This window comes from Glandiceps talaboti, chromosome 11, assembly GCF_964340395.1.
Source record: "Glandiceps talaboti chromosome 11, keGlaTala1.1, whole genome shotgun sequence".
NCBI lineage: Eukaryota > Metazoa > Hemichordata > Enteropneusta > Spengelidae > Glandiceps > Glandiceps talaboti.
The window spans coordinates 20,011,801-20,127,185 of record NC_135559.1 but is presented as its reverse complement, the minus strand read 5'-3'; the positions used below and the strand labels follow the sequence as shown (position 1 = coordinate 20,127,185).

Genomic DNA, 115,385 nt, shown 5'->3' with positions numbered 1-115,385 from the left:
AATGTTGTAACAGTTACAAATACAGCTCACCTGAAAAAATATTGCATTGCACAGGTTGTCTAATATTGCATTGTTTGGCAATAATATGAAAATACACACAAAATTAAACTATTTGAAAATTGTACGAATTTTTTAAAAAAGATACTAGACATTGTAAATATTTTATTGATATTCTATATAATAAAAATTCTTTGTATATGGGATTTTGAATTTCATCACTTTTAAAAATCCCAACTTCATTTTTGTCAAAAAATTGGCAAAACAGGAGTTGAGCATCTTGATAAAAAGATTCGGTAAGTATTGCAATCACAGAAAAATTAAATAAAAAACGAAAGGAAGAACTTGATATATAGTGCTTGTAATTTGAAGAATGGGAGAGATGAGATCATATCAAAAACATTACCGGTAGTACTATTGGATGTGTATTATTTGTTATATAAAACTCAGACACTAGGTTACAATTGGGATAGTAAATATTGCCAACTGGCAATCATGGTGAATATTGCAAGATGGAATACTCATGGATTCCCAGTTCATAGTTATAAATGAAAATTTCTACTCACAGAGTCACTTCAACAAATTTTTCGACTCTGTGAGAAGAACTGTTGTAATGTTGCATATCATTTGTACACCGTGATCTTTGATTGGTTTGTTTCCTATTAAACTTCCAAAAATCTGATGCTGTGATTCGTCAAATCTACATCGTGATCTTGGATTGGTTGGTTTCCTAAACTAAATTCCTACTGTCTGATGATGTGATTCATCAAAACCTTCTAAAGATCTTCTTACTAACATTTCAGGTTGAATGCCAAATTTTTGAATTTAAGCTTGCACATTTAAAAGAAAATAGTGTGAAGGTGGCTTACTCTTACTCTGTCTTAGAAGACACTTAACAAAGTCTTAGAAGACACTTACTGTAACAAAGTCTTAGAAGACACTTAACAAAGTCTTAGAAGACACAAGACAAGATATGGATGACACCTGCTACCAAAAATAGAATGAGAATGATAGCAATTATTGCTGAATAGTGTAATAAATCTGTGACTGGTATACTCTTGACCGTTTGGTAAGCTTTGTCCCAACTATGTGGACCTTGTAAACGATACTGGGCAGATCCACAGGTTCCAAATAACAACCTAGAAAAGAAGAAATCAAATCTCAATGAAAAATTTGGAATTCTATAATTTCAATAAATATGTTGTTCATCCAAGTGATGTTTAATTTTTCACCATCAACCTGCTTAGGATGTTTTCTGGGTTTTTTTTTGCAGCAAAAATGGTCACATGACAAATGTACACATACACATGACTGACCCAGGATTTAAGGTTGTTTTGGAAGTTGGGGCACTATACAGGGCATTCTGGTTATTACTCACAAACATGACCACCTACCTTTACAAAAGCCACTCCATGCCATACATAGGTATATGTCATAATAATGTCATATTTAGGGAGTGAGTACCCACATTTGTGCTGACCTCGGATTGAAACATTTCCCAAGTAAAGTTATCTTCACACAACTGCTAGGCTTAACAAATCCTAAACTGTCTATATTGGTACTAAGATTCACATGAAAGAACTTGTATAGTCGACATCAATTTGTCATGTTTTTGACAGCTGGAGTATCATCAAGAAATATCAATGAGCACACATGGCTGAGATTCTAAACATCGCTAAACACAAGTAACTACAGATCAGGGTATTCATAGTGATAATATACTTACTTCCAAGCCAAGGTTGGGTGTCTCCATATCTGTGGTTTAGCACCATAGAATGAAGCTATATCATCACAGTATGGGATAGGATCTTTCTGAATAGTGTGACGAGCTGAGGCATAGTAACGACTATCACATACGTCCTGTCAATGATACAAACTTAGAATCAAACAACTTAAATATACAGCAGAGAGACTGGTATCTATATATCAGTTCCATATATGCATAGTGGGCCAAAGTATGTTTATTCTGATTTTACAGACTGTTAATAGTTTTCTTGAAATTTGCAAAATGTATCTGGTGAATAGACCAGGCCTACTTGAGGCTACATGCTTTGATTATTTGAAATATTTCATGGAACTTTTTGAACAATTTCAAACTCCATGATTTGAATACTTGTCATTTCTTAACTATGGTACTATAACCTGTACATCAGTGGTAACACTATACCCATATTCATAAAGCATTGATGGATGAACAGACAGACAGAGAGAGAGAGAGATGGAGAGACAGACAGATGGAGAGACAGACAGACAGATGAACAGACAGACAGACAGATGGAGAGACAGACAGACAGACAGATGGAGAGACGGACAGACAGATGGACAGATAGATAGACATACAGACAGGTAGACAGACAGATAGACACACGTCATACAGAAAGGCAGACAGACGGATGGACAGAAAGACAGATAGACATAGATGGACAGACGGACATCAAACATATATAAATCTAAAAACCTAAATCTGCCAGGATTAAAAATGCAAACTTATGTTGAAAGTATATCCCTGATGGAATGAATGAGCTTGTCTAAGTAATGTACACAAACCTGATCTTCTTTGATAGATGCATGCATTGTAGACTTAGATGGCAGTTTGATGTTTCCTTTACATAGTTCTACAAACCATCTTGCTTGTGTCTCACACATGGACAGTAGACCACCTGATGCTGGTTGTAGGAATCCAATAAAAGCTAAGGTGTGGTCTATCTCTGGTGAAAACACATTCTTATAGAGCTAATAACAAAGACAGTAAAGTAATGCCTAGCATTATCAAATGTTGGGTACATACATATTAAGACAAACATATAATGGCTAGTGACTGATTTCTGAGATAAAGCTGAAAAATACTTTAATTGTTAAGATTATATTAAGCATTATTTTTGTTTCCATACTACTTGACAAACATATTACAACCCATAACACCAAAGTAAAGCATTTTCTGTATGTACCTCAATCGTTCACAGCATCCATATCAAGTGTAAAACTATACTGTTTCATTTACTAATTGACCACATTAGAAATGCCACATGCTAGGATTGTAACTTTAAGTAAACCAATTGCAACAGTATACTTTATGTGAATGTTATAAACAAGTGAAGCACATAGAGAAAGTGCTTTACTTCAGTGTTACTGGTTGTACAATGTATACTTTGCAAAAGGCACTGAATTATAGTCATCTGGGGTTACAGCATTAAATTGGCACAACCCTCAGACCACTAAATTCTTTTAGTCGCCTGAGCACAAGCTGAGTTTATAATTTTTTACTCAAGTGAAAATACTTATAATAAAACACCATTCCAGTATAATGTTAATTTTGATGCATGTCTTTTATAACATTACAATTATCTTTGGACATTGTTAGAACAGTTGATTGCATAGTAGGATATTTCCTGAACATTTTTTGTATGTATCATAAATTACGTCATCGGATCGTTACTCAGATTTGAGTTCAGTCAATTGCAAATTATGGTTAGATATTCATCAGTAAGTACTGAGTACCTTTCAAATGTACAGCACAATCTACACTTAAATATGTATAAACTAAGCTTGTGCCCCTTTAAGTTAGACATGCATGTAAGTATCTGATATGATGACAGATTATTGGAGGAGGGCCAGAAGAACAGAAATGATTTGAATCAACTAATTAAGACTGCAACTCCTGTAATCCAGACTATAATTAATTACTTCTCCTTATCTAAGATATGTCGCACATCATATGTCACCTTTGTGTCAGGTTTGAAAGAAATTGGATATTGTGTGTCAAAGAAATGACATATTATGGACGGATGGACGGATGGACGGATGGACGGAGCCCACTGTAACAGCACCCCCTTTGGGGAGGTAAAAAACAATCAGAAGTCATCTTTGAAGTCTCTGAATGTCATATGCCGGACAATCTCTAGTTGGATTCCATCATTGAAGTGAACAACAACAGTGTATATTACAAGCCATAAAAGTTGCTGCATATTACTGGTTAAATGAGTTCAAAGTATACAGCAGTGTAGATAACCTATACTACAGTATTTCACTGTTCACAGGTCAAACTCCTACATACCTTTATCTTATTGCTTCCCTCTTCCAATACTTTTTGCCTGATGTCATCACTTAGGAAAGGTAGATTAATACCAAAGCCAGTACAATACACGGCATGATCAATCTCAGCTGATGTACCATCAGTAAAGTGAACAGTCTTACCATCCATACTTCTAATGTTGGAGTGAATTTTAATATAACCACGCTGGATCATATGAATCAATGTTGGGCTGACAGTGGGCTGGGTCTGTAAAGCCTTCATCTTAGGATTCAAGTTCCATCTATAGTTGGTCAAGAATAGTAAGAAATAACACAGAATTATATAGACTCTGGGGTGAACTCAGTAACTTTATGTTTTTCTTGGTGTATCCCTTTATTTTGTAGTTTTTCTTGGTGTGCTCCTTAACTTTATGTATTTTATGGTGTACTCCATAACTTCATGGTGTTTCTTCATTATCCAAGTTTTGTTTGAAAATCTACTGTGCTGTGCTGTACTGTGCTGTGATGTACTGTATTGTACTGTACTGTATTATATTGTATGTTATTGTACTGTACTGTACTGTCCTGTACTGTAATGTGCTGTGCTGTAATGTACTGTATTGTATTTTTATTATATTGTACTGTGCTGTACTGTATTATATTTTATGTTATTGTACTGTGCTGCACTGTACTGTGCTGTGCTGTGCTGTGCTGTACTGTATTGTATTTAATTATATAGTATTGTATGATATTATTGGAGGATACTCATTATTTCATCATTAAACCATTTCCAGTAAATGCCATAATATAATACTATTGCCGTTTATAAATAAATAATAATAATAATAATCTGTTAATGAAATGGACAATACACAATGTACATAGAAGTGCATGATCACTCAGTGTAACTATTTTACAGGAATTTGCTTTGCTGAATAAACATATGTAATAATAACAGAACACCATTCTGTGTGAGTTCCAGTGTGAGTATTCAGGAGTATTTGCACTTGAGCTTACAGTGTTGCTTCACAGAAAGTATGACCTCAGAGAACACTGCAAGCACTTGTGAAAATACAAAAGTATGCCACACTTGAACTCGTGATGTCATGGGGTTCTGTCATTTTGTTTAGTGAATACATCAATAACATGTGTTACCAGAATAACTACTCAACACCCTTTTCATATTATCCTTTCTATTTACTTTCTTGTCAAATAAATCTCAAGTTGTGGTGTTTAGTACTTACGTATTAGGATGACCATATATCAATGTGATCACCTTCTCAAAAATCACATTTGACAGTTTCCATGGCAACCATAGAAATGCTCGGCAAGCATAATGATCCACTGGAAAACTAAATATATAGTTCGGTACTATCCATGCTCCAGATCTTGTACTCACATGAACTTCTTTGCATCTAAATTGTAAATATATATCACCACAAAAAAAAAAAATAATGACACAATCTAAACTTTTGATCTGTAAACAGCAACAGAATGATAATTTTCCTGAAGTCACCAGTAGCAGTGTTTTCGTTCCTTATTTGGCTTTACTTGGTGTTATGCAAATATTTTCATTGCCTAGTGGAATTGCTGGACCAGACCACTTACCAACTACCTGATTCAGCACACTAAGTTTTTTTAGTTTATTATGCAAATTTGAACTTGCTGATCCAAATCACTTTCATATTATACCAGATTCCAAGTTTGGTTATTCTCAAACAGTAATTATTATCTTTTTCAAAATGTCGATTGGCCATATTGATTATTATGTAAATCTTGTATCTTGTAGTGGACCTGTTTGACCAGATCACTCACAATACTACCTGATTCAGAATACTTGACAGGTTTGTTTATGCAAATCTTTTATGGCCTAGTGGACCTGTTGGACCAGATCATTCTTCTCAAATTGGATATTTGGCTATCTGAGCTAATCACTATGCAAATCTTTTTGATGTCTGATAAACATGTTTGACCTCTGACCTGTCAACCACTCACCTGCCAACTGAAGCACAATCAGTTGCTACATCCACTGCACTGTTGCCAATGCCAACAACGAGTACTCTATTTCCAACCATTCTATTGGTTACTGGGTCTTTATAGTCCGCACTGTGTAATATTTCACCTACATAAACCAATCAGAGAAGTAGAAAAAATCTATCAAATTCATGATTGAATTTATAATTTTTTAAGGCACTAAATCTAAAGTGAGTCAACAGCATGTGAAAGAAATTATTTTTTTTACTTCCATGGACAAAAATGTTGAACTGTGAATGGACGGTAAAAAATATACTACAGCTAGGGAGTTAGAGTTACATCACATCACTTTTGTAATGTCTTATGTACATGATGGTAATATATTAATATCCAATAATGTATAGTAACTGAGTTAAGACTCCCTAACATAAATGTTATTTGATTATATTCAATGAATGGTTGTTCTTCATGTGTCCCCTTTCACACTTTGTGTAATCTCCCTTCAGAAAATGACTAGAAATATGAAAATGTCTAAATTTATACACAAGTGGTCCACCTTGCTGACTATTTGCCCAAAGAGACTAGTGTAAGCAATTTAGAGCTAAAGGCAGACTTGGACATGTACACCTCTACAGAAAACAGCGCCCTCTAGAGGCAATCAGGACATCAACATTACCTGCAAGTTGATTACAATCCATGCCACACCCTAATTCACTGAAATTTTATTTGATAAAATTACTAAACAACTTTAAATCTGCTATTCAGGATGGCAAATTAGTCTGGTCAAGGAAGTCTTTCAATAACATTGGTGTTACTGCTGATGGCTGATAGACAATCTGAACTTGTGACTCTACGACCAACAATAATGAAGAAAATTCATAGTCTCGCTGCCAGATTTCGTGACCATTGTCCCCCAGTCTAAATTTGAGCAAGCGCAGTGGCGAAGCCACAAGAAGTGAGTGACTTGAGAAGTCATTTCTTGCGGCTTTGCTGCTGTGCATGCTCACCACCTTACAAAATTTAGACTGAGGGACAATAGCCATGAAGTCTGGCAGCGAGACTAGAAAATTCATTGGTGTTGAAAATTCATAGATACACATATATAGATAGATAAATATCTATTTATGTACATACATATTACAGACATATACATATTTTTATACACAATTAGCCATACAAATACATACTATATAAATAAGGTACATATCAATCAATTATGCAAATTTAAGACTATAATGAGATAATGAGTATTAATTAATTAGTATGGAACAAAATTATCAAAAGCACACAGAAAACCAATAAGGAAGATTCAGATAGTCTTGGCATATCATTCAGTCACTTGCAATTTCAAAATCTTACCTTTGAAAGTCTCTTGCCCCTGGAACTTAGCAGTACTTGGCTTAGCATGATGTCCAGTTGCTATGGCAACATATTTAGCGATAATAAGTTCTTCATCCGTTTCAATATATCCACCTTTCCCATCTTCCTCTACTTTCACCGTAGCAACATGCCATTCACCATCTACAGAGTGATGAAAAGGGTCTGTTGTTATGACTACCTGACATGGTATAATCACAGTTAAATGTAAACACAAGTACATCGGCACATGTATTAAACATAGTACACAGGGCTTGAAATTAGGAGTGGTCCACAGCAAACAGACTATTCAGTAAAGATCACCAAATTTATACGATGGTAGTCTGTTTGACCAATGGAAATCAATAGAAAATTGTAACTGAAACAGTTCACTTGGCTAAATCTGACTACCTTGGGCAGAGAAGTAAAATTTGAGCTCCGTAATAAATAGCAAATGCCATTGGAAAACAGCATATCAAGTATTAATGTGTACATTTCTCAAAATAAAAACATTGTATTTTGTAACATACAACATTTACAGGATAGACAACTTTCTTTTCTTACACAATAAACATCAATTCATGTAGATGTATCAATATTAACAGTACTAGCACTTAGCAACTGATAGGTACAATGTACTTATAGCTGCATATATTGTGCAAGTTTGTAAAATGTTAATTCCCTTCTGTGTACACTTGTACATAATCTTTGTCTCTTGATTTTTCTTACGTTACCAAGGTTACTATTAGCAAGTTTGTAAAATGTTAATTCCCTTCTGTGTACACTTGTACATAATCTTTGTCTCTTGATTTTTTCTTATGTTACCAAGGTTACTATTAGCAAGTTGCCAAGAAAGTGATTTTACTCAAGGTGGATTTATTTGGGCACAAAGTATAACCGTAAATTGAATCTCATTCTAACTGTTCAACTTTGATTACAGATGTTGATTATATTATTACTTCCTTTAGCAACAAGTCTAGTAACTATACATGTACACTTATTTTCTATGATTTCTCTCTCCAATTATAGTCAAACGGACAAATTCTACCAAAAAGCTGGCTAAATCTCCTGCTGGGAAAGTGTAAACAGTACATATCATTAGTATTAAATCAATCACACACCGACAATTGTAATCGGTACTTTGTACAGATAATTTTACAACAAACTCAACCTCCAATCGTGACGAGTCTGGTGGGAACATGATAATTTAATGCCATCACAATTATATCAACGTGCCAATAGCAATAAACTACTGCTGTCAGTGGAAAGAACAGAATGTCATGCTAAAGGAAGCCATTTTACTATACAATGGAAGAAAGAGAGAGAGAGAGAGAGAGAGAGAGAGAGAGAGAGAGAGAGAGAGAGAGAGAGAGAGAGAGAGAGAGAGAGAGAGAGAGAGAGATGAGAGATGAGAGATAGATAGATAGAGAGAGAGAGAGAGAGAGAGAGAGAGAGAGAGAGAGAGAGAGAGAGAGAGAGAGAGAGAGAGAGAGAGAGAGAGAGAGAGAGAGAGAGAGAGAGAGAGAGAGAGAGAGCAAACACATACAGTTTCTAGACTTGTTAGCAATTAATTGACATTTAACACAGTACTTTAATTGGTATGGCAATTTGTCAGTAAAGAACATAAGTAAAGGGGTGAAATCAATAGTTAAATGTAGAATAAAAACTACATTCTTTTACTTTGGGGGTGGGGGAAGGGGGGGTTAAGCCATTTTAATTCTCATCCTAAATCCCACTACATACAATATTTTCTAAAAGCGTCGTCAACATTTTGTGTACGTACTACATACTGATTTGAAATTGATTGTGCTGTTTGAAACATTTTCAATGTTGGCCAAATTACTTTGGGGGGGGGGGGGGGGGGGGGGGGGTCTATGGCCTAACAAAAAGAATGTACTTTTTTATCCTACATTGAACTATTGATCTCGCCCCTAAAGCTTTCTTGCATCGTCTACACAGCTGAGAACGTTATCAGTAGCAAGCAAACTTGTTTGTTTGTTTGCTTCGCAACTCTACTGTTATGCATTACAAAATAATTTATTTTTCATTGTGTTGAAGCGTATTTCAGAAATGTGTACTTTTTATATCAATCTGAACACACTTTTCTGTGTTTTATATGTTTATGAATTGAATTGATTGAATCTTTGTTCCTATATCAACAAGGTTACAATAGGGTACTTGCAATCCAGACTGAGCATGCTCAGACGCAAAGGACTATGGGATTATCTGTGGTTATCGTAATAATTTATCTGGAGCTACCGATGAAATAACCTCCCACACTGGTCAGGGAAAATATGAATTGATTAATATGTGTGGTTACAAACAATGTAACATTATTGTTTACAATGCTAATTGATTAGTATTTATTATCACATTTCCCATGATGCAACATTCAACATGGCGAGTTTGCAAGTACCCTAATTACAGTAAAAGTGATATCACTATGACATGATTTATCAATAATAATCTAAACCTGGAAATTTTTGCTGAAGACTTATATTCACTTATTTCGCTGGAAAATAAAAAATGCAAAAATAAATGATGACTAAAATTCCTTCTTGTAGATGAACACAATTATGTACCAATCTGGTAATTAGTACAAAAAAAATAGCCTTTGGGAAGTAGCTGAAGACTGTAAAATTGCAAAATTTTCTAGCAGCGAAAACTACTTGAATCTTTGACATTTCACACCTCAGTAGATTTTTCTCAGAAGTGTCATTTTCACACTTACCTTTCTTCTTGATCTCCTTGACTTCAGTTTGGAATCGTATCAGTTCTGTTACATTGAAATGTTTGGCATAGTCTACGATGTACTTAGCCATGTGTGAATGATGGGGGTAATCTGGAACGTCATCAGGGAACGGAAAATCCGAAAAACAATAGTTGTGCTTGGAGACATTTCTGTAGAATAACACAGTAAAATGTTAAAATACCCAATAGGTTTTCAAAATCCAACAGTATACTGTCACATCTGCCTATAATTACAGTATACTGCACACAAACCGGGTTGAATGCATTGGAACAAAAAATATGGGTTTTATATCCTGGTCATATTAAGTTAGTTATAATAATTTGCATCATTCTATGTTATTGCATTCGTTCTATGGTGCTCAATATATGAGCAAAGCATTCCACATTTTTTACTTTTCCTGGTATTTCTTAAATTATGCTTGACAACATACAATGATATTATTCTCCAATATATTCCTTGTGTATCAAGTCAGATAGCTAAGTCTCTAGGCTATATTGTCATGTCAGTATGTCAAGTCAGATAGCCAAGTCTCTGGGCTATACTATCAAGCCAGTATGTAGAGTCAGATAGCCAAGTCTCTGGGCTATACTGTCAAGCCAGTATGTCAAGTCAGATAGCCAAGTCTCTGGGCTATACTGTCAAGCCAGTATGTCAAGTTAGATATCCAAGTCTCTGGGCTATACTGTCAAGTCAGTGTGTCAAGTTAGATATCCAAGTCCCTGGGCTATACTGTCATGCCAGTATGTCAAGTCAGATAGCCAAGTCTGTGGACAATACTGTCAAGCCAAAATGTCAAGTCAGATAACCAAGTCTCTGGACTATACTGTCAAGCCAGTATGTCAAGTCAGATAGCCATGGTCTCTGTGCTATGCTGTCAAGCCAGTATGTCAAGTCAGATAGCCAAGTCTGTGGGCTATACTGTTGAGCCAGTATGTTGACCCAGCTAGCCAAGTCTGTGGGCTATCAAGCCAGTATGTCAAGTCAGATAACCAAGTCTCTGGGCTATACTGTCATCAGTATCAAGTCAGATAGCCAAGTCCCTGGGCTAGTACAAAAAGTTGTACAGGATCATTACCTGATTGCCATTATAAATAATCCCACAGTCCTTTGCATCTGCACATGCTCAGTCTGGATTACAAGAGATGGAAAAAGCAAATTGTGTACTTACATATGTGTACATCTCATAACACCAAATGGAATCTTTTCCCTAAAAGTCCACAGTCCTCCAACCTCATCAGTTCTCTCAATCAAGACTGTGTCTATGCCAGCATCTTTCAAACACTTAGCTGTAGCAAGTCCTGAGATACCGGCACCAATAACACAGGCATCGATTCTGGTTTCTTGCTTCGTTACTTTCTAATTGAGAAGAAAATGATAGTAACACACAATACAGGTTATCTGAGTCTCTTAGATATGATATTTTCATAGATTTATAATATGAGTATATATATGGTAATATTTATGACAATTATATGCATTGACAATGGTGCATTTGGAAACAGGCAATGATATAATCAGTTGTACATAGTTAATGTCAATGTAGTAGTAAGATTGGTGCCTATGTCTGTTGTCAATGAAGATTCTGATATCTAATTTGAGCTGTTGTCATTTACAGCAACGGTATTGCAATTACAGCTATTGTGGGCATCAACTAATTATTTGTGTGGACTGCATACCCATTGACACAATATTTTGTATTACACTACTGCCCTCTAGAGGGCATAGTTCATCAGAAAGGTATATTCATGAACTACATGCATGGTGGATGTATGCATCAAAAAGAAATACCAATACCCCTTTTATATGAACTTACAAATGGAAGTACTGAGGAGAAGTTCATCTCGGAAGGCTGTTGGTGATGATTGTGGCAACTACACTTAGATGGAATTTTTTAATTTCTAATGTAGCAAAAGCAGTGATTTTATTCTAGATGAGATCCATAATCAGCCTCAGATCTGAAAGATAAAGTTAATAATTATATTTATACATGTATATGAATTATCATTATAAGTTTTATATGTTTCATGATTTGGTACAAGGTTTTCACGACATGTGTATGTTCAGACCAGTGTGCTCTCTAAGCCAATTTGAAAATGACGTAAACAATTTCTAGTGATGTACCAAATTTGGTGTTCCCCTATTTCTTACTGTGTAGTGAAATCACAGTTTTTCTCATTTTGACTCACAACAACAAAATTTGGCGATCATTAGAGGGCACACTGGTTCAGACAATTGCACAAGGTGGTTGTGCGCTTTGTAAATATGACGTTTATGTTGGCTAGTTGTTGGCTCCTGATTAAAATCTGATGTGGTGAAAGTGGCTAAATGCTTTATTTACACTCTATTTCCATTGTTTTGTGTCATTTGTTTTGTTCTGAGTGATCGCTGCATTCCCACATCACTCGGAACAAAACAAACGACAAAACGATGAAAAAAGAGGTAAATAAACCATCTAGCCACTTTCACCACATCAGATTTTGATCAGATTGTTGGATCCTATAATATACCAGTCCTCAATTTTTGATTGATTTCTATTACTCATACTGACATGTTTACATTGTCATCTTGATTGTTGTCCAAACATAAACATGTAAACATCAAATTAACAAAAAATAAACAAACTACACTTCACATGTAGTCCAATGTAGCTATGGTGGTGTTGATCATATTAAAATTAGTTGAAGAAAGCTGATGTTTCTACATATTGTGTCAATGATTTAAAGATGAAATCATCATCAGAACACGCCATCTCTGTGACTAACAACTGCAACAATGGTATGTATCGGATGTTGCTGTCTGTATCTGCAACTGAGTGAAGTGAAAATATAATAACTTGGGCAGGTGGTAGTTATTGGGTTACCATGACAACGGTTCACATATCTTCTGTCTACACCTGTATCAAATTAGTACGGCGTACAGACTGATATGGATGTACACAAGGTCTCTGATCATTCACTTTCTGTCAGACTCTATGATTGTTTAATATAGTCATGGTTACTCAAAGTCTATCAGAGCTTGATCCATCAATGACCACCACTACTGTATAATATAGTTCTGAGGCAGTTGGAGCTGTTAATAGTCTGTGCTATTGAAATTATTGCCGCACAAGATACATTTTTACAGTATAAATAGTGAACACTAAAAAAAAGATGAGAGCCATTATAAAAAATTCTGTAGCTAACATTCAAAACTAAAATATTTACCAGAAAGTCTAAAGATCTACATTTTGTATAATATCTCTACAGTCTGAGTCATCAATCAAATCTTATCTCCTGGTTAGTTTGTAAACCTATGGCAAGAATGGTGCATTATAATGGAAGAACACTCAGCTCTTTCATGGTTTGTGTAAATTACATATATGTTAGGGGGTCTAATCCCATTCTCATTTCCATACATAATCTGATTGTAACTCCCTAGCTTGAATGAAATGTATGTTGATGGAACAGTCAGTCCACTGTTTTATATACTCTTACCCTAGACAACTTACTTGGAGATTAATTGACTGAATGACTCCAGAGATAACACATAGCTACATGTAAATGTGTATATGGACTTATGTGTAGACTTTAGCTATTCATGCATGGACTTTAAGTCTAATCTGAATGGTTTATTTCAACATATCCCAAAGACTACAAAGATAAAATGGCACAAGCTGAGTTTGACATACTTTTTGCTGTATATTTTAACGGTACTCAAAGTATTGTACTTTCAGAACTTAGTGAAGCATAAATTAACCACCACTTGTAACTGACTAAACTCAAATTTAGTGAGTCAAACTCAGTATATAAATCATAAATGATCCAACATGATTTATCGTACATATAAAAAAAATGTTCAGGAAATCTGTACTTTGCAATCAACTCTTCTACCAATGTCAGAAGTCCTAAGAAGTCCATTGTAATGTAACTTATAGAAGATTTGCATTGTTATTAGCATTATACTGGAATGTGGTTTATTTAAGTATTTTCACTTGAGCGTACACAAATGTACAAACTTAGCTTGTGCCATTTTAACAAGTACAACTAAAAAATCTACAAAAAAAATTAGAAAGCTAGTTAATTACTTTGAAAAAATACTAAAAAACTGTAAAAGATTAATATCACATGTAGTAAATTTGCATAAATTTTAACTTCAAGAATTGTTAATAAGTAACGCCTATAACTACATGTACTTGATTAAATGTAACAAATATATCCACATATAGTAAGAATTTGTTTATTTCAAAGTTTCATATTTTGATAATATAAGTACTAAAGTTTGATACGATATATTAATTTCTTGCATTGTTGCATTGATTTCTTTATGAATGTATAAGCTGCGAAAGACTTTGCCCCTTCACCTGCTCTTCCCCCATTCAAATCAACCCACACAACTTGATAAACCCTAGCCTTAAACTTAATGTTAATTTTCACTACATGAATATATATAGATATGTTTGTCTTGTGATTTCACAGGAAGTTGTACCGTGAAAGTCACTTTGTAACTTGCATGATACTTTTATGTGGTATACATACACAGTAAACTGTGGTGTACACTCCCGAGTCCTAGAATATTGAGTACATGTTCACATAATTTGCACCAAACAGTTCTAGCTTCACTGGAATAATTCATTTATATTTTTATAGAAAGGGCAAAAGACTCTACTTCTGTTATGTTGTTCTAGTCACATATCCATTGTTTGATGCGTCAGCCAGTCATTACGGTTAATTACTGCTCTGCATGAATTCGAGATCTGCTTGCAGTGGGAAGGAACGTGTATGCATCTTGACTAAACCAATGACAATATCGATCAATTGTGCCTGTTTACGTGAATGAAAATGATCCTTATCCGCAACATTATGTTACACTTACCACTTCATCCATATTTGGTCAAAATTAGTACGTCTGGCGAGTATATTGTCCCGGTCTGGTGTCTATTGCAACGTCGCGACTAGAACACATGCAGGACGTGTGAAATTGAATCACTCTGAAATGACCTTTGGTTTAGTAAATATACCTTTGACCCGGAATTTGCCCTGACGAAAGAATAACTGACGAACTGGGGAAATACACTGAATTCAGCAAGACCATATATTGAATCACATTTCAAATTCTAAAAGGTTGAAAGTTTGCATTTTTATCTCCAAATAAAGCGGTATTTGTTCTTGTGAGTGACCCACTTATGAACTTTGGTACACTTCTACTTCCGTGCATGCGCATTGTGTCTTACCGTGACGTCACTATTCAACTAGGTTGTCGGTGAGGAAATACAGTTTGGTTGTCATCGAAGTTACAAAATTCTGCAGATTTACCCATCATTTTTTTCGATTTTGAAGTCAATTCTGATACGGCGAGACAAATTAGAAGGCAACTTTTGTAACTGGTGAGTATGAAAGCTACTTTTATCGCCAAAGGTATGCTGTGTTTGGTGATTCAGTCGATATGTGAAGGCGTGGTATGGGAACAGCACAGAAGTTGAGTGCACTTCACTTGGTCTGGTTGTTCATCGTAATAATCCAAGGTTCCTCGTGCACGACGAAACCATCAACAAACGTAACACCAATTTTGCAAACATCAGTCTTGGTAACATAAGTGAATGAAACGCGTTGAACTCTGTCGAAAGACGTACACGTAGTCATGAACGTGTTGACGCAATGATGTCCATGTTTTGATTTGGGTTGAGGTGGGTCGGTGTTGTTTGCTGTTATTATGCTGGTGTTGAATGGCAGTGGTGGTGATGGCGTACATATACGGACTTCATCAGTGCTGACAGGCATCTCTGACAGTTCTTTCTCTAGTTGACGTGGCTCATTTGCATCAAGCATGTTAGATGAGCTGTATTGTCTCCCCAAAGGAATAAAACAGCTGCGATGTAAGTCTTGCGACTTGCTATAACATGCAGATAATCCAATTCCATTGCTCAGCCTTTGATGTAAACACAGAGGAGAAACATGTTTCAAACTTATATCTTATATGAAACCACCCAAAATACGAGTAATGTAGCCTAAGTAAATACAAAAATAACATTGAAAGGGGTATCAAATTAGGAAAATATATTGAGCATATGAAATGCATGCATGTACAATGATTGATCAGAATGATATTGTAATTGGATCTCTGTATAAATTGTGTGAAAAAGACACAGGGTTTACTGGTGTGAACAATATTGAAACTTGCATAACAGTTGATGGTTTATGAAAAATAACAGCTATGGAAGAGAATCATGTGAATCAATTGTATTCTCTAGGTCAACAATTTCCTTTTGAAAAAATAATGATACACTATCTTGAAATTTTGAATGCAGTATTTAAGTGTGATAATGGTTGTAATTTCAGCTCTCATTGTAGTAGATGATAGCATTTTTTGATTGTGTCTATAATGATGGCTTAGCAAAATCGTGTTCCCATTATATTTCAAATTTGGAACTTGGCAAAAAAGTGATGAGTTAAATGTTAGTGTAGCCTGTGTAATCAGTTTAAGTCAAAGAGAAATGCAAATTTTGTCACTTTTGTGGAAAATATCACACTCTTTAAGAGCATTTCACACCAATCTGTGCTCCTGATTTTAACAATTTTCAATAGAGGAAGATATTATATAACGTAAAACCATTTCTGATATCAGCTTTCTAATGGATTATTGTAGCTCTTACATTACATGTAGATGTGGGCGAAATGTGTCAGAAAAAGCACTTTGTTCAGGAATACTAATGTATATGTAGGGCATCACAAGTTTTCTTAAAAGCGGAATTGTTGTTGTAATGTTGGAAGTATGCAATATGTTATTGATACAATACTCCACCTGTAATGGCATCATGAGGGACATACTACAGATGGTTTATTATTGTTGTGTTCATACAATGTAGTGAGATATCTAACTCTCTTTGGAATATGAGAAGTTTTGGTTGGGAGACATAAAAGTGTGTTTATTATCAGAGATTATGAACCACAACTTAGTATGTAATCAAGACAGTAAAGGAATATATGTAGGCTACATGTTTACATTACATTTTCCCATGACATTGTTGGTAAAGTCAAATATTGCATTCAATTTATTTACATGTTCTCGGTATTTGTTTTTCAAAATTAGCCAACAGCTTAAGACCTATCTGTCAATGGTTTAGAAGATTTACAAGTGTTGTAGAACTATTAACAAATATCAATGTAATCTTTGGGCTAAATTATTATAAAAAGATGATGATTAAAAAATTATTGAAAAATGAAATAACATTAAAAAGCACTTCCATATACTGACAATATGTGGGCACAATGTATGTTTTATTTTGAAATTGAAACAGTGAGATAATATACGTCACTGGTTCTGCAGTGCTTGAAATACAATGTGTGAGTTATAAGTGTTCCAATTCCTCATTAGTTTTCCTGACTTTTCGTAAACAACATTTTTTTTGTACATGTACATGTATGCTAGAAGAGGTACTATTCCCCTATGTTGTATACAGTATGTGTATGTAAATACAAATTGTATGTATGAGGTGCTGAGCAGATGTACACCTTTAATATCTGGCACACTGAAATAAGTTACGTGTAGATAAATTATATGTAAGAGTTCATAATGTCAGTAACAACTATTACACCATGCCCAAGCCAAGTTATTGTCTTTGAACAGAAAATATGGAATATGTACCCAGGTCAGGCTACATTTGTATGTTGTAACAACCCATGCCTTTGTCACTGGTTCTGTATATTGCTCGAAATATTAAAGCATTTCACATCATTTTTAATTTCCCCTATTTTTCGTGAACTGTATGCTTTACGAGGTATTAATTATTCCCCAATGTTTTTCTTCATTCAGATGGAAGATACTCATGACCTAAGGGGCCTTGTCATGATGAGTAGTGACAAGGCCCCTTAGGTCACTCATGTTTCCCTTGGCTGACAGAAGAAAAATATTGGGAAATAATATCTAATTGAACCCTTATTTACACGTAGAAGAATGAATATGTTGTATATTTGTCTGCATATCAGGGCAACTACATGTACAACCTAAATTATAGAACAATGAACATTTACCTTTAATAGCTCCATATTATGTCTATTGGTTGATTTCTTGTGTTTTACTTTGAAATAGCTCATTATTGGTAAATAATGGTAATCAGCTTTAGTGAAAGCCTGTCAAATCGGTGATATAGTTACATTAACACTTCCTGTATACCTTGGGGAGATATAAGGATATTGAAGTGTACCCAAGTAGAAAAAATGACTCACCAAGAAAATAACTCCTTTTAGTTAGATCATTGATTGCTTTTCTTGGGGCTAAGAACCCAGTAATGGAGAGGAAAAATGTGGTATAAATTTGCAGTGTTTCCTACATGTTTGAGTACTTTGAAAAAAACCCTAAATTTTTGCTATTTTCATGTGTACATGTATGCTTTTTCTGATGAGATCACTAGTTTTAAATATCAGTGAACAAATTTGTGCCTTTCTAAATGGGTGGAAATTAGGTACAGACAAAAATAGTAATTTCTCTTTCCAGTGCAAATTACATTTGGTATCCCTTTTAAATATAATACATCTTTTAATTAAAGATAAACTAAATTCTGCCTACGCCTCATAATATAGGTCACATGTGTCCTTATACATGAATGTACATGGCGATTTCTGAACATTATATAGACTACCAAATTTATATGGTTTATTCTGTTAGTTTAGACCCATGGAAATCACACAAAAGTTATAGCTAAACAGTGTTTTTGCTAAGGGTGGTGCATGTAAGTAGGTAAAATATACCAGGGTTCCCATGTCATTTTACCTAGGCTCCCAAACAAATTTACTATAGACTCTATGGGGAAACACTGCCATTTTTTACCCTTTTCTCCCTTTCTGTTATTGGGGTTCCCCAACCTTAGCAAAAACACTGCTTAAACAGTTCAATTGACTTAATGTGACTACCAAGCCTTACAATCTTACATTGTTATGATTGTATAATGCATAGACCATCTTGGAGGGTCTATGTATAATGTGAGTATCCTGACTGGTGTCGATATCCACATAATGGAATGTTATTGATCTGAAGAAAACAAATAATGAGTTCATTCACACTCACTGTGATGGCTACTTTAACTGCTACACTAATAGTCCTCAGTTTATTATTAGCCCAGACACTTGTTCCAGTCTTACTACTAATGTATCTCAACCTACATGCTAACACCATGACAAGTGTCTTGGCTAGTAAGTACATTTGTAAAGTACATGTAGTGTTGGGAATAATATGACAGAACCCCATGACACACAAGTTCAAGTGTGGCGTTCTCGAGGTATTTACATCGAGTGCTTGCAGTGTTCTCTGTGCCCGTACTTTCACAAGCATAGTGAGTGAAAGTGCAGCAGAAAACATTGCAAGCAAGAGTGCAAATATTTCTGAGCATCCCCACCGAAACTCAAGTGGCATGGGGTTATGTTATTATTACATAAATTATGTTTATCTGAAACGGCAAATTTCCATGAAAATTATAAAAATCTTACAGCACAATGACGCGATTTTATGTGTAGCAAATTATCGCGTCCTCATTGCATATCAGGTAGGCAGTACTATTTCGGTATTGCACTGCAGTGAAAATACAACAGTATGCGTGCACACCAGTGCAAGTAATCTCTGGTACATACAGTATGTACACATATAATTATGGACAGACAAGAAAGAGTGCTAGAAATATCATAAAGTTTATATTGCACGGTTTTAGTTTTAACAAACAGTAGCACAGAGACTTGGCTATCAGAACTCTGTGGAGCCAGATGGCCAAGTCTCTATGGTGGTGTGTATGAGGTAATATGTGCATTGTACATTGTATCATTACAACATCATACCTTACATGTACAACAATAATGATGACAAAGACAACCTCGTCTAGTTCCTATATTATGGTATCATTATGATTTACACCTCCACTCACAGTGGTTTCGTTAGATACCACGTTGGCATCCAGACTAAAGACAACCCAACTTGTACTGAAATAATCATTAAGTACTCACTGTGGTTTGTTATGAGACTGAGATACATGTACAATAAATTATTGAGTAAATTGTTCGTAAAACTCAGACCGTAGTATACTACATATAAACCTATACACATGGTATATACATGTATATGCTGTTGATAATGTGGTTTTGAGTTTAATACATGTACATAGCCTTCTGTTGATTTAGCCATTTTTATGTTGTTTAGGAAGGAATATGAGAGTCTGAGCTGAGAGTAGTTATGTCTCAATAACACTGCATGGGTTCCTTGCAGGTGGTGTTCATTTTTTTTCCTGTCATATGAAAAATCTGGATAGGAAATGTCTGTGATTCTTGAATAATTGTTTTCAACATCTCACGGGAAGGAAAGGGAATGGCAATAAGAGAAAATTTATTGCCTAAATGTGTGTATTGGATCCTGTTATCAATTAAATTGAAGCTGAGTGATTCAAATATATGATCCCAACAACAAATCGTCAGTTCTAGTATTATGGTGAATTGAAAGAAGTTTTTTTTTTTGAAAATCAGAGTGACAGTTGGAATGGCACAGCTGCTTCACTTTCTACTGATCTATTAAAGTATGTTTCATGTACTGAATTGTAAATAAATTATGTATGTCATGTAATATTGCACACTAAATAAGATTGTCAAGGGAGATCGAACTGTAAAAAGTGAAATACAAAGGTACCTGACCATCATACGCAATCAGTCTATATTGTAATTTATGTATACACTGCCATGTGCATTAACACCTACACAATGTATATGTGCTTGTTCATAATGTTGATAGCATACTAATATGCTAGAGTTTTCAATTTATTTGTTATTTTATAGTGTGTTCAATAGTAAAGGTTAATAGAAAGTGATACATAATGTTGTGCATTATTAAAATGTAATATATGTTTGTTGTTACACATTTTCAGTATTTCTGAAAAGGTATTATAACCCAAGAAACAGGAAAATTCAGCAAAAAATCACTTCCTTCACATGTAGAAATCATTCATTTTGGGGGGAGTGGAGGATTTTATTAATTCGGAGAGAGATTTTAGCTTGAGGATTCTAAAAAAGATAAAATTACCAAGTCCATGTAAATGTATATTATATGTGACGATAATACTGAGTTTATTAAATGGAATGTGAGATGTAAGTATTGTAGTTTTAGTGGACGAGCATTTAAATACATGTATAATACTTACAAAATAGTACACAATGTACATTGTAACGAACAAGTTTGGGTTCTTTGAGCAGATGTATTATACTATAGTTATGCATTAGTTATACAGAATCACATTGACGGCATAAATTAATGAGCAGCATGTGAGACTTTGATATTAACTGAAAAAGTGAAAGTAGGTCACATAAAATTCCTTCATGTGCAAATGTCAATTATTGATATTAATCCCTGAGACAATTAGCATTTATAGGGTAGTTATGATAGAAATATAATGCTTGCAAAGTTAAGAGTTCAACTGTAATTTAGTATCTGTAAAGTCTACCATTTGTCATTTACATTTTTACTCGACATGCGTTCATAATTTCAGTGTACTATTAGTCTAGAAAGCGTGAACATTTTCCAGATTTATCAAATGTTATCCAGTTATTTCAAAAGCCACTGAAAGATTTATTGATCAATGTACGTAACATTTGTGTGTATTACATTGTCACAACCAAAATTGTTGTACTTGTACACATTATATGTAGTATGTTGCCACAAAGCCACATTTTTGTACCTGTACACACTCTTGAAGGTACGCAACCTAAGATGAACCTCATACCTACGTGTACATCATGTGGAAAATGAAACAAAATGACAGATATGCTAACAATAACATTACCGGTACATGTACATGTTATACGGCTGCTATCAGTGTGTTAAGGAAATGATTCACAATTTCACATGCAGATTAATGTACATTGTATAGACAACTGGGTCCATTCAAGCCAAATAATGCCAAAAGTTTGTGTATATTTTCTAAGAATCTTTGTGCCCAATAATCAAATGAGGAAGACAGTCTTGTACTGTGTAATGTACAAATAACATGTAATGTAGGAATGTTATGTTGTGTTTTGGCACTAAAGCCTTGAATCCATCCATGCATGCTGTCTTGGCATTTAAACACATGAACGTCTTGATACATGTACATTGTATAATTGAAGAGGTTACAGACAAGTTCACTGGTTCTCAGACCCATGATAAACAACTTCCCCAAGTGTGCTAATCTGAGTTGGGCTCAAAGGGGAATAGAATTTCAACACACGATCTCAGGAAATCTGTGTCCTGGACTGTGTTATTTGGACTTTGTGTATATTATTATTAGATCAAAGCTATGAATCATGTAAAGTATTCCTTTTAGATATTATATATCACACAGCCATGCTGGTATTGGAATGAAGATGCATATTTGACTCTTAGCAAGATGCATGCCATAGTACACATATTGTACAAAAATGTTGTACAAAAAAAATATAATAGTTAATACTATGTATAATGTGGATGCAATGATATGTACATATACCATGTATGTTCATGATAGTTCACTAATAATGTGACAGACAGACAGACAGACTGTGGATTGAAAGAAATTCCAATAAGCATTTATGATTATGAAAATCTGCCCCATCCCCATGGTAGGAGATATACATCATATCTCACATGTACATTTACTTTGGGAGTTTGAGGGTATACTGCATTTGCCAATGATCGTTGTGGTTGGAGAAAACTTCTGACTGCCTGCTCCACAGCTAAAGGATGACGACGACAATGGACTTGCATACCGGTACGTACGTACGTACGTACGTACGTACGTACGTACATACATACATACATACATACATACATACATACATACATACATACATACATACATGCATATACACACACACAGACAGACGTATGTATGTACGTACGTACGTACATACGTATGATAGCCAAGTCTCTAGGGTAACCCCACCCCTGTTACCAGGGTTCTTTGACATACATGTACATGTATATGGTAGGCAATAACAATATAAAACATGATGTTATACAGAAATGTATAGATTATAATTATATATATAATGTAGGTACATTTTTTTGTATATTGTCACTCAAGGTGTTTCTTTGACTATGCATTACTTACACGTATGAACCAACATGACATCTGCTATGAACAGAAAGTGAAAATTATGATTCACTGACTAGCTTACATTGTACATATAAGTATGGTACATTGTACATGTAAGTATAGTACTAGTGTTGTCAATCTTGGCTGGTACTTGCTAGATAATGAGACACTTTATCAGCTCCAGGATCTTGTTAGCTGTGATAAAACCATAATGTATCTCATTTGGACATCATAACACCATGTTTAGTACATGTAGGCTATAATATCCAACTGCAATATCAACACTGATGTATATCACATACAAATGTTACACAATGTGTGGATACATCATTACATTGTACATGTAGTACAGGAGGTGATGATGCATTAATGGTATCTAGGAAGGATACATGTATTTGTGACGAGCACAAACTAAAAAATGATTGATATCTGCCACCCAGTCGCACAAATTACTGGTCGTACGTATTACCTGTCTGTGCTTGGTCGCACAACACAACTGTGAACGCAATGCTTCCTATCTGAGACAATTGCTTTGTTGTGATCAACCAGATTGTTTTCTTCAAGCATACAAAATGTATTGCGGCACTATCACTCCTGAGGCTGAAATCTTGTGGATATCCATTCAAGTGGAGTTATGTCTGGCGAGGTACGTCTTATATTACATTCGTGACTAGATAGTTGTAGTTGTAACTTGGTGTAACATGGAATTTTTCTAATTTCTGTGAAGGTTCTACAATGTGATGACAAGATTATACATGTACGTCAGTTTTGTTTGTGTCCTTACTTATGCGATCGTGGTTGGTGTCCGTACACATAACGAGCAACAACTCCACCACAGATGTTGCATTCTTTGTTTTCATGATGATGAATATTTCTCATTTGTTTTTGTATCACCCAATAAATAAATAAAGTTCCTCATTTTGATTTTCAAGGCTGATGCTCATCAGAAGACATGTAAAGTTCATGATATTTTTTCTGACTGTGTTGGACCCATCAGAACGTCCATACATGGAACAAAGCACAGGATTTTTATTCCAAAGGCTTCATCACATTGTGCTTCTCATAATGACGTGTTTCACTGTTTAACCTATGGCGTATTTTTAATTTGCTTACTTGTCAAGTGCCACATTTTGCGTGATTCAAAAATTAACATACAGATGACGTGATGTACATGTAGATGGCATGTTAATTGAGTATTAGGTGTCAATATGTGAAATTGAATCAATTTTCGAGCCTCAACGGTAATTAGTGAATACTGGATTGGCGCTACCAGAGGACTTTACTGGTACCGTATACGGTATTAGCATATGATTAGCATTTGTCTGGTCACAGATATCATTTTTGAGTTTGTGCGAGTCACACATACAAGTTGCAGATACCCTTTCTAGATCCCATTAAATACCTCAGTATGGGTGAACATTTAACCATATACCGGTATGTACATGAATTGTTGGGTAAACAAACACAAAAAATTGGTATCTTAGACTTACAGAAGCTAATACTGGTTGTCGGGTTGGTTATGATCACTTGTAAAGCAATACCAAACATTTACTTAATTGAATTATAAATACATGTGGATATTTAAAGACTGGATGGTGTCAACATCAACTCAAAGAGATTTCAAAAGTTCTATTTATTATTAATACATTGTACATTTTTTTATTTCTGTTTTCAGCGTATTTGAATACAACTGGTAGAAATATAATCTTAATGGTAATCATATTTATTGATATAATGTATACATGTACCTCTAGTTAATGAAAATACAGACAGAATGTCTTATGTGTTCAGTTGTTTTGAATATGGATGACGTCAGAAATCACATTATAATGAGTCAGAAAAATGGTAGTGATTTTTTTTCCAAGGCACATAATTAATTGACTTGTCTAGGCATTTTGATTTGGTGTAGAGATACACAGAGATACATCTAGGAAGTTGAAGATGTTGACCATGTGATGAGTGAACATACACAACTGTTGACATCAGATGAACAGAAAGTAAACAACTGAATTGGATTAATAACACTTGGCACAGCATGAACTGGAAGTACAGAAACTTGTATTACATTCCATCATTTGATAAGATTTCCATAAAACAAATTTCTAGTTCCCCTTGCATTTCATGAACACATAAAGAGGCCATAAAACTGTTCTTATCAAACCATGGTGTGTGATACAAGTCTCTGTATTTCCAACATGCTGAGCCAAGTGTTATTAATCCAATTCAGTTGTTTACTTTCCATGTTGGGAACAGGTTTCATTGGCTATGGTCTCATGTCGGCAGTTGTAAGTAAATTTGTATATTAAAGATAAGTTGTTTGTTGTTTACGTTTGATGAAAAGTTTCATCAATGCCTGTTTCATCCAATAGATTTAAGTTGTGTACCATGATAATTATAATAGTTTATTGTTTAAAGACCATTACACAATACATGTCTCAACAGTCTGCACATAACGAATTGCAAAATTTAAAAACATAATAAAAAAATACATAAAAAAACTGCCAAGCACATCACATTATAAATTATTAAAAAATTGATTAAAAACAACAAATGAAACAATAGAGGACACACCAGAACCCCATACACTTCAGTGTTTGTTTTTACAGCACCTGACTCACCTAATTTGAATTTAGTCTGTATGTATGTGATTGAAACATTTCAAAGTGGAATGTAGAAAATAATAAGACTATACAATTATATATTTTGAAATTTTATAGGAAAATTTTAATGCCGAGCTGAAGGTTCCGAAAAATGGTGGCATTTAGTTTAATAAAATGAACATGATTACATTATAAACATCACAAGGCAAGTTTATGATTTGATTCAAGAATATACACATATGTATATATGCATGCAGATGCCATAAATCTTTGGCATGACCACTACAGTGCTGAGTGAATGTCAAGTGTCTGACTGGCTCATTAGGATTGTCTAAATTACATGTACAAAATGTGGGTCACCTCCCAGAAGAATTGACCTTGGCATTGCTGCCTGAAGAACAGTGACCACCTGAACTTCAGACATTTACATGTACATGTACATCATACATGTATAGACATCTTCTGAAATCACTGTCAGTAGATTGTGACACAAAATTTATGTATACATGTATATGGAGAAAGAATGACCCACTTAGAGTTGTAACATGTACTATCATAACATTCCAAACACTATCATGTACTGGGAAAGTCTACCTTAGTTCCCATAGGAAAAAACTACATATAATCATGAATGTTTTCCAAGAGCATTCCTTTCAGTACATTTGTACATGTACAAACTGTACATGTACCCAGGGTTAGCCTTGGACCATGCTGTATTACAAAACACTATTTAAAATAGCTTGGCCACAAAGCTAACCTACATGTAGGTTAGGTATAAGTAGGGACTGTATATGAAAAATGTACGTAAAATCTATCTTAGTTCCCATAGGAGAAAGATTTATATTCTAAGAGCATTGTTTTGAAACATTGGGTTCATGAAAGGTCTACTGTACAATGTATATCATGCACATATATATGTACCATACTGTCCTGTTCACCACAAAAGACCTGATATGTTTTGGAATTGATATAGTTGCAGGCTAGACCTGTACTTAAATTAAGTGGCCCTATCAGTTCAAGGGTCTCTTGACATTTGACCATATTGTTTTAGAGGGAAAATAAAGATATATGATAATGGAAATCATTATGACCTGCCATGGGTATTGTGTGATGTGAAAACAATGATTACCAGGATTTATTATTACCTTATACAGTACGTGTAAAATGTAATGTTACTGGAGGCATTATCAAATTGTGGAGAAAAGTGACACTATATAAACTAGAATAGCTCTTTTACAAATACAATGTATGCAGGTAGATTTTGATTAACGTCCCTCCTCCAATGCCTGGCTTTGTGCTAATGGTTCTGTATTCAGATCTAAAATTAGGTAACATTTTTACACAGTGATGGCTCAGCACCACATAGATAGTCCAAAATTATGTTTTCACACAGTGATGGTTCAGCACCACATAGATAATCCAAAATTATGATTTCACACAGTGATGGTTCAGCACCACATACATGTAGATAGTCCAAGATCACGATTTCACATAGTGATGGTTCAGCACCACATAGATAGTCCAAAATTATGTTTTCACATAGTGATGGTTCAGCACCACATAGACAGTCCAAAATTATGTTTTCACATAGTGATGGTTCAGCACCACATAGATAGTCCAAAATTATGATTTCACACAGTGATGGTTCAGCACCACATAGATAGTCCAAAATTATGATTTCACACAGTGATGGTTCAGCACCACATAGATAGTCCAAAATTATGATTTCACACAGTGATGGCTCAGCACCACATAGATAGTCCAAAATTATGATTTCACACAGTGATGGCTCAGCACCACATGAAATGTACATGTAGATAAGTCAATCTGTCCCCTTGTAATTGGCTGATACTGTCTAGTGATACAGATTATGTCATACAGATCCATCCTCCTTGTTGATTCTGATCACATGGTGACACCATTGACATCATCTAACAACACAGTGGGGAAATTTAATAACCAGTTAGAATTTGTGCCCATTTTCTGGCCAGTGCATCATAAAATCAAATATTGAAAGAACAAGGCAAAGCCCTTGCAGAGGGACGTTAGTCAAAATTTGCCTTTGAAGGAGCCAAAGCAACACATAAACAAAATTCTGAATCTTAATTTTAGTAAACTCTGTAATGTCTATGAATTTGCATTCATGGTTCAGCATAATTTATGTGGCATTCATTCCTATTTGAATGTAAAGTGTGCAACCAGCTACAATGGGCCAAGGGTATTGGTGACGGTATATGAATATACCGGTACTTCTAGCTGTAGGTCATTCATGCAGAAACTTGTGTACATATATATACATGTATATCAGTGTTTCAAGAGAAATACCATGATCTCTACGCATATGGTCCCCTATAAAATTCCACACATTCAACAAATATTGTTTCAATGTTGTAATCTCTGGTTTTAGATTCTTCATCATGGGCAGGGCCAAATTTTAATCAAAACTCTTCCCAATAGAATTGTTGATTGTTGCATTCCAATGGTAGTACAAATTGGGTATGCTCTCATCATGTACTTGTACAGTGTTGTATGTTTATGTCATGAGTATTATGAAGTCTGGTATATATGATACGTGTAATAATATACTTTGGATGAACAGTAGCAACTACATTTTGTATGTCACTGTGGTTGAATGAAATATATGCAAGCTGTACCTAGATTTCATTTATCAACTCTAACTTTTTTGAAACTCAAGATGACACCTATTGATATGGTAAAAAAAGATGGAATACAACAACAACAACAACAACAACAACAACAACAATAACATAATTGTAAAAATAAACAAATTGGTGGGACCACATGCCATATATATAGTACTACAAACCATATATAAAAGTATCATAACAAATTCAAAGGTATTCTATTTCTAAATTTTAAACCCAGTGCATTTTAAAAACCAATAAATATGTGAAATGTTATGTTTATCTCACTTTGCAATGAAATCAGATCCCAAGGAATTAAAATGTCCAAAATAAATGTAGACTTTAAACTCAGCCAGGAGCTAATACAACATACATTGTACATGTACTCCGTAATCTATTTACTGTACTTTGTCGACAATTCAGTTAGACACAATCACTCTAGACAAATTGATTTTCTTCAGGTATAAACACAGCCTGAAGCTGGAGATATGTTCTAAAAGAAGACTGTGTATCAGATTATGAGAGCTGTACATGTATGTTATCTTATTAAAGGGTAAAAGCATTGAAAGTCGTCAGTGTTTTAGTTAAGGGCAGTAAGCAGGTAAAATTTATATGAATTACCAAGTCATTTTATCAGAATATTCCTACCAGTGTTGTAGTTAAGTAGGTAAAATCTACATTGTATGTGAATTACATTGTACCAAGTCATTTTACCAGAGTTTTCATACCAGTGTTTTAGTTAAGGATGGTAAGTAGGTAAAATCTACAATGTATGTGAATTACCAAGTCATTTTACCAGAGTTTTCATACCAGTGTTTTAGTTACGGATGGTAAGTAGGTAAAATCTACCAGAGAGCACATGTATCCAGTCATTTTACCAGGGTTTAGTTAAGGTAGTAAGAAGGCAAAATCTACCGGAGTACATGTCATTTTACCAGGGTTCCTACCACTGTGTTTTTGTTAAGGGTAGTAAGTAGGTAAAATCTACCTGAATTATCAAGTCATTTCATCAGGGTTTCATGCCAGTGTTTTTTGTTATGGGTGGTAAGCAGGTAAAATCTACATTGTACCTGAGTTTCCCAGTCATTTTACCAGTATTCCCTATAGAACTTAGAAGGAATGCATACATGTATCTACATTTATTGATATTTTCATTTTAGTAAAAAGCTTCAGCTTGTAGCATTGTGATATTTATATTAAGTAAACCAACAGTAAAAAAATATGTCAATTATGGGTCACAATTCGTAATTAATACTAATTTTAAAAAGATATGACAGATTTTAACACAATTTTAAATGTTATAGTTTTGGAATATTGATTTGTCCCAAGCCGTGCTGATGAGCACAGGACGAACCCAGTAACAGTGAGATGTAAATTAATTTAGTATTCATTTTTAAAATCAGTATACCAGTAGATTTGCTTTTTTTTTTTTTTTTTTAAAGCAGAAATAATGAAAAAAATGTTGTGATATTCTGTTTCTGTTGATATTTTTTGTGTGCGTGGAAAATATACTTGATAAAACCAAGTGAACAAAAATGTACACTCAGTCCAACTACAATGACGAGTCAACTCGGAGATATGGACTAGAGAAATTGTAAAATTGGGTTTGAAAGAGATTTAAAAAAGTCTGTTGTCTACATAGGTATTTAAAACGTTATTTCTAGTGTCTCAACACAGGAGGTCTTCTTGAGGACTGAGTAATATACATCATTACGTGTACAGTACGTCTTTGAATTAGAATAGAAAAGCCGACACTGGAGAACAAATATAATTTGCTACATATATATAATCACATTTAATAGCTTGCATAGCGGCTCAATGACTAGTATGCATGTGTATATACTATGCGATGTTTTTTTGTTGGTTTTACCCAAGGATGCATTCTGGCATAATGACTAGACTTTGCAGATTCTCCATGAGGACTGCGCTATCGTGAGGCAGTTGGTCAAAAATGAGTCTACCCTGCGCGAGCTTATGGGCTTTGCCTAGTTATGATATTATAAAAAAAAGCTACATAATTATGTGTACTTCATGCATGTAGATGTTATGAGGCTTAATGAGTTAACTATGAGTTTCCCAATATTAGTATGGTTACACAGGAAGTGTTTCCGCCTCTATTCTACTTAAATTGTCAAACTATCTCATGAATAATATAGCATTGTAATGTTAGAAATATTATGTACATGTATGTTGTTTATGGTCATCGTGATTAAAACATGTACATGTATCTACAAACTGAAATTAAATTCTGAACCTTTATGTCTTCTCTGCAAAGCAATCATATTGAACTTTAGAAGTAAAGTCACAAATTGAACATGGTAAATGGTGATATAGTTTTAACGTGGCACCTGGCATCTCATCTGCAGTTACAGTATCTATTACTATTTTTAATGACTTTGTTGTAAATTAAGGCCCATTAAGTCAAATCGATGAATTTACAATGAGTAGGTAGTGTAAGTTATTGTCAGGAAAGTGTACAGTACAGTATTTAGTCGTGTACTTGCAAAAGATACAAAGTTGTACAATCCCTTGAATATTTCTGATCGTGATTTACAGTTGATGATCAGCTCTGTTTTCATAAAAACAGGATATACACATGTAACTGAAATCTAGCTGAGTTCCACATGTCTTTGTAAAAACGATTCCCTCAAATTTTATGATTTAAATTTCAGGAAACGGTAAATTTTACCAGACTGCCTACTCCGTTTCCATAGGATTCTGAAACAAAAATTGTTCATATGTATTGGTTAATGGCATGAAGGATTGTTAATTGCTCGTTTTAGAGGTAATGTGTAATTGTTTGATAGGTTTCTGTTGATCAATTGATTGATTTATGATCAATTGAAAGGTCATGCACTGACCTACTTTTATAGTTCAAGATTGAAGGATAAAGAGATGGCTTGACTTTGCACATAAAAATGTTACTGCTATACTGTTTAATTTGATCAGCAGTTTTTAGAACTCTTTTGATAAGAAACCATGGATTTAAAAATGCCTTGGGCCTTACATTTGTATGTATGTAGGTAAATATTAAAATACTATACTCTCTCTGAAAGAAAATGAAAATTGTTGAATGAACATGTGCAGAAACTAGCATTGTTCAACTGTTAATATAATGAATGAATGGTGAATTGATGGATGATTGGACAGAGGGAGAGATGGATGGATGGATGGATGGATGGATGGATGGATAGATAGATAGATAGATAGATAGATAGATAGATAGATAGATAGATAGATAGATAGATAGATAGATGTAGATAGATACATGTAGCTAGATAGAGATAGATAGATAGATAGATAGATACAATGTAGATAGATAGATAGAGAGAGATAGATAGATAGATAGATACAATGTAGATAGATAGATAGAGAGATAGATAGATAGATAGATAGATAGATAGAATGTAGATAGATAGATAGATAGATAGATAGATAGATAGATAGATAGATAGATAGATACAAGTGTACATGTAGAATAGACAGATACATGTAGATAGATAGAAGGATAGACAGGTACATTTGTAGATGGATGGATAGACTGGGACAGATGAATGATTCATCGTCCTATTCTGTTACCGCATGGTTGCAATAGTACTGTATCAAATCAGAAAAGAAAAAAGTACATGTACCTGCACAAAACTACATGAATACAGTTGTGTTGCACTTTAAAGTAGTATTATGTTGATGTGTTCTAATTTTGTTTCAGAGAAGTTGAATAAACCAGTATTGATTTTCTGTCTGGATTGTGACTTAAATTACATGTTCCTTTCATTTTCCGTTGTCTTGCTGTCAAAGCCCTCACCATAATCCTATAATACCAAAGTAAATGAGTAGTGCCCAGTGTGGTTATAGCTAGTTAATGCTGCCACTAGTCTTACTGTTTCTTTCAATCAGTTCAGTAATCCGTCTCACAGATTCACATCAGACCTTATCAGACATGCACTCAATATGTCTACATTGCTAGGCTAGACTAGGCTTGCTGTTGTACATTCAATAGTCTACCCCCCCCCCCCCCCCACTTCCAGGTTACATTTATATACATGTACAAATGTACATACACGTATGTACTACTTTCGCAATTGAGGTTTCACATTACTAAAGGTAAACACAGACTAAAATTTGTATCTTAGTCAACCGAGACATCAGTTGCCAGAGTACATGTACATGTAATGTGCAATATCATTACACAAAGTAAATGTGAAGAAAAGTATGTCAGAACTTTATTGAATGTTAATGTCATGTGATATCCTATGTTGCCTTGTAGATATTTCCATGTGAAATGTTTCACCAACTGCTGAGATACATGATAGTTTACATGTACCATACTTAGCTGTTATTCCCTAAAATATTTCTTCGTTCAGCCAAGGAAAATACAAGTGACCTAAGGGGCCTTTGTCAGAAGGAGTCGCTAGACAACCCTTAGGTCACGAGTATTTTCCGGCTGAACGAAGAAAAATATTGGAGAATAATATAATTATATCAGTGCCAGTAATGTAAAAGAAAAATTGGGGAAAGTACATGTATTGCAGTTTTGAACGTTTTGACTCATATATCGAACATAGCAGAACCAGTGACGTAGACACGTGTTGTTGTTGTGGCATATATTTTTGTACATGTACATGTAGATGCGCATTGTCATGACATTGAAGGACCAGAGTATGTATGCTGTATTTTTTTGTTCAGCATATTGTAATCACCACATTGTAAGATGTAGTACTTAAATCACCCAATGGGAGATCGCATGGCCTTGTTCTCATTGAAAGTACCATATATGTAATATTATAATAAGCACTGTTACCTCCCTAGACTAGAGTTGGATAAAAATATGTTTGCATTCCACTTTGTTTTGCTGTCTGTCTGGCTGTCTGTCTGTCTGTCTGTCTGTCTGTCTGTCTGTCTGTCTGTCTGTCTGTCTGTCTCTGTTTGTTAGTTAGTTGGATGTTAAAAAAAATACTGATGGATTGGATGAAAATTTGTGGGAAGATTGCCTCACACTTACAAAACAGGGTCTAATTGGTTAGATTTTGGTAGACGGTACGATTGCAGATCTGGATTTTAGTAAAGCCATGACATTATTAGCATCAGTTATTGAGCACCTACCCTTGAGGGCAACCTTCTTTGGTTTTTGAATTGCATATTAAACTGAAAAACTGGTCAGCAATAGTGGAGGTATGGGCTCTATCGAATGCCCTCTAGTTGTACGTAAGCTACATGCAGCTACATATATCTATTACAAAGTACATGTCAGTCTTTTCTAACATGAAGTAGACTAACGTATAATGCCAACATTTATGGACAGACATACATTGTATATTATACAGAACTACTTGTATGTAGTAGTGATTTACAAGCCTTTGGAATGTTCATGATACTGATCTTGTCATTAATACAAAATTTATATAGTTAAACATTTATAGTCACCGTATGGAAATTGGAAATTGTATCCTGTGTAATAACCACATGACCTTAATACTAGGGTAACTAACAGTCTAAGATGGACATTTTCAATATAGAGGAAGTGTAGTGTAGCTGCAGCACTATCTACATGTATATTGGTTCATGGTCATGTTCTTTGGGAGTTTTAATTATTGCTGGTATTATTATATATATAATAATCTATGAATTTTTAACAAGTTAATTGGGGAAAGAAGCAATCATAGAACCATGTAGATTTGTAAATGAAATGCCAATTCACCATCCACTGAATGTTGTCTTCTGAAAAACAGAAATTGACTTCTTCATTTTTTGTAAAGTTTGTACATTGCACAAATCCGAAACAACAGTTACCTGTGTTTTAAAATTGAACACAGGAAAATGTTGTGTGTTTTAAAATAGAACACGGGATAATGTTGTGTGTTTTAAAATAAAACCCATACACATGTACACAATTTTTAATTAAGGGGGGTCACATGTTTGAAAAATTTGGTAACATGTCATTATCTTTGCATGTCATATGGTGACTCCTGTAATAATAAGTCTTTAATTATTTATGTATTATTTTAAAATCAATAAATTATACATGTAGTGGATAAAACGGTACACTGATTTGTCAAGTCCAGCTGTTACCAGGAAGAGGTCAGATTTAGAATAGCTTGTCTAAATCTCGATCTGTGATTTTGCTTCACTAACCACTTATATGATGATGCTTAGTGACAGAGTGTCAACCTGTCAACATAATGTTATCACACCCTGCATTTAACCCAGTCAGGTTTAGTGCATATTTTCAAACCACAACAATGGCTTCATCATGTTGATACTGTCACTAGTAGTTAGTAAGGAGCAAAGCAAAATCACAGAGTAGACACGTCAGTTAGTGTCCAATGTAACACCAGTCCACAGAGATACATTGTACATACCGTACTAAAAGTGTCTCAGCAATTCCTGGCAGTCTGCATGTCTCCAATTTTGGGAAAAGTGTTTGTTAATGACAAAATAATGAGTGGTAATTACACATATATGTGATGTGTATTGCATTGTACATCATGTAGAGAACTCACATGAGTTTGTACTGTGTTACAGTATTTCATATTAATTAGTATACCAGTATGTGCATACCTGTAGTGTTCATAGGAAATCATTGGGCGTGTACAAGGTGTTTGGTAATATTTTATAAGTTGTACTGTTATATTCACCAGTGTGTGGTAGTTATCGAGTAAAGCTCAAATTACACAAATACAGTATCTGGTAATTTATGTATTTCACAAGTTTTAAAGTAAGGTCATTATTTTAAAATATTAAAACAATGCTTGTCAAGTTTATTGTTCTATGTAAAAAAATAAAATAAAAAATAGAAGTACTAGTGACCCATGACCTGTAGCAGTCACATACTTGCAGGGTTTCACCGATGACATGTAGTAGTTCACAGACTTGTAGGGTTTCACTCAGACCATAGCAGTTCACATACTTGTGGGGTTTCACTCAGACCATAGCAGTTCACATACTCAGACCATAGCAGTGCACATACTTCTGGGGTTTCACTCAGACCATAGCAGTTCACATACTCAGACCATAGCAGTGCACATACTTGTGGGGTTTCACTCAGACCATAGCAGTGCACATACTTGTAGGGTCTCACTCAGACCATAGCAGTGCACATACTTGTGGGGTTTCACTCAGACCATAGCAGTGCACATACTTTTGGGGTTTCACCCATGACATGTAGTAGTTCACAAACTTGTAGGGTTTCACTCAGACCATAGCAGTTCACATACTCAGACCATAGCAGTTCACAAACCTGTAGGGTTTCACTCAGACCATAGCAGTTCACATACTTGTACTAGGGTTTCACCCATGACCTGTAGCAGTTCACATACTTGTAGGGTTTCACTCAGACCATAGCAGTTCACTTTTTTGTAGGGTTTCACTCAGACAATATCACTGAGTTCACATACATGTACTTGTAAGGTTTCACTCAGACCATAACAGTCACATACTTGTAGGGTTTCTTTCATCAACAGATCAAGAGAACCAGGTTTGCATTACAAAATGTTGAAACAAAACAACATCTAACCACTACAAGAACAGAGAAGAGAACTCACATTTGCCAAGTACAAATGTACATGTATACTCTTGTTGTAAGTTGGTCAGGGTCTGATATCACCTACAATTGGATACATATCTCATACCACAAAGATCCAAGTGCACAATTAATCCAAGAAACTTTGAAAACTACCAGAACAACAAGAACACAGTTAGTCCAGAGACTTGTCTTTGTGTTACTACATGTACCTCAAGAAGCTTTCCACACCAGAAAAGGATGTTTTTTGGTGTGGCAAGCTACTTGAAATTAGTAACACTAAGACAAGTCTTTTGGGTACAACCTGGTGGAAAACTCTGAAAAGTAACAAATAACTTGCTGCTTTCAAATACCCTACTTGGAGTTTAACACAGACATGGCATGATATACCATGAACTCAGTTCTTCCTAAAAACAATCACTGAGTGCAATAAACTGGATGATAACTTGATAACACAAGGATTGGTAGTATCCATGCATAAGTCTATAAAGGTCTTACCCTCGACCCTCCACCTCTCCACCCTTCACTTGATCTTAATACTTATGCCAGAAATTGGTTTATTCAGCATATGAACATTGATATGTTTGTTTATATTCAACTATACTATTGTAATATATTGTGATATCATTTAAAAGTTGCCTCTTTATTCTAAACAGAGCCACTTCAGAAATGAAAGAAGCCATATTTATTAATCTGAATTTGTGTGACCTGGCATTGAGTATAATTCAAGATATCATATTTATCTGTGTGATTATTAGTACATATCAAAGATTATGTGACTAAGGGTTTTGAAATGCATCAGATTCTGTCAATTTGCTGACAACTCAGTTGTTACTGTAACTGAGTCCTTGTGTTCATATGTGTCTATGGTGATTATTAATGTATGGAGGGTTTTGAAATTTTGAAATGCATTGTGAATTTGCTGGCAACAGTAGCTGGAGTCCTTGTGTTCCATATTTGTCAGTGGTAAAAATTTATGTAGGTATGGAAGGCTATATTATGACATAGGGATTTTGAAAATGCACATTAAATGTGGCAGACAACAGTACAAATGTAGCAGGAGTCCTTGGGTATCATATTTCCCTGCAGTGCTGCATGGTGGTACATGTTGTAATATTACATGTACATGTAACTCAAGGAGAATATGTTTAGTACAGATGTGATACTTATAATCTACCACTGTCAATCTGATATGAGTCATTGCATTCATCAGCTGTGTCAACTATCCTATGCATACATGTTTGTATTATAATAAAGTGTTCTAAAAAAAGTTGATAAATTTGATGCACTGACAGTGTGTCAACTAAGGTTGTGAACTTTGGGAGCTGAGGAGGGAATCTGGTCATTCTTGCTGGTGGGGTAACTCTGGCACTAACACTAGTAACAGAGGGATAAATCTGGTATGGTAACACATTCATAGATTTCCATACATTGTACATTGTACCTCAGTTCAGTAAAAAAAATTGTGAGGAACGCAGTTAGATTTTAATGTGTTTAATTTATCAATACATGTATCGTAACATAATTTTAAAAAAAGCGTTAATATATACATGACATTGATAAATGTTTGTTACATATATTTTAACCTCTTTACTAACAAGTAACATGTTGGACACTTAAATTTGAATAAAATTAAATAGTTACAGAAAATATTCATTTTTCTGTAATTTTAACTAAATCTTAACATGTACGGTAATTGAATTAGAGCCTGGCTGGTGAACAGAGTGTAAAATTTTAGGTCTGACGATCTTGTTCAACATACTGACAAAACGACAATTGTCAAACCATATAACCAAGTCGCTTGGCTTGTTCTTTAAAAAATTTAGGATACATGTTATTGTCCATTTTTAACATAACTGTGAGATAAATAATCTGAATATAATATAGACAGGGTCATATACATGTACCTACATGTAGAGTAAACAGTCCACATTATTATCAAATTGTAGGTTTAAAAGGAATGCATACCACGTTTGATTAAAATTGATTTTACTGATCTTTGCCCAAGATGTGTCTGTCTTTGTTTGAACAGTTGTAAGACATGAATCATGTACAAAGAGTAGATGTAGACATAGAAGTGTAAAAGATTGTATAACACTATCCAACTTACAGTATATATGACAGACTTCCATTTAGATCACAAGGCCTGACGTCAACAACATGTAGACTTTCATTAGTGTTAAGTGTCTGGTGTACAGTGACAATTTATTGAAAGGTTTGCATGCTGACATTAAAGAATTCATATTACAATATATAGTACTGAAGACAAGCTGTGTGTCTTGGTGTAACGTTTCATTAAAAACTGAAAGCTAATTTAGGCAGTGTTGACATTGATGTACAATGTACAAGTTGTATGTATACAATTTCATTATAATGGAAAACACAAAAACATACATGTACTGTACTATACTGTACTGTACTGTACCGTACTGTACTGTACTGTACCGTACTGTACTGTACTGTACTGTACTGTACTGTACTGTACTGTACTGTACCGTACTGTACTGTACCGTACTGTACTATACTGTACTGTACTGTACCGTACTGTACTGTACTGTACCGTACCGTACTGTACTGTACTGTACTGTACTGTACTGTACCGTACCGTACTGTACCGTACTGTACTGTACTGTACTGTACCGTACTGTACTGTACTGTACTGTACTGCACTGTACTGTACTGTACTGTACTGTACCGTACTGTACTGTACTGTACCGTACTGTACTGTACTGTACTGTACTGTACTGTACTGTACCGTACTGTACTGTACTGTACTGTACTGCACTGTACTGTACTGTACTGTACTGTACTGTACTGTACTGTACTGTACCGTACTGTACTGTACCGTACTGTACTGTACTGTACTGTACCGTACTGTACTGTACTGTACTGTACTGTACTGTACTGTACCGTACTGTACTGTACTGTACTGTACTGCACTGTACTATACTGTACTGTACTTTACATGTATGTGATGAATGCAGATTTCATGATTTCAAATATATTAACCTGTAACTTGCAAAGTTGATATAATTGCATTAAATATAATATATTTGTAATTGATTCCAAGATACTGGGATGCATAGATGTTAGCATATGTATTATGTAACTATGTATTTCTTGGTTTTTACTTTTAGATAAACACAAGCAATAGAAAGTACAGCAAAAAAAAAAACTGACAAAAGGAGAAGGGAAAAACATCAATATAGACATTTTATTAAGTAATATAATGATATAATGATATTATTATTATTAATGGGAAAAATTTTCATTACGATTGTAAAAGGTTCCATTTGTACATATTTTTATTCATGAGACTAACATATATATACATGTATACAGACATGTTTGTATGTGATGAAGACATCTCGTGATGTTGAATTTATAAGCAGTTTGGAAAAGTTGTCATTACATTTGTATAGTGTAGTAACTGATGATTGAGAATAATCATGGCATATATGTATTATTAATGCAGCAGATTGATACATGTATTTCCTAGATAAGGATTTTATACAGAGACACCTGAATACAATTACTGAATACAAACTTCCTGAAACACATACTAGTATCCCCAGAGCCTTATAGATATCTGTAACACTTTTCACAACCACTACTAAATAATACATACATGCATACATATGTGTTGTATATACATGTATATGTAGTTTATATTAAAGGGAATAAAGATCCAGTGTGGGCATACATAAAATTGTTGTGGTTGCAGGGAGTGTCTAGAAATCCTTAACTCTGTGTGCATGTAGACATGTATTATTAAATCTAGTCTCAGATGTCTTATCATTTCTTGTCAACTTAGTGAGAGTGGAAAGACATACTTGTATAATATTTTTGATAATATAATAGAACCCCTTGGCTTTGTGAGTGCTAGTATCTCGTATGTGGGATAGTAGAGGGGTTTAGATACATGTACATGTTAGAATGTATACATGTATGGGAACATTATCGAGCAGGTGTACCTCGATGACGCATACAAAATTGTGTTTAGTTACACGTTGAGAACACAAACATGAAAAACAGTGGAATGTGCACACATGCATTGACATCTGTCCTGATCCCAGGTCGAAGGCCACACATTACTTTGTTTTCTAAACACTGTCTGTATTTTTGCCATTTTTTCCAGAACTACCCAAACGAAAAACCAAACAATTAGTTAACAGTTATGCTTCCGAATTTTGATGTAAAAAAATATGACATTTAATAGCAGAACAATGACAACACATATTTACAGTTATGTGTACACTGCCATTTTGATGTAGCATTGTCTGATACAGGATGCATGGGTTGTTTTGAATCACGTGACTATGATGCTACACTTATAGAACACATGTAGATACACACACCTAAACCTCTCAAATGTGTGAGTGCAACTATCTTGTACGTGGGATATTGTGTGAGTGTAACTGTCTTGTACGTGGGATATTGTGTGAGTGTAACTGTCTTGTACGTGGGATATTGTGTGAGTGTAAGTTTCTTGTACACTCACACAATATCCCACATACAAGACACTTACACTCACACAATACCCCACATACATGTACATCCTACAAATGTAGCATTACGATGTGTACAGATTAGGGTATAACACTGAAATTTCTGTTTCAAAAAATGAAAGGAACATTGTGGTAAAAAAGAAAGGCTGTATGTGTAGGTCCTTGTGACTTACACTGTAGTTTTGGGACAATACTGAAATTGGAGTTTCACAAATAAGGAGAAAGACTTCATGTCCTGTTACCACGTCACAAGATATCACTGGCTCTGTAATGTACCTGCATCTAGACTAAATCATCTTGTTTCTCCATTTATTTCTTACCAGTTGTGGGAAGTTGTTAACTACATGTAAACTCCTGATATAAGTTGAGATCAAGAGAGTTCAGATTACAATGCCTCTGTTTGGCAAGTCACCCAAGACTCCTGCAGAGTTGGTGAAGATCCTGAAGGAGGCTGTGGCCGTCTTAGAGAAGGAAAATGTCACAGACAAAAAAGTTGAAAAGGTGAGGACTATGACAGAACCCCATGATGCATGAGTGCAATTGTGCATGGTGTTACTCAGGGTATTTGGATGAGTTTGTATGCTGTTCTCAGCAGAAAACACTACATGCATGAGTGCAAATACCCTAGAGTATCACCAAGACTAGAACTCACACAGCATGGGATTTTGTTATTATTAGAACATAGTTTATATTTATCTGAAATAGCAGATTTCCATCCAAAATCATAAGACATGATTTGTTTGCAAGAAATGATCATACACTCATTTGCATATCATTTGCATACAATATGTAATACCACTTCTAGTATCCATAGGCACTGCAAGTAATCACTGGGACATGTGTGATAGTGTATATTATCTCATAAATTGACTATGCAGAGATAAACAGTTCTCATTCAATGTCCAAAACATCTTTAGACTGTAAGATATGTTGTGTCGTTCCGTAGACGTAAGATATGTTGTATTGTGAAGCCCTATCAGACCTCTTAACCATGAGCGCTTGCTGATGTGATAGCGTGGCAAGAAAGTCTTTATCTTACAGAATAATATATCTTAGAAAACAATAAATCTTCTTAGTATTGAATTCATTGAACTCAAGAGCAAGGTTACATGTACTACATTGTAATGTAGTGGGAACTTGAGCTCCATTCTAATGTCTTTTGATTGAAAATAAACTAACATTTTACTTCTTAGCTCACTCTGTAACTTTCGAAATGGCACAAAGCAGTTGCTAGCCTCAGTTATTAATTTGATGATTAATAAGTTTAATGTCAAAGCAGTACAAGATAGGAAACACATCCTTCCTAGTCTCAGCAACCAAGGAGGTGGTTGGTAGTTATTCCATCCTGTGAAAAAGTCTCAAGAAAAATATTACAGAGAGTAAGTTTTTATTAGTTTAATACTAGAAGCTGTTTTCTCTTAGTCTGAGTAATACTTGTAGTAATATAAATACACTGTGACATTGACAATTGCAGGCTTCAGATGATGTGTCCAAGACGTTGATATCAATGAAGAATGTCTTATACGGTACAGGAGATCAAGAACCACAAGCTGAACTAGTAGCACAACTTGCACAGGAATTCTACAACTCAGGCTTACTACTCTCCCTTATAGAGAACCTACAGAAAATCGATTTTGAGGTTTGTCATTTCAAAGTGTGTTTATTTCATGCTGTGTGTACTTTTCTTGATTGTGACTGTGAGGATATGACTCAGATTGTTATCTATAATGTACAAGTTGAGTCAAAATACACACACACACACACACACACACACACACACACACACACACACACACACACACACACACACACACACACCTCAGAAACAACTGGTTTTTGTCTACATGTAGGACACTGAAATTTGGGGAAATACAAAATTTAATGAAATTCTAGGCACATTTACAAAAGGAAGATATCAGTTTGTCTGAGCACTAAAGTACATGTTCATATACATTGTAGGTTTGACGTTCAGGTATGTGTGAATACATATGAGCTGTCAGGTGACAGAAGTTTATGCACATGTCTGGTGACAGGAATCTGTGTACATATGAACTTTCAGGTGACAAGTTTATGCACATGTCTGATGACAGGAATCTGTGTACATATGAACTTTCAGGTGACAAGTTTATGCACATGTCTGATGACAGGAATCTGTGTACATATGAACTTTCAGGTGACAAGTTTATGCACATGTCTGGTGACAGGAATCTGTGTACATATGAACTTTCAGGTGACAAGTTTATGCACATGTCTGGTGACAGGAATCTGTGTACATATGAACTTTCAGGTGACACTGACAGGAGTTTGTTTGTGTATATGAATTGTTGGAGTAATATAAAAGTTCTGTCCTTGTTTCCCCTAATGTAACCACAAGCTCCAACCACAACATGACAAACTCTGTCACCCATTCCATTCTGATTCACTCAATTTAAAGATATCCTTATCTCATTTTCTGTATTGTTGAATATATCTTTAAATACAGAAAAACAGATGGAATATCTACTAACCATATGTAAATGTACTATTATTTGTTTATTTTCATAGGCAAAGAAAGATGTAGCACAAATTTTCAACAATGTTTTGAGAAGACAGATTGGTACCCGATCTCCAACTGTTGAATATATTTGTACAAAATCAGAAATCCTATTTACTCTTATAAAAGGGTAAGTAATGTGAACACGAGTGTCAAGTAGAAGTTATTTATTGTATAGATAGCTGATTGTAAGCATGATAAGGATGAATCTATACACAATGTAATTCTATGCGGTTTTTTTGTGATTCAACCAACCCAATATTTCTTTAATTGAGCAAAATAATACAAAAAGATGCCCTCTAGGACAGGATAAGAAAAAATTGCAACGCCAGTTATGGTAAGATAGTGACTCCACACACGTGTATTTTGTGCAAAAATTATCGTTTATTGCTGAAATTCAGAACTTTAATATTAAAACCGATGGTTCAGTATTTCCATCTGACTTTGTTATTTCTAAGTCATGCAGACTATTAAAGTATGATAAGGAAATGAAAATCACTATTATGTACACATACATGTACACTTATTTTTTAACACTGTTGTTGAACAAACTGACCAACCCTTCCTTTCTAAGTTGTTATTAACCAACCGACCAACCCCTTCCTTTCTAAGGTGTTATTAACCAACCGACCAAGCCCTTCCTTTCTAAGGTGTTATTAACCAACCGACCAACCCCTTCCTTTCTAAGGTGTTATTAACCAACCGACCAACCCCTTCCTTTCTAAGGTGTTATTAACCAACCGACCAAGCCCTTCCTTTCTAAGGTGTTATTAACCAACCGACCAACCCCTTCCTTTCTAAGGTGTTATTAACCAACCGACCAACCCCTTCCTTTCTAAGGTGTTATTAACCAACCGACCAAGCCCTTCCTTTCTAAGGTGTTATTAACAAACTGACCAACCCCTTCCTTTCTAAGGTGTTATTAACCAACCAACCAACCCCTTCCTTTCTAAGGCGTTATTAACCAACCGACCAAGCCCTTCCTTTCTAAGGTGTTATTAACCAACCGACCAACCCCTTCCTTTCTAAGGTGTTATTAACCAACCGACCAACCCCTTCCTTTCTAAGGTGTTATTAACCAACCGACCAACAACTTCCTTTCTAAGGTATTATTAACCAACCGACCAACCCCTTCCTTTCTAAGATGTTATTATGAGAAACAGAGAAATAATTAGGGCCAATCTAATCAAAAACATATACTCCAATATTTCTATTATTTACTTGATTGTTTGACTTTGGTAGGAAGAAATCTTGATGTAATTGTATATAAACAGCTAGAGGCAGGATTCTCAGTTTTCATTAGAAACATGTAGATAATTATATTCTATTTGACTGTGAGGGGCACAAGTAATAAATCAATGCAGATAATCAAAAAGTTCAGATAATCAAACAAATTCAGATTAACAAATGGTTTGGATGAGAACAGTTATATAATAATAATAAAAAATGCAGATTAACAATTTATGAGAACAGTTCAGATAATGTAAGAGTTCATGAAATCAAAAAGTTCAGATAATGACAGAGTTCACTGACACTGTGACAGATTATCTAGTGTTGATAATTTCCATATTGTGTTGTGTTGTGTTATGTATAACAGGTATGAAACCCAAGAGATTGCCCTCAACTGTGGTGTTATGTTAAGAGAATGTGTTCGACATGAGGCTCTAGCAAAGATTATCCTCCACTCTGAAGATTTCTACTCTTTCTTCCGCTTTGTTGAGATGTCGACCTTTGACCTTGCTTCAGATGCGTTTGCCACCTTTAAGGTATATTACTTTCAAGTGTCTATGTTTGAATCTACTGCACAGGTAGACACCATGATTTTGTTTTTTACAAAAGACAGTATTATACTTCAACCACAAACCTACACATTAGTTATTGATAGCATAGCTAACTTTCTGCACGTTTTTCCTCTATATGAATTAATGATTCAATCAATTCATAAAGTGTCAGTTTCCAGTACAATGTAGATTGTGACATTAAGTATATATTTATCAAATGAGGTGATACATTCATTTATTTACATGTATGTGCATACACATGCATGCCAGCTGGCATATTATGAGTGCATACATGTGAATAAATACTAAATAAATTATATGCACATGTTTGTGTGTACATGTCTGTTGTATACACATATATGTTTTTGTAAGTAGCTATGGAGTCACGATCGTTGAATGGTTAGAGTGGCCGGCTTGGAATTTGCAGGTTCAAGCCCCATTGCTGCCGTTTGTTTCTGAATGGCTAAAGTCCTTGGGCAAGATTTGAACCACGATTGTGCCTCAGTCAGCCCAGCTGTGTAATTGAGGACCTGGTAGGATAGAGGTTGCAATGTGAATGCTTTTGATAATCCTATGTACTTATACAGGCTGCGATGGATTGTATGCTCCCCAGGGAGTTGAGGAAGTAAAGTGCCATTGTGCTGCTATAGATCCATGCCAGGGGTAATAATTGTAAAGTGCTTTGAGTACAGAGGTGGAAAGTGCTGTATAAAAACTGACATTATTATTATTTATACAATGTAGCTAGGTCTTATAGAGTTGATATGTGTGAAAAATGTGTACAGTCAGAAAATCATATAGAGACATATCCTGTATTCAACTTCTTTTTTGTATGCACAGGATCTACTGACCAAGCATAAGATTTTATGTGCTGAGTTCCTGGAAACTAACTATAACAAAATATTTGCACACTACGAAGGTCTACTGAATTCTAACAACTATGTGACTAGAAGACAGTCATTGAAGGTAAGCATATCGATCACTTAGTACTTCCTATCTATCTATGTTATCACCCTAAACACTGCTGCCCTCAATAGTGCATGTAGCACTCTAAACACTATGGCCCTTAAAACTTGTGCCTTCCAAAATTGTGACCTCAAAACTAGTGACCTTGTGACCTCAAAACCGGTGACCTTGTGACCTCAAAACTTGTGACCTTGTGACCTCAAAACTAATGACTTTAAAGCTAGTGTCATCAACATACATGTAGTGACCTGAAAATGAGTGCCCTCAAAACTAGTACCCTCCAAAGTGGAGCCCCTAAGTCTAATGCCCTCAAAACGTTTAGCCTTGTTACTAATACCCTCAAAATTAGTTCCCTTAAAACTAGTACCCTCCAAACTGGAGCCCTAAGTCTAGTGCCCTCAAAACGTTTAGCCACGTTAATAATACCCTCAAAATTAGTTCTCTTAAAACTAGTATTCTCCAAACTGGAGCCATCAAGACTAGTGCTCTCAAAACAAGTGCCCTTTAAGATTAGTGCAGCCGTAGAAATTCCTATTTGTTCATGGCCTGTGAGTGCTGTCATCTTTGCCACTCCAAAGTTGTCGGAAAGCAGGGAATCCTTAGCCATTTTCCAAAACACACCACATTAAACAAACCTGAGATTTACAAATGTAAATAAACTTACAAAATCAAAGTGATGATACATTGTAGTTGATGTACAAAATAACTCGTAGATGTCAGTAATGATTAACAGTTGTTTTTGAAATCTAGCAGAAAAATCATTTAACATGTAGATGTAGATTATGTCATATAGATAATATACATTATAAAATTGATTGCCCAGATGGGAAGGTTTTTTTGTGCTGAACGTGTATTCCTGATTGAAAGAGATTAACCTGAAGGCATCTAAAGTGAATTTTAATGTGTAGCTATAGAGACACTTTGAAGACATACGTTATTTGTCACTATATAATGTATTTTTCATTGATATGGATTGAATAAGGTGCCGAACTTGCCAGAGAACAACACAAAGCTATCATACTCGTAATCTAATTTTACAGATGTTATAAACATTTCATCACATTTCCTCATCTATTTCAGCTTCTAGGAGAACTACTTCTAGACAGACATAACTTCACTGTGATGACAAAATATATTAGTAACCCTGACAACCTGAAATTAATGATGAATATGCTACGTGACAAAAGCAGAAATATACAGTTTGAAGCCTTCCATGTGTTCAAGGTAGGTCATTTGGAAAGGATGAAAGGAGAGTGTGTACTATAAATGAAAGGAGTGTATGTACTATAAAAGGTGTATCTCTATAGTTACAGTATAGGTCCTGGGTAAGGAATAACACACTGGGAGTGTGACTTGGTTATTGATAGTTCATACATAGAACTTCAAGTCAGCATACACTGTGCCTAATAGATAGATAGTTTATAACTAATTTTAAGGATATACTGTCTCAAGTGATACGCCAGTATATTTCTCAACTGGCAAAATTAAAAGAAAAATAACAAATGTTATGAGATCAATCTGATTAAAATCTGATGTCGTGATTGTAAATACAGCTTCCATTTCTTAAATTACTTATGTCATTCATTTATTGTACTGTAGTTTGTTTTTGATATTGTTGTGATTTAAGTGCCTCCTTCCTACATGTGATTATACTTATAGAGGTTCACGTTCAAATCTTGCACCTATGCATCATAGTCAATCAAAATCCATCTCATAAGTAAGTGTAAAGAGTAAAGTTTTAATATTCATATGATGTGTGTTTGTGTCCTTTTTCAGGTGTTTGTAGCCAACCCAAACAAGAGTGGGCCAATCTTAGACATCCTGTTGAAGAACAAAGAGAAACTGGTAGAATTTCTTACTTTGTTCCACACAGACAGGACAGAAGATGACCAATTTAACGATGAAAAAGCCTACTTAATTAAACAGATACGTGAACTCAAACCAGCCGCATAGTCTTGTCACAATTACCACCAAACTCTGTATATTTCACTCAAGTTTTGAACAAACTAAACATTGGTGGCTCTTGTAAATTTCGCTACCAGCTCAAGTAGATGCAGTTTTTGAAGAAAAAAATTTAGAATGAAATCACTTTGATGGCGATGTTAATCATTAAGACTTATTTGCAACATCACTGACATACAATACAAGTTCATTGTACGGGTTGCTGAAAAAAACTGATGACACCCCTACGTAGGAAAACGTATCCTCAGTTACCCAACATTTTGGTTTAACCCTGACCTGCCAATCTATGGAGGGTTGTACCATTGATAGAGTATAGGGATGTCCAATACGTGCAAGCTAATATTAGAGGTAGTGTCAGTGTTGAGTGTGTAGAAAGCTGTGTATGTTCACTGACATAGTATTCAGATCACAAAGTTGTCGCCATAAAATGTATGTCTTATTTGTATATGCCTTTTTTTTCAATTGTTTACACCTAATTCAACTTTCTCTGTGATAATGCAATGAACATTTGATATACATGTAAATTTATAGCAGTTTGAATTTGATGAGAAATACTTGGTAAAAATGGTTCTTATTTCTGCCTTTGAATATGGGAGTGTTTTGTGTTAGTAAACAAGTTTTATGTAGCTTGGTTAAGGTATTGTTGAGTAGATATTTTGTAAAGTTCCTCAATATCTGATCATTTGATGTGTTATTTGGTCTTTAATATCAGTGAACATGTTTAAATTTGAACACAGCTGTGCAAATATACAGGCAAATTTTTTAATTTTCTGTGGATTTAGGACATAAAATGTGATTTAGAGGCCTGACCTGCTTTTCAAAATTAATCTTCCATATTTATATTTGACTTATTATTCACACTGTAATGAATAGCTATAGATTTTGATATAACTAGAAAATATGCCGAACTAGAAAATTGCCTAACTATCGGAAATGCCTAACTAGAAAAATGCCTAACTATCGGAAATGCCAAACTATTGAAAATGCCGAACTAGAGAAAATGCCTAACTAGAAAATTGCCTAACTATCGGAAATGCCTAACTAGAAAAATGCCTAACTAGAAAATTGCCTAACTATCGGAAATGCCTAACTATCGGAAATGCCTAACTACTGAAAATGCCTAACTAGAAAATTGCCTAACTATCGGAAATGCCTAACTATTGAAAATGCTTATAAAAATGCCAAATTATCAAAAAAGCCGAACTAGAAAACAATGCCGAACGAGAAAAATTGACTATGAAAAATGCCTAACTTTCAAGAAAATTGACTAATTGTACTAAATGACATGCAGTACATGTCCAGGAATAAACACTAATTAACAAATTGCCTAACTCTACTAAATTTCTAAGATGATACACAACCCAAATAAAATGAATAACCTAAATGTTTATGTCTTCTAAAAAGCTGCCTGATAGGCAGATTATCAAATATGAACAATAGGCAAGTTAATATTCATAATAGACAGGTGACTGTGCATAATAGGCAAGTTAATGTTCTTATTAAACAGGTGACTGTTCATAATAGGCAAGTTTGTGTTCTTATTAAACAGGTGACTGTTCATAATAGGCAAGTTTGTGTTCTTATTAAATAGGCACGGTGACTGTTCATAATAGGCAAGTTTATGTTCATAATAAACAGGTGACTGTTCATAATAGGCAAGTTAATGTTCTTATTAAACAGATGACTGTTCATAATAGGCAAATTTATGTTCTTATTAAACAGGTGACTTCATAATAGGCAAGTTTGTGTTCTTATTAATTAAACAGGTGACTGTTCCTAATAGGCAAGTTTATGTTCTTATTAAACAGGTGACTTCATAATAGGCAAGTTTATGTTCTTATTAAACAGGTGACTTCATAATAGGCAAGTTTATGTTCTTATTAAACAGGTGACTGTTCATAATAGGCAAGTTTATGTTCTTATTAAACAGGTGACTTCATAATAGGCAAGTTTATGTTCTTATTAAACAGGTGACTGTTCATAATAGGCAAGGCATGTCCATGATGGACAAGTGAGAATTCAAAATAGATAGGTGACTTCACAATAAACAGGTGAACCAAGTTGGTGTTCATAATACTTAGGTATATGTTGTCTATTCTTGGCTCACATTGTTATCAGTCATATATTATTTTCACCACAACAAAGACACAATCCAACGTTCATATCAACTTCCCTGAAAAATCAGACAAATGTAAATTGAAAGGACATGCTGAACCGAAAATAACAAATAACCTCAGCTCTTGCTGGCAGTCATATACTTTTGTGTGTTCTAAGTCAGTTGTTTACAACACTACCAACCGTACATGGGTATACCAAGATAGTCAAGGCAGTGTATATATATGTTGTGGGAAACATTTCAAAATGTGTATTATAGTAATGTCATCTGATTTACCCCTACCAAGCCAGTATTCTTTAGTATTCGTGTCTTGTATTTTATTCTGAGTATGGGAGACTTGATTTAGGGTGGAAAAGAGACAAAATTAGATTTTTTTTTTGCTCACACTGTAATCCTCACCAGTGTGCTCCTACAAAAAAAGGGCTGACTGGTGTGTGAGGGCACCCAACACTGTATACATACCTTGCAGACTATTTCTTGCTAGAGCCAGTTCTTACACGTAAGTGGAATTTTTTGGATGAGAGACACTATGTTAGTTACAGCTACATATTCAGAAAAGTGAAATTTCAATGATTCATTTTGGAATTAACACGTAAATGGACAACTTTGATTTTAATAGTCTAGAGTAAATACAGTGAGAGTAGCAGTTATCTTGTTTCCAATCTTATGTGTAATTTAGAAAATATAGTTTTATTTTATGGTAGTTTCGTGAAATACTTCATTATCACTAGATTGTATTTTTGTGGACTTGGCAAAATTGACATGTTGACAGGAATTTCGTGTCGATGTCTTCTCTTTGTCAATGTGTACAATGTAGTTAGTTTTGTTGAAACGAGTTATTATTACTGTGGAAGCCAAGCTTTCAGTTTACTGAGATATATACACAAACTCAAACTATTGTTCTTCAATGTTGTAGATTACACAAGTTTGTGATAGCCGTTCCTCTGTTGTTCAAATCTAATCATCCTGTAATCAAGGCAGTGTAAACACTGGATGTCCCCAAAATAGTACACTGCAAGGTCATAGAAGTGATCAGAAACACCACCCTACTGTTAGTCCAGTTAATTAAACCAACGTCCATTCAATAGTTTACGTCAACAAGTCGCAACATTCTTTTCAGTTTGTGTCTATAGTAAGCTAAAATGTGAGTTTCCACTGTCGTGTCTAAGTTTCCACTGTCGTATCTAAGTAAGAAGACAATAACATAGTCTTTCTATAACAATGTAACATACGTTGTGGTGTAAGGCAGCCAGGAGTTTGAGTGTTTATTGCATGTACACTTTGAACATCTCTAACCCTGCAAACTATACCATAAAGATTTGGAAGTTTAGCACCACAAGTTCACAACTAACTCAGTTACTGTATTTAAATATTCATGATTTGGTGCCTAAGATGCGCTGGAATGACTCTTCTCAGAAATTTGCTCCACAAAGATAGCAACAATAAATTTGCCAGTGTGTACATTATTCCACGTTTAGTTTTAATTTTGAAAAGTAGAGGGTATCTGTAGAAAGATAGATATCTGACACAAAAGACAAACTGTTGAATGTTCCATTTTCTGATACAAAAGTAAATAGTGAAATAATACCTGTACTACACCGCACTCAATGTTCAGTGCATATTTATATATGCAGAATTGTATTTCACAAATAGTTACTGGTTGTCTACAACATACATGTTTAGACAAGTACATGTTATTTTAGAGTTTTGCCCCAATCTGGTGAATAAATATCCAGTTGATGAAGAAACTAAGATATGCTGTGTGTACTGTGTTGTTATTGTAACTCACTGTGTTTTGTGGCTGTTCAGAATGTGTCAGTGTTCGTAGACTACTTGGTGAATTTTTCAGCAAAGCTACCACATGTAAAATTGTGCATTTTGTTCGTAGAGACCTGAAATGAGGTCTCTTGGTTTGTTGCTCTACAATGTAAAGTATTTACACTAAATTGGACATGTTCAGGAGAAAAACTGTTTGCAATCTGTTAGCGTGTCTGTACATGGCACTGGAACTGTCATTGTGCACTGAAGTTGTTGTATTATGAGAGCTAGCATATTGATAGACTGTAAGATACGTCACGACATTCTGCCCTCACTGGCTCGAGGGGTTGGCCGATGTGTGAGGGCACATTGTCATGGCGTACCTTACAGACTAGCATAATGACAACTCTAGCACCATAGACTGGCTAGCTAAACACTAACAGATTGCACAGCTTTTATCCTGAACTCACCCTTGGAGGCTATTTAGAGCACCATTCAGAAGTAAAAAAACAGCTTAGTTATATCATAAAAGTATCACTAATTTTAGGGTTTCAAAAGTTGAAATCATTTCAAGTCATATTGACAAAAATAATAATAAAAAAAGATCAAGTAGAAAGTGAGAAAATTTTGGGAAAAACATGCACGGTGGAGGTCAGTTACCATTTAGAGATACAAATTCATTAAATTATTTGAAAGTTTGTCTCTACTGGCTATGATTGTGTGCAATTCAACATGTTCAGGTCAACGAAGGCACAGATTTTAGAGTCAGTCCATCCAGTAAATTTCCAGGTATTTCATTTCTTATGTGTTACGTGTACAGCTACACATGCAAGTTTTTGTACCACATGATGACAAAATGCAACTCATGGCCTGCAATATTGAGAAGTCATTTCTAACAAAACTTGCTTAAAAGGTGCAATGTTATGACTCCATGTCATATGCTTGATTGGGATGTATCAAGAGACAAAGAGTTTCATGTTATATTTGAACGTATATTTATAGCCACTGTTTATGGTTTATTGTATGCACATACATTTGATGTATGGAAATTTAAGTACAGCGGGTGGTTCATGATTTCATTCAGTTGTTGAAAATAACGTGACCCCTCTTTATTCACTTCGTAAAAATGACTCTTTGAGTCCCAAATTGACGTGCCCCCCCCCCACCCTGCCGTAAAAATTGTATGTGATTACGTACGTGAGCAGTTCACATACAAGGTAATGTTTACAGTGATTTCTTTTTTACCTGTCTTGTTTCCAGAGTTTGATTACGTCTTGCCGACGCCTAACATGTCGTCGTAGTTGCAGTAAATTAGTTTTGAAAATGTTGCTTTCAATCTAGTCATTATATCATTTTAGTTATTTTGTAATCCAGCTTATTTGTTTATGGTCAAGTTTTTGCCAATAATAGTCTCCAATTTTGTTTATCAAACCAAGGCGGAACAGACAGTACCAGGACAGTGTCTTACGCAAGTTAATGTTCATTGTCAAGTTATTACAAGTTCTGAAGCCGTGAAGTGCAAGAAACGTTGCACTCTAGACTAGAGCATGTTCAGAGAATGTATCAGTTATATTTACCGGTTACTTCCATGACACACATAGAGTAATGTCTAGAATACTAGTCACTTGGCCATTCTCATCACTTAGGCCATTATCATTTTCGCGCCTTTTTTTCAACTTTCCAGTCACGTAAAACACTTTGTATTTACTTGTTAGTTTGTAACAAATGGTTGCACTTTTTGTGTGCAACAGTACATTCCATATGTGCATGAGGTTCATTTTCAGTGGTTCTCTTGTTTGTCATACAATAAAACAGATAGACGTGTAAAGTAATGTTTGTATAATAGTCTAGTCATAGAACCATATTTGGAATTGCTTATTTGCATTTTATTTACATATTTTGTTTACTTTGGACTCGTTTCAGCCAATGACAGCGGGCTAAATTATTTCCGAATATAGCAGTCGCACCATTTAAAATTGATTAGTCAATTAGGATACAAAAACGATAATTGGGGGGATGTCCGGTAACTATATTCTTGGAAATATGCTTTTCAACCCTTCACATATTTGAATAAGAAAAAATTCACGAGTACGTTCGTGAAATACCGGGTTGCGAACTATCACCGTGAAAACGAAAGTAGAAGTACCACAGACATCGATTTGCTACAATCTGATGAGTTGTCCACATGATGTCGGATGTAGACAAAACAGATTTTGAAGTGTACTGAATCATACCTTGGTATTTCAAACAAGCACGGTGGATTATGTGCCAACTCAAGTATATATTATTGTACATATTTTCATTTTCATGATATTTATTATGAATTGTATATACCAGTACTTTGTATTATCACCCGATTGTTATTTTTATCTCGTTATTCGAATGAGCAAATAGACAATATAGACGATCGATATGTACGTACGTAGAAAAGTACCCCTCTTCTGGTTGAATTGATCTATTGCAGGTTACATGTAAAGTTACAATAACAGACACCAAGGACAAGCAATTCTCTTCAAATGGTTTTGCTTCGCCTGTTGAACACTACGAAAACGTTGATGAACGTCGAGTTAGGCTTGAGTGTCTCTGTCTACGTCTGCAACGTCGTTTTTTTTATTATTATTATCTCTTTTATAATTGAATGCATGTTTATCATTCAAATTGCCGCCGTCGCGGCTCATAGGTGTCAAAATATAGCACGGAAGGAGTGATTACCATGGAAATGGTGATTGTCACAAGGTGAATTTTGTAAAGTATACTAGACTACCCCTGAGTCGGTCGATATCACGTTTATGTAAATTTAATAGGATGGTTGGTGGCTATTAGCATATTAGAGTACAGGTGGTTGGTGGTGGTGGTGGTGGTGGTGGTGGTGGTGGATAGGGCACTATTCTAAGGTCTGAGAACCCATTCTCATGGAACGGATCACTTTTGCTTCGCCGTCTGACGACCGAACATCATCTTGGTTGGAGCCTTGCTGGTTGTTGTTGCTGTATGGACTCTGAAATTGTATGTACACTAACTGTGCACGGTAGAACTTCGTGGAATCCTGCTACGGGCTGGCATGCTGAAACGTAGCTGCAATAATTGTAGCGTTTGATGTGATTTTGAGGGCTTTTTCGTCTGTTTTGGGGCCTTTTTTCGTTCCGACGTTTAACCCGAATCAAATGCTACAATTTCTCTAACGCAAACGCAAATAGACGGAACCGATTCAGATCTGAATCGCAAACTTGGGCGGATTTTTCTGCTAAATTACGCCTTACCTGGCAAAATATCGGACATTTCCTAACGCCAACATTAATTACGGGGCCTTCAAGACCAAAGAAGTGTTCAGAGGTACCCCAATTCCGTCAAAATCGGCAAATGTAACAAGGCATGCAGCAGTTTGAAACGGGTAGTACGCTGACCCCTCGCTCACGTTTTCAACGTGGTCTCGTCTATTTGCATTTGCACTATAGTATTAGAGGAATTGTAGCATTTGATTCGGGTTAAACGTCGGAACGAAAAAAGGCCCAGAAACAGACGAAAAAGCCCTCAAAATCACATCAAACGCTACAATTATTGCAGCTAACAGGGTCAGTAACACAGATTATAGAATTAATATGGATGGAAAGTTGAAATTATACCATGCCAATATGTTAAAGAAGTACGAGGAAAGAGTGAGTGGTGACAGTAACAGTAAGAACGAAAAACCTGTAACAGTGCTGAGTGATGCAGTGTGTGCACGTGGCAGCAGCTGTGGTTGAAAGCGAAATAGATGATGAAAAAAGTGCTATTAAATCACCTGAATTAGTAGATACTATACCTATAGCAGCAAAGGAAACTATAGAGGATGTGACTGTTTCTGATGGGTTAAGTGTGGAACAGATGAGAGAGGCAAAGGAAATATTGAAGTCGTATTCAGATGTGTTGACTGATTTGCCAGGAGAATGTAAGATTGGTAGGCACGATATAAAGTTAACTACAAAAGAACCAGTCAGTTCTAGACCATATCCGCTTCCATTTGCTATGAAGGAGGTAGTACAGAATGAAGTGAAAGCAATGTTAGACATGGGAGTGATAGAGCAGTCTGAGTCGCCTTATGCATCCCCAATAGTATTAGTACGAAAGAAAGACAAGAGTGTACGTTTTTGTGTTGACTTTAGAAAGTTAAACCGGGTCACAGTGTTTGACGCTGAACCAATGCCCAACCCAGAGGAACTACTTGCACGACAAGCTAAAGGGTGCTATTTCACGAAAATTGATCTTACTAATAAGGTGTATTGGCAGATCCCGCTCACTGATGAGGCAAAGGAAAAAACTGCTAACGCCTGATGGCTTGTTACAATTTCGTAGAATGCCATTTGGGCTGGTGAATGCACTCGCAAGTTTCTGTCGTGTTATGAGAGTCCTTCTGTCAGGCATGGAAGATGTGGAAAATTTAATGGATGACATGTTGATATCCACAGTATCGTGGAAACAACATTCCGAACTGGTAGTAGAATTATTGTCTAGATTGCGCAAAGCAGGTTTAACTGCTAGACCGTCGAAGTGTTATATTGGATATGCAAATTTAGAGTTTATAGGTCATGGCATTGGTCAAGGGTTGCTAAGGGTAATGCCAGACAAAGTGCATGCCATCAGTAATACCAAACAACCTAGGGTTGGCAAACTGTTACCGGAAATGTGTGCCTAACTTTGCAGCAATTGCCGTGCCATTGACAGATTTAACTAGAAAGGGACAGCCCAAGAGAGTAAATTGGGGAGAGTCTCAAGATAGAGCATTTAAATTGTTAAAGGAAATTTAAAGTAGATAACCAGTTTTACGTTTACCAGACTTTGAGAAGACTTTCATACTGAGAACGGATACTTCTGATGTTGGTCTAGGGGCTAATGCGGGAATTTGAATGACGGTAAATTCCCTTTGGCATATGCTAGTAGGAAATTACACCCTAGAGAGAAGTCTTATTCTGTTATTGAACGTGAATGCTTGGAAATCATATGGGCTATGCAGAAATTACAACAATACTTGTATGGTAGAGAGTTTATTTTGGAGACATCACCAGCCATTGATTTATTTGAAAAGAGCAAAAGTAGCTAATAGTAGATTAATGCGCTGGGCGTTGTATTTGCAATCATTTAATTATAGGATTATAGCAATTAAAGGTAGCATGAATATTGGAGCGGACTACCTAAGTCGTAGCATTACTAACGAGGAGATCATTTTGCATTCGGAAACTAGTGTTTCCCTCAAAGCAAACAAACTTTAATATCCACAGTTTAATTTCAGTATACTTTACTTTTGAGACAAAACTTGCTTTTCTTCTTAAATGGGGAGTTGTTGTCACAAGGTGAACTTTGTAAAGTATACTAGAGTGACCCTTAGTCGGTCGATATCCCGAAATTTAATATGTAAATTTAATAGGATGGTTGGTGGCTATTAGCATATTAGAGTACAGGTGGTTGGTGGTGGATAGGGCACTACACAAAGGTCTAAGAACCTTAACCCGTCCGCGTGGAATGGACCACTTTTGACTTTTGACCCCATGTGTATGCGTGCATTCTTTTCCTTAGAAACGATTGGTTCTCCACCCTCTAGACTGCAATTACGTCACAAAACCCACTCGGTTATCTTGACAGTTACAAATGTACAACGCTTGACATCAAGTTTATACATGGACAATATGTTATACTAAAATAGTTTATCGTATAGTTTGCATGCATTTGGAAGTAACATAAAACATAGAATATAATTTATACTTTGATTTTAAACCGGAGGAAAGTTATTCAAGTTATAGAGGAAATTATGCTGACGGCGCCTTCTTGTACATTTTTACTTCTGGATCGTAAAAACTGATATTAACATATAAACATGGAAAATCGCAAACTTCCTATAGATACGCGTTCGTTATACCATATTGTAGGGGAAGTCGTCCTATTTCAATTTATTTGTTGGGCTCTGACATTCCATTTTATTACTATGGTATGTAATTCAAACGGGGGAGGCTCACCCAGACTTTTGCGTTCATAGCGCTTTCATAAATCTTGCACTGTTTGCATTTCGCGAAAAACAAATGATTAGAATATGGTGTGCGCCCACGAGTATGTTATGTAAGGATGTTGATAACACCGCTTGTAAATTCCCATTGAGTAAAATTCTGACTGTATGTAGACGTTGATTGGCTGTCACTCAACATGTGTAATACTTGCTCGTTAATACTGACCTCGCATATAGACAATAGTTTCCCGCTAAAACGTAAAATCACAGGTGATGGATTGGGGATTCATTTTTGCTCTTTATTTTGATTGGTTCTCAGTACCTATTCAAATACTTGTAAATCCGTCTCGCCACGTCTACAACTCAAGTTCAAAATGGCTACATGTCTATCTGTAATGTCTGTCTGTGAATTGCTGAGGCTCGATGGAAGATGCGACTTGCAATGACGGAGGAAGCCCAAAGTTGTGCCTACTTGTTTGGTTGGGGTAACTGACATCATGCTAGGATAGATTTTAATTGCTTCGTTTTTGATATCATGCTATGTTTTCTCTTGTACGGGTTGGGTTTAGTTGTGGGCAATGGACAACAGTTTGGCCAGTTCCATTGTCCAGGAGTAGCAAAAAGTATAGGATCGATTAGTTGAAAAAGGTTGAACAATTTGGGATAAAAATTACATGAATACATAGTTACGTGAACAAAATTAATGAAAGCGTTCTATTTTGCCACTACCAGTTCAAAAAGAAGCTCAAATAGATTTAATGGCCGGCACTTTCTATCTTGCACTTCGCACATTTCGGCACCGATAACTTTAATTAATTCACTAATATTTAAATTTCTCCTCGTTAATGCATGTCAAATTGCCTTTTTGAAATGGTATTGTATCATAGATCTCAGCCTTTCATTAAACTTGTTCATGATGAAAATAATGAATTCAGCAAAGAAAAATTAAAAGCCAACCAGGTGGGCACAATAATGGAGCTGGACAAGAAGACCAGAGACAGTTGGATGTGATTATCAATCTCAAGGCAGACGTAAGTAATAATTGTCTTATAAAGTGATTTTACCAGTGTTATTGGAACATTAGAAGTAAGTGACTTTCATGTCTGTGGTATGTAACAGAATAAGATATTACAATATTAATGAATGCTATATATTGAAAAAGTAATTTTTTAAAACTATTGTTTGATGAATTCACTTTCAGATGGAACATCCCCAAGATAGATGGATGTGATTTTCAATCTCAAGGCAGAAGTGAGTCAATAATTGTCTTATATATGATATAGTTTTTGTATTTTTTGAAATGGCATTGGTGTCTTAGGTCGCTCTCATTATAGCTGCAATTTTGTGTGATTTTGAGGGCTTTTTCGTCTGTTTTCGTGCTTTTGTTTTCGTTTCGACGTTTAACCCAAATCAAACGCTATAATTCATCTAACGCAAACGCAAATAGACAGAACCGATTCGTGTCTGAATCTGTAGCGGTTTTGCTATATTACTTTTACTACGCTACAACCGCTACAGATCCCCCTATTTAACGCTCCCCTCTAAAATGTTTTTCGGATCAGGGAGCACATTTTGTTGTTGTTGTTGTTGTTTGACATGTCATCCCCTAACCTTTAACCAAGCTAGTACTATAATCATAAAAATGGTGGAGTGAAATAATATGGAAGGTAGTGAGGTAACGACTTGTTTAATATTATAATAAGTCATACATGGAAGTTCAAAGTTGAGGTTTGTGTAGCTGCAATAATTGTAGCGTTTGGTGTGATTTTAAGGGCTTTTTCGTCTGTTTTTGTGCCTTTTATTCGTTCTGACGTTTAACACGAATCAAACGCTACAATTCCTCTAATGCAAATGCAAATAGACGAGACCACATTGAAAACGTGAGCGAGGGGGTCAACGTACTACCCGTTTCAAACTGCTGCATGCCTTGCTACATTTGCCGATTTTGACGGAATTGGGGTGCCTCTGAACACTTCTTTGGTCTTGAAGGCTCCGTAATTAATGTTGGCGTTAGGAAATGTCCGATATTTTGCCAGGTAAGGCGTAATTTAGCAGAAAAGTTCGCCCAAGTTTGCGATTCAGATCTGAATCGCTTCCGTCTATTTGCATTTGCATTAGAGGAATTGTAGCGTTTGATTCGGGTTAAACGTCGGAACGAAAAAAGGCACAAAAACAGACGAAAAAGCCCTTAAAATCACACCAAACGCTACAATTATTGCAACTAAGGTTTGTGTAATTTAAATATGCCAAGAATTTGAAGCCCACTAAAGAAATGGTTGGAATGTGCAGAGATACAACTAAAAGAATAGCCTGGACTGCCATTTTTTGAGACTTGTGATTCAGCGTGTTCATTTTAAGCTGGCCACCGACCAGTTTGCCCGGCTTTTCAGTCAATTGGGTCGGCTATTCAGCTGCTAAAAATTTACAAATTACATGCAAAATTGGTTTTGTACTTTGATTATTTCAAATTTCTAAGAAAATCCTTAAAAATGAGCTCTCTATTTCCGTTAGTAACGAAATATAGATGATCCTAAATCGATCGTACTCAATATGTTATCTTACTTGGAATATCGGTTTTTGCTTTGCGGAGTTGACGTTCGGGTGGGGAGATCTACTCAATCGAGCCGGAGGCATTAGCTTCCGATTGATTCCGAACTTACCGAAAATCCGAAGATCGGCATTCAAAATGACGTCGTCCAAGAAACATAAAGTACATCTCGTAAATACCCTCGGAAATTTTGGTTTTCCAAAGAGTGGTCGAACTAAGTTTGGTAGGTTGAGTTGCAACACTGTTCAGAGTGTAGGAATTTTCATTTAATTGTATAATTTGAATAACAAATTGCACAAATGACAGGATTTCTGATCGTGATCATGATATATGACAGAGAATGTACTTTGACAGATCGTAACATATTGGCTGTTCAACTAAGTTCTAGTTCAGTGTCACACGAAGGCGATCATTTGAGCACATGTGATTTAAGTGATGTCTCTGATGCTTATTTTCGTAATTAATCCTGTCAGAGTTTACAAATAGATGACAAACGTGTTTTGGAATGTTGATGATGCTGTTAAAATATAGTCCATTATCTCTAAACTTATTTACATACTTACATGTACAAAGGTGTACATGTACGTGAGCTTTGAATTTTAATTTAGATTGTTTTAATGGTTTAACTGATTATGTAGTTATAGCCATTTCTGTGAATTAATTTTTTGTTGACAACTTCGATAAATTTATGGATCAACATATCTTGAATGTGAAAATCTTTAACTGTTTTTGGCAACGTTTCATCTTTCTTGTAAAGTGCATACATTGAAAATAATGTTAAGTTTTAAAGTAATACTACTAAGGTTACCTTTTTGAAATCTCGTTTTAAAGCAACTATGTACCACTACTATATAAAATGGAGTGAGCAGTTCTATTGTCTAAAGTTTGAAAGTGTGTACTTTTATTTTTGAAATTCTAAACCAACATTGTTTAACTAAATGCAGACAACAATGAATGGTTATGCACTACTCGTTTTAAAAATCAATAGCTATTTCCAAAATAATTGAGATGTACAGCAGAGTAGATAGAACATATGTTCAAGTTTGGGAGAATGATCAGTGAAATTTCCCTGTAGGGTGATTAAATGTACGTAACATCCTCTTTCAGAACATATTTGTAGATAAAGAAGAGACCAATAATCTGAGACTAGTGTAACAAATTTGGAGGGGGCCTCTACTGTTAACGTAACCCCCTTCAATGTCACTGTCTCTCTCCACTCTGTACACGGGATCGACTTGGACTTTTAGGGAATTAGCTCAGACTACACACAATGTTCATGGTTAACCTGGATCATTTAGAAGTGGCCACGGAGCAGATCGAAGCTCCTGACCTCGGACCGTCTCTTCAAAAGACTGAATCCATAATTTTATTATTCCATTAAATTCTTATAAACGTAAAATATACAATACTCAAATGATTGGGTGATAAAATAATCAGCACCATAAATGACTAAAACGGAAGTATTGCCGTCGCCTTAATTCAATGCAAATGATATTGGCAAACATGAAAACTAGCTAAACAATGTGATCACGTCATTGTTCTTCCAACTATCTGTAATTAGTCATTATTTGATATCAACGATCTTTTAATAACTTAATGTTGTCATCTCAGAAGAATACTATTCGCGAAATGCAAACATTTGTTCTAAAAGTATTAATTCATGACAGCTGAGAGTTCACGGTGACCTCGCAAAACATCAAAACTTAGCGAATATTAAAAAGTTGTATTCTCTCATCCGTAACACTAGTACATGTACAGTACAAGTAGTTAGTCAGTTACCAGTCAGTCACTCATCATGTAGTACAACTCAAGGAGTCAGCCAGCCAGCCAGCCAGCCAGCCAGCCAGCCAGTCAGTCAGTCAGTCAGTCAGTCAGAAATAATACTAATAATACTTTATTTTTCTATAGCGACTTCCATCAAAACAATAACAAACCGCTTCACAATAAAATGATTTTAAAATACAATGATAAAAGTAAGACCAGCTTGAATACAATGACAGCTCGAATACAGTAATACAATGACGAGAAATGTTGTAGTACAACTGAAGTAGTCAGTCAGTCACCTGTCAGTCAGCCATCAAGTAGTTACATGTACATTACAAGGAGTCTGTCAGTTACTTGTCAGTCAGTCAGTCAGTCAGTCAGTCAGAAATGTTGTACAACTGAAGCAGTCAGTCAGTCAGTCACCTGTCAGTCAGCCATCAAGTAGTATGTGTACATTACAAGGAGTCAGTCAGTCAGTCAGTCAGTCAGTCAGTTAGTCAGGAATGTTGTAGTACAACTGAAGCAGTCACTCAGTCAGCCAGTCACCTGTCAGTCAGTAAGAAATGTATTACAACTGAAGCAGTCAGTCAGCCATTAAGTAGTACATGTACATTACAAGGAGTCTATTAGTCACTAGTCAGTCAGAAATGTTGTAGTACAATTGAAGGAGTCAGTCAGTCACCTGTCAGTCAGCCATCAAGTAGTACATGTACATTACAAGGAGTCAGTCAGTAACTAGTCAGTCAGTCAGTCAGTCAGTCAGTCAGTCAGTAATGTTGTAGTACCACTGAAGCAGTCAGTCAGTCACCTGTCAGTCACTATCAAGTACTACATGTACATTACAAGGAGGGAGTCAGTCACCTGTCAGTCAGTCAGTCAGTCAGTCAGTTATAGTAAGAAATGTTGTATTACAACTGAAGCAGTCAGTCAACCATTTAGTAGTACATGTACATTACAAGGAGTCTATCAGTCACTAGTCAGTCAGAAATGTTGTAGTACAATTGAAGCAGTCAGTCAGTCACCAAGTAGTACATGAACATTACAAGGTGTCTGTCAGTCACTCGTCAATCAGTCAATCAGTCAATCAGTCAGTCAGTCAGTCAGTCAGTCAGGAATGTTGTCGTACAATTGAAGCAGTCAGTCAGCCATCAAGTAGTACATGTATATTACAAGGAGTCAGTCAGTCACTAGTCATTCAGTCAGAAATGTTGTAGCACAACTTAAGCAGTCAGTCAGTCAATCACCTGTCAGTCAGCTGTCAAGTAGTACGTGTAGTTTACAAGTCACTAGTCAGTCAGTCAGTCAGTCAGTCAGAAATGTTGTAGTACAAATATTAGAATTTAAATGACTCATTTCATTCCATAAATAAGTTTATACAGTATTGTTTGATTCATTCCTTTCAGGATGGAACTCCAAGGCAAAGGAAGATGGCACGAACACAGATGGCACATGAAGATCAGACAGCCAATCAAGAAGCGGAAGAAGTAAGTGAAGATTTTGGAATTATAAAATTACTGAAAATGGTCATTAAGTTGTGTTGCCCAATATTTTTTCCGTCAGCAATGGAAAATACAAGTTATGTAAAGGTTCTTTTGTCATTACGAAGCACAAGACAAGTAGTGACAACCTTATGTCACAAGTAGATTGTATCTGAATGAATTAATATTTTTTGAGATTAGCATAATTTTTTATTGGTTGTTGTTGTTGTTGTTGTTGTTGTTGTTGTTGTTGTATTTTATTTATTAACGTGTCCTATGTGGACTTAAAGTATACATTTGTTTATACAATCTGGTACTATTGTTATTAACACTTGCCACATCCAGCCCCTTGGGCTTATAAGCACAAATCCAATTTGTTGCAAAATAAATAAATACAGAAAGAAAGAAACATTTTTTTTTCAAGTGTGAGGAGTACAAATGTATATCTTACAAATTATATATTGTCTCCTTTCTCTTATATTCAGTGGTAATATTTCTTCAAAAAGGTCAATGTGAGTAGTGGCAACTTTAAGAGTAAATATTAGAATCTAAATGACTGTTATTTCATTCCATCAATAAGTTTATACTGTATTGTTTGATTCATTCCTTTCAGGATGGAACTCTAAGGCCAAGGAAGATGGCACGAAAACAGATGGCAGATGGACATGAGACAGCCACTCAAGAAGCGGAAGAAGTAAGTGAAGATTTTGGAATTGTAAAATTACTGAAAATGGTCATTAGGTTTTGTTGCCCAATATTTGTTTCCTTCAGCAATGGAAAGTACAAGTTATCTAAAGGGTCTTTTGTCAGTACTAAGTATATAACAGGTAGTGACAACCTTTAATAGTCACAAGTAGATTGTAGCTGAATGAAGTAATATTTTGGAGATTAACATAATTTTATTATCCGTAGTACTATCTTTACAAATAGGTTAAATTGAGTAGTTGCAACTTTAAGAGTAAATATTACAATCTAAATGACTTTTATTTCATTCCATCAATAAGTTCATACTGTATTATTTGATTCATTTCTTTCAGGATGGGACTACAAGGGCAAGGAAGATGGCACGAAAACAGATGGCAGTTGGCAGATGAACATCAGACAGCCACTCAAGAAGCGGAAGAAGTAAGTGAAGATTTTGGAATTGTAAAATTACTGAAAATGGTCATTAGGTTTTGTTGCCCAATATTTGTTTCCTTCAGCAATGGAAAGTACAAGTTATCAAATGGGTCTTTTGTCAGTACTAAGCACATGACAAGCAGTGAAAAACTTATGTCACAAGTAGATTGTAGCTGAATGAAGTAATATTTTGGAGATGAACATAATTTTATTATCCGTAGTACTATCTTTACAAAAAGGTTAAATTGAGTAGTTGCAACTTTAAGAGTAAATATTAGAATCTAAATGACTGTTATTTCATTCCATCAATAAGTTTATACTGTATTGTTTGATTCATTCCTTTCAGGATGGAACTCCAAGGCCAAGGAAGATGGCCCGAAAACAGATGGCAGATGAACACCAGACAGCCACTCAAGAAGCGGAAGAAGTAAGTGAAGATTTTGGAATTGTAAAATTACTGTAAATGGTCATTAGGTTTTGTTGCCCAATATTTGTTTCCTTCAGCAATGGAAAGTACAAGTTATCTAAAGGGTCTTTTGTCAGTATTAAGCACATAACAAGTAGTGACAACCTTAGTCACAAGTAGATTGTAGCTGAATGAAGTAATATTTTGGAGATTAACATAATTTTATTATCCGTAGTACTATCTTTACAAAAAGGTTAAATTAAGTAGTTGCAACTTTAAGAGTAAATATTATTATCTAAATGACTGTTATTTGATTCCATCAATAAGTTTATAGTGTATTGATTGATTCATTTCTTTCAGGATGGAACTCCAAGGCCAAGGAAGATGGCACGAAAACAGATGGCAGATGAACATCAGACAGCCACTGAAGAAGCGGAAGAAGTAAGTGAAGATTTTGGAATTGTAAAATTACTGAAAATGGTCATTAGGTTTTGTTGCCCAATATATTTTTCCTTCAGCAATGGAAAGTACAAGTTATCTACAGGGTCTTTTGTCAGTACTAAGCACATAACAAGTAGTGACAACCTTATGTCACAAGTAGATTGTAGCTGAATGAAGTAATATTTTGGAGATGAACATAATTTTATTATCCGTAGTACTATCTTTACAAAAAGGTTAAATTGAGTAGTTGCAACTTCAAGAGTAAATATTAGAATCTAAATGACTGTTATTTCATTCCATCAATAAGTTTATACTGTATTGTTTGATTCATTCCTTTCAGGATGGAACTCCAAGGCCAAGGAAGATGGCCCGAAAACAGATGGCAGATGAACACCAGACAGCTACTCAAGAAGCGGAAGAAGTAAGTGAAGATTTTGAAATTGTAAAATTACTGAAAATGGTCATTAGGTTTTGTTGCCCAATATTTGTTTCCTTCAGCAATGGAAAGTACAAGTTATCTAAAGGGTCTTTTGTCAGTACTAAGCACATAACAAGTAGTGACAACCTTAGTCACAAGTAGATTGTAGCTGAATGAAGTAATATTTTGGAGATTAACATAATTTTATTATCTGTAGTACTATCTTTACAAAAGGTTAAATTGAGTAGTTGCAACTTTAAGAGTAAATATTAGTATCTAAATGACTGTTATTTAAATTCCATCAATAAGTTTATACTGTATTGTTTGATTAATTCCTTTCAGAATGGAACTCCAAGGCCAAGGAAGATGGCACGAAAACAGATGGCAGATGAACATCAGACAGCCACTCAAGAAGCGGAAGAAGTAAGTGGAGATTTTGGAAATGTAAAATTACTGAAAATGGTCATTAGGTTTTGTTGCCCAATATTTGTTTCCATCAGCAATGGAAAGTTCAAGTTATCAAAGGGGTCTTTAGTCAGTATATATGCTTCGTACTTTTGTCAGTACTAAGCATATAACAAGTAGTTACAACCTTATGTCACAAGTAAGTACCTGAATGAAGTAATATTTTGGAGATTAACATAATTTTATTATCCGTAGTACTATCTTTACAAAAAGGTTAAATTGAGTAGGGGCAACTTTAAGATTAAATATTAGAATCTAATTGACTGTTATTTCATTCCATCAATAAGTTTATACTGTATTATTTGATTCATTCCTTTCAGGATGGAACTCCAAGGCAAAGGAAGATGGCACGAACACAGATGGCAGATGAACATCAGACAGCCACTCAAGAAGCGGAAGAAGTAAGTGAAGATTTTGGAATTGTAAAATTACTGAAAATGGTCATTAGGTTTTGTTGCCCAATATTTGTTTCCTTCAGCAATGGAAAGTACAAGTTATCTAAAGGGTCTTTTGTCAGTACTAAGCATATAACAAGTAGTTACAACCTTATGTCACAAGTAAGTACCTGAATGAAGTAATATTTTGGAGATTAACATAATTTTATTATCCGTAGTACTATCTTTACAAAAAGGTTTAATTGAGTAGTTGCAACTTTAAGAGTAAATATTAGAATCTAAATGACTTATTTCATTCCATCAATAAGTTCATATTGTATTGTTTGATTCATTCCTTTCAGGATGGAACTCCAAGGCCAAGGAAGATGGCACGAAAACAGATGGCAGATGGCAGATAAACACCAGACAGCCACTCAAGAAGCGGAAGAAGTAAGTGAAGATTTTGGAATTGTAAAATTACTGAAAATGGTCATTAGGTTTTGTTGCCAAATATTTGTTTCCTTCAGCAATGGGAAAGTACAAGTTATCAAAAGGTTCTTTTGTCAGTCCTAAGCATATAACAAGTAATGACAACCTTACGTCACAAGTAGGTTGGTACTTGAATGAAGTTATAGTTTGGATATTAACATAATTTTATTATCCACAGTAATATCTTTTTAATAAGGTTTAATTGAGTAGTTGCAACTTTAAGAGTAAATATTAGTATCTAAATGACTGTTATTTCATTCCATCAATAAGTTTATACTGTATTGTTTGATTCATTCCTTTCAGGATAGAACTCCAAGGCCAAGGAAGATGGCACGAACACAGATGGCAGGTGAACATCAGACAGCCACTCAAGAAGCGGAAGAAGTAAGTGAAGATTTTGGAATTGTAAAATTACTGAAAATGGTCATTAGGTTTTGTTGCCCAATATTTGTTTCCTTCAGCAATGGAAAGTACAAGTTATCTAAAGGGTCTTTTGTCAGTACTAAGCATATAAGAAGTAGTGACAACCTTATGTCACAAGGAGATTGTCGCTGAATGAAGTAATATTTTGGAGATTAACATAATTTTATTATCCGTAGTACTATCTTTACAAAAAGGTTTAATTGAGTAGTTGCAACTTTAAGAGTAATTATTAGAATCTAATTGACTGTTATTTCATTCCATCAATAAGTCTATTCTGTATTGTTTGATTCATTCCTTTCAGGATGGAACTCCAAGGCCAAGGAAGATGGCACGAAAACAGATGGCAGATGAACATCAGACAGCCACTCAAGAAGCGGAAGAAGTAAGTGAAGATTTTGGAATTGTAAAATTACTGAAAATGGTCATTAGGTTTTGTTGCCCAATATTTGTTTCCTTCAGTAATGGAAAGTACAAGTTATCTAAAGGGTCTTTTGTCAGTACTAAGCACATAACAAGTAGTGACAACCTTAGTCACAAGTAGATTGCAGCTGAATGAAGTAATATTTTGGAGATTAACATAATTTTATTATCCGTAGTAATATCTTTACAAAAAGGTTAAATTAAGTAGTTGCAACTTTAAGAGTAAATATAAGTATCTAAATGACTGTTATTTCATTCCATCAATAAGTTTATACTGTATTGTTTGATTCATTCCTTTCAGGATGGAACTCCAAGACCAAGGAAGATGGAACGAAAACAGATGGCAGATGGCAGATGAACATCAGACAGCCAATCAAGAAGCGGAAAAAGTAAGTGAAGATTTTGGAATTGTAAAATTGCTGAAAATGGTCATTAGGTTTTGTTGCCAAATATTTTTTTCCTTCACCAATGGGAAAGTACAAGTTATCAAAAGGTTCTTTTGTCAGTACTAAGCATGTAACAAGTAATGACAACCTTACGTCACAAGTAGGTTGGTACTTGAATGAAGTAATATTCTGGAGATTAACATAATTTTATTATCCGTAGTACTATCTTTACAAAAAGGTTAAATTGAGTAGTGGCAACTTTAAGAGTAAATATTAGAATCTAAATTACTTTTCTTTCATTCCATCAATAAGTTTATACTGTATTGTTTGATTCATTCCTTTCAGGATGGAACTCCAAGGCCAAGGAAGATGGCACGAAAACAGATGGCAGATGAACATCAGACAGCCACTCAAGAAGCGGAAGAAGTAAGTGAAGATTTTGGAATTGTAAAATTACTGAAAATGGTCATTAGGTTTTGTTGCCCAATATTTGTTTCCTTCAGCAATGGAAAGTACAAGTTATCTAAAGGGTCTTTTGTCAGTACTAAGCACATAACAAGTAGTGACAACCTTAGTCACAAGTAGATTGTAGCTGAATGAAGTAATATTTTGGAGATTAACATAATTTTATTATCCGTAGTAATATCTTTACAAAAAGGTTAAATTAAGTAGTTGCAACTTTAAGAGTAAATATTAGTATCTAAATGACTGTTATTTCATTCCATCAATAAGTTCATATTGTATTGTTTGATTCATTCCTTTTAGGATGGAACTCCAAGGCCAAGGAAGATGGCACGAAAACAGATGGCAGATGGCAGATGAACATCAGACAGCCAATCAAGAAGCGGAAAAAGTAAGTGAAGATTTTGGAATTGTAAAATTACTGAAAATGGTCATTAGGTTTTGTTGCCCAATATTTTTTTCCTTCAGCAATGGGAAAGTACAAGTTATCAAAATGTTCTTTTGTCAGTACTAAGCATATAACAAGTAATGACAACCTTACGTCACAAGTAGGTTGGTACTTGAATGAAGTTATAGTTTGGAGATTAACATAATTTTATTATCCACAGTAATATCTTTACAAAAAGGTTAAATTGAGTAGTGGCAACTTTAAGAGTAAATATTAGTATCTAAATGACTGTTATTTCATTCCATCAATAAGTTCATACTGTATTGTTTGATTCATTCCTTTCGGGATGGAACTCCAAGGCCAAGGAAGATGGCACGAAAACAGATGGCAGATGGCAGATGAACATCAGACAGCCAATCAAGAAGCGGAAAAAGGAAGTGAAGATTTTGGAATTGTAAAATTACTGAAAATGGTCATTAGGTTTTGTTGCCCAATATTTTTTTCCTTCAGCAATGGGAAAGTACAAGTTATCAAAATGTTCTTTTGTCAGTACTAAGCATATAACAATTAATGACAACCTTACGTCACAAGTAGGTTGGTACTTGAATGAAGTTATAGTTTGGAGATTAACATAATTTTATTATCCACAGTAATATCTTTACAAAAAGGTTAAATTGAGTAGTGGCAACTTTAAGAGTAAATATTAGTATCTAAATGACTGTTATTTCATTCCATCAATAAGTTCATACTGTATTGTTTGATTCATTCCTTTCGGGATGGAACTCCAAGGCCAAGGAAGATGGCACGAAAACCGATGGCAGATGAACATCAGACAGCCACTCAAGAAGCTGAAGAAGTAAGTGAAGATTTTGGAATTGTAAACTTACTGAAAATGGTCATTAGGTTTTGTTGCCCAATATTTGTTTCCTTCAGCAATGGAAAGTACAAGTTATCTAAAGGTTCTTTTGTCAGTACTAAGCATATAACAAGTAGTGACAACCTTAGTCACAAGTAGATTGTACCTGAATGAAGTAATATTTTGGAGATTAACATAATTTAATTATCCGTAGTACTATCTTTACAAAAAGGTTAAATTGAGTAGTGGCAACTTTAAGAGTAAATATTAGAATCTAATTGACTGTTATTTCATTCCATCAATAAGTTTATACTGTATTATTTGATTCATTCCTTTCAGGATGAAACTCCAAGGCCAAGGAAGATGGCACGAACACAGATGGCAGATGAACATCAGACAGCCACTCAAGAAGCGGAAGAAGTAAGTGAAGATTTTGGAATTGTAAAATTACTGAAAATGGTCATTAGGTTTTGTTGCCCAATATTTTTTTCCTTCAGCAATGGGAAAGTACAAGTTATCAAAAGGTTCTTTTGTCAGTACTAAGCATGTAACAAGTAGTGATAACCTTACGTCACAAGTAGACTGTAGCTGAATGAAGTAATATTTTGGAGATTAACATAATTTTATTATCCGTAGTACTATCTTTACAAAAAGGTTCAATTAAGTAGTTGCAACTTTAAGAGTAAATATTAGTATCTAAATGACTGTTATTTCATTCTATCAATAAGTTCATATTGTATTGTTTGATTCATTCCTTTCAGGATGGAACTCCAAGGCCAAGGAAGATGGCACGAAAACAGATGGCAGATGAACATCAGACAGCCAATCAAGAAGCGGAAGAAGTAAGTGAAGATTTTGGAATTGTAAAATTACTGAAAATGGTCATTAGGTTTTGTTGCCCAATATTTGTTTCCTTCAGCAATGGGAAAGTACAAGTTATCAAAAGGTTCTTTTGTCAGTACTAAGCATGTAACAAGTAGTGATAACCTTACGTCACAAGTAGACTGTAGCTAAATGAAGTAATATTTTGGAGATTAACATAATTTTATTATCCGTAGTACTATCTTTACAAAAAGGTTAAATTGAGTAGTGGCAACTTTAAGAGTAAATATTAGAATCTAATTGACTGTTATTTCATTCCATCAATAAGTTTATACTGTATTGTTTGATTCATTCCTTTCAGGATGGACCACTCCAAGGCCAAGGAAGATGGCACGAACACAGATTGCAGGTGAATATCAGACAGCCACTCAAGAAGCGGAAGAAGTAAGTGAAGATTTTGGAATTGTAAAATTACTGAAAATGGTCATTAAGTTTTGTTGCCCAATATTTGTTTCCTTCAGCAATGGAAAGTACAAGTTATCTAAAGGGTCTTTTGTCAGTACTAAGCATATAACAAGTAGTGACAACCTTACATCACAAGGAGATTGTCGCTGAATGAAGTAATATTTTGGAGATTAAGATAATTTTATTATCCGTAGTACTATCTTTACAAAAAGGTTTAATTGAGTAGTTGCAACTTTAAGAGTAAATATTAGAATCTAAATGACTTATTTCATTCCATCAATAAGTTCATATTGTATTGTTTGATTCATTCCTTTCAGGATGGAACTCCAAGGCCAAGGAAGATGGCACGAAAACAGATGGCAGATGGCAGATAAACACCAGACAGCCACTCAAGAAGCGGAAGAAGTAAGTGAAGATTTTGGAATTGTAAAATTACTGAAAATGGTCATTAGGTTTTGTTGCCAAATATTTGTTTCCTTCAGCAATGGGAAAGTACAAGTTATCAAAAGGTTCTTTTGTCAGTCCTAAGCATATAACAAGTAATGACAACCTTACGTCACAAGTAGGTTGGTACTTGAATGAAGTTATAGTTTGGATATTAACATAATTTTATTATCCACAGTAATATCTTTTTAATAAGGTTTAATTGAGTAGTTGCAACTTTAAGAGTAAATATTAGTATCTAAATGACTGTTATTTCATTCCATCAATAAGTTTATACTGTATTGTTTGATTCATTCCTTTCAGGATAGAACTCCAAGGCCAAGGAAGATGGCACGAACACAGATGGCAGGTGAACATCAGACAGCCACTCAAGAAGCGGAAGAAGTAAGTGAAGATTTTGGAATTGTAAAATTACTGAAAATGGTCATTAGGTTTTGTTGCCCAATATTTGTTTCCTTCAGCAATGGAAAGTACAAGTTATCTAAAGGGTCTTTTGTCAGTACTAAGCATATAACAAGTAGTGACAACCTTACGTCACAAGGAGATTGTCGCTGAATGAAGTAATATTTTGGAGATTAACATAATTTTATTATCCGTAGTACTATCTTTACAAAAAGGTTTAATTGAGTAGTTGCAACTTTAAGAGTAATTATTAGAATCTAATTGACTGTTATTTCATTCCATCAATAAGTCTATTCTGTATTGTTTGATTCATTCCTTTCAGGATGGAACTCCAAGGCCAAGGAAGATGGCACGAAAACAGATGGCAGATGAACATCAGACAGCCACTCAAGAAGCGGAAGAAGTAAGTGAAGATTTTGGAATTGTAAAATTACTGAAAATGGTCATTAGGTTTTGTTGCCCAATATTTGTTTCCTTCAGTAATGGAAAGTACAAGTTATCTAAAGGGTCTTTTGTCAGTACTAAGCACATAACAAGTAGTGACAACCTTAGTCACAAGTAGATTGCAGCTGAATGAAGTAATATTTTGGAGATTAACATAATTTTATTATCCGTAGTAATATCTTTACAAAAAGGTTAAATTAAGTAGTTGCAACTTTAAGAGTAAATATAAGTATCTAAATGACTGTTATTTCATTCCATCAATAAGTTTATACTGTATTGTTTGATTCATTCCTTTCAGGATGGAACTCCAAGACCAAGGAAGATGGCACGAAAACAGATGGCAGATGGCAGATGAACATCAGACAGCCAATCAAGAAGCGGAAAAAGTAAGTGAAGATTTTGGAATTGTAAAATTGCTGAAAATGGTCATTAGGTTTTGTTGCCAAATATTTTTTTCCTTCACCAATGGGAAAGTACAAGTTATCAAAAGGTTCTTTTGTCAGTACTAAGCATGTAACAAGTAATGACAACCTTACGTCACAAGTAGGTTGGTACTTGAATGAAGTAATATTCTGGAGATTAACATAATTTTATTATCCGTAGTACTATCTTTACAAAAAGGTTAAATTGAGTAGTGGCAACTTTAAGAGTAAATATTAGAATCTAAATTACTTTTCTTTCATTCCATCAATAAGTTTATACTGTATTTTTTGATTCATTCCTTTCAGGATGGAACTCCAAGGCCAAGGAAGATGGCACGAAAACAAATGGCAGATGAACATCAGACAGCCACTCAAGAAGCGGAAGAAGTAAGTGAAGATTTTGGAATTGTAAAATTACTGAAAATGGTCATTAGGTTTTGTTGCCCAATATTTGTTTCCTTCAGCAATGGAAAGTACAAGTTATCTAAAGGGTCTTTTGTCAGTACTAAGCACATAACAAGTAGTGACAACCTTAGTCACAAGTAGATTGTAGCTGAATGAAGTAATATTTTGGAGATTAACATAATTTTATTATCCGTAGTAATATCTTTACAAAAAGGTTAAATTAAGTAGTTGCAACTTTAAGAGTAAATATTAGTATCTAAATGACTGTTATTTCATTCCATCAATAAGTTCATATTGTATTGTTTGATTCATTCCTTTTAGGATGGAACTCCAAGGCCAAGGAAGATGGCACGAAAACAAATGGCAGATGAACATCAGACAGCCACTCAAGAAGCGGAAGAAGTAAGTGAAGATTTTGGAATTGTAAAATTACTGAAAATGGTCATTAGGTTTTGTTGCCCAATATTTGTTTCCTTCAGCAATGGAAAGTACAAGTTATGTAAAGGGTCTTTTGTCAGTACTAAGCACATAACAAGTAGTGACAACCTTAGTCACAAGTAGATTGTAGCTGAATGAAGTAATATTTTGGAGATTAAGTTGATTAACATAATTTTATTATCCGTAGTACTATCTTTACAAAAAGGTTAAATTGAGTAGTGGCAACTTTAAGAGTAAATATTAGAATCTAATTGACTGTTATTTCATTCCATCAATAAGTTCATACTGTATTGTTTGATTCATTCCTTTCAGGATGGACCACTCCAAGGCCAAGGAAGATGCCACGAACACAGATGGCAGATGAATATCAGACAGCCACTCAAGAAGCGGAAGAAGTAAGTGAAGATTTTGGAATTGTAAAATTACTGAAAATGGTCATTAAGTTTTGTTGCCCAATATTTGTTTCCTTCAGCAATGGAAAGTACAAGTTATCTAAAGGGTCTTTTGTCAGTACTAAGCATATAAGAAGTAGTGACAACCTTACATCACAAGGAGATTGTCGCTGAATGAAGTAATATTTTCGAGATTAAGATAATTTTATTATCCGTAGTACTATCTTTACAAAAAGGTTTAATTGAGTAGTTGCAACTTTAAGTGTAATTATTAGAATCTAATTGACTGTTATTTCATTCCATCAATAAATCTATTCTGTATTGTTTGATTCATTCCTTTCAGGATGGAACTCCAAGGCCAAGGAAGATGGCACGAAAACAGATGGCAGATGAACATCAGACAGCCAATCAAGAAGCGGAAGAAGTAAGTGAAGATTTTGGAATTGTAAAATTACTGAAAATGGTCATTAGGTTTTGTTGCCCAATATTTTTTTCCTTCAGCAATGGGAAAGTACAAGTTATCAAAATGTTCTTTTGTCAGTACTAAGCATATAACAAGTAATGACAACCTTACGTCACAAGTAGGTTGGTACTTGAATGAAGTTATAGTTTGGAGATTAACATAATTTTATTATCCACAGTAATATCTTTACAAAAAGGTTAAATTGAGTAGTGGCAACTTTAAGAGTAAATATTAGAATCTAATTGACTGTTATTTCATTCCATCAATAAGTTTATACTGTATTATTTGATTCATTCCTTTCAGGATGGAACTCCAAGGCCAAGGAAGATGGCACGAACACAGATGGCAGATGAACATCAGACAGCCACTCAAGAAGCGGAAGAAGTAAGTGAAGATTTTGGAATTGTAAAATTACTGAAAATGGTCATTAGGTTTTGTTGCCCAATATTTTTTTCCTTCAGCAATGGGAAAGTACAAGTTATCAAAAGGTTCTTTTGTCAGTACTAAGCATGTAACAAGTAGTGATAACCTTACGTCACAAGTAGACTGTAGCTGAATGAAGTAATATTTTGGAGATTAACATAATTTTATTATCCGTAGTACTATCTTTACAAAAAGGTTCAATTAAGTAGTTGCAACTTTAAGAGTAAATATTAGTATCTAAATGACTGTTATTTCATTCTATCAATAAGTTCATATTGTATTGTTTGATTCATTCCTTTCAGGATGGAACTCCACATCAGACAGCCAATCAAGAAGCGGAAGAAGTAAGTGAAGATTTTGGAATTGTAAAATTACTGAAAATGGTCATTAGGTTTTGTTGCCCAATATTTGTTTCCTTCAGCAATGGAAAGTACAAGTTATCTAAAGGGTCTTTTGTCAGTACTAAGCACATAACAAGTAGTGACAACCTTAGTCACAAGTAGATTGTAGCTGAATAAAGTTATATTTTGGAGATTAACATAATTTTATTATCCGTAGTAATATCTTTACAAAAAGGTTAAATTAAGTAGTTGCAACTTTAAGAGTAAATATTAGTATCTAAATGACTGTTATTTCATTCCATCAATAAGTTCATATTGTATTGTTTGATTCATTCCTTTCAGGATGGAACTCCAAGGCCAAGGAAGATGGCACGAAAACAAATGGCAGATGAACATCAGACAGCCACTCAAGAAGCGGAAGAAGTAAGTGAAGATTTTGGAATTGTAAAATTACTGAAAATGGTCATTAGGTTTTGTTGCCCAATATTTGTTTCCTTCAGCAATGGAAAGTACAAGTTATGTAAAGGGTCTTTTGTCAGTACTAAGCACATAACAAGTAGTGACAACCTTAGTCACAAGTAGATTGTAGCTGAATGAAGTAATATTTTGGAGATTAAGTTGATTAACATAATTTTATTATCCGTAGTACTATCTTTACAAAAAGGTTAAATTGAGTAGTGGCAACTTTAAGAGTAAATATTAGAATCTAATTGACTGTTATTTCATTCCATCAATAAGTTCATACTGTATTGTTTGATTCATTCCTTTCAGGATGGACCACTCCAAGGCCAAGGAAGATGCCACGAACACAGATGGCAGATGAATATCAGACAGCCACTCAAGAAGCGGAAGAAGTAAGTGAAGATTTTGGAATTGTAAAATTACTGAAAATGGTCATTAAGTTTTGTTGCCCAATATTTGTTTCCTTCAGCAATGGAAAGTACAAGTTATCTAAAGGGTCTTTTGTCAGTACTAAGCATATAAGAAGTAGTGACAACCTTACATCACAAGGAGATTGTCGCTGAATGAAGTAATATTTTCGAGATTAAGATAATTTTATTATCCGTAGTACTATCTTTACAAAAAGGTTTAATTGAGTAGTTGCAACTTTAAGTGTAATTATTAGAATCTAATTGACTGTTATTTCATTCCATCAATAAATCTATTCTGTATTGTTTGATTCATTCCTTTCAGGATGGAACTCCAAGGCCAAGGAAGATGGCACGAAAACAGATGGCAGATGAACATCAGACAGCCAATCAAGAAGCGGAAGAAGTAAGTGAAGATTTTGGAATTGTAAAATTACTGAAAATGGTCATTAGGTTTTGTTGCCCAATATTTTTTTCCTTCAGCAATGGGAAAGTACAAGTTATCAAAAGGTTCTTTTGTCAGTACTAAGCACATAACAAGTAGTGACAACCTTACGTCACAAGTAGGTTGGTACCTGAATGAAGTAATATTTTGGAGATTAACATAATTTTATTATCCGTAGTACAATGTACTATCTTTACAAAAAGGTTAAATTGAGTAGTGGCAACTTTAAGAGTAAATATTAGAATCTAATTGACTGTTATTTCATTCCATCAATAAGTTTATACTGTATTATTTGATTCATTCCTTTCAGGATGGAACTCCATGGCCAAGGAAGATGGCACGAAAACAGATGGCAGATGAACATCAGACAGCCACTCAAGAAGCGGAAGAAGTAAGTGAAGATTTTGGAATTGTAAAATTACTGAAAATGGTCATTAGGTTTTGTTGCCCAATATTTGTTTCCTTCAGCAATGGGAAAGTACAAGTTATCAAAAGGTTCTTTTGTCAGTACTAAGCATGTAACAAGTAGTGACAACCTTACGTCACAAGTAGGTTGGTACTTGAATGAAGTAATATTTTGGAGATTAACATAATTATATTATCCGTAGTACTATCTTTACAAAAAGGTTTAATTGAGTAGTTGCAACGTTAAGAGTAATTATTAGAATCTAATTGACTGTTATTTCATTCCATCAATAAGTCTATTCTGTATTGTTTGATTCATTCCTTTCAGGATGGAACTCCAAGGCCAAGGAAGATGGCACGAAAACAGATGGCAGATGAACATCAGACAGCCAATCAAGAAGCGGAAGAAGTAAGTGAAGATTTTGGAATTGTAAAATTACTGAAAATGGTCATTAGGTTTTGTTGCCCAATATTTTTTTCCTTCAGCAATGGGAAAGTACAAGTTATGAAAAGGTTCTTTTGTCAGTACTAAGCACATAACAAGTAGTGACAACCTTACGTCACAAGTAGGTTGGTACCTGAATGAAGTAATATTTTGGAGATTAACATAATTTTATTATCCGTAGTACTATCTTTACAAAAAGGTTAAATTGAGTAGTGGCAACTTTAAGAGTAAATATTAGAATCTAAATGACTGTTATTTCATTCCATCAATAAGTTCATACTGTATTGTTTGATTCATTCCTTTCAGGATGGAACTCCAAGGCCAAGGAAGATGGCACGAAAACAGATGGCAGATGAACATCAGACAGCCACTCAAGAAGCGGAAGAAGTAAGTGAAGGTTTTGGAATTGTAAAATTACTGAAAATGGTCATTAGGTTTTGTTGCCCAATATTTGTTTCCTTCAGCAATGGAAAGTACAAGTTATCTAAAGGGTCTTTTGTCAGTACTAAGCCCATAACAAGTAGTGACAACCTTAGTCACAAGTAGATTGTAGCTGAATGAAGTAATATTTTGGAGATTGACATAATTTTATTATCCGTAGTAATATCTTTACAAAAAGGTTAAATTAAGTAGTTGCAACTGTAAGAGTAAATATTAGTATCTAAATGACTGTTATTTCATTCTATCAATAAGTTCATATTGTATTGTTTGATTCATTCCTTTCAGGATGGAACTCCAAGGCTAAGGAAGATGGCACGAAAACAGATGGCAGATGAACATCAGACAGCCACTCAAGAAGCGGAAGAAGTAAGTGAAGATTTTGGAATTGTAAAATTACTGAAAATGGTCATTAGGTTTTGTTGCCCAATATTTGTTTCCTTCAGCAATGGAAAGTACAAGTTATCTAAAGGGTCTTTTGTCAGTACTAAGCACATAACAAGTAGTGACAACCTTAGTCACAAGTAGATTGTAGCTGAATAAAGTTATATTTTGGAGATTAACATAATTTTATTATCCGTAGTAATATCTTTACAAAAAGGTTAAATTAAGTAGTTGCAACTTTAAGAGTAAATATTAGTATCTAAATGACTGTTATTTCATTCCATCAATAAGTTCATATTGTATTGTTTGATTCATTCCTTTCAGGATGGAACTCCAAGGCCAAGGAAGATGGCACGAAAACAGATGGCAGATGAACATCAGACAGCCACTCAAGAAGCGGAAGAAGTAAGTGAAGATTTTGGAATTGTAAAATTACTGAAAATGGTCATTAGGTTTTGTTGCCCAATATTTGTTTCCTTCAACAATGGAAAGTACAAGTTATGTAAAGGGTCTTTTGTCAGTACTAAGCACATAACAAGTAGTGACAACCTTAGTCACAAGTAGATTGTAGCTGAATGAAGTAATATTTTGGAGATTAAGTTGATTAACATAATTTTATTATCCGTAGTACTATCTTTACAAAAAGGTTAAATTGAGTAGTGGCAACTTTAAGAGTAAATATTAGAATCTAATTGACTGTTATTTAATTCCATCAATAAGTTCATACTGTATTGTTTGATTCATTCCTTTCAGGATGGACCACTCCAAGGCCAAGGAAGATGGCACGAACACAGATGGCAGATGAATATCAGACAGCCACTCAAGAAGCGGAAGAAGTAAGTGAAGATTTTGGAATTGTAAAATTACTGAAAATGGTCATTAAGTTTTGTTGCCCAATATTTGTTTCCTTCAGCAATGGAAAGTACAAGTTATCTAAAGGGTCTTTTGTCAGTACTAAGCACATAAGAAGTAGTGACAACCTTACATCACAAGGAGATTGTCGCTGAATGAAGTAATATTTTCGAGATTAAGATAATTTTATTATCCGTAGTAATATCTTTACAAAAAGGTTAAATTAAGTAGTTGCAACTTTAAGAGTAAATATTAGTATCTAAATGACTGTCATTTCATTCCATCAATAAGTCTATTCTGTATTGTTTGATTCATTCCTTTCAGGATGGAATGGAACTCCAAGGCCAAGGAAGATGGCACGAAAACAGATGGCAGATGAACATCAGACAGCCAATCAAGAAGCGGAAGAAGTAAGTGAAGATTTTGGAATTGTAAAATTACTGAAAATGGTCATTAGGTTTTGTTGCCCAATATATTTTTTTCCTTCAGCAATGGGAAAGTACAAGTTATCAAAAGGTTCTTTTGTCAGTACTAAGCATGTAACAAGTAGTGACAACCTTACGTCACAAGTAGGTTGGTACTAGAATGAAGTAATATTTTGGAGATTAACATAATTTTATTATCCGTAGTAATATCTTTACAAAAAGGTTAAATTGAGTAGTGGCAACTTTAAGAGTAAATATTAGTATCTAAATGACTGTTATTTCATTCCATCAATAAGTTCATATTGTATTGTTTGATTCATTCCTTTCAGGATGAAACTCCAAGGCCAAGGAAGATGGCACGAAAACAGATGGCAGATGGCAGATGAACACCAGACAGCCAATCAAGAAGCGGAAGAAGTAAGTGAAGATTTTGGAATTGTAAAATTACTGAAAATGGTCATTAGGTTTTGTTGCCCAATATTTTTTTCCTTCAGCAATGGGAAAGTACAAGTTATCAAAAGGTTCTTTTGTCAGTACTAAGCATATAACAAGTAATGACAACCTTACGTCACAAGTAGGTTGGTACTTGAATGGAGTTATAGTTTGGAGATTAACATAATTTTATTTTCCACAGTAATATCTTTTCAATAAGGTTAAATTGAGTAGTGGCTACTTTAAGAGTAAATATTAGTATCTAAATGACTGTTATTTCATTCCATCAATAAGTTTATACTGTATTGTTTGATTCATTCCTTTCAGGATGGAACTCCAAGGCCAAGGAAGATGGCACGAACACAGATGGCAGATGAACATCAGACAGCCACTTAAGAAGCGGAAGAAGTAAGTGAAGATTTTGAATTGTAAAATTACTGAAAATGGTCATTGGGTTTTGTTGCCCAATATTTGTTTCCTTCAGCAATGGAAAGTACAAGTTATCTAAAGGGTCTTTTGTCAGTACTAAGCACATAACAAGTAGTGACAACCTTAGTCACAAGTAGATTGTAGCTGAATGAAGTAATATTTTGGAGATTAAGTTGATTAACATAATTTTATTATCCGTAGTACTATCTTTACAAAGAGGTTAAATTGAGTAGTGGCAACTTTAAGAGTAAATATTAGAATCTAATTGACTGTTATTTCATTCCATCAATAAGTTTATACTGTATTGTTTGATTCATTCCTTTCAGGATGGACCACTCCAAAGCCAAGGAAGATGGCACGAACACAGATGGCAGATGAATATCAGACAGCCACTCAAGAAGCGGAAGAAGTAAGTGAAGATTTTGGAATTGTAAAATTACTGAAAATGGTCATTAGGTTTTGTTGCCCTATATTTGTTTCCTTCAGCAATGGAAAGTACAAGTTATCTAAAGGGTCTTTTGTCAGTACTAAGCATATAAGAAGTAGTGACAACCTTACATCACAAGGAGATTGTCGCTGAATGAAGTAATATTTTCGAGATTAAGATAATTTTATTATCCGTAGTACTATCTTTACAAAAAGTTTAATTGACTAGTTGCAACTTTAAGAGTAATTATTAGAATCTAATTGACTGTTATTTCATTCCATCAATAAGTCTATTCTGTATTGTTTGATTCATTCCTTTCAGGATGGAACTCCAAGGCCAAGGAAGATGGCACGAAAACAGATGGCAGATGAACATCAGACAGCCAATCAAGAAGCGGAAGAAGTAAGTGAAGATTTTGGAATTGTAAAATTACTGAAAATGGTCATTAGGTTTTGTTGCCCAATATTTTTTTCCTTCAGCAATGGGAAAGTACAATTTATCTAAAGGTTCTTTTGTCAGTACTAAGCATGTAACAAGTAGTGACAACCTTACGTCACAAGTAGGTTGGTACTAGAATGAAGTAATATTCTGGAGATTAACATAATTTTATTATCCGTAGTACTATCTTTACAAAAAGGTTAAATTGAGTAGTTGCAACTTTAAGAGTAAATATTAGAATCTAAATGACTGTTATTTCATTCCATCAATAAGTTTATACTGTATTGTTTGATTCATTCCTTTCAGGATGGAACTCCAAGGCCAAGGAAGATGGCACGAAAACAGATGGCAGATGAACATCAGACAGCCACTCAAGAAGCGGAAGAAGTAAGTGAAGATTTTGGAATTGTAAAATTACTGAAAATGGTCATTGGGTTTTGTTGCCCAATATTTGTTTCCTTCAGCAATGGAAAGTACAAGTTATCTAAAGGGTCTTTTGTCAGTACTAAGTACATAACAAGTAGTGACAACCTTAGTCACAAGTAGATTGTAGCTGAATAAAGTTATATTTTGGAGTTTAACATAATTTTATTATCTCTGGTAATATCTTTACAAAAAGGTTAAATTAAGTAGTTGCAACTTTAAGAGTAAATATTAGTATCTAAATGACTGTTATTTCATTCCATCAATAAGTTCATATTGTATTGTTTGATTCATTCCTTTCAGGATGGAACTCCATGGCCAAGGAAGATGGCACGAAAACAGATGGCAGATGAACATCAGACAGCCACTCAAGAAGCGGAAGAAGTAAGTGAAGATTTTGGAATTGTAAAATTACTGAAAATGGTCATTAGGTTTTGTTGCCCAATATTTGTTTCCTTCAGCAATGGAAAGTACAAGTTATCTAAAGGGTCTTTTGTCAGTACTAAGTACATAACAAGTAGTGACAACCTTAGTCACAAGTAGATTGTAGCTGAATAAAGTTATATTTTGGAGATTAACATAATTTTATTATCTGTAGTAATATCTTTACAAAAAGGTTAAATTAAGTAGTTGCAACTTTAAGAGTAAATATTAGTATCTAAATGACTGTTATTTCATTCCATCAATAAGTTCATATTGTATTGTTTGATTCATTCCTTTCAGGATGGAACTCCAAGGCCAAGGAAGATGGCACGAACACAGATGGCAGATGAACATCAGACAGCCACTCAAGAAGCGGAAGAAGTAAGTGAAGATTTTGGAATTGTAAAATTACTGAAAATGGTCATTAGGTTTTGTTGCCCAATATTTGTTTCCTTCAGCAATGGAAAGTACAAGTTATCTAAAGGGTCTTTTGTCAGTACTAAGTACATAACAAGTAGTGACAACCTTAGTCACAAGTAGATTGTAGCTGAATAAAGTTATATTTTGGAGATTAACATAATTTTATTATCTGTAGTAATATCTTTACAAAAAGGTTAAATTAAGTAGTTGCAACTTTAAGAGTAAATATTAGTATCTAAATGACTGTTATTTCATTCCATCAATAAGTTCATATTGTATTGTTTGATTCATTCCTTTCAGGATGGAACTCCAAGGCCAAGGAAGATGGCACGAACACAGATGGCAGATGAACATCAGACAGCCACTCAAGAAGCGGAAGAAGTAAGTGAAGATTTTGGAATTGTAAAATTACTGAAAATGGTCATTGGGTTTTGTTGCCCAATATTTGTTTCCTTCAGCAATGGAAAGTACAAGTTATCTAAAGGGTCTTTTGTCAGTACTAAGTACATAACAAGTAGTGACAACCTTAGTCACAAGTAGATTGTAGCTGAATAAAGTTATATTTTGGAGATTAACATAATTTTATTATCTGTAGTAATATCTTTACAAAAAGGTTAAATTAAGTAATTGCAACTTTAAGAGTAAATATTAGTATCTAAATGACTGTTATTTCATTCCATCAATAAGTTCATATTGTATTGTTTGATTCATTCCTTTCAGGATGGAACTCCAAGGCCAAGGAAGATGGCACGAACACAGATGGCAGATGAACATCAGACAGCCACTCAAGAAGCGGAAGAAGTAAGTGAAGATTTTGGAATTGTAAAATTACTGAAAATGGTCATTAGGTTTTGTTGCCCAATATTTGTTTCCTTCAGCAATGGAAAGTACAAGTTATCTAAAGGGTCTTTTGTCAGTACTAAGTACATAACAAGTAGTGACAACCTTAGTCACAAGTAGATTGTAGCTGAATAAAGTTATATTTTGGAGATTAACATAATTTTATTATCTGTAGTAATATCTTTACAAAAAGGTTAAATTAAGTAGTTGCAACTTTAAGAGTAAATATTAGTATCTAAATGACTGTTATTTCATTCCATCAATAAGTTCATATTGTATTGTTTGATTCATTCCTTTCAGGATGGAACTCCAAGGCCAAGGAAGATGGCACAAAAACAGATGGCAGATGAACATCAGACAGCCACTCAAGAAGCGGAAGAAGTAAGTGAAGATTTTGGAATTGTAAAATTACTGAAAATGGTCATTGGGTTTTGTTGCCCAATATTTGTTTCCTTCAGCAATGGAAGGTACAAGTTATCAAAAGTTTCTTTTGTCAGTACTAAGCACATAACAAGTAGTGACAACCTTAGTCACAAGTAGATTGTAGCTGAATGAAGTAATATTTTGGAGATTAAGTTGATTAACATAATTTTATTATCCGTAGTACTATCTTTACAAAAAGGTTAAATTGAGTAGTGGCAACTTTAAGAGTAAATATTAGAATCTAATTGACTGTTATTTCATTCCATCAATAAGTTTATACTGTATTGTTTGATTCATTCCTTTCAGGATGGACCACTCCAAAGCCAAGGAAGATGGCACGAACACAGATGGCAGATGAATATCAGACAGCCACTCAAGAAGCGGAAGAAGTAAGTGAAGATTTTGGAATTGTAAAATTACTGAAAATGGTCATTATGTTTTGTTGCCCAATATTTGTTTCCTTCAGCAATGGAAAGTACAAGTTATCTAAAGGGTCTTTTGTCAGTACTAAGCATATAAGAAGTAGTGACAACCTTACATCACAAGGAGATTGTCGCTGAATGAAGTAATATTTTCGAGATTAAGATAATTTTATTATCCGTAGTACTATCTTTACAAAAAGTTTAATTGAGTAGTTGCAACTTTAAGAGTAATTATTAGAATCTAATTGACTGTTATTTCATTCCATCATTAAGTCTATTCTGTATTGTTTGATTCATTCCTTTCAGGATGGAACTGCAAGTCCAAGGAAGATGGCACGAAAACAGATGGCAGATGAACATCAGACAGCCACTCAAGAAGCGGAAGAAGTAAGTGAAGATTTTGGAATTGTAAAATTACTGAAAATGGTCATTAGGTTTTGTTGCCCAATATTTGTTTCCTTCAGCAATGGAAAGTACAAGTTATCTAAAGGGTCTTTTGTCAGTACTAAGCACATAACAAGTAGTGACAACCTTAGTCACAAGTAGATTGTAGCTGAATGAAGTAATATTTTGGAGATTAACATAATTTTATTATCCGTAGTAATATCTTTACAAAAAGGTTAAATTAAGTAGTTGCAACTTTAAGAGTAAATATAAGTATCTAAATGACTGTTATTTCATTCCATCAATAAGTTCATATTGTATTGTTTGATTCATTCCTTTCAGGATGGAACTCCAAGGCCAAGGAAGATGGCACGAAAACAGATGGCAGATGAACATCAGACAGCCAATCAAGAAGCTGAAGAAGTAAGTGAAGATTTTGGAATTGTAAAATTACTGAAAATGGTCATTAGGTTTTGTTGCCCAATATTTTTTTCCTTCAGCAATGGAAAGTACAAGTTATCAAAAGGTTCTTTTGTCAGTACTAAGCATATAACAAGTAGTGACAACCTTAGTCACAAGTAGGTTGGTACTTGAATGAAGTTATAGTTTGGAGATTAACATAATTTTATTATCCGTAGTAATATCTTTACAAAAAGGTTAAATTAAGTAGTTGCAACTTTAAGAGTAAATATAAGTATCTAAATGACTGTTATTTCATTCCATCAATAAGTTCATATTGTATTGTTTGATTCATTCCTTTCAGGATGGAACTCCAAGGCCAAGGAAGATGGCACGAAAACAGATGGCAGATGAACATCAGACAGCCAATCAAGAAGCTGAAGAAGTAAGTGAAGATTTTGGAATTGTAAAATTACTGAAAATGGTCATTAGGTTTTGTTGCCCAATATTTTTTTCCTTCAGCAATGGAAAGTACAAGTTATCAAAAGGTTCTTTTGTCAGTCCTAAGCATATAACAAGTAATGACAACCTTACGTCACAAGTAGGTTGGTACTTGAATGAAGTTATAGTTTGGAGATTAACATAATTTTATTATCCACAGTAATATCTTTTCAATAAGGTTTAATTGAGTAGTTGCAACTTTAAGAGTAAATATTAGTATCTAAATGACTGTTATTTCATTCCATCAATAAGGTTCTTTTGTCAGTACTAAGCATATAACAAGTAGTGACAACCTTAGTCACAAGTAGATTGTACTTGAATGAAGTAATATTTTGGAGATTAACATAATTTTATTATCCGTAGTAATATCTTTACAAAAAGGTTAAATTGAGTAGTTGCAACTTTAAGAGTAAATATTAGTATCTAAATGACTGTTATTTCATTCCATCAATAAGTTCATATTGTATTGTTTGATTCATTCTTTCAGGATGAAACTCCAAGGCCAAGGAAGATGGCACGAAAACAGATGGCAGATGGCAGATGAACACCAGACAGCCACTCAAGAAGCGGAAGAAGTAAGTGAAGATTTTGGAATTGTAAAATTACTGAAAATGGTCATTAGGTTTTGTTGCCCAATATTTTTTTCCTTCAGCAATGGGAAAGTACAAGTTATCAAAAGGTTCTTTTGTCAGTACTAAACATATAACAAGTAATGACAACCTTGCGTCACAAGTAGGTTGGTACTTGAATGGAGTTATAGTTTGGAGATTAACATAATTTTATTATCCACAGTAATATCTTTTCAATAAGGTTAAATTGAGTAGTGGCAACTTTAAGAGTAAATATTAGTATCTAAATGACTGTTATTTCATTCCATCAATAAGTTCATACTGTATTGTTTGATTCATTCCTTTCAGGATGGAACTCCAAGGCCAAGGAAGATGGCACGAAAACAGATGGCAGATGGCAGATGAACATCAGACAGCCAATCAAGAAGCTGAAGAAGTAAGTGAAGATTTTGGAATTGTAAAATTACTGAAAATGGTCATTTGGTTTTTTTGCCCAATATTTGTTTCCTTCAGCAATGGAAAGTACACGTTATCTAAAGGTTCTTTTGTCAGTACTAAGCATATAACAAGTAGTGACAACCTTAGTCACAAGTAGATTGTACTTGAATGAAGTAATATTTTGGAGATTAACATAATTTTATTATCCGTAGTAATATCTTTACAAAAAGATTAAATTAAGTAGTTGCAACTTTAAGAGTAAATATTAGTATCTAAATGACTGTTATTTCATTCCATCAATAAGTTCATACTGTATTGTTTGATTCATTCCTTTCAGGATGGAACTCCAAGGCCAAGGAAGATGGCACGAAAACAGATGGCAGATGGTAGATGAACATCAGACAGCCAATCAAGAAGCGGAAGAAGTAAGTGAAGATTTTGGAATTGTAAAATTACTGAAAATGGTCATTAGGTTTTGTTGCCCAATATTTGTTTCCTTCAGCAATGGAAAGTACAAGTTATCTAAAGGGTCTTTTGTCAGTACTAAGCATATAACAAGTAGTGACAACCTTACGTCACAAGGAGATTGTCGCTGAATGAAGTAATATTTTGGAGATTAACATAATTTTATCATCCGTAGTACTATTTTTACAAAAAGGTTTATTTGAGTAGTTGCAACTTTAAGAGTAATTATTAGAATCTAATTGACTGTTATTTCATTCCATTAATAAGTTTATACTGTATTGTTTGATTCATTCCTTTCAGGATGGAACTCCAAGGCCAAGGAAGATGGCACGAAAACAGATGGCAGATGAACATCAGACAGCCAATCAAGAAGCGGAAGAAGTAAGTGAAGATTTTGGAATTGTAAAATTACTGAAAATGGTCATTAGGTTTTGTTGCCCAATATTTTTTTCCTTCAGCAATGGAAAGTACAAGTTATCTAAAGGGTCTTTTGTCAGTACTAAGCATATAAGAAGTAGTGACAACCTTACGTCACAAGGAGATTGTCGCTGAATGAAGTAATATTTTGGAGATTAACATAATTTTATTATCCGTAGTACTATCTTTACAAAAAGGTTTAATTGAGTAGTTGCAACTTTAAGAGTAATTATTAGAATCTAATTGACTGTTATTTCATTCCATCAATAAGTTTATACTGTATTATTTGATTCATTCCTTTCAGGATGGAACTCCAAGGCCAAGGAAGATGGCACGAACACAGATGGCAGATGAACATCAGACAGCCACTCAAGAAGCGGAAGAAGTAAGTGAAGATTTTGGAATTGTAAAATTACTGAAAATGGTCATTAGGTTTTGTTGCCCAATATTTTTTTCCTTCAGCAATGGGAAAGTACAAGTTATCAAAAGGTTCTTTTGTCAGTACTAAGCATGTAACAAGTAGTGATAACCTTACGTCACAAGTAGACTGTAGCTGAATGAAGTAATATTTTGGAGATTAACATAATTTTATTATCCGTAGTACTATCTTTACAAAAAGGTTCAATTAAGTAGTTGCAACTTTAAGAGTAAATATTAGTATCTAAATGACTGTTATTTCATTCTATCAATAAGTTCATATTGTATTGTTTGATTCATTCCTTTCAGGATGGAACTCCACATCAGACAGCCAATCAAGAAGCGGAAGAAGTAAGTGAAGATTTTGGAATTGTAAAATTACTGAAAATGGTCATTAGGTTTTGTTGCCCAATATTTGTTTCCTTCAGCAATGGAAAGTACAAGTTATCTAAAGGGTCTTTTGTCAGTACTAAGCACATAACAAGTAGTGACAACCTTAGTCACAAGTAGATTGTAGCTGAATAAAGTTATATTTTGGAGATTAACATAATTTTATTATCCGTAGTAATATCTTTACAAAAAGGTTAAATTAAGTAGTTGCAACTTTAAGAGTAAATATTAGTATCTAAATGACTGTTATTTCATTCCATCAATAAGTTCATATTGTATTGTTTGATTCATTCCTTTCAGGATGGAACTCCAAGGCCAAGGAAGATGGCACGAAAACAAATGGCAGATGAACATCAGACAGCCACTCAAGAAGCGGAAGAAGTAAGTGAAGATTTTGGAATTGTAAAATTACTGAAAATGGTCATTAGGTTTTGTTGCCCAATATTTGTTTCCTTCAGCAATGGAAAGTACAAGTTATGTAAAGGGTCTTTTGTCAGTACTAAGCACATAACAAGTAGTGACAACCTTAGTCACAAGTAGATTGTAGCTGAATGAAGTAATATTTTGGAGATTAAGTTGATTAACATAATTTTATTATCCGTAGTACTATCTTTACAAAAAGGTTAAATTGAGTAGTGGCAACTTTAAGAGTAAATATTAGAATCTAATTGACTGTTATTTCATTCCATCAATAAGTTCATACTGTATTGTTTGATTCATTCCTTTCAGGATGGACCACTCCAAGGCCAAGGAAGATGCCACGAACACAGATGGCAGATGAATATCAGACAGCCACTCAAGAAGCGGAAGAAGTAAGTGAAGATTTTGGAATTGTAAAATTACTGAAAATGGTCATTAAGTTTTGTTGCCCAATATTTGTTTCCTTCAGCAATGGAAAGTACAAGTTATCTAAAGGGTCTTTTGTCAGTACTAAGCATATAAGAAGTAGTGACAACCTTACATCACAAGGAGATTGTCGCTGAATGAAGTAATATTTTCGAGATTAAGATAATTTTATTATCCGTAGTACTATCTTTACAAAAAGGTTTAATTGAGTAGTTGCAACTTTAAGTGTAATTATTAGAATCTAATTGACTGTTATTTCATTCCATCAATAAATCTATTCTGTATTGTTTGATTCATTCCTTTCAGGATGGAACTCCAAGGCCAAGGAAGATGGCACGAAAACAGATGGCAGATGAACATCAGACAGCCAATCAAGAAGCGGAAGAAGTAAGTGAAGATTTTGGAATTGTAAAATTACTGAAAATGGTCATTAGGTTTTGTTGCCCAATATTTTTTTCCTTCAGCAATGGGAAAGTACAAGTTATCAAAAGGTTCTTTTGTCAGTACTAAGCACATAACAAGTAGTGACAACCTTACGTCACAAGTAGGTTGGTACCTGAATGAAGTAATATTTTGGAGATTAACATAATTTTATTATCCGTAGTACAATGTACTATCTTTACAAAAAGGTTAAATTGAGTAGTGGCAACTTTAAGAGTAAATATTAGAATCTAATTGACTGTTATTTCATTCCATCAATAAGTTTATACTGTATTATTTGATTCATTCCTTTCAGGATGGAACTCCATGGCCAAGGAAGATGGCACGAAAACAGATGGCAGATGAACATCAGACAGCCACTCAAGAAGCGGAAGAAGTAAGTGAAGATTTTGGAATTGTAAAATTACTGAAAATGGTCATTAGGTTTTGTTGCCCAATATTTGTTTCCTTCAGCAATGGGAAAGTACAAGTTATCAAAAGGTTCTTTTGTCAGTACTAAGCATGTAACAAGTAGTGACAACCTTACGTCACAAGTAGGTTGGTACTTGAATGAAGTAATATTTTGGAGATTAACATAATTATATTATCCGTAGTACTATCTTTACAAAAAGGTTTAATTGAGTAGTTGCAACGTTAAGAGTAATTATTAGAATCTAATTGACTGTTATTTCATTCCATCAATAAGTCTATTCTGTATTGTTTGATTCATTCCTTTCAGGATGGAACTCCAAGGCCAAGGAAGATGGCACGAAAACAGATGGCAGATGAACATCAGACAGCCAATCAAGAAGCGGAAGAAGTAAGTGAAGATTTTGGAATTGTAAAATTACTGAAAATGGTCATTAGGTTTTGTTGCCCAATATTTTTTTCCTTCAGCAATGGGAAAGTACAAGTTATGAAAAGGTTCTTTTGTCAGTACTAAGCACATAACAAGTAGTGACAACCTTACGTCACAAGTAGGTTGGTACCTGAATGAAGTTATAGTTTGGAGATTAACATAATTTTATTATCCGTAGTACTATCTTTACAAAAAGGTTAAATTGAGTAGTGGCAACTTTAAGAGTAAATATTAGAATCTAAATGACTGTTATTTCATTCCATCAATAAGTTCATACTGTATTGTTTGATTCATTCCTTTCAGGATGGAACTCCAAGGCCAAGGAAGATGGCACGAACACAGATGGCAGATGAACATCAGACAGCCACTCAAGAAGCTGAAGAAGTAAGTGAAGATTTTGGAATTGTAAACTTACTGAAAATGGTCATTAGGTTTTGTTGCCCAATATTTGTTTCCTTCAGCAATGGAAAGTACAAGTTATCAAAAGGTTCTTTTGTCAGTACTAAGCATGTAACAAGTAGTGACAACCTTAAGTCACAAGTAGGTTGGTACTTGAATGAAGTAATATTTTGGAGATTAACATAATTTTATTATCCGTAGTACTATCTTTACAAAAAGGTTAAATTGAGTAGTTGCAACTTTAAGAATAAATATTAGAATCTAAATTACTTTTCTTTCATTCCATCAATAAGTTTATACTGTATTGTTTGATTCATTCCTTTCAGGATGGAACTCCAAGGCCAAGGAAGATGGCACGAAAACAGATGGCAGATGAACATCAGACAGCCACTCAAGAAGCGGAAGAAGTAAGTGAAGGTTTTGGAATTGTAAAATTACTGAAAATGGTCATTAGGTTTTGTTGCCCAATATTTGTTTCCTTCAGCAATGGAAAGTACAAGTTATCTAAAGGGTCTTTTGTCAGTACTAAGCCCATAACAAGTAGTGACAACCTTAGTCACAAGTAGATTGTAGCTGAATGAAGTAATATTTTGGAGATTGACATAATTTTATTATCCGTAGTAATATCTTTACAAAAAGGTTAAATTAAGTAGTTGCAACTGTAAGAGTAAATATTAGTATCTAAATGACTGTTATTTCATTCTATCAATAAGTTCATATTGTATTGTTTGATTCATTCCTTTCAGGATGGAACTCCAAGGCTAAGGAAGATGGCACGAAAACAGATGGCAGATGAACATCAGACAGCCACTCAAGAAGCGGAAGAAGTAAGTGAAGATTTTGGAATTGTAAAATTACTGAAAATGGTCATTAGGTTTTGTTGCCCAATATTTGTTTCCTTCAGCAATGGAAAGTACAAGTTATCTAAAGGGTCTTTTGTCAGTACTAAGCACATAACAAGTAGTGACAACCTTAGTCACAAGTAGATTGTAGCTGAATAAAGTTATATTTTGGAGATTAACATAATTTTATTATCCGTAGTAATATCTTTACAAAAAGGTTAAATTAAGTAGTTGCAACTTTAAGAGTAAATATTAGTATCTAAATGACTGTTATTTCATTCCATCAATAAGTTCATATTGTATTGTTTGATTCATTCCTTTCAGGATGGAACTCCAAGGCCAAGGAAGATGGCACGAAAACAGATGGCAGATGAACATCAGACAGCCACTCAAGAAGCGGAAGAAGTAAGTGAAGATTTTGGAATTGTAAAATTACTGAAAATGGTCATTAGGTTTTGTTGCCCAATATTTGTTTCCTTCAACAATGGAAAGTACAAGTTATGTAAAGGGTCTTTTGTCAGTACTAAGCACATAACAAGTAGTGACAACCTTAGTCACAAGTAGATTGTAGCTGAATGAAGTAATATTTTGGAGATTAAGTTGATTAACATAATTTTATTATCCGTAGTACTATCTTTACAAAAAGGTTAAATTGAGTAGTGGCAACTTTAAGAGTAAATATTAGAATCTAATTGACTGTTATTTAATTCCATCAATAAGTTCATACTGTATTGTTTGATTCATTCCTTTCAGGATGGACCACTCCAAGGCCAAGGAAGATGGCACGAACACAGATGGCAGATGAATATCAGACAGCCACTCAAGAAGCGGAAGAAGTAAGTGAAGATTTTGGAATTGTAAAATTACTGAAAATGGTCATTAAGTTTTGTTGCCCAATATTTTTTTCCTTCAGCAATGGGAAAGTACAAGTTATCAAAAGGTTCTTTTGTCAGTACTAAGCATATAACAAGTAATGACAACCTTACGTCACAAGTAGGTTGGTACTTGAATGAAGTAATATTTTGGAGATTAACATAATTTTATTATCCGTAGTACTATCTTTACAAAAAGGTTAAATTGAGTAGTTGCAACTTTAAGAATAAATATTAGAATCTAAATTACTTTTCTTTCATTCCATCAATAAGTTTATACTGTATTGTTTGATTCATTCCTTTCAGGATGGAACTCCAAGGCCAAGGAAGATGGCACGAAAACAGATGGCAGATGAACATCAGACAGCCACTCAAGAAGCGGAAGAAGTAAGTGAAGGTTTTGGAATTGTAAAATTACTGAAAATGGTCATTAGGTTTTGTTGCCCAATATTTGTTTCCTTCAGCAATGGAAAGTACAAGTTATCTAAAGGGTCTTTTGTCAGTACTAAGCCCATAACAAGTAGTGACAACCTTACATCACAAGGAGATTGTCGCTGAATGAAGTAATATTTTCGAGATTAAGATAATTTTATTATCCGTAGTAATATCTTTACAAAAAGGTTAAATTAAGTAGTTGCAACTTTAAGAGTAAATATTAGTATCTAAATGACTGTCATTTCATTCCATCAATAAGTCTATTCTGTATTGTTTGATTCATTCCTTTCAGGATGGAATGGAACTCCAAGGCCAAGGAAGATGGCACGAAAACAGATGGCAGATGAACATCAGACAGCCAATCAAGAAGCGGAAGAAGTAAGTGAAGATTTTGGAATTGTAAAATTACTGAAAATGGTCATTAGGTTTTGTTGACCAATATATTTTTTTCCTTCAGCAATGGGAAAGTACAAGTTATCAAAAGGTTCTTTTGTCAGTACTAAGCATGTAACAAGTAGTGACAACCTTACGTCACAAGTAGGTTGGTACTAGAATGAAGTAATATTTTGGAGATTAACATAATTTTATTATCCGTAGTAATATCTTTACAAAAAGGTTAAATTGAGTAGTGGCAACTTTAAGAGTAAATATTAGTATCTAAATGACTGTTATTTCATTCCATCAATAAGTTCATATTGTATTGTTTGATTCATTCCTTTCAGGATGAAACTCCAAGGCCAAGGAAGATGGCACGAAAACAGATGGCAGATGGCAGATGAACACCAGACAGCCAATCAAGAAGCGGAAGAAGTAAGTGAAGATTTTGGAATTGTAAAATTACTGAAAATGGTCATTAGGTTTTGTTGCCCAATATTTTTTTCCTTCAGCAATGGGAAAGTACAAGTTATCAAAAGGTTCTTTTGTCAGTACTAAGCATATAACAAGTAATGACAACCTTACGTCACAAGTAGGTTGGTACTTGAATGGAGTTATAGTTTGGAGATTAACATAATTTTATTTTCCACAGTAATATCTTTTCAATAAGGTTAAATTGAGTAGTGGCTACTTTAAGAGTAAATATTAGTATCTAAATGACTGTTATTTCATTCCATCAATAAGTTTATACTGTATTGTTTGATTCATTCCTTTCAGGATGGAACTCCAAGGCCAAGGAAGATGGCACGAACACAGATGGCAGATGAACATCAGACAGCCACTTAAGAAGCGGAAGAAGTAAGTGAAGATTTTGAATTGTAAAATTACTGAAAATGGTCATTGGGTTTTGTTGCCCAATATTTGTTTCCTTCAGCAATGGAAAGTACAAGTTATCTAAAGGGTCTTTTGTCAGTACTAAGCACATAACAAGTAGTGACAACCTTAGTCACAAGTAGATTGTAGCTGAATGAAGTAATATTTTGGAGATTAAGTTGATTAACATAATTTTATTATCCGTAGTACTATCTTTACAAAGAGGTTAAATTGAGTAGTGGCAACTTTAAGAGTAAATATTAGAATCTAATTGACTGTTATTTCATTCCATCAATAAGTTTATACTGTATTGTTTGATTCATTCCTTTCAGGATGGACCACTCCAAAGCCAAGGAAGATGGCACGAACACAGATGGCAGATGAATATCAGACAGCCACTCAAGAAGCGGAAGAAGTAAGTGAAGATTTTGGAATTGTAAAATTACTGAAAATGGTCATTAGGTTTTGTTGCCCAATATTTGTTTCCTTCAGCAATGGAAAGTACAAGTTATCTAAAGGGTCTTTTGTCAGTACTAAGCATATAAGAAGTAGTGACAACCTTACATCACAAGGAGATTGTCGCTGAATGAAGTAATATTTTCGAGATTAAGATAATTTTATTATCCGTAGTACTATCTTTACAAAAAGTTTAATTGACTAGTTGCAACTTTAAGAGTAATTATTAGAATCTAATTGACTGTTATTTCATTCCATCAATAAGTCTATTCTGTATTGTTTGATTCATTCCTTTCAGGATGGAACTCCAAGGCCAAGGAAGATGGCACGAAAACAGATGGCAGATGAACATCAGACAGCCAATCAAGAAGCGGAAGAAGTAAGTGAAGATTTTGGAATTGTAAAATTACTGAAAATGGTCATTAGGTTTTGTTGCCCAATATTTTTTTCCTTCAGCAATGGGAAAGTACAAGTTATCTAAAGGTTCTTTTGTCAGTACTAAGCATGTAACAAGTAGTGACAACCTTACGTCACAAGTAGGTTGGTACTAGAATGAAGTAATATTCTGGAGATTAACATAATTTTATTATCCGTAGTACTATCTTTACAAAAAGGTTAAATTGAGTAGTTGCAACTTTAAGAGTAAATATTAGAATCTAAATGACTGTTATTTCATTCCATCAATAAGTTTATACTGTATTGTTTGATTCATTCCTTTCAGGATGGAGCTCCAAGGCCAAGGAAGATGGCACGAACACAGATGGCAGATGAACATCAGACAGCCACTCAAGAAGCGGAAGAAGTAAGTGAAGATTTTGGAATTGTAAAATTACTGAAAATGGTCATTGGGTTTTGTTGCCCAATATTTGTTTCCTTCAGCAATGGAAAGTACAAGTTATCTAAAGGGTCTTTTGTCAGTACTAAGTACATAACAAGTAGTGACAACCTTAGTCACAAGTAGATTGTAGCTGAATAAAGTTATATTTTGGAGTTTAACATAATTTTATTATCTCTGGTAATATCTTTACAAAAAGGTTAAATTAAGTAGTTGCAACTTTAAGAGTAAATATTAGTATCTAAATGACTGTTATTTCATTCCATCAATAAGTTCATATTGTATTGTTTGATTCATTCCTTTCAGGATGGAACTCCATGGCCAAGGAAGATGGCACGAAAACAGATGGCAGATGAACATCAGACAGCCACTCAAGAAGCGGAAGAAGTAAGTGAAGATTTTGGAATTGTAAAATTACTGAAAATGGTCATTAGGTTTTGTTGCCCAATATTTGTTTCCTTCAGCAATGGAAAGTACAAGTTATCTAAAGGGTCTTTTGTCAGTACTAAGTACATAACAAGTAGTGACAACCTTAGTCACAAGTAGATTGTAGCTGAATAAAGTTATATTTTGGAGATTAACATAATTTTATTATCTGTAGTAATATCTTTACAAAAAGGTTAAATTAAGTAGTTGCAACTTTAAGAGTAAATATTAGTATCTAAATGACTGTTATTTCATTCCATCAATAAGTTCATATTGTATTGTTTGATTCATTCCTTTCAGGATGGAACTCCAAGGCCAAGGAAGATGGCACGAACACAGATGGCAGATGAACATCAGACAGCCACTCAAGAAGCGGAAGAAGTAAGTGAAGATTTTGGAATTGTAAAATTACTGAAAATGGTCATTAGGTTTTGTTGCCCAATATTTGTTTCCTTCAGCAATGGAAAGTACAAGTTATCTAAAGGGTCTTTTGTCAGTACTAAGTACATAACAAGTAGTGACAACCTTAGTCACAAGTAGATTGTAGCTGAATAAAGTTATATTTTGGAGATTAACATAATTTTATTATCTGTAGTAATATCTTTACAAAAAGGTTAAATTAAGTAGTTGCAACTTTAAGAGTAAATATTAGTATCTAAATGACTGTTATTTCATTCCATCAATAAGTTCATATTGTATTGTTTGATTCATTCCTTTCAGGATGGAACTCCAAGGCCAAGGAAGATGGCACGAACACAGATGGCAGATGAACATCAGACAGCCACTCAAGAAGCGGAAGAAGTAAGTGAAGATTTTGGAATTGTAAAATTACTGAAAATGGTCATTGGGTTTTGTTGCCCAATATTTGTTTCCTTCAGCAATGGAAAGTACAAGTTATCTAAAGGGTCTTTTGTCAGTACTAAGTACATAACAAGTAGTGACAACCTTAGTCACAAGTAGATTGTAGCTGAATAAAGTTATATTTTGGAGATTAACATAATTTTATTATCTGTAGTAATATCTTTACAAAAAGGTTAAATTAAGTAGTTGCAACTTTAAGAGTAAATATTAGTATCTAAATGACTGTTATTTCATTCCATCAATAAGTTCATATTGTATTGTTTGATTCATTCCTTTCAGGATGGAACTCCAAGGCCAAGGAAGATGGCACGAAAACAGATGGCAGATGAACATCAGACAGCCACTCAAGAAGCGGAAGAAGTAAGTGAAGATTTTGGAATTGTAAAATTACTGAAAATGGTCATTGGGTTTTGTTGCCCAATATTTGTTTCCTTCAGCAATGGAAGGTACAAGTTATCAAAAGTTTCTTTTGTCAGTACTAAGCACATAACAAGTAGTGACAACCTTAGTCACAAGTAGATTGTAGCTGAATGAAGTAATATTTTGGAGATTAAGTTGATTAACATAATTTTATTATCCGTAGTACTATCTTTACAAAAAGGTTAAATTGAGTAGTGGCAACTTTAAGAGTAAATATTAGAATCTAATTGACTGTTATTTCATTCCATCAATAAGTTTATACTGTATTGTTTGATTCATTCCTTTCAGGATGGACCACTCCAAAGCCAAGGAAGATGGCACGAACACAGATGGCAGATGAATATCAGACAGCCACTCAAGAAGCGGAAGAAGTAAGTGAAGATTTTGGAATTGTAAAATTACTGAAAATGGTCATTATGTTTTGTTGCCCAATATTTGTTTCCTTCAGCAATGGAAAGTACAAGTTATCTAAAGGGTCTTTTGTCAGTACTAAGCATATAAGAAGTAGTGACAACCTTACATCACAAGGAGATTGTCGCTGAATGAAGTAATATTTTCGAGATTAAGATAATTTTATTATCCGTAGTACTATCTTTACAAAAAGTTTAATTGAGTAGTTGCAACTTTAAGAGTAATTATTAGAATCTAATTGACTGTTATTTCATTCCATCATTAAGTCTATTCTGTATTGTTTGATTCATTCCTTTCAGGATGGAACTGCAAGTCCAAGGAAGATGGCACGAAAACAGATGGCAGATGAACATCAGACAGCCACTCAAGAAGCGGAAGAAGTAAGTGAAGATTTTGGAATTGTAAAATTACTGAAAATGGTCATTAGGTTTTGTTGCCCAATATTTGTTTCCTTCAGCAATGGAAAGTACAAGTTATCTAAAGGGTCTTTTGTCAGTACTAAGCACATAACAAGTAGTGACAACCTTAGTCACAAGTAGATTGTAGCTGAATGAAGTAATATTTTGGAGATTAACATAATTTTATTATCCGTAGTAATATCTTTACAAAAAGGTTAAATTAAGTAGTTGCAACTTTAAGAGTAAATATAAGTATCTAAATGACTGTTATTTCATTCCATCAATAAGTTCATATTGTATTGTTTGATTCATTCCTTTCAGGATGGAACTCCAAGGCCAAGGAAGATGGCACGAAAACAGATGGCAGATGAACATCAGACAGCCAATCAAGAAGCTGAAGAAGTAAGTGAAGATTTTGGAATTGTAAAATTACTGAAAATGGTCATTAGGTTTTGTTGCCCAATATTTTTTTCCTTCAGCAATGGAAAGTACAAGTTATCAAAAGGTTCTTTTGTCAGTACTAAGCATATAACAAGTAGTGACAACCTTAGTCACAAGTAGGTTGGTACTTGAATGAAGTTATAGTTTGGAGATTAACATAATTTTATTATCCGTAGTAATATCTTTACAAAAAGGTTAAATTAAGTAGTTGCAACTTTAAGAGTAAATATAAGTATCTAAATGACTGTTATTTCATTCCATCAATAAGTTCATATTGTATTGTTTGATTCATTCCTTTCAGGATGGAACTCCAAGGCCAAGGAAGATGGCACGAAAACAGATGGCAGATGAACATCAGACAGCCAATCAAGAAGCTGAAGAAGTAAGTGAAGATTTTGGAATTGTAAAATTACTGAAAATGGTCATTAGGTTTTGTTGCCCAATATTTTTTTCCTTCAGCAATGGAAAGTACAAGTTATCAAAAGGTTCTTTTGTCAGTACTAAGCATATAACAAGTAGTGACAACCTTAGTCACAAGTAGGTTGGTACTTGAATGAAGTTATAGTTTGGAGATTAACATAATTTTATTATCCGTAGTAATATCTTTACAAAAAGGTTAAATTAAGTAGTTGCAACTTCAAGAGTAAATATTAGTATCTAAATGACTGTTATTTCATTCCATCAATAAGTTCATATTGTATTGTTTGATTCATTCCTTTCAGGATGGAACTCCAAGGCCAAGGAAGATGGCACGAAAACAGATGGCAGATGGCAGATAGCAGATGAACATCAGACAGCAAATCAGGAAGCGGAAGAAGTAAGTGAAGATTTTGGAATTGTAAAATTTCTGAAAATGGTCATTAGGTTTTTTTGCCCAATATTTTTTTCCTTCAGCAATGGGAAAGTACAAGTTATCAAAAGGTTCTTTTGTCAGTCCTAAGCATATAACAAGTAATGACAACCTTACGTCACAAGTAGGTTGGTACTTGAATGAAGTTATAGTTTGGAGATTAACATAATTTTATTATCCACAGTAATATCTTTTCAATAAGGTTTAATTGAGTAGTTGCAACTTTAAGAGTAAATATTAGTATCTAAATGACTGTTATTTCATTCCATCAATAAGGTTCTTTTGTCAGTACTAAGCATATAACAAGTAGTGACAACCTTAGTCACAAGTAGATTGTACTTGAATGAAGTAATATTTTGGAGATTAACATAATTTTATTATCCGTAGTAATATCTTTACAAAAAGGTTAAATTGAGTAGTTGCAACTTTAAGAGTAAATATTAGTATCTAAATGACTGTTATTTCATTCCATCAATAAGTTCATATTGTATTGTTTGATTCATTCTTTCAGGATGAAACTCCAAGGCCAAGGAAGATGGCACGAAAACAGATGGCAGATGGCAGATGAACACCAGACAGCCACTCAAGAAGCGGAAGAAGTAAGTGAAGATTTTGGAATTGTAAAATTACTGAAAATGGTCATTAGGTTTTGTTGCCCAATATTTTTTTCCTTCAGCAATGGGAAAGTACAAGTTATCAAAAGGTTCTTTTGTCAGTACTAAACATATAACAAGTAATGACAACCTTGCGTCACAAGTAGGTTGGTACTTGAATGGAGTTATAGTTTGGAGATTAACATAATTTTATTATCCACAGTAATATCTTTTCAATAAGGTTAAATTGAGTAGTGGCAACTTTAAGAGTAAATATTAGTATCTAAATGACTGTTATTTCATTCCATCAATAAGTTCATACTGTATTGTTTGATTCATTCCTTTCAGGATGGAACTCCAAGGCCAAGGAAGATGGCACGAAAACAGATGGCAGATGGCAGATGAACATCAGACAGCCAATCAAGAAGCTGAAGAAGTAAGTGAAGATTTTGGAATTGTAAAATTACTGAAAATGGTCATTTGGTTTTTTTGCCCAATATTTGTTTCCTTCAGCAATGGAAAGTACACGTTATCTAAAGGTTCTTTTGTCAGTACTAAGCATATAACAAGTAGTGACAACCTTAGTCACAAGTAGATTGTACTTGAATGAAGTAATATTTTGGAGATTAACATAATTTTATTATCCGTAGTAATATCTTTACAAAAAGATTAAATTAAGTAGTTGCAACTTTAAGAGTAAATATTAGTATCTAAATGACTGTTATTTCATTCCATCAATAAGTTCATACTGTATTGTTTGATTCATTCCTTTCAGGATGGAACTCCAAGGCCAAGGAAGATGGCACGAAAACAGATGGCAGATGGTAGATGAACATCAGACAGCCAATCAAGAAGCGGAAGAAGTAAGTGAAGATTTTGGAATTGTAAAATTACTGAAAATGGTCATTAGGTTTTGTTGCCCAATATTTGTTTCCTTCAGCAATGGAAAGTACAAGTTATCTAAAGGGTCTTTTGTCAGTACTAAGCATATAACAAGTAGTGACAACCTTACGTCACAAGGAGATTGTCGCTGAATGAAGTAATATTTTGGAGATTAACATAATTTTATCATCCGTAGTACTATTTTTACAAAAAGGTTTATTTGAGTAGTTGCAACTTTAAGAGTAATTATTAGAATCTAATTGACTGTTATTTCATTCCATTAATAAGTTTATACTGTATTGTTTGATTCATTCCTTTCAGGATGGAACTCCAAGGCCAAGGAAGATGGCACGAAAACAGATGGCAGATGAACATCAGACAGCCAATCAAGAAGCGGAAGAAGTAAGTGAAGATTTTGGAATTGTAAAATTACTGAAAATGGTCATTAGGTTTTGTTGCCCAATATTTTTTTCCTTCAGCAATGGAAAGTACAAGTTATCTAAAGGGTCTTTTGTCAGTACTAAGCATATAAGAAGTAGTGACAACCTTACGTCACAAGGAGATTGTCGCTGAATGAAGTAATATTTTGGAGATTAACATAATTTTATTATCCGTAGTACTATCTTTACAAAAAGGTTTAATTGAGTAGTTGCAACTTTAAGAGTAATTATTAGAATCTAATTGACTGTTATTTCATTCCATCAATAAGTTTATACTGTATTGTTTGATTCATTCCTTTCAGGATGAAACTCCAAGGCCAAGGAAGATGGCACGAAAACAGATGGCAGATGAACATCAGACAGCCAATCAAGAAGCGGAAGAAGTAAGTGAAGATTTTGGAATTGTAAAATTACTGAAAATGGTCATTAGGTTTTGTTGCCCAATATTTTTTTCCTTCAGCAATGGAAAGTACAAGTTATCTAAAGGGTCTTTTGTCAGTACTAAGCATATAACAAGTAGTGACAACCTTACGTCACAAGGAGATTGTCGCTGAATGAAGTAATATTTTGGAGATTAACATAATTTTATTATCCGTAGTACTATCTTTACAAAAAGGTTTATTTGAGTAGTTGCAACTTTAAGAGTAATTATTAGAATCTAATTGACTGTTATTTCATTCCATCAATAAGTTTATACTGTATTATTTGATTCATTCCTTTCAGGATGGAACTCCATGGCCAAGGAAGATGGCACGAACACAGATGGCAGATGAACATCAGACAGCCACTCAAGAAGCGGAAGAAGTAAGTGAAGCTTTTGGAATTGTAAAATTACTGAAAATGGTCATTAGGTTTTGTTGCCCAATATTTGTTTCCTTCAGCAATGGAAAGTACAAGTTATCTAAAGGGTCTTTTGTCAGTACTAAGCATATAAGAAGTAGTGACAACCTTACGTCACAAGGAGATTGTCGCTGAATGAAGTAATATTTTGGAGATTAACATAATTTTATTATCCGTAGTACTATCTTTACAAAAAGGTTTAATTGAGTAGTTGCAACTTTAAGAGTAATTATTAGAATCTAATTTCAAGAAAGGGGAGAATGACTCTGTTGGAAACTATAGACCTATATCTATTTTGCCCCTATTCAGTAAAATCATTGAAAAAGTCATAAATAAACAAATCATCTCTTATCTGGACAAATTTAATATTTTGTATAGACATCAATATGGTTTCAGAGAGAATCACAGTACCAAACTTACCTTGATTAATTTAGTAAATCACATTCTTAAAGAGATTGATAAAGGGAATTTCACTCTAGGGGTATTTATTGATTTCAGTAAAGCGTTCGATACAATCGATCATTCGATCTTATTAGCCAAGCTTGAACATTACGGGTTCCGGGGCACTTGTCATAACTGGTTCAAAAGCTACCTGTCAGGTCGCTCCCAGTTTGTCCAGCTAAACGGTCATATATCTGAAAAACGTTTTATTCACTTTGGTGTACCCCAAGGCTCTGTACTAGGCCCGACTTTGTTTTTAATGTATATAAATGATCTTCCAAACTCGTCCTCTTTCTTTGATTTCCGTTTGTTCGCAGACGATACCAATCTCTTTCATACCTATTCACAGGTTGGGGAAATTAATTTGGATCATGTTTCGGGTCAATTACACGAGGTTCAACGTTGGTGCAATACAAACAAATTGACAATAAATAGTGAAAAATCAAATTTTATAGTATTTAGAGGGCGCAAAAAGAAAGTAAATTTGATTGGTGATATCACATTACAAGGCAAAAGCATCAAGGAGGAGGATGTTGTGACCTTTGTGGGAATTACTTTAGACAAACATCTCTCTTGGTCCGACCACATCGAAAAGGTAAACAAGCTAATCAGAATAAAGTGTGGGATTTTGTATAGACTTAGACATATATTACCATTACACATTTTACTACTCTTGTACAACACATTCATACTCCCCCATATCAACTATGGCCTTGAGGTTTGGGGTAACACTTATTCATCACATCTAAATCGTATATTAATGTCACAGAAAATGATTGTTCGAACAGTTTTGTTTAAATCTCCAACGGATCACTCATCTCCTTTGTTTGCTCAGTTGAATATTCTAGATATTTTTAAACTGCATAGATATTTGATAGGTTCCTTTATTTATGGCTTGATCCATCAACTATCACCACACACTTTGTATGATTATTTTGAACCTTCACACCATAACTATACAATACAAGACTCTGTTCATATCAAAATATTTATCCATATTATGCCAGAACAAACTCAGGTCAGTTTTCTTTCTCCTTCTCAGGGGCAAAAATCTGGAATAGCATCCCTGTCAACATAAGATGCATCAATACGCTAAATGAATTTAAGCGATCTTATAAACAATTTCTTCTAGAAGAGTAAATTAAACCACTGTACAATTTATTGTTACCGTATGTTCTTCATAAGTACTATGAACTCCGAGGTACTATGTATTTCCTTTTGCTATATCACTTTGCTGTCAAACATTGTATATAACTATGGTAGGGGACAGGCTTGAATAGCTGTAAGCTAAATCCCGATTCCCCTATTTACCCACGAAATAGTATTTTTGTATGTGTATCTGTAATGTTCATTTGTGCTTTTGGGTAAATAAATAAACACTTTAAAAACTTAAAAAAAATAATTGACTGTTATTTCATTCCATCAATAAGTTTATACTGTATTGTTTGATTCATTCCTTTCAGGATGGAACTCCGAGGCCAAGGAAGATGGCACGAAAACAGATGGCAGATGAACATCAGACAGCCAATCAAGAAGCGGAAGAAGTAAGTGAAGATTTTGGAATTGTAAAATTACTGAAAATGGTCATTAGGTTTTGTTGCCCAATATTTTTTTCCTTCAGCAATGGGAAAGTACAAGTTATCAAAGGTTCTTTTGTCAGTACTAAGCATATAACAAGTAGTGACAACCTTACGTCACAAGTAGGTTGGTACTTGAATGAAGTAATATTTTGGAGATTAACATAATTTTATTATCCGCAGTAATATCTTTTCAAAAAGGTTAAATTGAGTACTGACAACTTTAAGAGTAAATATTATAATCTAAATGACTGTTATTTCATTCCATCAATAAGTTCATACTGCATTGTTTTATTCATTCCTTTCAGGATGGAACTCCAAGGCAAAGGAAGATGGCACGAACACAGATGGCAGATGAACACCAGACAGCCAATCAAGAAGTGGAAGAAGTAAGTGAAGATTTTGGAATTGTAAAATTACTGAAAATGGTCATTAGGTTTTGTTGCCCAATATTTGTTTCCTTCACCAATGGAAAGTACAAGTTATCTAAAGGTTCTTTTGTCAGTACGAAGCACATAACAAGTAGTGACAACCATAGCCACAAGTAGATTGTAGCTGAATGAAGTAATATTTTGGAGATTAGCTTAATTTTATTATTGGTGGTAATATTTTTTCAAAAAAGTCAATGCGAGTAGTAGCAACTTTAAGAGTAAATATTAGTATCTAAATGACTGATATTTCATTCCATGAATAAGTTCATACTGTATTGTTTGATTCATTCCTTTCAGGATGGAACTCCAAGGCCAAGGAAGATGGCATGAACACAGATGGCAGATGAGCATCAGACAGCCAATCAAGTAGTGGAAGAAGTAAGTGAAGATTTTGGAATTGTAAAATTACTGAAAATGGTCATTAGGTTTTGTTGCCCAAAATTTTTCTCCTTCAGCAATGGAAAGTACAAGTTATCTAAAGGGTCTTTTGTCAGTACGAAGCACAAGACTAGTGCTGACAACCAAATATATGCACATTGTGATCAATTGATATCATTAGATATTCAAAATTGCCACCAGTAATGTAAACTTATTGAATTTCTCACACATTTTTCAATTTGTATTGGTGAACCTAAAAAGCCTTCACTTTTCATTGCACTTTTTTGTTCTATGTCATAAACCCGTGTAATTATTTGCAAATACATCATAATATGTATTCAATTAGGATATTATCAGGAGTAATATTTTTTAGAGCTTAGGCAAAGTAATAGCAATTTTGAGTGTTTTGACTCATATCTCAAACACTTTAGACTGAATGACATAGAAACTTGTTGGGAAATAATGTCATAATGCCATGATGTAGAGCGATACTCATGCATTATATGAGTCACCTTACGCACTGGAATATTAGATGTTAGCAATTTTGTCTAAGGATTTAGTAAATATTACAATTCAAATGGATGTTTTTTTGATTAATTCACTTTAGGATGGACCCAAGATGAATACGAAGACCCAAGAATGTGATTATTAAAAGTTGATGAAATTGTAATTTGTTTTTAAAAAAAAATATGATTAAATGAATGAATGAATGAGTGACTTATTTCTATATCCCCTTCAGCTATCTCTTTCCCAACCTCCACATCGTTTTTGTCGTCATTGTCAACTACCTCGCGTTTCGGTCGTTTTTCGCTGTTGGTCTGCGCAATCACATATTACATTTTCACAAACATTTCATCTTTTTCTCTTTCTTCTCATTTTTGGGTAGGTTATGTTGGTGACCGGTTGGTCGGTTGGTCGGTAGTATTTTCACTTGCCTGTCTATGGCCTTTCTCTCATACCTAACATCCACAGACACAAATTTCGCAGTTCCGCCGCCGCCGTCTCCATTTTCACCGCGTACATCTCTGTCCGTATTTGTCATCTTCGTCGCGTTTCCATCTGCGTTCGTCATCTTCGCCACGTATTTAAGTTATTTTTACACCAAACATACAAACCATATGTTTGTATGTTTGAGAGTTATAGTGGCACTATGCCCTTGACACTATTCGCAGTCAAGTATTGTGTGAGTGTGAAAGAAAAACTGTGTTCTCTAGGATATGTATGGCAACTCAAAAAAGGCGACAAAGAATTGCTTGGCAGCGATGACACCCCTAGCACTGACTAGATAATATGAACGTTAGACTGTTAGAAATAGTCTAACGTTCAGGGGACCTTTTAGCCAGACTTGCCATATCATAACCAGCAGTGGACAGTGCTCACAGTAAATTCCATTTAGTCTTGAAGGATAAGAATGTAAATAAATTATACCATAAGTTATCGATACATATAATGACCAACTGAAAGGACTATTGTCTGGCTTTTGTGGCTGTCATACAAGACAATGTCTATTACATCTACAAGATATCAAGCGTACATCACCTACACCTGATGGCTAAGACTGGTAAGTGTCATCTATAAGTAACTTTTTGTTATTCTCCTACATTCGATGTGCGATGATGATGAATGCAAAATAACTGTTTTATACATGCTAACGTAAGTGACATATAAATGTAAATTAAGCATGTGCGAGAGCAAATAACACACACGTAAGGGCAAATAACTCGCATATGAAAATGAATAACACACATAAGGCATGTAACGCACTATGAATATAAATGATGCACACACAAAGGCAAATGGTGAAAAATTGAAAATAAGTTACACGTGCATGGTACATCATAAAAATAAACGACACAAGATAACAGATGTACCTAGTATAGAATTACACTCAGGACATATGATGTGCCATGTGAAAAATGACACAAGGCAAATGATGCATATATTAAAGTAAATGACATGCATATGAAAATAAATGACGCACATTAAGGTAAACGTAGACTGTAAGATACGTTGTGATGTTCCGCCCTCACCGGCCTACTCTCAAACGTTTGAGGGCGCCCCGTCATTGTGTATCTTACAGTGTGAGGTAATGGTGAACCAATGACGTACCCTTCAGGCAAATGATGCAATATGAAAGTGCTACATATACAGTATACAGTACCATATATGTCTGTGTGTATATGTGTATAATGGGCAGAGATATAAAGGAAAATAACACATATGAAAGTAAATGGTACATACTAGACTGTATCGCATTCAATCAAGGACATAATATTTTTCTTATTCCTTCTGATTCTTAGAGTTGACTCGTTAACAGACGAAGAAAAAATCGCCCCAAATTCTTGATTGTCAATGAGACAGAACTAAAAATCGAACCAAATTCTTACTGTCTGTTTGATTATTAAACAGACAGAAAGAAAAGTCGGCCTATTTTTCGATATGTCTGCTTGTCAGACAGAAAGAAAAATCGGTCTATTTCCGTTCCGACTGATAAGATTGGGAAGAGACATGCGGGGGGGGGGGGGGGTAGATCTTCGGGTTGATTTTCAACGAAACACGCAGAATGAAAAAAAAATGGTTCAAATTCTTTCTATCGGTTTGATTATCAAACTGGAAGACCATTTTCGTTTTGTCTACTTGATTGTCAGAGAGACAGAAAGAAAAATCGCGCATTTTCGTTCTCTCTGATTCAGTACTATACAACATTTTACCCACAACTCTCTCTGATTTGTAGTGTTGGACATCATCTCCTTTAAGTCAGACAAATCTCACCAGTGTATAGGGTTTTGTAAAAACATTTTTACCATTTGGCAAGCGTAGAATTGCCACTGATGAGTTTCTGAATACCCATTTTCATCGGTTTTGGTATCAGTGATTTATTGTAGGAGTAGCAATTTTAGGAATTTGTCAGCAGATTTTCTTGAAAGACATGCAGAATATTTAAATTCAATGTCTAAGCATGCAAAACAGGCTCAATTGAAGGATATCTCACTCACCGTGGAGTTGTGTAGAGTATTCTAATGCATTAACACACATACACCAATTCATCATACACACTTAGTCACCCATATTTCAATTGTCCATTTACATCAATATTTTATTTTTTCCACAGTAACGTCAAACCAAATACCCTTTATCGAGAAAAATCTTTATAATTTCAAATAAGATAAAAACACAGAACACCCAATTAACATTTGAACACAACAAACTTTATAAATATAGAACGTTAATTCGTAAAAGGTAAGAAATTTATCAAAACGTTATTATATTTAGCCTGTAGACAAGGAAAACAACAATCTAAGAAAGAGTACATGTCCCTATGATTTTGTAGCCAGGGCACCAAGGCTAAAATATTGAAAACAAATTGCCCAGCTTGAAATACAATTTTTGGCAGCAGGTTTGGTTAGAGTAACATCGGGGCCTTCAGAAAACTGATATTGCCCCTCTGGATTCTCTTTCGCAAACCTAATGCCGCAGGAGAGGGTTTCTATAATAACGTTGACATTATATTGAAGGATTCCCGTGCCCCAGAAATGATATAATCATAAGTAAAGAATGTGTATATATATATATTTGAGGGGACAGGGCACTCAATGATCACATGACCTTTTCAAAGTCATAGTGAAAATAAATTCAATAAATTAATTTGTTTTATTTTTTATCGAAACTTTCACTGAAACTTGTCTGTATACCCCCATTGGATTTAAATGGTAAAGCTGAAAATTGGTGAGAAAGATTGACAAACATAAAATCTTACAGAAATACTAAAAAAAGTAACAATGAAGTTGCTTTAAGTAGCAAAAATATGTTACCAAGACAACTGCTGTCAATATCCCCAATTATACCAAACTAAAAGTCCTCCAAGGTTCTAGAGGGTGACCCTCTCAGACCCGCCACACGAGGTGGACATATCCCAGTCTCAAGCTCTTCCCCTCTTACTGTCAAGATGCTATCAAAATACAGTATTTCAACCCTATGTAGTTGCTTTTTTCATATTGGTGCTGTCTTATAAAGCTTTGAAATTATTTTCTGAAAATGTCTGAATATTCTCAAAATTGATTTTTCGGAGTTAAAAACCTCCTGGGCTTCTAGGAGGAGACCCCCTAGGACCCACCATAAGAGATGTACACATTCCCTTCTCAAGCTTTCCCATACCTTTCACTGTCAAGATGCTATTAAACTCCTTTTGGAATATATTTACCCTGTGTAGTCAATAATTATAATTATGATAGTGCTAACCCGGGATATTATAAAGTAGATACAAGACAGTCAAGCAGTCCACACTGTGTCACGATCATACCTGTCATGTGTCGTGTTCAAACCCCGACCACAGTGGTAAGAGGCAAGTGGTTTAACCACTCGACCACCGACAACCCTGAATGGATTCAAACCCCGACCATAGTGGTAAGAGCCAAGTGGTTTAACTACTCGGTCACTGACAACATTACATTAGTCATATGAAACATACATAACTTGTATACATGTACATAAATTGTAAGAGATACTTTGGTTAGTACAGGTAGTTGGCTGTGTGGAAAAATTGCATTATTTCAAATATCTAGATATGAAATGATTAATGCATCATTCTTAAATATTCAAAAAATAGTATTTTCTCTTATTTTAATTAATACAGTAAGACACATTCTTTGCCTACAGTAGTTATTTTATATTGTCTTACAATTTAAATCATGTTTGGAAAATAACAGCGGAACAGGTTTGTTAAGTTTATGTTCACTTTCACCAGTAAAAGTAGTTAATTAAGCCAGATTTCAGAACATACAGTATGTGGTACAATATAAAATTGTTTTAATACAATCGGTAAATTTATTTTGGATCTCAGTATAAAACTGAAGGAGAATGTGAGATTTGGAAAGTGTCCACAAAAACACTTCAGTCACAGCGATATCGCAGTTTTAAAGGGTACACACTGAATTTATATGTTTTGGGGGACAGTTTTTGCTGCATACTTAGAAGGTACTTGCAGTATTCTACTTACTGAAGCATACTGAACCATAACTTACAATTGACTGAAGTCAAACCTGGTATTAAGATATAACTTACAAACTATTTTATGACATAATTTATTCCTACTATGCAATCAACTGTTGCTAACAATGCCCAGAAGACAATTATAATATCATATTAGAAGGCATTCAATGACATCAGCATTATACTAGAATAGTTTATAATACTATGTACGTTCATCATGGAAGCATCACTTCAGACATTCTGGTTACTTTACTTTCCCATCAATTTTGAGAATGTCATATATCATTACATAACTTCACCACTAGAGGGTGGTATTTAAACAAAGGGGTCTATTGCATTTAATATATGAATTATAGAATGACAGTTGTGGATGTCAGCATGCACCACAGACCCTGCACCTGTAGGGTCTATGCATACACTGACATTTGAACCCGACATCATTACATTAGCCTAACAATGAAGGGGACTCTTTACCCAAAGGGTCTATGGCATTACATGAATTTATAACATTTTGAGGATGTTGGTATTTCACAATAACTTTTAAACCCACAATCACTATATTAGTTCACCAGGAGAGGGTGCTATTCATATCAAAGGTCCACAGATATTGATTTGTCCTAGGCAAAATATAAACATTCGTGTGGTTCCGATAAAATAGAGTTGTGGGTAAGTAGGATTATTATTTTTTTATAACTCTATTTTGGTCTATTTTACGTTATGTTTTCCATTGTTTACTTAGAGACCTTCCATGTGGTCTTTATGTTATAGGGCATATGAGGCGATGACATCTCCAAATCCCACTTTTAGTCCAGTCAGTCTAGAAAAAATTTAGGCCGAACCTCGATATAATTGCACACAGAATGTCCAGAATGTTATGTTCAATAACATATCAAAAGTCAAGGAAAAAATTTAAATGGTGGAACATGGTCGAAAATGACGTTTCTAAATTAGCATAATTAGTGAAAAAATAATATTCATGAAATATCATTTGTTCAAAAACCAATGCAAGTAACATGTCTATGGGTAGGTCTGAAGGTCATGATTTACTTTTCAGTCACTATATGATTGTACAAACATTCCTATTTAATTTAAACAGACTTAATGTGTGTAATATAATCACTTTAGTTAAGGTTACAGATTACATGTAACGTACAATAAGTATACGTTTTTGTGAACGCCCATGTGAGTAGTATGTCTGTCATCAGATATTGGAGTACTTGAATAGCTTCCTTTCATCATTAAATATTTCTCTTGTTAGATAAATGTGCATGTTAAACAAGTGTTAATTAGTGTGATTAACATGTAAAACAATATATTAGTAATCCTACATATTTTCTGTTCATAAATAGTTATTGACGTTCGATTTTGAGTGAACTTTTCAATCATCAAGAAACCACTCCAAAGTAAGCTAAACAATAGTATTGCAGATTACATGCAATGTATAATAAGTATACATTTTTGGAATACCACTGTGAGTAGTATGTCTGTCAATAGGTATTATAGTAATTGAATACACCCCTTTCATCTCCCTTGTTAGATAACTATGCATGTTAAACAATATTGATAAAACAAAGGTATTAATATTTAATAGAAATAATAGATTATTAAAACATCAATTGGATATCGAGTTCGTATACATAGCTATAAGCATCTAGGGATAGAATTTCGACCCAATGGAAAGTTTTATTTGATCTAGCAAAAGACAAACGTAATAAAAAGGCAACAAAGGCATTCTACTCTATTAGAAAATTAATTACTTCGTCCACTAATATAAACATTTCAACATCATGGATCAAATTTTGATCACGGTATTAGACCCACACTAACATATGGTTGTGAAATTTGGGGAGCAGAAGAATACACTGATAAAACACCGATAGACAAACTAAACATCAAATTATCCAAAATGTTACTTCAAGGTAACTCATGTGCAGTAAGGGAGACCTAGGTAGGCAACCTCTGTCAAATTTTGTTAATAACATGATGGTGAAATACTGTATAGAGAGTGTACGAAAAAGAAAACAACCTTGTTGATGAGGCTGAACAGCCTGGCTCTTGCTCTACAAACCATAAGTGGATCAGAGAAAATAGAAAATTACAGGAATAATGGAAACAGCTGTAACATAATAGAAAGGATAAACAATATATTTCTCAACGAGAACAGGATATCAATGCTTTAATGTCACTGAAAGTACATATAATAGTGGAATTGGGATATTTTCTGAAGTCAATGCCATGCTAACTAAAAAAATCATTTAAAAAAAAAGAATAGCCATCACTCTTAGAGGGGAGTGGGGTAACTACACAAATTGTGTTCAAAATTAACCCAGCACATAGGTTCTATTGAATAGTACAGTGCATGTAGCGTGTGGCTTGCACAATTAGTTATACCAGTGGTCAGAAAACAAGTTTCTTGGGTTTCAAAAAGTGAATAAATTAATGATGACCCGCAGCCCGCACAATAGCTACTCACTTCCCTACAGTGACCCGCAGCCCGCACAATAGTCACTCTCGGACCGGCAGTGACCCGCATCAGCCCACAACCTGCACAAAGCGACCCACAGTGGCCTGCAGCAGCCCGCAACCAACACAATAGTTACACTACGACTGCATCTTGGAGATCATGCACATTTAATTTTGGCAATACTATCTTTGAAATCAGATCTAACAAGTATAAGAATACCCCCACTGAAACGACCTTTCTGGGTAATTCGCTGTTTACCGGTACAACAGCTACATGCAGTGTAACCTGGAATCATATCAACAAAATCATGCTCACTTGCAGCCCAAGTTTCAACAAAACTGATAACATCAAAAGGTTTGACGTATTGTATAAATTCTTGATTATTGAACTTGTTTTTCAGTCCATTGGTATTCCAGGTTACCAACTTAACATTATACAGTGGTGGGGCTGAGGTGTACTTACTTGGCCTTGGCCACACCCTTATTCACTGCCTTGATCTACATAGTCATGGTTAACATGGGTTATAATTTAGTTTGTCTGATCGTCATATTTGGAGATTGTGGTCTTATTTCCTCTGTTTACTATGAGTTTGTCATATCTTACATACGCCCGTAGCATTTCATCCTTATCTAGAATTTCTCGTCGTTTCACAAACGAATTTTTCCTTATATTTCTTACTCTTGCTGAGAATCTTCATCTACCGATATATATGAGTTTCTTTCCGTTTCTCTTTATCAATAAATTATTCTTTATCTTTTCACATTGTGAACATCACTACGACTGGCTTCGATCCCCGAACGTTTGGTCCATTTGTTATCCTATGCGCTCTTTCCATTCGGATGTCTTTCGTGTGATTCAAAGCAACCCATGTGTCCTGTATCAGACGATGCTACGTCAAAATGGTGGTCTACACCTAACTGTAAATATGTGTTGTCATTGTTCTGCTATTAAATGTTATACTCTTTATAGCAAAGTTTGGAAGCATAACTGTAAACTAACTGTTTGGTTTTTCTTTTGGGTAGTTCCGGAAAAAAAGGCAAAATACCGACAATGTTTAGAAAACAAAGTCATGTGTGTGGCCTCGGGGTGTGGCCTTCAATCTGGGATCTGGACGTTTTGTATTCAGTAATTTTATTCAGGTGTCTCTGTATAAAATCCTTATCTAGGAAATACATGTATCAATCTGCTGCATTAATAATACATATATGCCATGATTATTCTAAATCATCAGTTACTGCACTATACAAACGTAATGACAACGTTTCCAAACAGCTTATAAATTCAACATCACGAGATGTATTCATCACATACAAACATGTATGTATACATGTTAGTCTCATGAATAAAAATATGTACAAATGGAATCTTTTACAATCGTAATAGAAAATGTTCCCATTAGTAATATTATTATTATTATTATTATTATTATTATTATTATTATTATTATTATTATTATTATTATTATTATTATTATTAATGTTATACTAATACAATGTCTAAAATGTTGTTTTTCCCTTCTCCTGGCCGTATTTTTGGTAAGTTTTTATACTTTTTGTAAGTTTTTTTGCTGTACTCTTCATTGCTTATGTTTATATAAAAATGTCTGAAAGTAAAAACCAAGCAATACATACATAATACACATCTATGCATTCCAGTATCTTGGAATCAATTACAAATATACATTTAATGCATTATCATCTTCAGTAACTGCATTCATCACATACAGTACAGTACCTTATATGTTTTTGTGGATGTGTTCCATTGTAATGAAATTGTATACATACAACTTGTACATTGTACATCAATGTCAACACTGCCTAAATTAGCTTTCAGTTTTTAATGAAACGTTAAACCAAGACACACAGCTTGTCTTCAGTACTATACATTGTAATATGAATTCTTTAATGTCAGCATGCAAACCTTTCAATAAATTGTCACTGTACACCAGACACTTAACACTAATGAAAGTCTACATGTTGTTGACGTCAGGCCTTGTGATCTAAATGGAAGTCTGTCACACATACTGTAAGTTGGATAGTGTTATACAATCTTTTACACTTCTATGTCTACATCTACTCTTTGTACATGATTCATGTCTTACAACTGTTCAAACAAAGACAGACACATCTTGGGCAAAGATCAGTAAAATCAATTTTAATCAAACGTGGTATGCATTCCTTTCAAACCTAGAATTTGATAATAATGTGGACCGTTTAAATTTACTCAATGACATGACCCTGTCTAAACGGTATTGAGATTATTGCATTGTTAAAAATGGGAACTTATTCTAAACTTTTTAAAGACCAAGCCAAGAGACTTGGTCATATGGTTTGACAATATTGCTTGTCAGTACGTTGAACAAGATCGTCAGACCTAAAGTTTTACACTCTGTTCATCAGCAGGGCTATTGCTCTTCTTCAATTACATGTTAAGATTTAGATAAAATTACAGAAAAATGAATATTTTCTGTAACTATTTAATTTTATTCAAATTTAAGTGTCCAACATGTTACTTGTTAGTAAAGAGGGTGAAATATATGTAGCAAACATTTATCAATGTCATGTATATGTATAATTAATGTTTTTAAAAAAAAAAATTATGTTAGGATATTGAAAGACGCATAAATCTAGCTGCGTTCCTCACAATATTTGTTACTGAACTGAGGTACAATGTACAATGCATGGTGTAAAGTCTTTTTATGTGGATGCGTATGTGATTGTGTGAGTGGGTTGATAGAGATAGACACGGCAGACAGTGTTTGCTATTTGAATGCTTACTACGGTTTGAATCTTTATTCACATTATGTACAGATGGATATAAGGATTAGTTACACTTTGATGAGAAGGTTGTATGTTAGGACCACTTGGTGGTTGAATGTTTATTTGTGGATACTACATTCCTCCTTAACTCAGATTTAATTTTCTGAACGAGTCTTGAGGTGTCAGAGTTTGTAATGATAAGACCTTTCGAATTATTGCGGTAAAAGTTCATTAAAATTCTTTACTAC

The 115,385-nt window shown here is 34.4% G+C and overlaps 2 protein-coding genes across 3 annotated transcripts; one reads left to right on the top strand and one right to left on the bottom strand.

The window, feature by feature from the left end:
• Positions 1-360: 360 nt before the first annotated feature.
• On the bottom strand, positions 361-15,044 carry LOC144442569 (flavin-containing monooxygenase 5-like). The gene is made up of 11 exons (XM_078131948.1): positions 14,942-15,044; positions 11,904-12,045; positions 11,259-11,446; positions 10,070-10,239; positions 7,342-7,503; positions 6,004-6,130; positions 5,253-5,423; positions 4,052-4,310; positions 2,545-2,730; positions 1,724-1,857; positions 361-1,136 (listed from the first exon to the last, which is right to left on the bottom strand). Exons 2-11 carry the CDS (start codon positions 11,928-11,930, stop codon positions 950-952), a joined length of 1,611 nt encoding a protein of 536 aa, XP_077988074.1. The 5' UTR covers positions 11,931-12,045; positions 14,942-15,044; the 3' UTR covers positions 361-949.
• Positions 15,045-15,322: 278 nt separating this feature from the next.
• On the top strand, positions 15,323-51,514 carry LOC144442861 (calcium-binding protein 39-like). 2 transcript variants are annotated; one of them, XR_013481660.1, is made up of 9 exons: positions 15,323-15,452; positions 40,740-40,917; positions 41,891-42,055; positions 42,961-43,079; positions 44,547-44,715; positions 45,571-45,696; positions 46,777-46,920; positions 47,473-49,466; positions 49,547-51,514. XR_013481660.1 is itself a non-coding variant. In XM_078132257.1 (8 exons), exons 2-8 carry the CDS (start codon positions 40,807-40,809, stop codon positions 47,647-47,649), a joined length of 1,011 nt encoding a protein of 336 aa, XP_077988383.1. In that variant the 5' UTR covers positions 15,323-15,452; positions 40,740-40,806; the 3' UTR covers positions 47,650-51,514. The 2 variants fall into 2 exon arrangements, 1 of the variants encoding a protein (XP_077988383.1); XM_078132257.1 differs by having other exon boundaries at positions 47,473-51,514.
• The last annotated feature ends 63,871 nt before the right edge of the window (positions 51,515-115,385 follow it).

What these genes read in the sequence shown, in the direction of transcription:
- LOC144442861 (XM_078132257.1), top strand. Translation starts at nt 40,807, where the DNA reads ATGCCTCTGTTTGGCAAGTCACCCAAGACTCCTGCAGAGTTGGTGAAG. An exon ending in CTATTTACTCTTATAAAAGG is followed by an intron (nt 43,080 to 44,546) that starts GTAAGTAATGTG and finishes TATGTATAACAG; the next exon opens with GTATGAAACCCAAGAGATTG. An exon ending in AAGCCTTCCATGTGTTCAAG is followed by an intron (nt 46,921 to 47,472) that starts GTAGGTCATTTG and finishes GTCCTTTTTCAG; the next exon opens with GTGTTTGTAGCCAACCCAAA.
- LOC144442569 (XM_078131948.1), bottom strand. Translation starts at nt 11,930, where the DNA reads ATGAACTTCTCCTCAGTACTTCCATTT. An exon ending in CAAGGAGATCAAGAAGAAAG is followed by an intron (nt 7,504 to 10,069) that starts GTAAGTGTGAAA and finishes ATCACTCTGTAG; the next exon opens with ATGGTGAATGGCATGTTGCT. An exon ending in ATATATGGTCATCCTAATAC is followed by an intron (nt 4,311 to 5,252) that starts GTAAGTACTAAA and finishes GACCAACTATAG; the next exon opens with ATGGAACTTGAATCCTAAGA.